The sequence below is a fragment of the Pipistrellus hanaki genome (genome assembly GCF_964339955.1).
Source record: "Pipistrellus hanaki genome assembly, chromosome: 1".
NCBI classification, from domain to species: Eukaryota; Metazoa; Chordata; class Mammalia; order Chiroptera; family Vespertilionidae; genus Pipistrellus; species Pipistrellus hanaki.
The window spans coordinates 11,233,057-11,339,475 of record NC_140503.1 but is presented as its reverse complement, the minus strand read 5'-3'; the positions used below and the strand labels follow the sequence as shown (position 1 = coordinate 11,339,475).

Genomic DNA, 106,419 nt, shown 5'->3' with positions numbered 1-106,419 from the left:
ATGCAGATGTAGTTTTGTGAGGGGTTTTTCATCCCCAGGATTTTCGCTAACCCAAACGTTCCGGGCAGCTTGAAACCGTAGTTACTTGGAAGTGGTTAAATGGAACCCTCACCTAAACCAACGTTTGCATTTAACTTTTTCCCTGGGTCCCGGATGCTGGTTGGAACCCTCTCTCCCCGCTCCGACGCAGGGACAAGGCCTGAGCCCGGTGCTGGGGGCTCGGCTCCGGCCGGGAGGCCGCTGGACGGATGGATGACCGCCAGGGTCCCCGCAACAGCAGGCTGGCCGCCGCCGCTCCATCCTCTCCATCCTCCGCTGCTCTCCTCCTGTCCCCGGGGGGCGGGGCTGCGGGAGCGCGTCCTGCGTCATGACGTCACAATCCCGACGCTGCGGAGCCGGCTCTTAGCAACCGGCCCGGCGACGGTCCCCCGCCTCCGCCGCCCGCCACCGGCTCCTCCGCGACAGTCTGCCGCCGCCGGGGCTGGCTCAGCCGGGGACCGACCCAGGGGGACCCCGCGTCTCCGCGGCGGCGAGGCGGCTCTCAGCATGAATGGCAGCCGAAGAGGTAAAGGGCGGGGCCCGGGCTTCGAAGCCCGGGGGCCGGGGCCCGGGCCCGGGTCGGGGCCGCGCCGGAGTATAGGCCGCGCCCCCGGCGCTCGCTCTCCGTCCGTTCCCTGCTGGTCTTCCTTGCGGACCTAAGAGTTGCCGGGGACACTGGAGTAGACCCTGCCCTTGGGGTTCGCAGGTCCGCTTCTGGCTCGGAACCGGTCGCCCTCGGTCCGGGAGGCCCGCTCGCTCCCCTGAACTCGGGCCTCCGCCTTGAGCGCCTCGATGGCCCCTGTCTTTGGGGATCGGACCTCCCCGGAGCCCCCCCCCCCCGCTGCACCCCACAGCGGGGACCCTCGGTTTCCTCGTCTCTTGCGCCAGAGCCGGTAGAACACACCCATGCCCTGGAGTTCCTGAGGATTACATGCAGATAACGCACACAAAGCTCCTGGCACGTTGTAAGGACTCAGTCAGTACCACCTCTTCCATTCATTCTGTCACTAGCGCCCCGGAGTCGAGTAACCCAGGATTCTCTAACTTTAAAGCGGATAGGAATCGGGTTAAAAATGCAGATTATGATTCAGCACATCTGTTGGGGTTGTAGGGGGGCTGATATGTTGATTTTCTGATAAGTTTTCAAGTGATGCTGTGTTACTGGCTGCAGTTTTAGTGGCAAAGAACTCATCCATAATTACTGCGCATCTTGTCCTTGACTGAACGCGCCCAGGGTCAAGTGGACCTCACCGTGGATCAGTTGGGGCCCCGTAGCAAAAGCTCCGCAAATCGCCGGCCCGATGGAAATATTATTTCAAATAATTTGCCTCTTCGCTGTCTCTCTAACAAAGTGGCATTCTTCTTTTCAAGCCGAATAAGGCAATCTCTAGACCCTTGCCTCCCGATTCAGTGTTCTTATCTATTTAACAGAGTACCTTTAAGCCAGGCTGCTAGATGGTTCATGTAATGTCTCACTTGGAATATGATTGTGCCTTTATTACATAGTCATAGTGCTGTTCTGAATGTCGGGGATAACTCTCCCTTAGCCTAAGCCCCAGAAATCACAAACCAGCATGCTTTTACTCCCTCTTTTATTTTTCTTAAATTTTATTTTATTTTTCCCCATCACCATTTATCCCCTTTATGCCCTTTTCCACCACCGCCCCTCCCCCCACACCCCTAACACCCCTGCAGTTGCCACACTGTTTTTTGTGGTTTTCAGAAATTTTCTAACATTAAGGCTCTGTTTCCAAGTTATCTCATTATTTGATCCACAGAAACATTCTGTAGGTATTATCCTCATTTCACAGTGAATAAGCACTGGAGACTAATAAACTTAAGAGTTCATCAAGGACACAGTTAAGTGTCAGACCAGGCTTGGAATCCAGGTGGGGAATTGAAGCCCTAGAGCCATTGTTCTTACGAACCATCTCATGCTAGTGTTACAGAATTTACCAGGCGACCGAAAAAGATGCAGGAATACCCGGAGATTTGGGGAAAAGTCATTTATTTTCAGATGTTTCACATGTACTAGTACAGTGACTCTGGTCCATTCTCCAAATTCTGAGTAAGCCAATATGGAGGAAGCTTTTTCTTTATACCCTTTGGCTTTTTTTGGCCCCCCAAATAAGGCTCAGACTTCCGGACCTCTCACGGGCTTTGCAAGGGGGCCATGAGACCACACCTAAAAGCCTGGCCTGGCGCCAGCACGGATAACCCCCTCTAGTGGTTGGGTAGTGAACATGGTTTATGGTCTCTGTATAATGGGGGTATTTAGGTAAACAGGTCTTGCAAGCCCAGATAATTAAGGAAGGGGCAGTGACTAGACTATAGGCAAACAGGAATGTGCATCAGGGATACAGAGTCAGGCTGCTAGCATACCCCCCCCCCCCTCCAAATGTCTTATTTTCCTCATCACCAGAGGTGGGGGCATGGGAAAGGATATATGTAAAATTTAGAATATAATAGACTTAGTAAAGTTCTCAGTATTTATTGAATTATTTTTTTAAATGTGTTCCTGTCAAAATGTAAAAAGCTTCTATTTTTATAACTTACCCAATTTAATTAGCTTCATTTTTAGGATATTTTATAATATATATAGCAAACATTGTTATTGATTTTGAACTTTTAAAACAAATATGATATTCAACAAATATCTGGGGTAGTCCGTTCTCTTAGATCAGTGGTCGGCAAACTCATTAGTCAGTAGAGCCAAATGTCAACAGTACAACAATTGAACTTGCTTTTGAGAGCTGAAAACTGACTTCTGCGCATGAGCCACGAAGTTTCAATCACACTGTACGTGGGCGTCCGCACGTGAGAGCCACACTCAAGGGGCCAAAGAGCTGCATGTGGCTTACGAGCTGCAGTTTGCCAACCACTGTCTTAGATCATAATTATTATTAGTGATAAGAAACCATAAATAATTTTAGCCAAAGACAAAATATTTAATTTTACTTGAAAAGATGGCACTTTCTAAATTTCTTAGGTATCATTAAGATTACTTTTGGTGATTTCGGAGTGCAAAATATTAAAACACAACCCAAAGTTAAAAAAAATCATTGTTGTTTTGTCATTTTCTTTTTGGTATCACATTTTTTTTACATTCTTTGGTAGGGCAAACTTTCTGTATGGTGATGTAGTAGAAAGAGTACCACCTACAAAGCAGAATATCTTGTTGGTAATCTTTGTGCACTGTTTACTAAGTAATCTTCAGCAAGTCACTTTCACTCCCTGGGCCTTAGTTATTTGTAAATGTTAGACCAGATCATCAAGTCTTCTTTCCAGCTTCCCCCATGGAGATTGGGGAGAAATGATTGAGGGTTACAAACTGCCATTCCCTCTGTTATCAATGACTTAGGAAGGAGCGAAGAAAAAACAGCCTTTAAGGATAGATAACTGAAAGCAGCTTGATAAATAAAAATTATTTTTTAATCTGTTGGTCCAGAAGAGACACTTGGTAGTGGCATCAGATCCCCAAGCTCCTGGCATTCCTGGGAAATTCTGCCACAAGAAACACCTTCACATTTCCTCACTGGAGTTCCTTCTGGCTGGCCTGGTGGTGACACATTGTGGGGGAACTGAGCTGCTTGCACATACTGATGAATTTCATTACTCTAGCACAGGGGTCCTCAAACTTTTTAAAGTGGGGGCCAGATCTCGGTCCCTCAGAGAGCTGGAGGGCCGGACTATATGAACTACTAATTCCTACTGTAACACCTTGGCTGCGCTCACTGCCCGAAAAACTTGACGGGCCGGATCAGACTCCTCTGCGGGCCGCATGTGGCCCGCGGGCCGTAGTTTGAAGACCCCTGCAGCAAGACCTTTGATCTCATGGACACGATTTGAGTCCTAATCTACTTAGAGGATGATGGTTTTTTCCTAGCATTTGGTTTGAGACTACTTTTTCATGCCCCTTTGTATCAATCTGGGTCCAATCAGAAGATGGGAACCATAAAATGATTTAAACAAGGCATATTTAAAGCACTGTTAAACTAGCCCTCGCCCGTGTGACTCAGTTGGTTGAGCATCGTCTTGTGTACTGAAGAGTTGTCAGGTTCAATTGTGGTTTTTATGGAAGGCAACAAATCACTGCCTTTCTCTCTCCCTGTCCTTCCACTCTCTCTAAAATCAATATTTAAAAATTAAAAAGAATTGTTGAACTATCATAAAAGAGTAACTATAAGACATAAGAAATCTCTGTATGTTATCCAAGAGCCAAGGGAGAGTGCTCAAGGAAGGACAAATTTGGAAGGGGGACTTCCAAATGAAGACTGTTTAAGAGAGCATCCAGCTGAAACCGGTTTGGCTCAGTGGACAGAGCATCGGCCTGTGGACTGAGGGGTCCCAGGTTCGATTCAGTCAAGGGCATGTACCTTGGTTGCGGGCACATCCCCAGTGGGGAGTGTGCAGGAGGCAGCTGATCGATGATTCTCTCTCATCGATGTTTCTCTCTATCGCTCTCTCTTCCTCTGTAAAAAATCAATAAAATATATTTAAAAAAGAGAGAGAGAGAGAGAGAGAGAGAGAGAATCCAAGCAGGAGGAGGAGGGTGAATTAGACTCACTAGATGAACTTTAAGACATCTTTTAAACATCAAGTTCTGATTCTTTTTTACATATGTATTTACACATAGTAACATGTAGTTTCTAATTTACTCAATTGCTTTGTAAGAGGATTATTTTCTTAAAATTAGTTGTAGAACAGACTATGATTAACTGAAATAGTTTTATTATGCCTCGGCCAGTAGTGTATAGGATGAAATCAGTATATATCAAATAACATAATAATTGATGTGTTTATCATTTTACTCGGTGAAACTAAAGTCTCAAGATACAACTGTTTTGAAAATAACTTATGTACTTAAGGGAGAAAACTTTCGATCAATGGCTACGGAATTTTTGTCTGATATACCCTTTCTGGTTAGTAACATGATAGAATACAATTTTAAACAACTCCAGTATTACCGATAAAAGTTTATTATTTCTTAAATGTTCAATATTGTTTTCTTTGTGAAAGCTGTGTTTTGTTTATCCTAATTCGTGTTTTTTTGGTTAAAAGTCAGAGCAAGCTCTGTCCTTCCCAGATCTGTTCCACCGTGCCTATTTAAAGGACACTTGAGCACCAAAAGTAACGGTAAGTGAGGTACTTGAAATGGTGAAAGGTTGTTTGGTAAAGATTGACTGTTTATTTGTAAATTATGACATGATGAAACATTATTTAATCAATATTTGAACCTTATATTATTAATTATATATTTTAGGAACTCTTGAGGTTAACTTAGGAGTCCCTCATTTCAGACTGGTACTGAGCGCTGGAAGTGGGCTTGGCTGCCCCCTTCTCCCTGCTGCAACTCCAGCCCAGCTCTGCTCCTTGCTGGCAGGCTCCCTGCTCTGAGTTCTGCCTGCCTTGGTGGAAAGGTGCTTTGCAGGTTGTTATAGACACAAGCACCGAAAAGGAAAAGCTGTGCAGAGAAGTGTGCTTTGCATCAGGAACAAGCACGGGCTTCCTCGTTCAAGTGGATTTCTAGGTCCTGTGAAAGGACAGTATTTTAAAGCCTTTAAATTTTTAGTGTAAACTTAAAATAAATTTTAATAATTACAGTTTACAAGTTTTAAGACTGGGTTATTATGCAAAATAATTTAAAGGGGCTTTTTTTTCTTTATTTACGTGAAAATTCTTTGATACTTGTTTCTCCAAATGTGAAAGGAAGATCACATTTTCACTTATTTCTTTGTAACAAACTATATATACACATAGAGCCAGAATAAAACTTTGAATTTACATGGAAGACCAGGATGAAAACTTACATGGAAGACCAGGATGAAAAATCCTATATAATAAAAGCCTAATATGCTAATAGTCTGGTCATCCGTTCACAAATCAAAACGTAATATGCTAATAATATGCTAAGGATGCTCAACTGCTCGCTATGACATGCACTGACCACCAGGGGCAGACGCTCTGACTGGTAGGTTAGCTTGCTGCTGGGGTCAGTCTAATCGGGACTGAGTAAGATGGACCAGACACGTCTTAGATCCCTCCTGCAGTCCCACCCTGGCTGGCCAACCTCTTGAGTCCCTCTACAGCCCTGAATGTGCACTGGTGGAGTCCCTTGGCCTGGCCTACACCCTCTCGCAATCTGGGCTGAGGGACCCCCCCGAGTTCACCAATTTTGTGCACTGAGTCTCTAGTAATATATAGTTTGCTAACTTTTTTTTATTGATTTTTTTAGAGAAAGAGGAAGGGAGAGGAATAAAGAGATAGAAACATCAGTGAGAGAACATTGGTCAGCTGCCTTCTGCATGCCTGGAGATCAAGCCTGAGACCTGGGCATGTGTCCTGACAAGGAATCAAACCAGTAATAATCTGGTTCATGGGTCAGTGCTCAACCCTTGAGCCACACTAGCGAGGCTGTTAAGTTTTTTTTAAGGACTATATATGCAGTTATATAGTAGCTGTAAGTATGAGGCTGCCTTAGTTAACATCTAAAATGCATCCTTTATCAAGCTGTGTGATCTTAAAGACCTTATACTTCTGTGCCTCAGTTACCATGTCTATTAAATAGTGATAATAATAATTAAATGAGTTTGTACATGTAAAGAACAATGCATACATGTACCTATTCAGTAAATGTTTATAGTAGTGGTAGTATCAAGCACATCATTATTGTGTATTCTTTTTTTTTTAAATGGGTTTTTATTGAATTTTACAGAGAGAGGAAGGGAAAAGGAAAGAGGGAGAGAGAGAGAAACATTGATTGGCTGCCTTCTCCATGCCCCCCTATTGGGGATCCAGCTCACAACCCAGGCATTCTTCCTGACCAAGATTCAAACCGGTGACCTCTCGGTGCATGAGATGACGTTCAGCCAACTGAGCCACACTAGCCAGGGCTCGTATGTTCTTATACCATGTGTAGAATTTCCTTGCAGGGATGCAAAAAAATGTAAGCGTTTTCTTCTAGGAGGGGAAGCAGAGGTCAGGAAAGCCACTCACTTTTCAATCTCTGCTACCGTTTTAGCTATTGATATATTTTTTTAACCCCATACAGTTTCTTAACCACAAAAACTGTTTCTAATGTTTAAGAAAATTATGCCTACATATACATTTGATATTTGTATATAAATGATAATTATTTTTAAGATTTTTTAAATAGATGACATCAATAAGTTTAATATCACAGAATTTCTATATGATGTACTTGTCTTAGTTCTAATACTTCAAAAAAATGCATAAGCTGATTTGTAGATCTTGTTAAAGTTAGAAGTTTGCCTCTTAGAATAGAATCTTTGCGTAGACTTTTGGAGTTTGGGCATTGCTTGATTTCCCAGACTCCATGTAATCAAGTCCAAAAAAAGTTGATTGTTAATTACAGTTGACATTCACCATTATTTTATATTAGTTTCATGTGTACAGCATAGTGGTTAGACAATTAGATAATTAGGAACTGAGCCCCCAGAATGTTCTAGTACCCACTTGGCACTACATAGTTATTACGATGTTATTGACGATGTTCCCTAGGCTGTACTTTACATTCCTGTGCTATTTTGCGGCTACCAATTTGTACTTCTTAACCCTTCACCTTTTCACCCACTCCCTCCTATCTGGCAATCCTCAGTTTGTTCCCTGTATCTGTGAATCTGTTTCTGTTTTGTTTGTTCATTTATTTTGTTCTTATGTTCCACATATACTGGTAAGTGAAATTAAATGGCATTTGTCTTTCTCTGGCTTACTTACTTCACTTAACATAATACCTTTAGATCCATCCATGTTGTCACAAATGGTGAGATTTCATTCTTTTTTATGACCTAGTAATACTCCATTGTACTCATTACTTAATAATTAGGCAAGTGGCTATACATTTTTAGTTATATGCTAGAATCTCTTCTCAAAACTCTCTGGCTTGTAAAACTCATTCTTAGAAAGTTTGATAGCTCATCAGTTATCAGTGCCAGGTTAAGGCTTGCACATATTCAGCATCACAAAGTTATGTATCTTCGTGGTTGAATTTCAGAGTATTTTATAAAAATGAGCTTAATATCAGTAATTTGTTTATCTTGTGATGATTTTATACTAACTTTAAATATATAATTAAATATGTTTTAATTTTTAGCTTTTTGCACTGACTCCTCCTCTCTCAGACTAAGTACTCTCCACATGGTCAAGAATCACATGGCTGTGCACTATAATAAAATACTTTCAGCCAAAGGTAAAAATGTGCAAATGTGTAAACTGTACCTAGTTTAAACCCTTGACTTCACTTCTAATTAGAGTAAATTCATAGCAAAAATGAATACACTTCATATACATATATATCAGAATTTGTGTTTGGAATAGAACTGAATTTGAAATCTATATAGCGCCTGTGTAATTTCCTTTTACCTGTGTTATTCCTAATATTATTTTATGGTTAGATATTGTTTTTAATATAGTAAGAGTTTATAATCTACTTTTTGTTTTCAAATATACTAAAGAAGTTTCACAAAGAAGATGCTAACTAATCTCTTTTTTTTTTTAGACAGCTTTTTGAGATATAACGTACATCCAGAAAATACACTAATTTTAAGTGTACAGTTAAATGTGTTGAATAATACATACATTGTATAGCTACCATCACAGTTACGCTGTTAAAACAGAAATTGGCTAACTGCAGCTCACAGGCCAAATCCTCCTCCACCTGTTTTTTTGTGCAGCCTGTGAACTAAGAATGGCAGTTGTATTTTTAAATGGTTGGAAAAAGGTAAAAATAATATTTTATAACATGAAAATTATATGAAATTCAAATCGCATTGTCCATAAATAAATCAATCACATCCATTCTTTCACGTTTTGTCTATTGTGGCTTTTACACTCGCTGACAGGCAGCATTGACTAGTTGTGGCACAGACCATATCTCCCCGCAAAGCCTGAACACTTTCTATCGGACCCTTTACAGAAAAAGTTTGCTGATCCCTGATATAGAGCATCCCATCACCCCAAAAAGTCCCGCTTCCCCTTCCCCCCAATCTTTTGCAAGCAATCTCCTCCCTGCCATTCCTGGCAACCACTCATCTGCTTTCTAACTATAGTTTTGTCTTCTCCAGAATTTTATATAAATGGAATCATACAATGTGTATTGTTACAAGTCTGACTTCTTTCACTTAGCTAACACTTGTGAGACTAACCCATGTTCTTGTGTGTAACAGTATACCTTTTATTGCTAAGGTAGTGGTCTATATAATGAAATGTACCACAGTTCATTCATTTACCAGTTGGTGGACATTTCGATTATTTTGACTCGGTTTGGCTGTTAGGAATTAAGCTACTATAAACATTCACATGTAATCTTTGAACATATGCTTCTGTTTCACTGGATAAATTTATTTACTAGGAGTGTAACTGTGGGGTAATAAGGTAAATACATTTTAACTTTATACGAAATTGCCAAACTGTTTTTCCAGAGGGACTAGACCATTTTGCATTTCAATCACTCCCATAGCCTCACCAGCATTTCCAATTGGCGGCTCATTACTGACTAGTCAAGTGGATATTAGGCAGGGCTTTTGTTTGTATTTCTCCAGTGCCTACTGATGTTGAACAACTTTTCTTGTGCTTATTTTCCATCTGTATATCTTCTTTGGTGAAATATCTGTTCAAATCTTTTGCCCATTTTTAAAAACAGGTTATTTGTCTTCTTAGTATTAAATTGTAAGAGTTCTTTATATCTTAAGCACAGGTCCTATATCAGATACATGTTTTGCAAATATTTTATCTTAGTCTATAACTTGTCTTTTCGTTTTGTTTTTAAAATCTTTATTTGAAATAATTTTAGACTTATAGAAAAATTGCAAAAAATAGTACAGTCACAGAAACTCTTCATCCAGCTTTCCCCATTTTAAAATCTTACATAATCATCTTATTATTAAAACCAGGAAATTAATATTGATATAATACTATTAACTACAAATCTTATTTGAATTTCACCAGTTTTTCACTAAATGTATTTTTTAAATTTTAGTTCATATCTTATGACATTTATATTTTAAATGATTGAAAATCTAAAGAATAATATTTTGTGACATGAAGTCAAGACATCAAGCTTTTCAGAGAGAAGAAAGGAAAGGGAAAGAGAGAAGCAACAATTGGCTGCCTCCTGCATCCCCATTACTAAGGATCGAGCCTACCACCCTGGGCATGTGCCCTGACTGGGAATCAAACTAGAGACTTCTTGGTGTATGGGCCGACACTCAACCACTGAGCCACACTGACTGGGCGCTTATGTTTTTATGTCCTGTTTAAGAAATCTTTGCCTAATCTAAGTCATTAAGATTTTCTTATGTGTTTTCTTCTAGAAGTATAAGTTTTAGCTCCTACATTTAAGTTTGTGACCTATTTTGAGTTAGTTTTCTTAGGTATGATATAAGGATCAATTTTTTTTTTTACCTATGAGTATCCAAATATAACTAGGACTGTTTGTTGAAGAGATCATTCTTTCTCTGTTGAATTACCTTAGCACTATTTGAAAGAGTTGACCATACAGAACTGGACTTACTCTTCAGTTCTGTTGTTCTATATGAGTGTCTTTATTACAATACCACACTGCCACATTTCTATAAAATTACAGTGAGTCTTGGGATCAGATAGTGTAGGTCCTGCAGTTTTGCTCTTTGTTCTTTCCAAACTTGTTACGGGATTCCAATTACAAGTATGTTACCAGTAAGTGCATGCTGCGGGTGGGTTAGGTCAGTGATGCTCTCTGTGTGTTTGTATCCAGCCTTTCTTTGTTTTGTTCGCTCAGTATATATTGCTATGCTTTTAAGTGCACTCATGTTTTTTTTTGTAGTATCTAGTGAGCTGTTAATCCCAGCCAGTGTACTTTTTTATCAAGGATATTATATTTGTCCGCCGAGACCGGTTTGGCTCAATGGCTTGGGGACTAAGGGTCCCGGGTTCGATTCTGGTCAAGGGCATGTACCTTGGTTGCGGGCATATCCCTAGTAGGGGGTGTGTAAGAGGCAGCTGATCGATGACTCTCTCATCGATGTTTCTAGCTCTCTATATCTCTCCCTTCTTCTCTGTACAAAATCAATAAAATATATTTTTTTTAAAAAAGGATATTATATTTGTTCATTTCTAAAAGTATCATAAAAGTGAAAATAAAAATCTTCAAGTTCTGGAACTTTTTGTGATTTTCAGACATGATATTTTGTTATCATTTGTAAATATTAAGAATATTATTAAATAACTGATTTTCTTCTTTCAGCTGTGGTAGACTGCTCAGCTCCACTCAGCATAAGTGCCTGCATCAAATGTAAGTAATTTTTGATATATTGCCTTTAAAAAATGTATGGTAAACTACACATAATTTACTATCTTTACCATTTTTAAGTCTATAGTTCAATGGCATTAAGTACAGTCATATTGTGGTACAACCATCGCCGCTGTCAATTTTCCGTACTCTTTTTATCTGCAAAACTGAAGCTCCGTACCTATTAAACAATAACTCTCCCCACAACCACCACTCTGTTTTCTGTCTTATGAATTTGCCTACTCTAAGTATCTCATGTAGGGGGAATCATCCAGTGTTTTTCCTTTTGTGACTGGCTTATTTCACTTAGTGAAATGCCCTCAAGGTTCATCCATGTTGTTAAATATGTCAGAATTTTCTTCATGTTTAAGGTTGAATAATATTCCATTTATGCATAATACCATATTTTCTTTACACATTCAAGACACTTGGATCGTTTCCACCTTTTGCCTATCATAAATAATCTTTTATGGATGTGAATGTACAAATATCTCTTTGTGACCCTGCTTTCATTTCTTTTGGGTGTATACCCAGAAATGGAATTGCAGGGTCATGTTGTAATTCTCTTTTTAAGTTTTTGAGAAACCACCCTACCGTTGCCTATAGCAGCGCCCTCATTTTACATTCCCACCAACAGTGTGCAGGGGTTGCAGTTTCTGCACATCCTTCCCAGCACTTGTTCTTTTTTCTGGGGTTCAGGATGGAGGTAAGGTTTCGGGAGTTGACAGTATAGAGGTTGTATTTTAAAAATTGCTCCTCTTTTTTTGTGTTTAGAATTCAGACTTAGCTAGTGCTTATTTATCCCCCAGCATTTTCTGCCCTCAGTTGAGGCAGGAGTTTTTCTGTGTTGCCATGTAAATAAAGAACATTGTAGTGAGTAGAAGTGTGAAGATTGCAATCACCAAACTAAAGTATAACTAGTAGTCATTATTACTTCTTGTGTTATAGAGTTGATGTTCATTATAGTCAGTATAACTTAGAAGCGGGTTTTATAGACATTTTGAGCCATCTTTTTTTTTTTTTAACTATGAAAATCTTTTTCTTTTTTTTTTAAGATTTTTAAAATTGATTTTTTTAGAGAGAAAGGAAGGGAGAGAGAAACGTGGATGTCAGAGCAAAACATCACATCTGTTGCCTGTTGCAGGCCCCCCACTGGGGACTGAGCCCCGCAAACTGTACATGTAGCCTGACTGGGAATCAAACCCAAATGTGCACAGAATGACGTTCCAACCAACTGGCCCACCTGACCAGGGCAAATACATTTACGTTAGCATTTACTAATTTTTCTTAATTATAATAGAAACTTTAAATATACATGTAAATTAACTTTGTTTTTTCAGCATGTAAAACTTTTTATAAATTCTAATTCAAATTAGGGTGATTTAAAAATTGAAACTTTCTTGTGAAAATTAAAGTGAGATAGATTCAAATTAGGGTGATTTAAAAATTGAAATTTTCTTGTGAAAAGTAAAGTGAGATAGATTCTTATGAAGTATGTTAAATTTTCAATGTTATATGAAAATACAAGTCATTCTACTTCTATTCAACTCTAAAATTTGACTAGCTTTGATTTTGCCATTTTCAGTTTGTACAATGACAAGACTTTAATAATGACTTAGTACCTGATTTATGGCACACTAAAGTGTGAAACTACTTTTTTTTTTATTGTTTTTCTCAAAAGAATAGCAGTTAAAAGAAATAGAATTCAGATTTCCTGATGAAAATGTTTTAAAATTTAATGTCATTTTAAAGTCACATAAAACTTAAAAAGTTTTAGCATAGCATTTATGGTATTGACAATATTTTATTTGGGGGAGAGTCTAATGGACTCATTCAGACTCTGCAGTTGATGATTACAGATTCATGAACAACACAGTCCAGCATTTCTGGCCTTCAAATCTCTATGAATGTCTAACAGGAATTGCTTTCTTGACCCCTTGGGTTTGGCCAATTTGTTACAACTTGTTTCTGCTCTTTAACTTTTTTCTTTTTATATTTTTTTATTGATTTCAGAGAAGAAGGGAGAGGGAGAGAGAGAAAGAAATACCAATGATGAGAAAGAATTGTTGGTTAGCTGCCTCCTGCATATCCCCTACTGGGTATGGAGCCCACAACCTGTTCATGTGCCCTGACCGGGAGTCAGACTTTGACTTCCTGGTTCATAGGTGGATGCTAGACCACATAGCTATGCCAGCCAAGCTGTTTGTGCTCTTTAAGTAATCCATTTAAAGTTTCTCTAAATTCAATATTTACTATCTTAACTTTTCTTTATATGGAAAAATATAGAGATTTTTCTTTACAGACCAGTAGTGTAAACATTTTAGCAAGGGAGAAAAAAAAATGTATGCTTTGCTGAAACCGGTTTGGCTCAATGGATAGAGCGTCGGCTTAGGGACTGAAAGGTCCCGGGTTCGATTCCGGTCAAGGGCATGTACCTTGGTTGCAGGCATATCCCCAGTAGGGGGTGTGCAAGAGGCAACTGATCGATGACTCTCTCTCATCGATGTTTCTAACTCTCTATCTCTCTTCCTTCCTCTCTGTACAAAATCAATAAAAATAAGTAAGTAAGTAAATAAATAAATAAATAAATAAAATGTATGCTTTATTAGCTTTCCAAGACCAAAAAATTAAGTTTTCTATTTTCTGTATGTCAAAAGATTTGTTTTCCCCATCAGATGCAGATCAACAACGAAGAGAGAAACTCAAAAAGGAATTAGCACAATGTGAAAGGGAGTTGAAAGGAACTAAAATTACAATGCAGGCCAATTCTAAAAATAATTCCAAGGCATTATTTAACACTTTACAAAAGGTAAGATGGCATTTTTTTCACCTTTTACAAGTAGATATTTCTAAGCTCTTTCATCGGTGGTACAACCTTACTTTTTGGTAACATGTTTCCTGTGGGTCAGAAACAAACTTTTCCTGTAAAGAACCAGATAGTAAATATTTTAGGCTTTTCAGGCCAAACAGTTTCTGTCACATCTATTTGTGGACTTTAACAAAGTCCTACTAAAATACAATAGAAATGATTAAGTAAAAAGATTAATAAATCTGACAAATCTCTGACGAAAATACTTAAGATTGAAGGCAGAAATAAAATGGGGAAATAACACATATTCAAAAGAGAGTAAGATAATATTATGAATAAGTCTATGCCCAAAATTTGAAAATTTAGATTGCAAGGAAAGCTTCATATAGATAGGTAGATAGATATATATAGATATAGATACAGACATATAGCCTGGTGCATGGATTTGTGTACTAGTGGGGTCCCTCGGCCTGGTCTGCAGGGATTGGGCTGAAACCAGCTCTCTGACATCCCCTGAGCGATCCTAGTTTGCAAGAGAATGGTTCTCAGGTGACGCATCCCGGAATTGTGCTCCCTCCTGTCTGGTTCTGGGTGTGTCACCTGAAAACCACAACTGCCAAGTCACTACAGCTTGGCAGCTCCTGCATTGAGCGTCTGCCCCCTGGTGGTCAGTGTGCATCATAGCTACTGGTTAGACAGTAGCTTCGGCTTTTATATATAGATTCCCCTACAATTTATGTATTAATAAAAAAAAAAGTTATTTGTCTTGACTTAAGGTTTTTGTGCACCATCTGGGAATACACATTTAGGCTGCAAGTTTGTATGGAGGCAGCATATGATTACAGATTCTCGAAGGCTAGTGTTCCCTTTTCACTCTGTTCCAGTGTTCAAGATGGGCAAATTTCTTTGCAAGTCACCTAGTTGAGGTGTGGCCATCTAGAGTAGGGGTGTCGAACTCAATCAGAGAAGGGGCCAAAATCTAAAATCCAGCCTAAATCGCAGGCCGAATGGTTTACTGAACAGTCATAAACTGACAGCAGAGTGCAGTGATGACAGCACGGTGCGGGCCACATTGCAAGGCCTGGCGGGCTGGATTTGGCCCGCGGGCCTTGTGTTTGACACATGTGATCTAGAGGATCCCAGAGTCATGAGCATGGTCTCCTAGATCATCTAGATCAGTTCCTGAGCTTTGTGTTTTGTCCCCCAATACCCTTGATGTGATAAAAAAAAAAAAAAAAAAAAAAAAAAAAAAGCCAGTTTCACTGCTCTGCTTACTAGGTATCACATGTCATATTTGACTCCAGCACTTCCCATTGCATATATCAGTAAACAGGAACAATTAAAGACATTTGTACCACAATAGTGAATCCAGTTGATTTTCTTTGATGGGTATGGGAACCATAGATCAGTTTTTAGTTGGGAGGTTATGTTATCATACTTTACAAAAACTACACTGCCAGGAGGGTAAGACAGGTTATAAAACAGCTGGCAATAATCTGGGAAAGAAATGATTAAGACCTGATCTAAGCCAAAATCGGTTTGGTTCAGTGGATAGAGCGTCGGTCTGCCGACTGAAAGGTCTCAGGTTCGATTCCCGTCAAGGGCATGTACCTTGGTTGCGGGCACATCCCCAGTAGGGGGTGTGCAAGAGGCAGCTGATCGATGATTCTCTCTCATCGATGTTTCTAACTCTCTATCCCTCTCTCTTCCTCTCTGTAAAAAATCAATAAAGTATATATTTAAAAAAAAAAAAAAAAAAAAAAAAGACCTGATCTAAGACAGCAGAAGGGAGCACAAGGGAAATATTTAGGAAATACTTACAAAGGAGAATTCCCCAGGACTTGGTGCCTGATTTGATGATATGAAGAGCAAGAGGCCAAAATTAAGGAGATTTCCAGGCTTCCGGTGTGGGCAGCTGGGAAGATGGTGAAGGAATGATAACAGGACAAAGTGCAATGTCGTCTTTGGAGAAGGGGATAACGTAGAGTTTGAGTTTGCTGGTTTGGAGGTGCTTCATTTGAGGTGCCTTTGGAACTTCAGTAGAGAGTTGATATAAGCATTTCTCTCACTGAAAATAAGTTTGGGAGTCACCAGGGAAGCTGTAATGCTTAATAGCCCCCAGGGCTGTTGCATAGATAAAAGGACCAGGAATAGAGTAGCTTCCTTTAAGATAAATCTGCCAGACACTGTGCTATAATTTGCCATCTGGGAATCTGTTCATCAATATTTGATTCACATGTGCATTTTCATTTTTAGTGATTGGACTTTTTAACTGACAATTTAAAATATTTTTCCATTATCCAGCATTTTGACTACACTAATCAGAGGGTAATATGCTAATTAGGGCAGACATCTTCCCGATGACCTTCCAACATCCTTCCTGACAAAGCCGCAGTGGCTGTGAGGGCCGAGGCATGGCTGTGAAGGGCCCAGGCTCAGGCTGGCAGTGGCAGCAACAGCCAGGTAATGGGGGCAGCACCTTCCCCTGATACACCAGGTCACCTCCCTCAGAGGGAGTCCAAACTGCAGCTTAGGCTTTGGGCCGAGGCAGAGGCAGTTAGGGGTGATTAGTTAGGAGCCAGCACTCCCAGATTGAGAGAAGGATGTCTAACTGCTGGTTGGGGATTGGGCCTAAACTGGCAGTCGGACATCCCCTGAGGGGTCCCAGATTGGAGAGGCTGCAGGCCAGGCTGAGGGACTCCCCCCTTCCTGTGCATGAATTTCATGCACTGGCCTCTAGTAAATTAATAATTGTATTTTGAGCCCTGGCCAGTTTTTCTCGGTGGTTAGGGCATCGGCCTACAAAATGAAGAGTCATGAGTTCAAATTCCTGGTCCTTTTATCTATGCAACAGCCCTGGGGGCTATTAAGCATTACAGCTTCCCTGGTGACTCCCAAATTTATTTTCAGCCTGAGAGAAATGCTTATATCAACTCTCTACTGAAGTTCCAAAGGCACCTCAAATGAAGCACGTCCAAACCAGCAAACTCAAACCTACGTTATCCCCTTCTCCAAAGAAAACACTGCACTTCATTCCTTCATCTTCCCAGCTGCCCACAACAGCATGTACCTCACAGCATGTTCCTCGGTTGCAGGCTTGATCTTTGGCCCTATTTGGGACACATGTTGGAGGCAACCAATTGATGTGTGTCTCTCACATCTGTTTCTCTCTTTCTCCTCCTCCCTCCTTTCTACTCTCTCTAAAAATCAATGGGGGTGGAAGAGAGAATTCTTGGGTGAGGATTTTTTTTTTTAATGATATTTTGAGATAAGAATGGGTTTTGTTGAAAATAAAATATATAATTTAATCTGTAAATGTAAGATATTTTCTATTTATTTTTCTATTAGCCACTGTAACTCTCTACATTTGCCTCCATAAAATATTTCAGTTATGTTTTAATATGGGTATTTTAAAAAATATTTTTAGTGATTTTTAGAGAGAGAGAGAGAAACATCAATATGAGAGCCGAATATCAATTGGCTGCCTCCTGCACACCCCTCCTAGGGGCTGAGCCTGCAATCCTGCACGTGCCCCGACCAGGAATTGAATCACAGGCTTTTTAGTGCATGGCCAGTGCTCAGCGAGCAGCCACACCAGCTGGGTAAATGAATCTTTAAAATAGGTAACATGATATAATGGTGAAGCACATAGGCCTAGCTTGGGTTCAGATCTATGAGACCCTTGCCTGAGTTTCTTCACGTATAAAATAGAGCTAATAACTGTATCACGACTCAGAAGTTGTTTTGACGGTTGAGTTGTACATGTAAATCAGTTAGAACAGTACCTTGCACATAGTAAACACTCTATACTTATTAGCAGCAGTGATAGAAGTTCTTATTATTCCTTTCTTATTCTACTCACTGGGAGGAATAGTACTTTATACAAAGGAAGCACTGGCTTTTCCCATACTACTTTTGTTTTTCACCCCAGGAGCTTATAGGACTCACATAGCTGGCTAAATCCTAACCATTTTCACCTCAGCCCCCTCCCTAGCTCAGGTTCTGTACAGAAAACACAGGTGTCCATAACATCTAGAATCATAGAGCTTTAGAGGCATCTAGTCTGTAAAAGAATAAATATTATGTGTTTTTAGACTTTATAGATATCCCATAGAAATGGTTCTTCCAAGGATAAACAAACAAACAAAAAATGGAGCAGTCAAAAATACCTTCCCTTTCAAAGCCAAGATCAAAAATATAGGCATACATTATTAATCATTTTTTAGAAAGAAAAATGATTTGCCATTAACTTATCTGTGGAATTATATTTTCATATGTTAATCATTAAAAAAAGAATAGAACTTTATATACAATGCTAACATCTTTCGGGACATATAAGTTAATTTTATAAGCCCCTGAGGCAGCCATTTACAATGTTTATAAATTTGCAAATTTATAATAATAAAAGCATAATATGCTAATTAGACCGGACAGCTAAACCTTCCAGATGAAACCAGGGCTGCGAGGGCCAAGGCAAGCTGCCGCAGCTGCGAGGGCTGACCCCCTTGCATGAACTTTGTGCATCTGGCCTCGAGTGTGATTACTAACTACGAAACCCAATGTTCTTAGCCTGCAGAACAACCACGAAATGAAGACAACGTGTTAGCTGAAGTGAATGAATATTCGTCCTTTGCAAGGTCACCAGGGACTTCTTCAGAGCGACTGCACCTCAGTCTACCTAAATCCAGTGACAGCCGCATGGATGGTGCTGAGAAGAACTTCAGTTCCTTCCTGTCCAGCATAAATTGCACCCCCTCCAGGCCCAGGAAAACACACTCTGCAACCTCCTACAGCCAAAGGCCCAAGAGCACAAATTCCCTCAGGTCTCACATAGTCATTAAAAAAACATTCAGTGGGGACCTTTTGGATAAACACTCTGAACTCTTTTCGAATGGACATTTGCCATTCACTCCACGAACTTTGAAAACAGAAGCAAAATCTTTCCTGTCACAGTATCGGTATTATACACCTGCCAAAAGAAAAAAGCATTTTACAGATCAGCGGGTAGAAGCTGAAACCCAGACTGAATTAAGCAGGTATGGCACATCAGCAGCCAATAGTAAAAATTTTGGAATGTTGTGGAAACTAAATAATATTCCTTCTTTTATATCATGTAGTTTATGCGCGTTCTGAATGGAATGTCATTACTGTGACTTTTCCTTTTACATGTATCACTTAGTAGAGCTCTCAGAGTAATTGTTAAAAAACCAGGAGCTGTTACATTTGTCAAACTCTTTATATACACGAATGTTACATATTTCAATTTTTATTTTTGACATGATACTAGAACTTTTGTGTTTTAAAATATTATACACTTTCAGAGAGTTCTTAAAATATGTCATCAAAGAGCATTTGTGCAAATATGTCTGTTGCTTTATGATAAAAATGACAAAACAGTGGGTCAAAGAACGGGGAGAAACACCTACCCCTGTGCTCCCTTTCCTGCAAATATTCAGCCCCAGTCTTGTATAGCAGCAACGCCCCAGGGGTACGTTAGACAAGTGGGATCATTTCTGGAAGCTGAGTATAATTTGCCTCAATAATGTCTTCATATACAACAGTGCCTGGCACATAATGTGAAAGTTTGCCAAGTGCTCAGAGAAACAAACAGATCTTGTAAAATATTAAGTGTACGCCGATTTTTTAATTGTTTATCCTAGGTTATATGAACAAATGTTTATGAGGTGCTAGGTTTTAGTTATTTTAGAAAGTAAAAAGCAATTTATGACTAATATTCTTTCCTCTGGGTAAATACAAGAAGTAATATCAGACGTGTCTGCATACATTTCATCAAAGAATTAAGGAATTGAATATATGACAGAATTTGTCAAGTGAGGAAGAAATGAGGAAAGTATGATGATATTTATGACAGTTTTTGAACATAAAAGTTCTCATTTCCCTAATCCCACTCTGGCCAACTGAAATGTAGCTGCTATCTAAAAAAAAGGAAAAGAAGTATAGGTAATCCAAACCACATTTATTTCCTGATTCAATAACTAGAAATAATACATTTTATAAGAACAGATGGATTTCATCTCCTATGTTTGAGTTTATTTTTTCTAGACTGTAAAGCTCATTATCACACAGTCTTTGTATTTTGAAAGCTTAACCATGTATTTTTTTAAATATTACAGCTTTGAGTCTGATTTTGAGACAGTTGAGACTAAGGACTTTACGGAGTCAGAAGTGACCATAAAGCAGGTAACAGAAATGAGACCCCTGTGCCTCACATTGGAATTACAGCCGCTCTAACCTAACAACCGTGTGTAGCTATTTGGACTGTGAAGAGTGATCTCTTGGTGGTACTTCTTGCACACGATCCAGCTAGTGTACAGAAGGTTTGCCTATTTACTCTCTGGGAATGGCCGATGGAACCTGCCAATTTGGGAAATTATGTGTTATTAGCATCTCTTCTAGATGGTTGGCTGGCTGGCTGGATAGAAGAGTGGATAAATAAAATGCCTTAAATTTGGTTTTCAAAGATAGAAAGTACTGTACATAAATTTGCATTGTAAAGATGAAATTTTAAAATGCAGGTAAATGCAAGTAAGTGGGCAGAGTATGTGGCCCAAAGCAAGGATTCTATAAAAGTGAGCTGCCAGTAGATTGTTAATATTATTATTTATACAGCCATGGCCACTACTTCTATGTGTTTGATAAGTTGGCATTGGTTGCTTGAATTCTAAGGAAGGTATTTTTTCTCAAGTTTACCCAAAACTTCGTATTTGTATCATTTTCTTCATATGTTTATTTGTGGTGATTTCTTAACATCATTTAAAATGTCCCTCATTAAAATATAAGAAATAAGTTATTTTATCTTACTTTATTGTGTGTGTGTGTGTATGTGTGTGTGTGTGTGTTATTGATTTCAGAGAGGAAGGAAGAGGGAGAGAGAGATAGAAACATCAATGATGAGAAAGAATCATTGATCGTCTGCCTCCTGCATGCCCTACACTGGGGATCGAGCCCTCAGCCTGGACATGTGACTTAACCAGGAATCAAACTGTCATGTCCAGGTTCATAGGTCGTTGCTCGACTACTGAGCCACAGCAGCCGGGTTGTTTCACCTTACTTGAAATAAATTTAAGAAAAATGTCCTGATTGGGTGGAAAATGTATTCTAAAACATCCTTTGTTGTAACATATGTCGCTCTTTTACTGGATATCTCCTTTCTTACCTCAGCTGTTTTTGAAATGTGCTGTTTGCTTTATTTCTGCTTTTACGTTGTATTTTATAAGCAAAATAAGGATATATTCTTCCATCCCCAGGCACCTGGTTGTATGACCTATGGAACCAAAGAAAACTTAACTCCTTCACCTTCCCAAGAGAAGGGCTTACCATGGGACGAGGTTAAGGATGGCGCTCTGCAGTGCTCCCCAGCCAGGTAACAGCTTCAGGGGAAATCCGTCGAACTGTCTCCCCTGTAATTAAAAGAATGGGTTTAAAAAAATCTGTCTTGGCTATTTAGTTGGCCTTTCTGCCCCCGGTGAACTCATTAGTGAGGAAAATAATACCTACCGAATATACCTGACAGGGTTTTTCTGAAGATTGGATTAGATCATAGATATGCAACTATTATTATTAATATATGATATTATTGAACACCTACTATATGCCCACCAGTGTTTTTTTATTTTTTTTTATTATTTTTTTTTAAATATATTTTATTGATTTTGTACAGAGAGGAAGGGAGAGAGATAGAAAGCTAGAAACATCGATGAGAGAGAGTCATCGATCAGCTGCCTCTTGCACACCCCCTACTGGGGATATGCCCGCAACCAAGGTGCATGCCCTTGACCGGAATCGAACCCGGGTCCCTTCAGTCCCCAAGCTGACGCATTGAGCCAAACCGGTCTCGGCCCACCAGTGTTTTTTTAAATCCTCACCCAAGGACATGTTTTTATTGATTTTTAGAGAGAGAGAGAGAAAAAAAACAAAAAACAAACATTGATTGGTTGCCTGCTATATGAGCCCTGACTGGGTACCCAACCCACAACCTAGGTATGTGCCCTGACCGAGAATCAAACCAAAACCTTTTGGTGTACAGAATGGCACTCTGGTCAAGTGAACCACCCGGCCAAGGTGCCAACCATTGTTCAAATATTTTAATTTTCTCTTTTCAGGGCATTATGTCAGTATTCCAAGCAGCCTCCTCCTTCAAGGAGAAAAATCTACTCTGAGTAAGATCTTTCTCATCTTTTCATTTTGCTTAGTGAGAATTAAGAACCATACAAACTATTATTCAGTAAGTTAGGATTGAACACTAATTTGTCTCACAGAAAGCTTTGGGGTTCAACTGTCTAACCTGTCTCTCTAAGAAAATGACCAAAATTTCCTGAAATAACTATCAATCACTTCATCTTTATTTCCAGTGGAAATTTGTCCCTGAGTTAATAGTACCTATTTTTTATAATTAGTAACCATAATTCTTGTATATTTTTATAAGTAAAAATAATTATTTTTGAAAAATTTAGACTTAGAAGCTCAGGACAACCTTCCTGGAGGTTTCCAGCCTCACCAGTTTTTTGTAGATATTATACTTACAGGTTTTTCCTTTTTTTTTTTTTTTCTAGATCTTAATGCTATTTAGTTAAGCTGCATTTTTAGGGGGAAATAATATATAGGAGTCAGCAAAAGTTGTGAGTTATGCAAAAGTTTATTCTTGTATTATTATTTATTAATTATTGCATTATTTTCCATTCAAACAACTGTAAACCTACCTTTGCCCACACCTATATTTTTATAGTTTAATTTATTTTTAAACTTGATGTTTAAATATTAGGTTGTTAAGCAGTTTGAAAATATAACTTTTTATACATTTTGATCTTGTATTATCTGACTTGCTTATTAATTCCTCCCTTATATTTACTGATTCCATAATTTAAAATTTCCCAATCTTAAAGCATGATGTTCTCTGGGGAACAGGAGATGAGTCCCTGCGTCTTGGGATGACTGTGCTCCTTCTCTTCCTGCCAGTGGGGGCAGTGCTCAGCCTCTGCTGCTGGGCAGGGTCTGGAGCCTGAGGACATGGACAACCCATCAGGAACCTGTGCCCCTAAGGGTCACATTTGGTTGCCGTCACCTTGGTTGGCCTCTGTCTTGTTCTGTTTAATCCCTGCTTTTTCTCTCTTCCCCCGCCCCCTTTTGTTTCTTGTTAATCCTCACCTTGAGGATATTTTTTCCATTGATTTTTAGAGAGTGGAAGGGAGTCGGGGAGACAGAGAGAAACTTCGATGTGAGAGAGAGACATCGATTGATTGCCTCCCACATGCCCCCGACCTGCAATACCTGCCCTTGACTGTAATTGAACCCACAACTCTTCAGTCCTGGAGCCAAAACTCTTAACCACTCAGCCAAACTGGCTAGGGCTCCCTGCTTGTTTATTAATATGTCTCAGACATCTGTGAAATTTTACTCTCTCAGGGAATATTTTCTCCAATATTTATCCTTGCATAATTTCAGAAAGTTGATGTTTGTTTTATAATATTCCTCTTTAATAATATGAGCCAGAAGTACATTTCTAATAAGTTAGTAGTGAGATTTCCTATAGTTTTTAGAGTGAGAAATGAATAATTTTTATGCTTTATATTGCTTTGCCTTCACAGTGAAGAAGAACTGTTGTATCTGAGTTTCATTGAAGATATAACAGATGAAATTTTGAAACTTGGTTTATTTTCAAACAGGTTAGTTTGTGTGTGTTTTTAGTTTTTTTTAGTAATACATAGTGGTTGAAAAGTACTTTAAATACTCATTTGTTATTAGGTTTTTAAGTTATTTTCACCTATTAGGAACTGATAGCAAATTGTAAAGAATGTTTAATTCGTGCTCTAGGTGGACTCACAGTTTGGGGGAGTTATAGAAAAAATTAGAGATTTTATTCCTTTAAAAACCATTATGTTTCTTGGCTATAAAATAAAATTTTTGCTACATATTAGCAAAGATACATAATTCAATTTTGCTACTTAAAATTATGGTGAGAATCAAAAGCAAGTATTTTGGTTACATCTGCTACTAATAAAGTGAGAAATAATTAAAAGCAAGGTTTGCATACTATAAATTAATGGCAAATTTGCAGATTAGTTCTTGCATGTTGAATGAAACTGTGTGGTCCTGTATCAGCTTAAACAGTGATTACTTTTGTAAAATTCATGGGACATTGAGACAAAGTTTGTTATGTAGCATAAGAGCCCATTATGTATACCACATGCACAGAAAATTGCCTAAGAGGAAATAACATTTTAAAACATAAACAACCATTGCAAAATGTAGAGTAAGGATTTCTTGGGCTTTTAAAAAAATATTAAATTACTTCATAACTACTGACTATAAAGTTGGCTCATAACTTCATTGTAATAACAAATGGTAGCAGAGGAAATGAGTTGTGAATTATTACTATGTTCCTAGCACTTAGTAATGCTTAGTAAATGATAAACTTTTAGGTTATTATATGGATTTACCATCAGTGGAATTTTTTTCAAGTATACTGTAGACAGCATTTTAAAATACCTCACAAAAGAATTTTCTTTAGAGTTTAGTTTATGGGGATAGTGTGTATGTGAGAAGAGAAGAGAGGCTTATGGTGTTTGCGTATGTGTGTGAGAGAAAAACAGCTTTTTATTGGGGGGAGGGGTGAAAGAGAGAGGAAGAATTTTTGGACCTCATTTAATATATTTTATTCACAGAAATGTAAGTAGCATGAAGTTTTTCCGAAACATTGGCATCCATTACCTTGACGTAAATGCAAAGAGGGAACCGAACTAGCTTTCATGGTGGAGAACTTGACAGAGCAGGGGAGGATTGGTCTTAAACTGTAGAAAGAAAAAGAGCCATCTAAAAAATGTGTCCGGTCGTTAGTAGTTTAGTTATTTGCTGCTTTACATTCAGTTGATTTCCTGATGGAGATATTAATTTCTTATTTCTCTTTTGTAGCTCTTTAGAACGGCTGTTTGAGCGACACATCAGACAAAATAAACGCCATTTGGAGGAGGTTTGTTTCCTTAAAACTGCATTATAGAAAGAATTTTAAAGTGTTTCTATCCCCTCAGAGATGCCTTAAAAGCAAATGCTTTTTTCCCTTGTACTTTGTATACATTTGGGGTGGGTAGAAAGAGCATTAGTCCTGCAGAAATTAGCAGCACTGCAGACAAAAGTAATTCAATTTAACTAGCTTCATTAACCTGTTAACCGGGGAGTTCCCTTTTTAATTACGCAACATATAACGGGCGCATACTCTTTCACTAGGACGTGTCAGTATGTCACGCCCAGAGGATGTAATTTCATATTATTATTTTTTTTATTTATACTTAAAATAAATGAAAAGACTATGAAATATATATTTTTGTTTATTTATATATAAAGCAGAAAGGAAAATACAAAATTACAAACAAATAGAAAAGAATGCCAACAAAAAAATGGAAACATCGAATTAAAAAATTATACATTTTACAAACAATTCTAAAGATTACAAAAATATATATTTTTTATTTTGATATACAATAAAAATATTAAAAAGTTAATAATTACAGAACAATAAACTAAAGCACACAAATAAAATAGAAGTATTGAGTTTAAAAAATTAAAATATAGATGTAAAAATTCAAAACTCAACTTCCGTGTGATATATTTTAAAACAATTGTTGATACATAGTGCTACCTTACAATCCGGACACCAGTATGTAGATTCTTTCCTAACACCTTTTTTGTAGCAATCTTGGCATTTCCTGGATTTAGTTTTTCCTATATCACTTTTCATTTGTTCTGGAAAATGCCTTTCAATTAAATGTGATGGTTTAGATCACATGTGTCAAACACAAGGCCCGCGGGCCAAATCCAGCCCGCCAGGCCTTGCAATGTGGCCCGCACCGCGCTGTCATCACTGCACTCCGCTGTCAATTTATGACATTGTCAGTTTATGACTGTTCAGTAAACCATTCGGCCCGCGATTTAGGCTGGATTTTAGATTTTGGCCCCTTCTCTGATTGAGTTCGACACCCCTAGTTTAGATGTAGAGCTGCTTGTTGATGTATTTGGGTGGGTTTTCACTATGTTGTTATCTACCAATTTCTCTACACACTCTATCAAAAAGTGTAATCGATCCAAATGACCTTTATCTTTTTTGTATATAATATATGCATTGAAGCAGCACATATCAATTAATCGTAGAAAAATTTTTTTATAAAATTTTTTACCCTATTACGGGCAGCCGTGTAGGCCACCATAACTCCATCTCCCAAATCTACGCTGCCCATATTCTTGTTATAATCCAGGACAACATTCGGTTTTTCTTGCCTTCTTCCTCTCTTTTCAATCATTGTCTTTTCGTCATTATGAATAGAACTGAGCATCAATACATCTTTTTTATCCTTCCATTTTAAAACCATAAGTTTGTCTTTGAATCTTACTATATGTTCATTTTTCTGTAATTTTTTTGTTTTTATTTCACTGGGGATTCTGACTCTGTTTATCCTCATTGTTCCAATAATGTCCGTATTGTTTTGACACAAGAGTTCAGCCAAATGAATTGACCTATAGAAATTATCTAAGTAAATCCTATACCCTTTATTCAGTAAGCCATGTGTTAACTCCAAAACAATTCTTGTTGAACACGTCCACCACTCTCACTAGCGAAATTATACTGATTCCCTCCGTGTCTTAAATTCATGACTAATACCTTTGTTGTTTGGAAATATATGCCCCGCCCATTTCAGGGTGCAACGTATATTTCAAGGACGTATTCATATGTCCTACCCGTACCTGATATAGTTTACATTTGACGTATTTATATGTCCCGCTCGGTTAACAGGTTAATGTCCTTATTCTTGCCTTTTTCTTAATTTTAGAGGAAAATGCGCCACCTGCTGCATATCCTAAAGGTGAATTTAGGCTGTGTACCCAAGGAAAGCTCGGTGAAGCAAGATGACTTTGATTTGTTGAATTTACTTGATTTTGAAAAGGCTGAGAATTCAACACAAAATGAACAAGAGGCCACAATTCAACAGCAGCGTCAGGAGTGCCGACAAGCTTTGGTTATGTTGCAGTCTGAGCCAAAGGATGAGAATGAGATATTCTCACCAAATGACTTTTTCCTACCAATCTATAAATTCAAGAATTCAGAAGGGGTTATAATTGAACAGGTGAACGAGGAAACAAATCTTAGACCTTCAAGTCGGGATGAAAAAAATCCAAATATTTTTGACAGCTCAGGAGACCAAGAGACCTCTGTGACTGTCATTGAAGGTGACAGTGACACTGAAAAGACTGAGACTCCAAGTGAGCTGGACCGTTCCCGCTTAGCCCTGTCCCCGTCCGTCCAGCTCTGCAAGGTCATGGGTGGCAGCGATCGGGACCTGGAGGAGGCAACTCTGCAAATCATGGCACTGCGCATTGAGGACAGCCCTGGGGATGTTTGATCTTCCTTAATAAATGTCCCAAATGGCCAGTAATTCAATATTCCTTTTCCTCTTTTTTCCTTTTATATATGAAGTTTTTTTTTGTTTTGTTTTGTTTTTTGTATTTTCTATGATAATATATTTCTATAATAAATTACCATAAATTTAGCAGCTTAAAACAAAACACATGTATTCTTTACCCAAGTTTCTGTGGATCAAGAGTCTAAACATGGCTTGGCTGGGTCCTGTGCTCGGTGTCACAAGGCTGCACCCCAGCTGTGAGTCCGGGAAGAACCTGATTCCAGACTTTTTTCAGGTTGTTGGCCTAATTCCTTTCCTTGTAGCAACAGATTTGAAAAACTTCGATTTCTTGTGGCCGTTGGCCATTGGCTGCCCTCAGCTCTCAGAGGCTGCCCACCATTCCCTGCTGCCCGGCCCTCTCCACAGGCATTCACAGCGTGGCTTTCCAGCATCTCTGACATAAGAAGCAAGCCACAGGCCCCACCTACTCTTACACAAGGATATGGATGCGGACGTAGGAATCATTGGGGTCACTTAGGATCTGTCGGCCACAATTTCTAAAGTTGTTTTTCAGAACGTAATTTATCCAGACAGAAGAGGTTTTGTAGGCGATGGGAAATGGTTTATGATCTGGCATAGATCCTGAAACATTAAGCCTGGTCTACAGTATCTTCCTTTTTTTATTTTTTATTTTTCTCAACTGTAATATCTAAAACCCAAGGCCTTTCTAGTTGCCAGTGAGCTAGAACAGTCTGTCACTGCCTAGAAAAGCACCCCTGCTGTCAGACACCCTCCCCTTACCATTGTAGCTCATGAATGGGGTCCTTAATACTGTGTCTCAGGAGACTCATCTCCAGTTAGGTCTTTCAACCTCTTGCAATAACGTAATTGACTGAGTGCCTAGGCACTGGCAGATAAAAAGATGAAACAGAATAATGGCTCAAATGTTCTAGAAACTTAGCAATGGCCTCCAAGTATCCCATTCTTTAACTCGGGCTTTTTATGACCCTTTGCCCACACCAGCATTTCCCAAAAGGTAGTGTGCATACCATGGACATTTTAGAGCCGATTTCTGGTGATACATGGATGACAGGTCCATCTCGGAAAGCTGACCATCTCCACTACGTTCAGGACTCAGGCTTAGGGACAAACTGCAAAGTACAATATGATGGGGCTGTGCACCCAACCCTCTATTCCAACGTCTGTGCCCCAGTCACCCTGCTATAGCCCTTCCTCGGTCCCCATCACCCCCAGTCCCCCCAGGTCTTAACATCTGGAATTCTTCCCCTTAGCCCTCTATGGAACCTTTCCCCTTCTTGAAATCCTCTTAAACCTCCTAAAATATCCCAACCCTCTTCTTGGCTCCCAGCCTGAGTGTCCCTGTCAGTCATTTTTCATCCCTCTCAGGATGAAGGAAAGGAATTAGGCCAACTTCTTGGACTTCATCCTTCTCTCAGCCCACAGGCTCCTTCTACAGTCCCAGCCACACCTTTGACAAACCCCTCACCTCATTAGCCATCAACTAACTCACACTCATTGCCCTGGCTCACAGTTCCTCCCGTGGCTGGAGCTGCCATCTTGTGTAAGACATTCCCAGAAACCATCTTCCTGCTTCCCCACCTTTGGGCCCAGCCCCAGACCTACTCTGCTGCCTGCTTTGACATGTCCACCTTCTTTGGCCTCTAACTCTGGGCACAGCTTTTCTTCTGTGGGACTGTGGCCCTTCCTGACTTTTGTAGCACAGCTTTTCTTCTGTGGGACTGTGGGCCTTCCTGACTTTTGTTAGAGTAATTTTTTTTGTTGTTATTCCCAAGTTTCCTCTTTAAAAAATTAAGTTTAGCCGGAACAGATTTGGCTCAGTGGATAGAGCGTCGGCCTGGGGACTGAAAGGTCCCAAGTTCGATTCCGGTCAAGGGCATGTACCTTGGTTGCGGGCACATCCCCTGTAGGGAGTGTGCAGGAGGCAGCTGATCAATGATTCTCTCTGTCATCGATGTTTCTCTCTATCCCTCTCTCTTCCTCTCTGTAAAAAAACAATAATATATATATATATATATATATATATATATATATATTTTTTTTTTTTTTTAATTAAGTTTAGAGAAAAGTTGGTTGAAAGAAATACCTAAAGTGGTTCTTGGATATAGCAAAGCTGTGTAAAGGTAGAAAGTAATAAGTTTGAGAAACACTGGCTTAAACTCTTCAAGCAGCATCTTTTTTAAAATATATTTTTATTGATTTCAGAAAGGAAGGGAGAAGGAGAGAGAGATAGAAACATTAAGGGTGTGAGAGAATCATTGATCAGCTGCCTCCTGCACACCCCGTACTGAGGATCCAGACCGCAACTTGGGCATGTGCCCTGACCAGGAATCAATTGTGGTTTGTAGGTAGACACTCAACCACTGAGTCATGCCAGCTGTGCTTCAGGCAACATCTTAATCTACTTCACCCATAGCCCATCTCAACTCTGATCGGTAGAGGCCTGATGAGTGAGCCTTGCAAGCCACTTCACCTGGGTATGATTGACTCTTATGAGCTGTGACCTTAATAAGCTGGGTGCTTCCCAATTGGTTGAAGGGGGTAATTACAGAGCCTTCATCACAGGGCTGCAACAATTAAAAATCAGTTGTATGAGAGTTAAGTACAGGCTGCTGCTATTATTATAAAGCAGACCATGCCAAACCCATCTTTAAAAATAAACCCTTTAGGGTTTCCTCTCGATAAAAAGATAAAGTACCGGGCCTTTGCTTTTTATATGTCGTGTTTTCCTACCCAGCGTACCTCCTGCCACCTTCTCCCAGGCATCCTGAATTGTTTAGCCTTTAAACATGCAGAGGGCCTCTCTCCGAGCCTTTGTGTTTCCTGTCTGCTCAGAATATCATTTCCCCTCTGCTGCTCTCTTTTTAAATAGGTGTTTTATTTTTCAATTACACTTTGCACTCAATATTGTGTATTAGTTTCAGGTGTGCAGCATAATGGTCAGACAATCATATACTTTACAAAGCGTTCCCCCTGATATTTCCAGTACCCACCTGGCCCCATCTGTGGTGATTACAGTATTATTGACTTTATTCCCTAAGCTGTACTTTACACCCACGTGACTATATTGTAACTACCAATCTATATTTTCTCACCTCTTTCACCCAGTCCTTCAACACCTCCTCATTCACTCACATTTAAATGACTTAAATTAGCATCTTCCTGAGAAGCCTTCTTTTTAAAAGTCACTTTTTTCCCCAGTGAAGATAATCAGAAAAAAAACCAGCTTTGATGGGACAAGATGACAACCTGCCAAGAATGGTTGCCTAGGCCTCGGTTTAAGAGTGTGGACTAGGTGCTGCCAAGGTTTAGTTAATTCTTGAAGCAGAAACATCTCTCCACCTTTCCCCTCTAGTATTGTCCTGGGAAGCAGTCTGCTACATTGACTCACACTTCATATTCACCTACTTCTTTCAAGATCTTAAAAATAGCAGAGTTTACCATCAAGATTTTCCTGAGAGGAAGTATATACTGTTTTATTGCTGCTGTGACATTATGACAACATAGTAGCTTAGGGGGGGGGGAAGTTAGTTACCTTACCGTACTGGAAGTCGGAAATCCCCAAATCAAGACGTTGCCAGGGCTGCTTGGAGGCTCTAGGGGAGAATCTGTTCTGTGCCTTGTCCAGCTTCTAGGGGCTGCCTGCATCCCTCACTTGTGGCCCCTCCCCCTATTTTCAAGGCCAGCTGTGTAGCATCTTCAGCTCTCTCTCACCTCTGCTTCCATCATCACATTTCATCTCACTAGTCCTTACAGAGATCCTTGTGATGACAGTGGGCCCACCTGGAGAATGCAGGACAAGCTCCCCACCTCAAGTGAAGAACCTTAATCACACCTGCAAAGTACCCTCGGCCATGGAAGGTAACATCCCCAACCTCAGGGGCACGGGCATCTTTGGAGGCCCATTATCTAGCCTACCGCAACTGTAAATGCCAGTAACCTAATAAAAAGTCCCTAAATAAACTTTAGTGCCCCTAAGTTATAGCTTGGCTATGTAATAAACCCCAGCTTAAGATCTATATTGAACCCCAATTTAAATTCTAGATCTGTTATTACTAAAGGAGTGGTTCTCACACTTTAATGTGCCAGAATCACCTGGAAAACTTGTTCAGGTAGATTGCGGGGCCCATCCCATAGTTTCTGATTCAGAATTCCCAGATCGGGGATGGGCCTCAAAAATTTGCATTTCTACCAAGTTCCCAGCTGCTGTTGCTGGGTGAGAAACAACCTCACCAAAACACAAAGTGGACTTCACAGATAATAATAAGTTCCCCAGTGAGGAGCTCTGGCGACCTGTTGGGAAGTTGATGCATATAAGTGCATAATTTATTCAACTATATTAATTGTTCCACAAAGTCCTTCGTGAAGCTGGCTATTTTGGTAAATGCATTCTACTCGTAAGTGATTAATTTCTGTGGAGACATGTGATGGCAGATTGGCAACTACTTAACGAAACATTTATTACTAGTACATTATTTTTAAAAAACAATGGGGAAATAATAATTATATGCCTCTTTGCTGTAAGACCTAGAATGAGAATAATAGGCAAGTTAGCTTTAATTGCACTATTATATTCACACAAATCATATCTTGCTTCAATGTTTATTTTATGGCTATTTCACATATATCAGTTGTTTAAACTCATATGCCCATTAAATGTACACACTGTAAAAAGCCAATGACAGTTTAGAAGAATTAAGCTTGGATTATACATTTTTACATTTTTATCACCAGACAGTACACCACATAAAATTGCTTTTTGAACTATAATACAACAATTTATAGTACCATTTCAAAAAGGTGGAATTTTCCGTGCATTGCTTGAATTACAGGCGACTTTCTAAGAAAATGTACTCATACAAATTTTCTCCAAATTTTGGGTTTGTTTCTTAAAGGCCATTAAGTCATATTAACCTCTGTTTCAATATTTATTTAAATAGACTTGCTAGTATCTAAATGTTTATTTTTAAATTATGCTTTGCTTAATTTACTGTGGGTTGGGGTTGGATTGCTTTAGCTACTAACAACTCAAAAACATACAACAAATTTCTGGCTTGTTACAGAGTAATTCTTCATCTGAACTAAACAGCATCAATTATATTCAGAATATCTCCCTCTATTGCATGATAAAAATCTAAATGTTTTATATTTTTATATAAAAAAATACTTGAGAATACAGTAAAAAGGAAAAATCTATTTCAGTGGCCCAATAACAATCAATCTTTTGAGTAAGGTTTGACTGTGTATCCAAGTTTCTTAAAAGTCTTAATATAGCCCTGACTGGTTTGGCTCAGTGGATATATTCCAGTCAAGAGCATGTACCTTGCTTGTGGGTACATCCCCAGTAAGTGATGTGCAGGACCTGGCAGCTGATTTATGTTTCTCTCTCATCAATGTTTCTAACTCTCTATATCTCTCCCTTCCTCTCTGTAAAAACACAATAAAATATATTTTTAAAAAGTCTTAATATATTAACAAATATTTTCCCTCATTTTCAGTGTGTTAGAATTTGAGTATACTGATAATTGTATAATAGGTCAATTCTATAAGAAATTAAGTTGCTGCCGGGACCGGTTTGGCTCAGTGGATAGAGCGTCGGCCTGCGGACTGAAAGGTCCCGGGTTCGATTCCGGGCAAGGGCATGTACCTTGGTTGCGGGCACATCCCCAGTAGGGGGTGTGCAAGAGGCAGCTGATCGACAATTCTCTCTCATCGATGTTTCTAACTCTCTATCCCTCTCTCTTCCTCTCTGTGAAAAATCAATAAAATAAAATAAAAAGAAATTAAGTTGCTTACTTTGAATATAGAACTAAAAAATTCTAATATGGAGATGGTCTAACTGACATTAGCACATTTTTCAAAAACATTAAGAAACATACCTATACAATAACTACTTTAATTTCTCTATTGTGCCATAAAACAAACTATGCAAACACACCTATTAGAGGTCTACCAATCTAAAAGTTATTACAAATTATCATATTTTTTCCTTTCACCTTTTTGTTTAACTCATGTGGGTTTAAAAGTTTTGTATTATTTTTCATCTTGCATTTATTAAGTCTGGTCTGGAAGTATGTCTTTCTCCTCTGGAGAACATTTATTTTTTTTCAGGCTATTTGTTGGACTGAACCATTATTGAACTGGTATTACTCCAATAAAACTACAAAACCATTAGATCCTTTCAGGAGACTTACCTCTATGATTATATTACTACATTTCAATAACTATCACTGTAAAGTAAGTAACCCAAGATCTGTCTCATTCAATGGTCCAATCATTTAAGTGATTTCTAATAAACTTCTAGGATAAAACATCTGGACAGTCTCTTAGCATTTATGACAGCAGTTTGACCTGCAATGTTTGTACTCTTAGGAAAAATGAGTGACCGAACTTATATTCCCCAGTTATTTGTTCACTTTTTCTCAGCTGATATATGAGCAAATAGAAATGGAATGCCAGTTATCATTAACTCTGAATTGGTTTCATCAACAACCTACCACAAAAATTAAACACTAACAGATTCACGTTAGGACTAACCCAGGTAATCCAACCCTCTGAATTTCTCTGGTAGTATAGACCTGTTCATAAAGGTGAGAACTGTAGTGTTGTTGTATTTCCTCCAAGCTTTTAAAATGTGAATTTAAAATACACATAGATGCTTAAAATGTCAATAGTGACCACTGAAATAAAGTTATGGTCTTTCTACACAGTTTAAAACCACCTCTCAGTCCAGTTAAAATTGCGTATTTATTGCAGATTTCATGCATGGCTATAGCCAGGATGGGTACAACATCAGATTCTGAGCCAATGGGTCTTAGAGATTTCAAATGGTTCTTTTATCTGCCCACCACAAGTTATTTAACAGAAATTTAGAGATAATGATCAGAAAATTTACCTAATAATTTTCAAAAACTTGGAACCATGTGTCACCCATACATATCATTCTACTGTCAGTTCAAACACAATTATTCCTTTTTTATCATTTATTTGTACTTATTTATAATATGAAAACAATTTAAAATCAGTATGTATATGGTTATTCTTTCTAATCTATCAACATATTGGAGACAATTCAGATTTACTCTAGTTTTTTTATAACTAAGTATTCTAATTTCTCAAATACATTGAGGTGACTTAAACATCTTTGGAAATAAGATGTGCAGCCAGACCCTAATTTACATACACATGACCTGGATTTGTCCTTTACATGGGAATACTGCCTTGGAACTGCTGCTTCCTCAGCTGGGTGCTGTACCGTAAGCTTCCTCCTTGGTCCATCTCTACTTCCAATTTCATGCTAGTGACAATCCAAAGGATTTGTGAGTGGAAACAGGAAAGGTAGGGCCTGTACTGCCAATTCATCCACCTCACCCCTGCCCCACCTCAGAGCCAGTCCGCTCGCCTCATCTTAGGTCCCATTCTGTTCTTTACCCTTCATGCGCCACTCAAGGTTCTGAACAAACAATGGGGTGTTCACTTATGAGTATGTTAGGTCCCTCCTGAGATACCGATCAGCCTGACTTTGATTGCTTGCTGAGGCTCAGTCCCACTACCAAGCAGACACAGAGAACCCTTTCTCTGTTTCACCACCAGGGAGCAGCAGGAGAAAACTGCTGTATATTTTCCTTGGAGTACCCATAGTGGTCAGGGGATTCTGTACCACTGCTTCCCATTCAGAGCCCCTGTAGTTAAAATTGCTTAGGGTAGACAAACCAAGAAAGTTAACACTCCAAGTATTGTTCATAAGGGGAAATATTACTACATCTCAGTAATTCAACATACATCGGAACTTCGAGAGCATAATCATTATTTGGGAACTGCCTGCAGTGATGTACAGAAAATGATGCCACTTTAACAATCCAAGGACCTCTTCGCAAGTTCTCTAAAATTCTCTGTCCACCCTCCCCAAACACACCAACTTTTAACAACCGGACTTCTGATCTTGCCTCATTTTTCTCCCATTGTAGACACGAGGGTAAATAGATTATCTCTAAGAATTTGAAAAACTCGTGTTCTTTTGAGGAACATTTTCCCAGGCAAATTCCTAATGTACCATTTCCTCTATTTTCAAAATGCACTCCTCAGCTCAAAAAAAGAGTCCCCTCCAATTTGCATTTTTTAAAGTAAACTTTAAACTGGGAAGCTATCGTTTTAGCTTGTTCCACAAGAAATCTTGATGGAAGCAAATCCCCTAAATTTATAGCCAAAAGAGTTCCTTTTGAAAAACACCTTCTAGTCTGATTTTTAAAATGATTTACAGTAAATGCTGTCTTATTTCCATATGTTCATGCAAATCTCCATTAAATCTGCACTTACACTGCAGCTGACCTCCAGCTTTAGATTTTAAATCGTATATAGTTTTATATATAACATATATTTTCTTAAAATTATGAACATTAACACATGAACCCATTTGAAATGACCTTTCTCCCAATGATGAAAGCTTGGCCATGCTGTCATCAGTCTGTCCTACAACCTGACACCATCCTCCAAGTTTCTGCCCAGACCTTGCTCCTTCACGAAGATTCTATGGAAGCACAGGTACAGCTTCTGTTTTAATCCTGCCAAAAGGTTTGAAAGGCTAACTCCTAGGGCTTTCTGAACGCTTCAGAGTAGATGTTCCAGGAAAAAGTAATGATAATGACTGCAATGAACATTCCAAGTGATATTCTAACTAACCAAGAAGTGATGCCAGAGATGTCAAAATGGACCCCCCGAGAGGCACTCATTTGTAACCTACTTTTGTAGAAATGTACACTTTGGTCATTTTGATTCAAAATTAACAATATCAGGGAACTAAAAGCCATGAAGATACTGAAGTACTGCCTACTTTTGGCAGACAATAGCACCCTCAATTCAGACAAGGCAAGCTATGACACCTCAATGTTTGAGAATTCGCTCTTGAAAATCACATTGTAGCAGAGTCTATAATTTAGATGTATTTTTATTCAGAAATACTTTCATATTCACAAACTATAATGAAAAATTTAAAAATTCAAAAGGGACAAAAGGTTACATGGTCTTAAAAGCTATGTCAAACATGCAACATCGTGAGCGTGACATTCAAATTGCAATTCGGCCCTCATACTTTCTCATATTCAAATTGTGACAACAGGAACACAAACATACCATATATTACTCTTCAGATTTTGTCTTACGTTATGTTCTTGCCAGTGGGACACATTAAAATATTTCAACCTGACAGAAAAGAATTTTTTAAAAACCTACCATGGAAGAAAAAAACATCATCAGAAACCCTTCTGTCTTTTACACTGTGTGGAGATGGGAAACATCACCATAAAAAAAAGGTTTCGCCGAAACCGGTTTGGCTCAGTGGATAGAGCTTCGGCCTGCGGACTGAAAGGTCCCAGGTTCGATTCCGGTCAAGGGCATGTACCTTGGTTGCGGGCACATCCCCGGTAGCGTGTGTGCAGGAGGCAGCTGATCGATGCTTCTCTCTCATCGATGTTTCTAACTCTCTGTCCCTCTCCCTTCCTCTCTGTGAAAAATCAATAAAATATTTTTTTTTTTTTAAAGTTTCATCCATTCCATTCTTCTGCAGAGCTCGTTCTGAATGTTTACACTTAGGTCTACTGTTCCTTAAACAGGGCTCTCAAAAACAATGTCAGGTTTAAAATTAATTATTTTGTTCCTACGTGACAAATGTGCTCACTTCCAATATTCCTTTTCACTAACATCCTCGGAATTCTCCTCTCACATGGTTGCTTTCTGGGTAACTCGGAGTTAGGTCCATGCTGTATGAAGGAAACCTGTCCCACAGCTGATAATACACTCAGTGGTCACAACAGTACCAACTGCTTTAGGAGTTAACACAGGGACCGGAAACGCCCCTGGATATTGACATTTGGGGAAATAGCCCTAGATTGAATAATTTGGAAACTGTATTTTGGAGAAGCAGCCTCGGAAGGAAGAAAGGGATGGCTTCTCGGCCAAACGTACCAATGAGTCCGAACCTAAACTCCCACTGCGACCGGGCCGCCCTGGCCTGGGCCAGAGGTGACCCTCTCCCCCCAGTCAGCCTTGTCCTGCCCAGTGCGGTTGGGGAGGAGTAGCCAAGAGGCTAACATTGACCTCAGGGGTGAAGCCAGGGGACAGGGAAGCTAAATCTCAAGCACCCTTTGAACACCAAGTGACCTCTGCTAGCCCCACACGTTTGGCCTGTGGTCTTGGGAGATGAGGTAAAACTGTGACTAACTCTTCTTTCAACCCAAAGAAAAGGAAGCTTCTTTAAGGCTCCTTCCCATGATAATATTAACTTGATTGTATTTGTTAAAAAAAGAAAAAAAGAACAGAGGTTGCGGTGGAAGAACTCCAAGGGAGCCCAAGTGGTCTCTGACACTGACAGGCCTGGGGTTTCCTGGGAGTACCCATCCCTGGGGGGTCAGCCCCACGCCCCCCCAGGATCCCCCTCCCCATCCCAGCGCCTCTGTCTGAGGAGAGATAATACTGCGTTTTTGTGAAAACAAAGGCATCTTGCATTTGCCATCCTGCACTGACTCTACACGTCCTCGTGTTCCAGGCACCCTACATCCTCTTCCTCCCGATCTCTTCCAAAGCCCCTCCTAACCACGGCCCCTGCTCCTGGTAGCGTTTCATCGGGAAAGCAGCGCACGTATTCTAACCCAGGTGTATTGTTTTAAACCAAGAAAGAGAGCTTAAACCCAACCTGCGCAATTTCACTTCATTTTCAACCAACAAAAGCAAACTCATTTATAGGTTTATGAATAATACTGAGGAAAAAAAAAAAAAACAGCAGTGAATCTGATCATTCTCTTCCATTTAAAAATGACGTGCCTTCATTCACAGCTTTCCCTTAGCTGATTCGTTTCCGTACCTTAATGAGTCAAACTGTGATTTGGAAAATATAGAAGGTAAAAAATATATGAATTTTTTTAGGATAAAAAATGTTTCTGAATATAATAATGCTTTCTACATATTCCAAAATAACACTTTTAGATTCTTCTTGTACGTTGGATTTGGTAACTAAACTGTTAAGTACCCAAGGTTATTTTCTAAAAATATCAAAAGATAATAACACGGTTTTACATACAAAGTTACAAAGGAACCACTCATCTTTGTGGCTTTTCTCCATGGAAAAGTTTGGTTTCTCAACAAGAAAACCCCAAAATATTTTAGTCATGAAATAAAATTCCATTAGCAAAACCTTGTTTAAGATAGAAATCTATGCCTGTTAATGATTGCCAGAGTTGCCCAGCATAGCTCCAGTAAAATATAGAATTGTCTAGAAAACACAGTCTCCAAAAACGTGTGCAAGTGCTGCAAATCGGACAGACCAGGGCAGGGCCGCTCCCTGGACACCAAATCCTCCACCTCTGGCGTCGTCCCAGGGGAGTCCCCGCAGCCATCACGCTCCCTCGGGGCCGGCATCCGCACCGACCTGGCTCCCCAGCGAGCCTGCTGCGTGGACGTGTGTCGGGGGGTTCAGTGTGACTCAGGCCGGCCCTGTCCTGACGGTAAACGCTTCACGGGGGCGGGTCCCCTTCCGCAGCCGTGGGAGCTTAGATGAGCCTGGAGCTCTTCAGGAACTGGATGAGCACTCTGTACACGAACGTGTACTGGACCAGGGTCTGCACCAGCATCATTCTCTGCTGCCTCAGCTTGTCCAGCACCCGGGGGATGTCGAGCACCTAGAGGGAGAGACGCAGCGGTGGGCGGAAGGCACTCCCCCAGGGAGAGTTTGGGTCCTAGCACAAACCTCGTTAAGACAGTGGTCGGCAAACTCAGCTCGCTGCTCTGTTGCAGACTGAGTTTGCCGACTACTGGGGTAGGAGATGGTCAACCTCCTAACTCGTCTACCTGGGCATCTTCTACCAAAACAACACACAGATAAACAAGAGAACCCAAGGACCATTTGGTTCTCTACGAAGCACACCATGGCGGTCGGCAAGAATAAATGTCCTGCCAAAGCCGGTTTGGCTCAGTGGATAGAGCGTCAGCCTGCAGACTGAAAGGTCCCAGGTTCAATTCCAGTCAAGGGCATGAACCTTGGTTGCGGGCACATCCCCAGTACGGGGTGTGCAAGAGGCAGCTGATCGATGATTCTCTCTCATCGATGTTTCTAACTCTCTATCCCTCTCTCTTCCTCTCTGTAAAAAAAATCAATAAAATATATATATTTTTAAAAAGAATAAATACCCTATGAAAGGCGGCAACAAGGGGGCCAAGGAGAAAGTGGTTGATCCATTTCCTATGGAAGATGGGTGTGATATGAAAGCACCAGCCTTGTTCAATAGGGGAAATATTGGTAAAAACCAATCACAAGAACTCAAGGAACCAAAATCACATCTGATGGCCTCAAGGATCGTGTTGTTGAAGTGAGCCGGCAGACCTGCAGAAACGTGACGTTGCACTTAGAACATCCAAGCCGATTACTGAGCATGTGCAGGGCAAACCCTGTCTAACTCCCATGGCATGGATCTCACATGGAGATAAAACGTGCTCCCTGGTCAAACAATGGCAGACCATGGCTGAAGCTTGAATTTTGTAAAGGCTACAACCATTATTTGCTTCGTCCATTCTGTGTTGGTTTTACAAAAAAAAAATGCAACCATCAGATTCGGATGACCTCTTACTCTCAGCAGCAACAGGTCCACCAAATGATGGAAATTATGACCGGAGAGGTGCAGACAGATGACAGGAAAGAAGTGGTCCATAAAGACACAGAAAAGCTGGCCAGTCTACTAATCTGCTCCCCAGTCTACTAATCTGCTCCCCGGTGTCGGTGTTAGAAAAGTCAACGTGCAAGAAGCCCTCGCTGGATCTGGGAGAACTCACGGAGCTGGGCGGGGAAGGTCACAGCTCTGGAAGAGTGACTGCAGCTCAGACAGGTGCTCAAGGAGAACCAGCTGATGCACATGCGCCCCCAGGCCCAGGATCCCACTGGTGCCCCGCCCAGCGTCATTCAGGGGTTGAGCATCGACCTATGAACCAGGAGGTCACAGTTTGATTCCCAGGAGGCAGCAGATGGATGATTCTTTCTCATCATTTTTTTAAAAATATGTTTCATTGATTTTAAAGAGGAAGGGAAAGGGTAGAGAGAGAGAATGATGAGAGAGAATCCTCCGTCGGCTGCCTCCTGCATGCCCCCTTCTGAGGATCAAGCCTGCAACCCAGGCATGTGTCCTTGACTGAAATCAAACCCAGGACCCTTCAGTCCTCAGGCCACTGATGTTCTACTCACTGAGCCAAACCAGCTAGGGCTCTCTCATCACTGATGTTTCTATCTCTCTCTCCCTCTCCCTTTCTCTCTGAAATCAATAAAAATATTTTTTAAATAGGTCAATCAATAAAATTAAAATTCAGACTTTTATCTGAGACAAAAAAAAAAAAAAATTCCTACTTGTGGGGAAAAACACACACCAAGGAACCTCGCTCAGAAAGGGCTGTTAGATAACGAGGTACCTCTCTCCCCGGACCTGCGCCCACCTCTCCCCACGCCGAAAAGGGAGGAAATAGGCACCTCGTTGTGCTCCAGGCAGGCGATCATGATCTCGGACAAGATGACGACGCCGGTCCTCCCCACGCCCGCGCTGCAGTGGACCAGCAGCGGGGGGTTGGGGCCTTTGGGTTCACTCGTGCTGTTGGTGTGGCGTCGCACAGACTGGATCTCCTCCAGGTACGCTGTGAAGTATCAATGAGATAGAGAAACATTCAGGGTATAAGGCAGATCACATTGACAGTCTGCAGATCACCTCCACTGGCGGGGAGGACTCCGGACGAGCACAGGGCGCCAGTCAGCGGGCCCAACCACTGACGGACAGTGCGGTCTCGATGAGCTCGGACTCCGCCTGGCCTCCCGTTTTCTCACCTACAAAACCGAAGCGAGGAAAAACTCCCCAAGACTCATTCACCGAATTTCACTCACCACCACGTTATACGTAAAAAACTTCTTTTAGCTGACGGTGTGGCTCAATGGTTGAGGTCATGGTTCAATTCCCAGTCAGAGCACATGCCCAGCTTGTGGGCTCGATCCTCAGGGTGGGACATGCAGGAGGCAGCCAATCACTGATTCTCTCTTATCATTGATATTTTTATCTCTCTCCTCTTCTCCCTTCCTCTCTGAAATCAATAAAAGTAAACAAAATAAATAATTAAAAAGTCCTGCTAAGCCTCCCCTAAACACTTAAAAATCTTTTCTTTTAAAACAAGCCCACCTGAGCCGGTTTGGCTCAGTGGATAGAGTGTCCGCCTTCGGACTGAAGGGCCCTGGGTTTGATTCTGGCCAAGGGCACATGCCCAGGTTTCGGGCTCCATCCCCAGTGCGGGGCGTGCAGGAGGCAGCCATTCCATGATTCTCTCTCATTACGGATGTTTCTATCTCTTTCTCCCTCTTCCTTCCTCTTTGAAATTAATAAAAAATATATGAAAAAAAAAAAAAACCACAAGCCCAGAGTTAATACGAGACAACATAACGGAACTATTCCAGGAGCACAGGCCTTCCTCTCCGTGGCTGAGGTCAGAGCCCAGCAGGGGCCGTGCTGGCAGCGGGGACACTTACACAGAAACCCCTTGAGGTCCTCGGGGCAGCCGTGCTCCGGCCAGTCCGTGTACTGCAGGTGCCAGACGGTCCTCTCCTGCCCCGTGAGCAGGTGCTTCATCTTCAGGCCGGTGGTGGCGTAGCAGCCCGAGTCCGTGCGGAACCGGGTGGTGATCTTGAACCTCCCGTAGGTGACGGTGTTGTGCCGGGAACCAAGGCGCGGCCAGTACCTGAAGCTCTTCTCCCTTCCGCCCTCCTGTTAAAGATGCACGCACGGACAGTCAGAACACAACGCAAGGCCCAGCGACACAAGAGACAGCACGCCGAGGCGCGGGATCGCTCTCCCAACCTGCCCCTCTCTCCGAGCGTCAGGATCCCCACAGGACCGACCATAACTTCTCATCGGAGACGGAGAACACCGATGGAGAGAAATGAGCACTCACCTCTTCCGCTGTCACCATCGCTATGATGGCAATTCCCTGTTCCCACACCATCTGCCAGAAGTCCTGGCAGGTGTTCTGCAGCGGGCCCTGCGTGGCAATGTAGTCCCATTCGATTCCACTGACAGAGACCTGAGGCGAGGAAAGGTTAAAAAATGACTGTGCATACGTCACGTATGTACACAGGCATGTATACACATTTGTTTGTGGTAATACCAAAAAGTGAACTAAATCATTCATCTTATTCTTTTTCCTTGTTAGTACAATTTCCACTTTTGACATCTTTATAAACTTGCTATGAGTTCACGTAATATCTATACAACCCGGGGCAATTTGCTGAACCTCTCTGAATCTTAGCTCTCAAGTTAAAATAAAAATATTGCCTGCCGCCCGGCCTGTGTAGCTCAGGGGTTCAGCATCGACCAATAAACCAGGGGGTCATGATTCAATTTCCGGTCAGGGCACATGCCTGGGTTGCAGGCCCGATACCCTGTTAGGGGGCATGCAAGAGGCAGCTGATCAAAGATTCTCTTTATCATTGATGTTTCAGTCTCTCTCTCCCTCTCCCTTCCTCTCTGACATCAATAAAAATATATTTTAAAAATTTATGTAGCCGAAACTGGTTTGGCTCAGTGGATAGAGCATCGGCCTGCAGACTGAAGGGTCCCAGGTTCGGTTCCGGTCAAGGACATGTACGTTGGTTGCAGTCACATCCCCTGTTGGAGGTGTGCAAGAGGCAGCTGATCGGTGTTTCTATCTCATCGATGTTTCTAACTCTCTATCCCTCCCTCTTCCTCTCTGTAAAAAAGTCAATAAAATATATTTTTTAAAATGTGTAAGAAGGATTTAAATTTGTGTGTGTATATGTGTGTGTATATGTATATGTATATGTATATGTATATGTATATGTATATGTATATGTATATAGGTATTTCCTCCCCTGGTATATGCCCCAAACCAAGGTACATGTCCTTGACTAGAATCGAACCTGGGACCCTTCAGTCTGCAGGCCAACGCTCTATCCACTGAGCCAAACCGGTTAGGGCCAGGCTCGCTTCTTAAGCAGACTGTGCCCACATAGTAAGAAGCACATGCGCAGATACCCCACCAAGGGTGTGCCGCTCACAGGCAGACCACCAGGTCGCTGGAAAGCTGCACGTGTGGAACTGGTCTCCCCAAATGACACTTGCAAACTAAGCAGAAGGTGAAAGGAAGTAAACAGCGCCTGACCTCAGATCCTGACTCACTCACGCACCGGGAGGACGTCTCTCCCTCCCGCAAAGGGGGCTGACCCTCGCCGGCAGGAAGGAGGGTGTGAGTGACGGAGACAGAGAAGCTGGCCTCCTCTCTCCCTCCTGCGAACCATCGCTGTTTCCATGTTAATGGGTGCAATAGGCTGCCCCAGTTCAATGACATTTTACTGTTTCCGGGGAAAAGGTGGCACTGCCTCTTCAAAGAACAAAACACTGTTTAAGAGCGATGACGGGGAGTGTGCAAAGAGAGCAGACGGCACCACTTCCAGTAAAAGCTTTGGTGAAAACACTAAAAAACTGGACGCTTTTGTTACATAAAAATGCACACAGGTTGGTAGTGAGGAAAGACCAGGTCTAGCTTACAGATTCTCTCAGGAGCAGCGGATGAAGTCTTCAGATTTAGAAAGACAAAGTTCTGAAATTGGGCAAGTCAGCGCTCCGAGTCCTGATTACACTGCTGGGGGCAGAGGGTTTCAGCGAGAGGCCAGAGTGAAGGTGGCTCAGACTCTGTAAACACTTTCTACTTGGCCTGGGCGTCTGGATTTCCTAGTTAACCACATAACACAGTTCTCCCAACCCAGTGGTCGGCAAACTCATCAGTCCACAGAGCCAAATATCAACAGTACAACAACTGAAATTTCTTTTGAGAGCCACATTTTTTAAACTTAAACTTCTTCTAACACCACTCCTTCAAAATAGACTTGCCCAGGCCGTAGTATTTTGTGGAAGAGCCAAACTCAAGGGGCCAAAGAGCCGCATATGGCTCTCGAGCCTCAGTTTGCAGACCATGGCCCCAGTGGATCAAAACCTGGGTGTTTTCTCAGGGAAGGTAGGGGAGGGTGGGGGTAAGGGGGTGAGATCAACCAAAGGACTCATATGCATGCATATAAGCCTAACCAATGGACACAGATAACAGGGGGGTGAGGGGCAAGAAAGGGAGGTGGGAGGTAATGGGGGAATAAGGACACATATGTAATACCTTAATCAATAAAGAAATTTAAAAGGAAAACAGGTGTTTTCAGAATACAAGCATGAATGTCATTCTAGGTCGTGTACTTGAACTCACAGACTCCCGTCTTGCTCGTCAGTGTAAACGCTCCTCTCACCTTAATGTGGGACGCGTTGATGTACCCGGTGTTGTTCTCTTTGGTTGGGACCAACTCCACTCTGGCGTCGTCGTAGGGAAGCACGTCCTGGAATCGGTTTCTTTCTGCATTTTCGGGGAGTCGGGCCGTTGAGCACTCCCCGTCGACGAGCCGTTTTTTGAGGATTCTTTCATATTCTGTGAACACCATTCCCTGCTCCAACCGCTGTTCCAGAATTTTACACTGTCAACAGAAAGCGGGGGACGACAAGGATAAAGTCACAGGCACAGCTATACATTGGCTGTACAGCTGCTTCAAGTAAAAATTCTGGGTGAAACCAGAGCTAGATTTTTACCAAGCCATAACAAGAGCAAATGCATTAATCTTACTGGTGAGAAACAAAGGCAAAAGCGTTCCGCTTAAAGGTGAAAAACTGGCCTAACGCAATCTGTGGATTCATTTTCTCTAAATTAGGGTCAGTTTTGTGATCCCTATGATACAGGAAATTTCCCGTGGAAGTCAGTATTCCTAGAGTAGGATCATTGATTCCAATATCAATGAACGCATGCCTCAATCTTATAACGTATAATCATATAAAAAACTGCAAACAGGGGTAAATGCTGGAAACCATCTCCAGGACCCAGTGGGAAGCACATTCATTTTGGCTTGGCGTGCTTCACGTCTGTCGTGGTCGCCAAGAAAGTTCTGAAAGCTTCAGTAATCCTTTGCTCTGGAGAGAATTTTCAGTGGAATCAAAGCAACATCTGCCTTCTTCCCTGTGTGTTCTCATAGGCATTTACAGATCTCTTCTTTAACTTGAAAGCCATCAAAAACCAAGACTGCCACAGATGGCTGGAAGAAGGTAAAGCATAACATGCAGAAAAGAAAAAAGAAAAAAGAAAAAAAAAAAAAACATTCTAGCCTTAAGACATTAGCTATCAATTTGCCCCAAGTTTGAGGTCCAGATCACAAAATTCCTTAACACTCATGTATCATCACTGAAAGGGTCGGAAAAGGCTCTGGGATCTCAGGAAGCAGACACGCAGCGCGTTAGCAGTCAGCCGGGGAGGGGACCGGCCCGCTGGTACGTACCCTCTCGTCATTGGTGGCTCTGGCTGACATGTCCTTCCCCTCGTCCGGCAGAGGCAGGCGAGACAGCGAGAGTCCGTTCAGGGCAGCCAGCTTGAGAGGACCCATTTTTTTTGCATCTACTCGGCTCTTTTTCATTCCCTGTAAAAATAGTTGTATGTATATATGAAATATACACAAGCACAGCCCCTTGGAAGAGAAACTGAAGACTGGCAACAAACAGGAGAAATTGCCGCTCCTTCACACATGCGCGCACACACTGGTCTAACAAATATTAGGAGGGTGACATTCCTTTCAAGGCCAAAGCCCAGATAAGTCGCCCAGATAGGAGGTTTTGAAATGCAGCTGGTTTCGGGGTTCTGTTGTAATGAAAGGTGAGGCTCCCAGCAGTCAGCATTCCTGCATAGAACTCCCCAATTTCAACTCTGCACACCAAAATCAGCTACTGTACATAAAAAAGGCTTTAAATACAACCTCCTGATTGCAAGAAACTTTGATGTCTTTTTTTAAAAATATAAATTAGAAAAAATATATATATTAGTTCTTTAAATCATTCTGGGGGGGGAAAAAAGGAATGTTTGCTATGGTAGCATGTTGTTCTTTTTTTTTTTTTTTTTAAATATATTTTATTGATTTTGTACAGAGAGGAAGGGAGAGAGATAGAGAGTTAGAAACACCAATGAGAGAGTCATTGATCAGCTGCCTCTTGCACACCCCCTACTGGGGATATGCCTGCAACCAAGGTACATGCCCTTGACCGGAATCGAACCCGGGATCTTTCAGTCCCCAGGCCGACGCTCTATCCATTGAGCCAAACGGGTCTTGGCATATGGTAGCATGTTGTTCTGTTCTGTGCTATGTTTCAGGCTTGTGTGACCTGAGTTGGATCACCACGTTTTTAAACCAGGAAAACCAAACAGGGCTAAAATCTCCATCATGACACCAGAAAGATCAGATAAGAGAGGCACATCATCATATCCTACTGATATGGCTCAGTGGTTGAGCATCAACCCACACACGAAGAGGCCACCTCCTGGTCAGGACATGTGCCCAAGGTTGTGAGCTCGATCCCCAGTAGGGGGCGTGCAGGAGGTAGCCCATTGATGCTGATGGTTCTCTCTCATTGATGTTTCTCTCTCTCCCTCTCCCTTCCTCTCTCCAAAATCAATAAAAACACATTTATTTAAAAAGAGTGAGAGCCGAAACCAGTTTGGCTCAGTGGTTATTGAGCGTCGGCCTGGGGACTGAAAGGTCCCAGGTTTGATTCCGGTCAAGGGCATGTACCTTGGTTGCAGGCACATCCCCAGTAGGGGTGTGCAAGAGGCAGCTGACCGATGATTCTCTCTCATCGATGTTTCTAACTCTCTATCCCTCTATCTTCCTCTCTGTAAAAAATCAATAAAATATATTTAAAAAATAAAAAAATAAAAAGAGAGAGAGTACATCAACAGAAGCTCTCTCCTGAGATCAGATGTTCCTAAACTTAAGGTTAAAGTGAGTGATTGTCTCTAAGGCAAATAAGCCTAAGAATGCTAAGTTTCCTTAGCTGTTCTGCACCACCTTGGAAGTCATAATTATCCTAACAGCAGTATCTCCAATTTTTTAAACATGGTTTTCTCAGTTCTGCCTCATAAATGAAACCAGCTCTACCAGCCCGAGAGGCAGGGAGGAAGAGGGAGACTGGAACAGAGGAGAGAGGGAGACTAAAGGTTCCTCTGCAGGCAAAAATTTCATGATTCTAACGTGTGCAAAACACACTGGCTCTCCAGTGGGGCAAAGTTCTGATTTGTCAAGTTTGCCAATTTCCATGGAATAAATATTCCCACCATGGCCTATTTCAAACTGTCAATGTAGCATCAACTGAATCACAAGAGTCCTGAAGATTTAACGTTCAGTTCTCACCGTTCAGGATGGGGTGGGTCAAGATGCCCCCGCGGAAGATCAGGTGGAGGAAGCTGATTGGATGCCAGGCTACTTCTAAGGCCAGAATTTGAGGAAAGGGGCATAGAATCAAAAGCAGCCTCCAATACCCCTTCCTTAGCCTGAGAGGACAAGCCCGTAGCTCTGAACACCTGGCAGGTGATTTCTTACGAGAGAACCACCACACAGCACTAAGACTGTACAATGCAAAGAAAATCTTTATGCAGCTGCATGAGCACTCAAACCAGTCCACCTTTTCAGATAGCGATCACGTCCCTGAGGTGGAGATGGGTGGAGAGTGCTAAAGTGATCCTGCGTGTCTGCAACTGATGTCACTGTTTTTAATCCTAAGCCTCTATAACCTCGATTCACCTTGGTGTGTGCGCTGAGTTGTCTTGGTTGTCACAGTTAAGCGATACAGTGGCAACAGGGCTGAGCTATTCAATTCTGGGGAAGCTGGTGAGAGAAATGTATGTTACCACATCACAGGAGCATGTTAAATCTGAGCACTGCCTGTGCGCGGGAGCTCACTTTATCCCCCCAACAACTCTCTGGGCTCCTCTTCCATGGCAAAAGAGAAAACTGAGTCAGAGAGATTAAAAAGCTGCTCAAGGTCACACAGCTGCCTCTTCATATAGAGAAATGGTCATCGGTGTCAAAACAACAAATAGCACCTTTCAATAAAATCAGTTACGCTGCATATAGAATTCAGAAGCAATTTTCATGCCTATCCTTACGGAAAACTTCATGCCACGGCAGGCAGAGCAGAGATGACTGCCCCTGTGTGACAGACAGGGAAGCTGAGGTTCTGGTACACGAGGATCTGGCCCACTGAGCAGAGAACTAATAATAATAATAATTTAAAAAAGGGCAGGCTCTACCCAGGGCCGGCATGGTTCAATGGTTGAGTGCTGACCAGGAAGTCATGGTTTGATTCCCAGTCAGGACACATGCCCAGGTTGTGGGTTAGATCCCCAGTGTAGGGCGTGCAAGAGGCAGCTGATGAATGATTCTCTCTCATCATTGATGTTTCTATCTCTCTCTCCCTCTCTGAAATCAATAAAAATATACTTTAAAAAAAAAAGGGGCAGGGTCTAGACTCCGAGCAGTTTTCCCACTATCTGGTCCTGTACCTGTCCCCTGGCCCCAGCTCCCATGCACGTTCTTCAAGTAAAGAGAATCCCTTAAGGGAAAAGAAGGGGAGCAAAAAGCACAAGCCAATCACATAGTCTTATTAAATTAATCCTGTAGGTCTTAAAAGTCAGTGAGAGAGAAAACTCTGTGTTTTTAGGGAACCAAACTGGTCAAAATCCTCAGAATTAGCAGGATTTGTTGGCCCACTAAAAGCGCACAGAGACAAGAGGCCTCACTACTGGACCACACTAAAACAAGAATCTGCTGGGGAAAAGACTCGGTCCCATGAAAATGATGGGCAGGTCTTGATGTACTTAGGGGAGAGTATTCACTATGAAAGGGACTGTGCAGCTGGCTCAGGGGCTCCAGCGGGGTCGCTGTGGAATCACATCCACCCCCTGCCCCACCCTGAGCCACTGGTGATGAGCCCACACCTTCAGCCAACCTGAGGCAGGGGCCTGAGTGCACAGGTAGGGGAGTAAGAATGTGCTCTCCCCCAAAATTAGAAGTAAACTTAAATTACTCAAACCCAAAATTCATTCAAAGAAAACACAGTTAAATCCACAGCACTATTATAAGTAGTTTTAATTTATGGGCACTTATCTATTTCATAAGCACAATAACAGCATGGGAACTTTTTCCTATTTATGAAGATGCTTACAGCATCTCAGAGGATCTAAAATACAAGGCCCAGCCAAAACCAGTTTGGCTCAGTGGATAGAACGTCAGCCTGGGGACTGAAAAATCCCAGGTTCGATTCCGGTCAAGGGCATGTACATTGGTTGCGGGCACATCCCCAGTGGGGGGTGTGCAGGAGGCAGCTGATCGATGTTTCTCTCTCATGTATGTCTCTAGCTCTCTCTCCCTCTCCCCTTCCTCTCTGTAAAAAATCAACAAAATATATATTTTTAAAAAATACAAGGCTGGAACCACGCTGGCGATGGGCCCCATGTCTGAGGTTGCCGTCTGGCAGAGCTGAGGAATCCCAGCTGCCAGGACATGGGAGCCATGTGAGACAGAATGGACAGGTCAGCGCATGGCTTCTGGCTGGGACTGGAGGCCCAGGCAGTGAGCAGAAGCCTGATTGCTGCAGCGAGACGTCTCAGAGTGGACACCCTGGCAGGCCAAGGCCACGCAGGCTTGGCCAAAGCTCGGGGACTCAAAGTTAGAAGGTTTCGTTGGAAAGGCAGAGAACAGCGAGGCTTAGATAAGCAATTATTACTTAACAACACATTATATACAGTATTACCGCCGGAGAACAGTGTAGCAGATAAGAGAACACGTTGCAGAGATAAATGCCAGTTGAAAATTCCAGTTAGTGCCAAAACCGGTTTGGCTCAGTGGTAGAGCGTTGGTCTGCGGACTGAAAGGTCCCGGGTTCCATTCCGGTCAGGGGCATGTACCTTGGTCCCGGGTTCCATTCCGGTCAGGGGGTGTGCAGGAGGCAGCTGATTGATGACTCTCTCTCATCGATGTTTCTATCTCTATCCCTCTCTCTTCCTCTCTGTAAAAAATCAATAAAATATATTAAAAAAAAAAAGAGGATGAAATAAATAAATAAATAAATAAATAAAAATAAAATTACAGTTAGTCCCTCACTCGCTCTGCAACCTTGGAAAGCTACTGAATATCTGAGTCCGCTTCCTCACCCGCAGGAACAATAGGCCTGTTGTAGACTGGACATGGCAAAGCCCACGTAGATGTTATGGAAAAGGCATCTAGGGATGATGTTACGCTCTTTTACATTTTCCTTCCAATGGGTAAGGCGTGCTTAACCAGGTCATGTTACTTATTATCCTGATTATTTTACTAGTAACCCTGCATTTTCTTTTTTTAAATATTTTTATTGATTTTTTTACAGAGAGGAAGGGACAGGGATAGAGTTAGAAACATTGATTAGAGGAAAACATCGATCAGCTGCCTCCTGCACACCCCCTACTGCGGATGTGCCTGCAACCAAGGTACATGCCCTTGACTGGAATCGAACCTGGGACCTTTCAGTCCGCAGGCCGATGCTCTAGCCACTAAGCCAAACCGGTTAGGGTTCCTTGCATTTTCTACAAGGGACCTTCCTTGGGTTCTCAGTTCATCTTTCCTTCAAAGAGACCTGGAGCTTTCCTGACCAAGGGCCACCTTCCCAACCCCAGGTTTATGCTACAGCCCTCAGGGATCACAGCCAACATCCGAAGCTGCATCCACACGCCCGGCACACGGACGCGTGAGGAACATTGCCCGGTGCAGACGCTGCTCTCGGACATCCCAGGAGAAAGCAGCAAACGGAACAAAGGCGGCCCTGGCTGCTGCGCCAGCACAGGGGCTGCGAACAGGCGGCGGACAAAGCAATCTGGGCTCAGGTCACCAAACCTCAGCTCCCTTTCCCTTCACACTGCGTGGCTGAAACGTTCCATTCATTCTTTCTACTCCATTCCACAGAGTTCCCAACGTTTATATTTAATCTATCTCCAGAAAAACCACTAGCATGTCATCAACCTCTATCACTTCCATAGATAATAGAACTCAAATGTGTTCCAAATAAGTCAAAGACATAGTCAAGAACGAAAGAGGGATAAAAAATGTTAAAAGAAAAAGAGCTGGCCCTAGCTGGTTTGGCTCAGTGGATAGAGCACCAGCCTGCAAACTGGAGGGTCCCAGGTTCGATTCCAGTCAAGGGCACATGCCTGGGTTGGGGGCTCAATCCCCAATGCGGCGTGCAGGGAGGCAGCCGGTCGGTGATTCTCTCTCATCATTGATGTTTCCATCTCTCTCTCCTTCTTCCTTCTCCTCTCTGAAATAAAAAGAAAGAAAAAGAGCTGGAAACATAAGAAAATACTGAGCCAGAGAAGAGATCGAGGAGCGCAGAAGGTGCTGAGAAACCCCAGCCTGGAGGGCACTGAGCAGGTGGGTGGCTGTGGCTCCCCTACACCCCTCACACTTACCCCCAGCGGCGGAAGCCCTTCCACGATGTTCTTCTTTCCCGAGAGGAGATCGGACACCGGCCTCTTCTTCAGAGAATCCCTCCTGGCCCGGTACCTCCCCGACGTGGTGAGGTCAGACTCGGACATGGAGGGCGTCAGCAGCCCGTCCCTCCGGGGCCGCAGGGCCTCCGCCGGCACGTGCACGGGGCTGCCCTCCCTGCCCCTCCTCTCGGCCTCGGGGACGTGGGCCTTGGGCTCGTGGATGTGCAGAGGGCCCACGCCCGGGGCGGCCGTGGTGCAGGAGCAGCCTGCAGGCGGCGGCTCCTGGGAGTGACTGCCCCGGGCCTCCCGTGTGCATGGGGTGAGCACAGCCCGTGCCCTGCCGTCCTCCTCCGGCTCCTCCTCCTCCTCCTCTTCCTCCTCCTCCTCACTGCTGTGTATCAGCATGGTGGCCTCGGACAGGGACTTGTTGTGACCATATCTCAGGCCTTCCTGCTCGGCCGCCTCTCCCCGTCTTGTCCGGTCCGGGAAGACACTGGGCTGGGAGCACCCCGCGGTGCTGGCCCGCGGGGCCACGTCCGCGGCCGAGGCCGACATGGACCTGTCCTTGAGCCTCATGCCCTCGAAGCCGTGGGTCAGCCCCGCCAGCTCGATGCTGTTCCTCTTCTGCAGGTGCGCGTGCCGGGCCGAGGTGAGGGGCTCGCTGACCTCCTGCAGGGAGTGGGCCACGGGCAGGCTGTCCTCCTGGAAGGTCTGCACCGAGTGGTGCACGCGCCGGGTGATGAGGTCGGGGTTGCTGCTGCTGATGTACAGGTGGCGGGACAGGTCCGGGGTGCTGTTGGCGGGCCGCGGGTGCGGGTGCGGGTAGGGCGGGGGCGGGCGGTACACCTGGGTCCTCATGATGTTGGGGGCCGGGTAGTCCTGGGCCTGCAGCTGCACGTTGGTCAGCTCGGGCACGCTGAGGGCGCCCACCACGGGCCTCCGCTCGGCGGCGTAGGGGTGGGGGCACTGGCTGTGGAAGCTGTAGTTGAGGCTGAACGGGTAGTGGGCGGACTGGGGGGACGGGAAGGGGGCGTGCTCCCGGATCTCGGGCTGGCTGTAGACCAGCGCGGCGTCGGGCCGGCTGTAGGCGAACGAGTGGCCGATGTTGAGGTTTCGCAGCGAGTGGCTCTGCCGCTCGGCGGGAGCCATCCCCCGGTTGAGCTGCTTCATCACCGTGTCGTAGTCGGGGGTCGGCCGGTAGGACGGGGGGATCAGCGCGCTGTGCCGGTGGGACGGGATGTAGTCGGGCCGCATGACGTCGCTCCCGGTGATGCTGGGGTTGGAGGACATGGGTGAGGGCTGCGGGAAGGCCTGGGGGTTGTTCAAGGAGCTGGTGCTGTGGGCGCTGTAGACACTGCCGTTCCGGATGCGGCCGTTGAGGTCGATCTGGGCTCGATCCAGGCTGGTCTGAGAGTGACAGTAGTATCCATTCTGGTTGGTGACAAAGAGGTTATCTGGGGGGAAACAGTAAAATATAGTTTAAAATGAGGTTTTTAAAATTTAAAAAAAAAAATGGACTAGACCAGACTAATTACTCTAGACCAGGTGTCGGCAACCTATGGCTCCAGAGCCACATGCGGCTCTTTTGAAGCTTTACCGCGGCTCCGACAACTTGCAAGCCTGTGTGAAAATGAAGGTAACGTCTTACAGCCCTGATGTGCTGACACTGTGCACTGAGGTTCAGGAGCAAAAATCCCATTAACCAGGTAAATTAAATATTTTAGTTAGCTATTAATTTGCAAAAATATATTTTACATTGTTAAGTGAAAAAGTCCTTTTTTTCTTCAGATTGACAGCACGATCCGGTATATAGCATTAAGATAAGAAACAATATATGCAGTGTTATATTTGTTTTAAATGTCGCAATAGTTTTGCGGCTCCCAGGTTTTTTTTTCCTTCAGAAATGGGTCCAAGTGGCTCTTTATGTCTTAAAGGTTGCAGACCCCTGCTCTAGACAGATACTGAGAGGGGTCTTGAATGTTGATGATGTAGTTTATGGAAATGGTACTGAAGTGACCTGACTTCCCCCCCACACATGCTGAGTGACCCTGGGCAGGTCATTTCCTCGTCTATAGTATGGGATGGCTCTGCCAACTCTGAAGATGAAGTTCAGGACGTGGCACGCAATAACCATGAGGCAAATCTAGTCCAATATTAAGAGTACAATTGGGAGAAACCAAGATGGTGGCATAGGTAAACACCTAAATTGCTGCCTCACACAATAATTTCAAAACTGCAACTAAAAGACAAAACGGACATCATCCAAGAACCACAGGAAGGCTGGCTGAGTGGAAATTATACAACTAGAAGGAAAGAGAAAAGCACTGAGACTCAGAGGAGCTACAGAAGGCAGAGGTACGGAGGTGTGTGCGTGCGTGGAGAGGGCTGTCAACTGAATACATGGCTGGCTTTCTCAACTGGGAGGGAGACAAAAGCTTCCAACTGCTTTGAACTCCAATTCCAGGTGAGACTCTTGGGACCCAAACTCATTCGAGGAGAAACTGGACTGTCTGGCAGTGGGCAACACTCAAAGGCGGTTTTCTTTCAGAGATGCCTGCAGTGATTACCGCAGGACACTGAGACCCAGGGGCCTCTTAGAGCAGAGCTGACAGGAAGCCATTGCTGTCTGCTCTGCCCTGAGACTCCGCCCCATCCAAACTGAGCACAGAGGTTTTTGTAAGCCTTGTCTCATAAGAGTTTCTCCAGCACAGAAGTTCTCCCAATGTAGACACAGCTGATCCTCACAGCCAATTGGCCTGGAGGTCAATTCCTCTCAGTGATACCAATAACAATCAAGGCTTAACTACAACAAGACTGTGCACACAGCCCACAAGGGAGTTCACCAAGAGTGTCCATCTCAGGTAACTGGGAAGGCTGAGCCACTGGGCCCTATAGGACACCTAGCCACAAAGCCACTCTATCAATTCAGGGAAGCAGCCAAAATGCAGAATCAAAGAAGCGGGTCACAAATGAAAAAAAAAATGGAGGAAAGCAAACGATTGAATATAGAGTTCAAAACCACAGTTATAAGGTTTTTCAAGAATTTTCTAGAAAAGGCCGATAAATTTAGTGAGACCCTCAAGGATATGAAAAAGGACCAATTAGAAATTAAGCATACACTGACTGAAATAAAAAATATTATACAGCAGATTGGAGGATCACAAGAATCAAGTCAAAGATTTGAAATTCAAAGAGTAGGCTTGCAACACAACACATGTCTTTTTCTGAAAGTCAAAAACACGTTTGACTGGACCGATGAAACAGCCCTTCGTTTCCCCAAGGGGGAACTAATACACTGCATGTTTTCTATACATGTCCAAGAAACAGAATATAATGGCGGCCTATCCTATGAATCTAGCATGGCTACAATCATCACACTAATTTTGCATGTCACTTCAGTCAAAAATTATACTGGCTTCAAGGTTCCCAAATCTCATGATATACTCAAACTGTAACCATGCTGTCAGGCCTCTGAGAGCCAGTGCCCCTTACCTTGAGAAGAAGTGTAGGGTTCTGTGTAATGTCCATTGTAATGCAGCGGGGGTGGGGCGGGCATCACATAGGGCTGAGGCTTAGGCTGAAAAATGGGAAGTTGGAGGCGGGGTTAGAACACACTGCCTAGGTAACATGCAAAGAAAGGCGTTGTCTGCCGGCTTCTTCCTCTCCACTAAGACACTCCCAAAGGAGCAGAGACATACATGAAAAGCGAACATAAAAATCCGTAGCTCCTATCTGCCATTCTCACTGCTTCCCCGAGTGGCAATGCCAGTCCCCATGCACTGAGGGCAGACATCACACAGCACAAGAGAAGTGCTGCGTCCAAAAAGTTACGGGCAAGGAGGGATAGGCAAAAATGCCCTGGATCCTCCTGTAAACATATGAATGTCAGAAGCTTATATGGAGTATATTTCATTTTAGGAGGCAAAACTGTCCAGTACTTTAAATTATCTACAAACTCCTGCCGAAACCGGTTTGGCTCAGAGGATAGAGCGTCTGCCTTCGAACTGAAGGGTCCCGGGTTCGATTCCGGTCAAGGGCATGTATCTTGGTTGTGGGCACATCCCCAGTAGGGGGTGTGCAAGAGTCAACTGATCGATGATTCTCTCTCATTGATGTTTCTAATTCTCTATCCCTCTCTCTTCCTCTCTGTAAAAAATCAATAAAATATATTTTTTAAAAAATCTACAAACTCCTGATTACTCTTGGCTCACAGTCAAAATTTTAAACATTAGATTCGACCTAATATTTCAATGTATAATCTAATAAATGTTATACCAATACTGGGCTTACCCTTTTGGGGAGGAGGATGGAAATCACCATTTCTTTGGTCAAAAACAGGAGAATATTGACACACTTTTGTGTTCACACTAAAAATCAGCACTGCCATAAGCCTACTCTATTAAGAAAGATGAATCATCACTCAGGCTGTGGTCGGCAAACTGCGGCTCTCAAGCCACATGCAGCTCTTTGGCCCGTTGAGTGTGGCTCTTCCACAAAATACCACAGCCTGGAGAGTCTATTTTGAAGAAGTGGCGTTAGAAGAAGTTTAAGTTTAAAAAATTCGGCTCTCCAAAGAAATTTCAGTCGTTGTATTGTTGATATTTGGCTCTGTTGACTAATGATTTTGCCGACCACTGCACTAACGGAAACGCAGCCAGCGTGGCTTTCCTTCTTTCTTACCAGAGACATCCTTGAAGAAGACCTCCTCCTAATCAGGTTCACGGTGACAGTTGGCGTTTGCCTGTAAAATAAGGCGTGTCCTTAGAAGCGTATACGTACGTTAGCTCTCTCACTCACTCTCTCATACATACATGCCATCTTCCTAATTCTACCAGAATAAATTAATAAAACGGTAACATGATAAAGGTTCCCATGCACAAGACAAAGTAATCCAATCTCAAATCTGAGACAAGGAAGGAGGATCCCTATCCCTGGCATGGCCTCGGCCCCGTCCCGCTGCCCAGGCCTCTCTGACCCCGCCAGGGGCTGAGCCTCCTCCCGCAGCATCTGCTGCCTGGATTACCAGAGGGGAGGACAGGAGGGGGGGGGGAGAGAAGGGACCTTCCCCGGACCCTCCAGGAAAAGCAAAGCGGGGAGGAGGCGAGGCAAAGCCACCCACAAACTCGCCCCCGAGGCAGCAAGACAGGGCAAATGCATCGCTCCACAGGCCTGGCTCAGCACTGACCGCCCCCCTAACACACTGGAGGGGTGGCCTTCGGCTGCCAGCCCCAAAGCCAGAAGCAACTGCCTTTAGTTAAACTCTGTGAACCACAGACTCCAAACATAAGGAAGAGATAAGCTTGTAACTTCGGTAACTTAAGAATCTGTATTTCTTCTAAGGAATTAAGTTAGAGAAAGCAAAAACGTAGGAAAATTGTTTTAGTGGGCCTGTGGTAAACCCACTTCTTTACCTCTCTTTCAAGAAACTTCTCTCTGGTTTTAAATGTACTTTTTAAAAAGCAATGAGAAGGGTGGAGGTGGGAGAGAGCATAGAATGGATCAATGGTGGTGGGAAAAAATAAATGTTTTTAAAGGGCAATGAGAACAAGAAGGAGGGCCAGCTAACATTTACCAGTTAATCTGAGGGTTTAAACTAGTCCCGACAAGCCCCGTCTCTGAATAAAATTAGAAACAAGCAACAGAGAAGCCCATTTGTAATTCTACAGTCTTTACACAGAGGCAGGCATTTTGTGTTTTTGTGTGGTCCGTTTTGTTGAAAGTAAGAGCTAGGAACATAAGCACAACGGATTCTTGGCTTTGATGACTTACATAATTTTGTCAAAGCACTTTAAAAAAAACCCTTTCGCCCTCTGTTCTGGCTCGTGATCCGACGTGACACGTAATTATGATTACAGAAATATGCTGTGACCTTCGGTTGCACTGCTCCAAGGACTAATGACTACAAACCCACAGCACAGAGTGAACACTCGGGCCCCAGGACACCGAGCCCCGTCTCCCCGGCCGGCATTCCTAGCGCTCTCACAACGAACATCGCATTCAAACCCTGTCCACTAGCTTACCACCGGGCGACTACAACCGCTTTGACCAGATGATTCTTTTTAAATTAAAGGCTTTAATAACTTCTTTCATTATCTTTGGAATGTGATAAATAACCTTGTTGATGAGCTGATGTCTCTTTCCCAAGGACGCTCCGTTCTGCCAGGATTTATGTTACTCAACATAGTGGACACCACTTCCGTTAGACTACAGAAATGCCACACATGCCCGAAGAGAAGGAGGCCTCCTTGGTGAAGCAGGTGAGAAAGCTGTGTCTGCCCTGGCCTGTTTGGCTCAGTGGATAGAGCGTTGGCCTGCGAACTGAAGGGTCCCGGGTTCAATTCTGGTCAAGGGCACATGCCCGGGTTGTGGGTTTGACCCCCAGTGGGGGACTTGCAGGAGGCAGCCGATCCATGATTCTCACTCATCATGGATGTTTCTGTCTCTCTCTCCCTCTTCCTTCCTCTCTGAAATCAATAACAATATATTTAAGAAGGAGGAGGAGGAGGAGGAGGAGGAGGAGGAGAAAGAGAAAGAGGAGGAGGAGGAGGAGGAGGAGAAAGAGAAAGAGGAGGAGGAGGAGGAGGAGGAGAAAGAGAAAGAGGAGGAGGAGAGAAAGAGAAAGAGGAGGAGGAGGAGGAGGAGGAGGAGGAGGAGGAGGAGGAGGAGGAGGAGGAGAGGAGGAGGAGGAGGCTGTGTCTAGGCTTTATTTTTTTTAAATAGTCCTTAACTGCGTGTTCATATTCCTAAAATCTGTGTCCAGAATTTGAAGACACTGCACTTTTTGCAGCCTTGAAATTCACTCTGCTTTTGCTCATTCTCCAAGGTCAGGGTAGGTTTAGGCAAACTGGTCTTCTGAAGTTTCTATTTAGCCCAGAGACTCACTGACGTGGACTGAACTTGAAAGCACTACAAATGAGAAACTGAGACTTGGGAGGAAGGATTGCCGACAGAATCCTCAAACTACATATCCAGAGCTGCCCCGCCTGCAGCCAAAGTCAGCCGCAGTGTGTCAGACACACACCCCGGGAGGCAGAGCCCAGGACACCGGCGGCAGCCCCCCCACGCACTACCCTGGCCGGCAGCACGTGGGCGACCCTGCCCGCTGCACACACACCAGCGAGGACCTCTTTCTCCCGCCACGCTGTTTGGCGGAGTCAGCCCAGCCCTCGTTCTAATTTTCTAACCTCCCCTTTCTTCCTGCCAGTATCCTTGTTGATGCATTTTATTTGGGACCAGCTACCCCGCACCCAGGACACGACAGAACGTGGGGGAACTGTTGGTGTGTTTTCCAGACTCTGGGGGCCGTTCACAATGCTGATGGGAGCTGCTGACACAAGGCCGGTGAAGAATGCAGGAAGGAAATCACTGGAATGCGTGCATCGGGGAAGACAAAACAAGAAAAGGCTGCCAGCCCCGAGGAGAATAAATGGCAGGACTTGTTGAGACAGGGCTGAAGACGGAGCATGATCATCCCGGGGAGCCCACACCAGCCCCGGGCGGCAGGGCGGCTGTCACCCTGATTTCACAGATGAAGCAACTGATACTCAGATGAAGTAAGTTACTGCTTGTCATGTGGAAAATAAGCAGCAGAACCGGCAGGTCTGTCAGCTTCCTGGGCGCAGGCTCCTGATAACTGATTATACACCTAGAACCTACCCGCCCCCCTAGCCCTGAGACACACACACACACTCATACACACACACACACACACACACACACACACACACACACACAACCCCACCTGCTCTGTAGGGCCCATGGCGCAGGAGCACACACCACGGTACCGTGGTGCCTGGCTCACAGGAAGCCCTTTGCTGAACCAAAGACACGGCGAGTGAGGAGGGAAGGCGTGCTCTCTGCTAAGCACGGGCAGAGGAGCTGTACTTCTAGGAGCTGTCTGAATTTTACTTTGTCAGCTTCTTTTTTTTTTATAGATTTATGGCTAATACAGAGGAATGAGATTTTTTTTTAAAACATATTTTTATTGCCAAAACCAGTTTGGCTCAGTGGATAGAGCATCGGCTTGGGGACTGAAAGGTCCCGGGTTCGATTCCGGTCAAGGGCATGTACCTTGGTTGCGGGCACATCCCCAGTAGGGGGTGTGCAAGAGGCAGCTGATTGATGACTCTCTCTCATTGATGTTTCTAACTCTCTATCACTCTCTCTTCCTCTCTGTACAAAATCAATAAAATATTTTCTTTAAAAAAACGACAACATATTTTTATTGATTTCAGAGAGGAAGGGAGAGGTACAGAAAGAAACATCAATGATGAGAGAGACTCATTGACTGACTGCCTCCCGCAAGCCTTCTACTTAGGGATCGAGCCCACAACCGAGGCATGTGTCCTGACTGGAAATCGAACCGTGACCTCAAGGAAAAGCCTGGGGGAGAAAAGGAATCCTGAGAAGCAAATTCTGGGCCCGCTGCAGTCTCATTAAATGCTCACCTCGCTTGAGTTGACCCCATTGGACCGTGAGAACAAGTCTACCAATACTTGCCTAGGTTTAGAACCTTAGAAGACATGGCCATAAAATTAGTCATTTTCCACTTTATTACCTACCAAAAAGCTAAGCCTTCGTTTACCTCACCTGGGGAACAAGTGCTCACAGTGAAACACACTCGTTCTCCACAGAGCGACGTGGATATCAACCGTCACGAAGAAGAATTGCATAGGACTACCTCACGCAAATGGACTTCCACGATCTGCTGGATGTACAGAGGTTAGAAACAAAATGTGGCACCGACTAAGACGGATGCCTGCGGGAAAGGAATTATACTGATGGCTTATTCAAAACCATTGATTTTTCATTATTTTCCAGAAAAAGAATAAACTGAGATAACGATGGGTCGGTAATATGGATTCTCTTCGACATATGAAAGGCTTTATTCTTGTGAAAAGGCTGTGGACCAGAAGGCTGCATACCTGCTCTCTGAATCTCAGACTCACTTCTGCATAAAAATAACGTCACACGTGGCTGGGTGGGCGGGCCAGCCCGGAGGAGCCCCAAATGCAACCATCCTGGGCTAGCAGCACCCCCGAATCTAGCAGCAGCAGAACATTTCCATCCACAAATGCACCCCAAATCCCAGCCAGGCAGCAAGCAGAGGCTCCCACATCCACAAGGAAGCGGGGGTGCTCCTCCCCGCCAGCTGGTGCTTTCAGAAACCCCATCACCAGACCAGCAGGAGGACTCGGCTGAAAACACGCATGTAGGGATGCAGGGATGCAGGGATGCAGGGATGCAGAGAGGAGAGGATGGGGACCTAAGTGCTAATCGTCAGGTGGTTCTGCACATTTTCTCCTGACGGAGGTTCTCTTCACACCCAGGTCCCTGTAAAACACAAGCACTCCCCAGCCTTTTCTCTTCCTTCTGGCCCATTTTTTTTTTTTTTTTTTCCAATTGACAATCAGCAGTAAAAGAAAAGCAACAAGGAGCGAGAGGGCTCTTCTCCCCACGCATCCATCACTGTGTCATACAAGCTTCCACCAGGTGCTGAGCCTGAACGCGAGGCCCCCCGCCAGGCTCCAGGGCACACAGATGGATGGGAGGAGCCTGCCCTCGGGGAGCCACGGCAGACAAGGCAGACACATCGCATCACAACGCAGACACGGACACTCCAACAGTCCGCACAGGGGCGGACCGCACAGTTTGGCTCAGTGGATAGAGCATCGGCCTATGGACTGAAAGGTCCCAGGTTCAATTTCCGTCAAGGGCACATGCCTGGGTTGCGGGCTCGATCCCCATAAGGGATGTGCAGGAGGCTGACAATCAATGATTCTCTCTCATCATTGAAGTTTCCATCTCTCTCTCTCTCCCACTTCCTCTCTGAAATCAATAAAATATTTATATTAAAAAAAAAAAAAAACAGCCGGGACCAGTTTGGCTCAGTGGATAGAGCGTCGGCCTACAGACTGAAAGGTCCCAGGTTCGATTCCGGTCAAGGGCATGTACCTTGGTTACGGGCACATTCCCGGTAGGGGGGGGGAGGCAGCTGATCGATGATTCTCTCTCATCGATGTTTCTAGCTCTCTGTCCCTCTCTCTTCCTCTCTGTGAAAAATCAATAAAATATATTTTTTTAAAAACATAAAGAAATTTACTATAAAGGAGAGCAGAGACACAATGCCACAGCTAGAGAGCTTGTGGCACAAAGGAAAAGTATTTTAAGATGTGAAATATTACAGCATGTTTATGTGCTGATGACAATGATCCAGTAGGGGGCAGTGGATGTAGGTTAAGAAAACTATGTTAGGAAAAAGGGCCATACATTCTTCACATGGCTTGAAAGCGATAATCCTTAATTACACAAAATGCTGATTAAAAAAAATAAAAAATATTCAGTTTCTAACTTCAAAAATTAGGATGATTCTAGTAAATGGTTCAAAGAAATCTTAGAGGCATATCTGTAGTTATTAGAAGTTGGTCCAAAGCAAAATACATTTTAAAAATTTTAGATATATCATTTTAACATGCAAAAACAGCCAAGAGTTTATCATCAAAATGCCATTTGAATTATCATATTTCATAAAACTGGACTTTCTAGATCAGGGGTCCTCAAACTTTTTAAAGTGGGGGCCAGATCACGGTCCCTCAGAGAGCTGGAGGGCCGGACTATATGAACTACTAATTCCTACTGTAACACCTCGGCTGCGCTCACTGCCCAAAAAACCTGGCAGGCGGATCAGACTCCTCTGCGGGCCGCATGTGGCCCGCGGGCCGTAGTTTGAAGACCCCTGTTCTAGATGATACAATACAATTCAAGATGAAAATGTCTAAACTTCTTTTCTCCACCGTGAGCAGGATATACTTACAGACTGCACTGATTGAGTCTGTAAAATTTGTGCCTCGCCACACAGAGTCTCCACATGTATTTTGCTGTTTCCATGTCTTCCTAGTAAGTAAAATATGCATAAAATAAGTGATAGCACATTTACAGCGTGACACAGAGTGTATCTGGGGACAAGGAGTAATTATGTCAAGTCACTTTTAACACACTGGGACTCTTTCCTTTTCCAATACTGTGTCTTCACAGGAATGCTATCATTAGGATTTAAATTACAAAGACAAAACAATCTATCCAAAACAGTGTGATTCTTGTATTAAATAGCTTGAAAATGACTTGGAAATTGAAAGTTATGAAAATACCAACTTTCATCTTGACAAATAGGTAACTCAGAGACATTTTTAAACAAAACATTTGACTCGGTGACTCAATACTGCCATGTGTTCAAGGGAGCAAAAACAAATCACTGTAAAATAATCTTTCTACAGAGCTATTCACTTAATGGAAATTAAGATATCAGTGCTTACTTTCTCCCCTATTTAGTTGCTTACATTTAGTAGTCATCTAAGGATTCATTCGACAATATTCACTGAGCAATTACTTTTGTCAAGTACACTGTTATGACAAAACTACCATTAGGTGAAATGTTATAGAATTTTATAAAACTGTAAGATATTATCATTTTAATGCCACCCACCCTCACCCCCCAGACACACACACAGAAATGCTAACATGTTAACTTTCAGGAATAACATCCCATGCTCTTCCAGCTGCCCACTCACCGTCTGAAACTGGATGGTCTCCTCTTTACTGGCCAGCTCTAAGGCAAAGAAGGACTTATTGTGGGACATGTTAGCAATGTCGTGCCACCTAGAGAGCGACAAACAGAAAGCGGCGATGTGAGTGCTCATGCGCACACCACGAGGTGGAACATGTGATTTCCACGTTTGAGCTTGATACATAAATCAATATTTGATCATCTTGGAAATAAGACTGTTGTTTTAATGCTCTAGCATGCATTTTCTAATTGAAGTGATAACACAGAGCTGCAATAAAGTGCGTGTATATTAAACAAGGCCAAAGAATGCTTGAAAATGTAAAATATATTTATCCCCATTTGTCAGATGAGTTAGATCCAAGGTCCCTACATGAGCCGGTTGCCAATGACCCCTTCCTTCATTCAACAAACATGTTACAAAGAGGTGCGAAAGGGTGTGCGTTATGACAAGGTCAGAAACGAGGTTAGGTCCCAAGAACACCAAGGTCAGTGAGGCCCAGTGCTTCCCTAGAGAGGCCCACACCTGGGTTGAAGGTTGGCTTCCCATTCTGAGTGCAGGAAGCAACCAGTAGATGTGTCTCTGTCACATCGATGTTTCTCTCTCTCTCTCTCTCTCTCTCTCTCTCTCTCTCTCTCTCTCTCTCTCTTCTCTCTCTCTCTCTCTCTCTCTCCATCTCTGTCCTTCCCTCCCTCCCTCCCTTGCTCCTTTCCTCCCTTCCACTCTCTCTGAAATGCAATGGAAAAAAATATCCTCAGGTGAGGATTAACAAAAAAGAAATAGCCCTAGAAATCAGAGCTCATATGAAAATACACATCAAGAGAACACCTCCATATGGGAAGAAAAGGGGCGCATTTTTAAGTATGTCCCAAGACGACCCCCATCACAAGCACCATTTTCTGCACACCTGTTTTGAAGAAAGCGGCTTACAAGAAGAAGCCGGCAGTGAGGTGGTATTTTTTCCTAGGAAGGCGTATTTCCATTTCCTAACGAGACCTTGGGGGATACTTATGAGCAATATAACTAACATCGAGACTAAAAAGGGGAGCCACAGAAACGGCACGGAACGATGTAGGAAAAATACCGAAACATCATGGGAGGCCTTCCGTTCTTGTGCTTCACAAAGATGCCCTCCAGGCAGGCTCCGATGGAGATGTCGCTGCCTTGGCTGTCCTGAAAGGAGAAAGACACACTCAGGCGGCAGATGCACAGCAACCACACCTGCACCCCGTCCCCGAACCTCTTCCCCAGGTGGAATGCGCGGAAGACTCACAGGATAACTGCTCTGAAGGGGAAAAGTCTGAACGTTATCAATGTGTCATAAACATGTGTGAATAGAAGAGCCTAACTGCTTTGGCTCGATGGATAGAGCATCGGCTTCCGGACCAAAGGGTCCTGGGTTTGATTCCGGTCAAGGGCATGTACCTTGGTTGTGGGCACAACATTGATGAGAGAGAAACAATGATAAGCTGCCTCCTGCACACCGGGAGTGCTGATCATTGTTTCTCTCTCATCAATGTTTCTCACTCTCTGACCCTCTCCCTTCCTCTCTGTAAAAAATCAATTAAAAAAAAGAGAGAGAGAGAGAGAGATGGACTCCATAAGGAACGCCTTTTAGAGCATTCAGAGAACAAACTGCAAATCAGTTACATGTTCACTGCGTCCCTTTGGCCACAAGGACCTCCACTTTGAAACGCCCAGAACTTTGCACGAGGTCGGCCTTTGCACAGCAGGGCGCCCTGGGCTTCCCTGCTATCCCCCGGGAACCCTGAGACCCATTTCGGAGCGCCCCGGCCACCGTGTCCCGCTTACCTTCGCAGGGTAGCTCTCTTCCCCGTAGCCTTCCATCCTCTCCACCTCCTGCATGTACAGCATTTCCGCCTCCGGCGCTGCGAGCCCTCTGCAACCCAAACCATGTCAGTGAGATTTGCCACAAAACTAAAAGCCAACAAACAAAACCACAGAGCTTTTCTCAAGCACTACACAGGCATTGGCCTAAAACATTACAAACATTCCAAGTTTCTAAGCATCGGCCATGGGTTACATCAATCCAGCATTGACTGAACACTGACCACATGCAAAGCACGGTGCTGCACACGAGGTTAGTTAGGGAGGATCCTCTCCCTGTGCTTTGGACAAGCGAGGGGGACACAGGCAGTAAGACACCCCCTGGAACATCTTGGGGAAAGGCTAGGATTCTTTCTAAGCCACTAACTGCTCACTATCCAAACCAGCAGGTGGTACTGAGCATCCCGTGCTCAATGCCAAGGGATCAAAGTGCGGAAAGGACGAGTTAGGAGGATGGAAATCCTTTTTACGCCGGGGACACCGTTAGAAGGATGGGTAGGTAGGAAGGTGGTGTGGACAGAGAAAGTGCTCAGCTGCATGGAAACTTGCCTCTCCAGCCTCATCTTTGCTAGTCCCCCACACCCACAGGGCACCCCATACCTCAGCCTCCCCAAACTCTGCCTTTCTTTGAATACACCACGTTCCCTCAGGCCTCCGGGCCTTTGCACACACTAATCCCTCTTCCTAGGATGCCTGTCACTCACCTGTGCACCTATCCCTCGAGGCTCGGCCTAGGTATCTATCACTCCTTCTCTATCACCTGCTGTGAACCCCGAGTCCAGGTCAGACATCCCAGCTCTACGCAAACCCACAACGCAAACCCACATTCTGTACACATTTCCCGCTGCTCCCGTATTCCGTTCTGACTGTTCTAACTGCCTCCTCGGTGGGTAGTCCTGCCTACCCCTTAGACTGCAAGGCAGGGAACGGAATGCATCTTCTGGACGGAATGCATCTTCTGCCGGCAGGTGACTGTTTTCAACTTATCTCCTCTACTATGTCTTTAAGCAGATGAATGAATGAATAAATGAATGAATGAAAGGAACAAAAGATAAGGGGAGGTAGGCCTGAGGGATTCATTATGCTGGGGTGGGGGAAGGCAGGATTTAACCAGTTCATAGGAGGTCTTTAACACCAGGGGCAATGAACTCAGGCTAGTGAAGAGCAAGAACAAATTCACGAGCATCTGACAAAGGGTGTGGGGGTGGTGGGGAGATAAGAGAGAGGAACAGTGATGTTTTAGGGAGATTAATCCTTGGTGAGCGATTGTATGGATTTAAGTGAGGAGAGACTAAAGGCACAAGGTTATGTTTAATGGGAGGGGATGAACAATAGGTTATAATCAGACAGACCTGGGTCCAAATCCCACCTCTACCACCTGTAACTTTGGGCAAGTTATTTAGTCTTTCTGAGCTTGGCTCCCCCAATCTGTAAGGAGATAATGGCATTGACTTAAAGAGTGGTTATAAGAATGGAATGATATATCACATACTTAGAACTGTGTATTTGCTTTAGAATGGAGACCTAGCCTTCTCCAGGGGAGGGTTTTTCTTACAACAACACGTACAGATTCACAATCAAAGAAAGTCATTGTCTACCAGGATGGTAAGTCAGTGCAATAAGCACTGTAGCTCTTAGCACAGCTTCCCCGGAGGACAGAGATACAGCATCCAAAGGTGAAGAGAAGAAAACCCTGTGCCTGCTGCATCACATAGGAAAAGAAGTCTCTCCAACCTTGAACTGACCTACAGAGGATCGGTTGGCACCAAAACCTTTCATACTTGGGGTGGAGGATGGGCACCCTTTGAACAGTCTCAGCCTCCTCACGGGGACAACATGGATAATAGATGAGGTAATATGGTAAGTGCTTGGACCAGCACTCGGCACAGAGTGAGTGCTCTGAAAATGCGGACGCTCCGAAGGGGGAGTGGTTGCAGCAGCAGCAGCAGCAGCAGCAGCGTTAAGTGCTGAATTTCACTGGGTCAATGCACATTTCAAGTTCAAACAGGCACTGGTTCCATACCATTGCCACGTCTTCCTTTCTCAGCATTACCTGTATTTCTGATGCAGTAAGGCCACCTTTTGGGTTGCTTCTTCCAATACCTTTTCATCTTGCAACCACCCCTGAAGAAAACACACTGCGGTAAGTATGTACACGAGTCACCCCAATTTCTCAGGAAGATTCGTTGCTGCTGACGCTACCCAACTCTCCTCATCGTCAGGCAGAAGCAGGACAGGTAGGAATGCGGGGGAGCTTGGCTCCAGCCCGTAATCATGGACTGCCTAAGGAATCTAGTGGCTTCTGCTCAGGAGCCAAACACTCGCCCTGCCTTTTCCACTCAGCCTCAGAGGAAGTTCCCACTGGGTCAGGTCAGGTTGGTAGCATCCATGGCCAGTTGCTATCCCGGCACTAGGACACCTGTGCACGCCCGCTGGCTATGCAGACAACGCTCAGAAGAGCATCCCTCCCCTGGTTGCTCCAGCGCAGTTTTCCTGCCAAGGCAACCAGTAACAGAGCAGAAGGCAGTGTCCTCCCATCATCTACTTTTTAAACTGTTGCTGAGAAGCCAAATTTATCTTACCTAATAAAAGAGAAACATGCAAATTAACCATCACTCTGGTACACCCACAGCCAATCAGAGTGAATATGCAAATTAACCCAACAAAGATGGAGGTTAGTTTGCATATGCAGGCAGGGAGCAGGGTGAACCTACTATGAGGGGAAGGGGGGCCCAGGGAGCTACTGTAGTGGTGTTCCAGACAGAAGCAAGGACTTGCCGGCTTTGGGCGGCTGGGAGTGAAGCCAGGGGAAGGAAGGCCTATTCTTACCCGAATATCATGCTACGGGCCTCTAGTTTCAACATAATTTTTGGAGGTTTCAAGCCTTCAGTTAAAAGCAAAACCTCTGTGTGGCTCCTCAGAAGCGGGAAATGAATCCCCCTCTTTAGACTCAACATCCAAACATAAAAAAGATGTCTCTGGGAATGGCCCCGTGACTGCAGACCCTCCCGTTCCCATGGCTTTACCACAACCAAGAAAGGTGTTACAGGAAAAATACTTATACTTGCGTTGTTCCTCAGAGGGAACTGATTCTTTAACACTATTCCTGGAATTCATTTCAGGGAGTATTAAGGGCATGGAAATAAGCTGTTTATACAAAGGCCCAATGTCAAAAGGAGTCTTACCACAGGAAATAAGGCAAATTTCTGAAGGAAGTCCTGGGATTCATACTGATCAAAGTCACCGAAATCAGCTATACAAAAATGACAAATATTCACATGTCAGTTATGTTTAATTTGCATAGCAACGCATGCTCAACACAGACTCGATATGCCGTTACGTAGAAGGTGTGCTTCTGATTCAGAAGTCAAATCTGCATTACAGCTAGAAAGTGTGTATTTTAAAAATATCATTCTTAAAACATTAGTTAGGTAGACTCATGTGTCTTGACTTGGAAAATGCCTATTAATAAAGTGAAAAATAAGTTACAAACTGTATGTAATGTGATCTCATCTTTATAATTTAAAAAAACAAAAAAAAACAAAAAAAAAAAAAACTGCCCCATAATCATGTGGGCTTACACATGCACAGAAAAATGTCAGGAAGAAACCAAAGTGTTCATAGTGGTGATTATACCTCTTGAGAATGGAACCAGATCATCTGAATATGTTACAGCAAGATGTATTGGTTTAGAAAATTTTAGCTGCTAAAAATAAATCACAGTTTGGCAAAAAGTTTATGAAAAACCAGCTCTTAAAGCCAAAGATGACACGTAGGAAGATTCAAAGGACCTCGAAAAGGAAAGTGACTCTACGTGTCAGACAACTGTTTGTCTAGAAATAATAACATCTCCACGTCCGCTAATATCTGATGAATTTTAGTAATAATTCTTCTGACTAAATTTCAATTCCCAAGGTTAAATGCCAGTTATCATACAAAACAAATGGCCCATCAGAAGGATATGCTGTATATCCGTGTAAATGCATATTGTTAGGGCAAAGGAGAAATGACAGAATTAAACAATCCAAAAAACTACCCGTGAAATGCAAACTTGATCTGTTATGACTGATGCTCTGTGATCCAGGAACACTGTTTAGGAAACCAAACAAGTGACGTATGCCTAAAGTAGAAGTGGTCATAATTTCTTCCATCTCACTGTTTGGCTGATCTTTCTTCCTAAAATATTAGCTAGCAGCAAATCAAGAGGAATGCCTAGCATGCAAATGCTCTGTGTGTGTATTTTTTTCCTCTGTTTCTCTGTTGACATGAGAACATGTTTATCCTTCCAGAAGTCTCCTTTCATTAGAAAACCCAAATTCATTCTTCCCACAAGAAAGCCCCTTTGGTAACAGAAACATTTCACCAACATACTCACACTACTATAGAAAGTCCGTTACTTTAAGAAGTCATTGCTGTTTTCGTTATAACCGTTTTAATCTGATAGGTCAGGTACAGTATCAGTTATCATCATTTACCTTGAACAGCCAAGCCTGCTAGTTGAATTGCTTGCTCTAATGTACACGGAATGTTTCCTTCCAAGATATCTTTCTTCAGCTGCAGATAATACTGATACCTACAAAAGAAATGTCAATTTTAAAAAATTAACACCAACATTAGCTCTAATTGAGACAATGTATTTTACCATAATTTATTGGAGGAGCATAAACTAATCAACTAAAACCTTAACCTGGATGGTTTCAAAGAAAAACAAGAACATCCTTGACCTACACACACACACACACACACACAATGTAATCAATTTATTGAGTTACTTCTCTATAACTGCAGTTATTTCAAAGCTGTAACCATGTAGAAGACAACTGGTCATCTATCTTATGCCCCATAAGACAATCCCTACATACTGTCCTTGTTAGTTGGAGAGAAATGCCATAGGCAATCTTTACTTTAAAAACTCTGACTAGTACCTTGGTAACATAAGACTTTGCTTACTCAGATCCCTAGTCCTGGAAAATAAACCCATAAGAAAACAGTTCCTGATATTTCAAACCAGGCTTACTATATTGAAATTTGTTTGGATGGAATCCCTAAAAGCTAGCTGCTTCATGCTTTCTTGATATTCTTGTAAAATGAGTTCACTTATTATTACACTTTCAATATTCGGGACACTGGTTACCAGCGCAAGCTTCAGTCACACAGTCCAAGGCTGCATTCCTGCTCTCCAATCTAGCATTCTGCAGGAATCTGAACAAGCCATAACCTACGCGTTAAATTGTCACTGGCCAAATGGGAATGCCATCGTCCCTTCACAAGGCTGAACGTATTGAAGGAATATAATTTAAAGCTTTCGGCACAGTACTAAACACAGCTGGCACTCAAGAAACAGTAACTATTACGATTGTTATCAGTAATCCACCTACTTTAAGCCAATCACCACCAGTTCATGTTATCTTTTCTCCATTTTGGTAAAGCTCTACAGTGCAGATCTGTTCTCCTCCCGTTGATTTACCCTCTTTAACCGGTGATTACTAGGACCTGCTCTGCATCACGTACTGTCCGAGATGCTGGGGACCTGATGTAAAATGAAGATCCAACAACTCTCTGCCAATACGGTCTAAAAAAGTAACGCCTTGGTATAATGCAAACCTGAATTCAAAACTGTCTAAACTAGGGGTGTCGAACTCAATCAGAGAAGGGGCTAAAATCTAAAATCCAGCCTAAATCGCGGGCCGAATGGTTTACTGAACAGTCATAAACTGACAATGTCATAAACTGACAGCGGAGTGCAATGATGACAGCGCGGTGCGGGCCACATTGCAAGGCCTGGCGGGCTGGATTTGGCCCGTGGGCCTTGTGTTTGACACATGTGGTCTAAACCAAGCAAGGAAAGAGACTGCACGTGTTAATTCTAAAGCAAGCATTCCATAATAGTGCCCAAAAGCCAAATATGCTGATCAAATAAAAATATCACCTAAAGCCTTATCGACCTGTCAACTTTCCAACATAAAGTATTTTTACACAAAAAGATTACATTAAATAATTATAATAGATCAGGTGCCTCATTTTGCACAACAGACATTTTAAATAATATGCAGTGAGGTAGTCTTCACCTGTTTTTCCTAGATTAATAATAGAAAGCTAAAATACAGACATTTTATGTTTATATATTTGTTTTATTACAGAAATTTTGAAAGATATATAGACAATAAATACACAAACGCCCATAGCCTTCCCATGCAGCCTCAACAATCGCCAATTTTATGCCTGCCACATCTCCGCTATGCTCTCCCTCCCTGTCCCCAAGTGTTTTCCAGCAAATCCCAGGTATATTATGGCAACTACAAATACTTCAGTATATATCCCTAAAAGGTCAGCTTCAACACACACACACACACACACACACACACACACACACACACATTTTAACATACCCAACAAAATAAGTGACTAATAATGCCTTAACACTATCCAACACCCAGTCCATGAACAATTTTTGTGATTGCATCAAGTCTTTTCACAGTTGTTGTTTTTTAAATCAGGGTCCCAACAAAGTCCACAGGTTACATTTGATTATTTTCTAAATTTCTCTTAATTTTAGGGAAAAAATGCCTCCTCTTCATTTTCATGTTACTTATAGACAAAACGATGTGACTGATCATGTAGAATTTTCCACATTCTCGGTTTGCCTGATGTACTCTCATGGGGACATGTGATGTGTTCCTCTCTTCTCCTGTGAGCTAACTGTTCGATGTAGAGAGCAGTGTTGTCTATCAGAACGTCCTGCGGTGGTGAAAATGGTATATATCTGTGCTGTCCCAGAGGGCAGCCATTACCCACACTTAAAATGAGAGCCCTCACTGGTTTGACTCAGTGGATATAGTGTCGGCCTGCGGCCTACAAAGTCCCAGGTTCGATTCCAGTCAAGGGCATGTACCTTGGTTGTGGGCACATCGCCAGTAGGAGGTGTGCAGGAGGCAGCTGATCGATGTTTCTCTCTCATCGTTGTTTCTAACACTCTCTTTCCCTTCCTCTCTGTAAAAAAATCAATAAAATATATATATATATATTTTTAAAATGTGGTGAGTGTGGCTGAGGAACTGGTAAAGGCCCCTTAAAGCAGCATGACTTGCTGAGAGGAGAGCCGGGTTTAGCCTCTGCTCCCTGGAATGTGAATGCAGCAGCTCGGTGGTGTCCAGGACCCTTTGGCTCTGAGGTTACGTAGTGAATGGGAAGAGCACCAGCACGCTGAGGACGGTGGGACAGGAAGAGACAGAGCATGGGCCCTTGCAGACCTGGTGGAGCTGTCTTAGAAGCTCTGCATGGCTGACCTCTGGCCTTCTTTCACGGCAGAAGGCGAAGGCATTAAGGGCTTTTGTTATAGATAGCCATCCTTATTACAGCCTTAACCCTTACTGCTGCAACTCACCAGTAGCCATCAGGTTCTGCCAGAGCCAATTAATGTGTAATCACACACTGGTTGAAGCTACAGGGCCTGCTCTCTCTCAGCCCTTCCCACAGCTAATGCCTTTGTTCAGGTCCACATCCTACACTAAAGCCCAGATTATGGCGTGGAAATTACTAACTGGTCTCCTGCCTACAGTCTTGCTGCCTCTAATCTACCTTCTATGATGGGTGTCCTTTGTAATATACCAATGTCATCATTTCCATTCTGTACAAATGAAAAAAATGTCTGTCCTCCTTGTACCATGATTTTATGACTAAAATACTATTTAAAAAGCAAACAAACATGTTTTTATTGCTTTAGAAAGAGGGAGCGAGGAGAGGGGAAGGGAGAAGAGGGAAAGGGGGAAGGGCACATATTAGCCAACATTTTCGGACCTTCAACACCTCCCGCCTCTCCCTCTCCCCCTCCCACATCACTACCCCACACAGCCACTGGGGTCAAAGAATTGTGAGAACCCGGCTGTACACTTTCTTAAAGAAGGAACACAGATTCTGTGACTAAATGTTCCCCCCTCCCTCCTTTCATTGTTAGAAAGGTCAGAAACAAATCAGCGAACACACTACGAGAAGAGTCCTCAGCCGGGGTGAAAATGTTTTCCCCTTAATCACTCCTTTGTGCCAGGGAAGCCGTAACTCATGCAAAGGCAGCGAGTGAGGCGTTCTGGCACACCGCATGCCAGAACCTCCACGTAACACGGCGGCTGCAAATGTGGGGCGGGAGGGCAAAGGCCAGCCTGCACTGCAGCCTTCCCGACTGCAGCCTTCCTTTCACTTTTCCAACCACACGAGATCCTTTCCTGAAAGCAGAGCAGGGACTCTCACCTGGTGACCTCCTGCTGCAGCTGGCACACGGAGGGCACATAGAACACCACCCCGAAGGAGACGGTGGGCTCCAAGGCATATTTATCCAGCTGCTTCTTCAGAGGCTTCTCCAGATCCACCCACCGGCGCTGGTTCTGCTTGTTGTAGTACCAGAGGCTGAAGTACGTGATCTGGAAAGAGGGAAGGTCACTGAAGGAGGCGGAACTGTACCAAAGGGTCTCTCTACTTTTTTTTTTTTTTTTAATATATTTTTATTGATTTTTTTACAGAGAGGAGGAGAGAGGGATAGAGAGCTAGAAACGTCGATGAGAGAGAAACACCAACCAGCTGCCTCTTGCACACCTCCTACCGGGGATGTGCCCGCAACCAACGTACATGCCCCTGACCGGAATCGAACCTGGGACCTTTCAGTCCGCAGACCGACACTCTACCACTGAGCCAAACTGGTTTCGGCACTTTTTTTTTTTAATATGTTTTTATTGATTTTTTATAGAGAGGAAGGGAGAGGAATAGTGAGTTAGAAACATGGATCTGATGCCTCCTGCACCCCCATACTGGGGATGTGCCTGCAACCACAGTGCATGCCCTTGACCTGAATCGATCCAGGGACCTTTCAGTCCGCAGGCCGAAGCTCTATCCACTGAGCCAAACCGGTTTTGGCTATTTTAATTGCTCTAACCCATGACCCGAGACCAAGAGACAGCAATTTCTATTGTTTCACTGCTCAGAAAGGGACAATAGCGAAACCTGAAAGGAGGGAGGGGAGGGAGAGAGAGAGAGAGAGAGACAAGAACTACCTATAGGTAGGTACTCGTATTCTGGGAGAAAAAGGTGAGAAGTCAATTACTCTTGCAGACTATTTCTTCACCCCTGCACCAAAAGAGTGCCTTCATGGCCTAGACAGCAGAAGGTAATGGGTGCTATGAAATTTTACAGACAGTTTTTAACAAAAACGATATGCTAAAAAATATTGAAAAACTAAATTTTATTATAATTAATATTTTATAATAAACATAACTGGGGCTCTACCTAGTAGAATTCTTTTTCTTCTTTTATGTTTTTATTGATTTCAGAGAGAGGAAGAGAGAGATAGAAACTTCGACACCCGGGCTTGGGCCCCGACTGGGAATCAAACTGACAACCTTATAGTGATGGGAAGATGCTCAACCAGCTAAGCCACACACCGGCTAGGCCAGGCTGTAGAATTCTGAAGAGATAATGTTCATCCATTCTTTCACTACTCTCAAATTTGGCTTCTATAAATAAACACATCTCTGTAAATATTCTAAATTCTAATAATACTATTATAATACAGTTGCATAACTGCAACTCCTCTTTGTCTCCAAAAGCTTATTAGAGACAAACGTAAAGCAACTGTAGGCCATGGAAGTAAAATATCTATTTCTCTCTCTCTTTCTCTCTCTCTCTCTCTCTCTCTCTCTCTCACACACACACACACACACACACACACAAAGTTATAACTAAAGCAGTAAAATAACTTATAATTTTAAGTTATTTAAGTTACACACAGGTTTGTTGTGTGCTTTTAAATGCCCAGACATTTAGATCTCACTTGCTGTGTAAGGAAGCTGTTCAGGTAAATCAATACTAGCCCTGGGCCTGGTCAACCTGAAAGGGCATTAATGCACTTAAGGGTTGAAAGGACAGCCTCTGGCCACTGCTAATATTTACTCCTTCCCAATCAATTTACCGTCAAGGTCATTACAAAACTAGCGGCTTTGTCCCAGGCTCTACAGAAACACTACCAAATAGAGCCTTCTACGATGATGAAAATATTCTCTACCTGCACTCTCCAATACAGCAGCCACTAGCCACACGTGGCTACTGAGCACTGGGAATGTGGCTAGTGCAGCTGAGGAACTGAATTTTTTAATGCTATTTAATTTTTGATGCAAAAATACTTTATTAAATTTTATTTTTCAAGAGCATTGAAAAAAACCCATATCCAACATCATACTCAACAATGAAAAACTGAAACCTTTCTCCCTAAGATCAGGAACAAGACAAGTATGTTCATGTTCACCACTGCTATTCAACACTGTACTGGGAATTCTCTCCAAGTAAGAAAATGAAATAAAGGCATCCAAACTGGAAAGAAGTAAAACTATCTCTATACACTGGAGACATGATCCTGTATTATTAAAAATATATATATCATGCTAGCCGTGTGGCTTCAGTTGGTGGTAGCCAATTCGATTCCTGGTTATGGCAGGTGCCTGCATTGGAGGTTCAATACAGGAGGCAGCAGATTGATGTTTTCCTCTCTCCATCTGCCTTCTCTTTCTCTAAAAAAAATAAATCAATAAAAACATATTTTTTTAAAAATCCCAAAGATGTCCTCACCAAAACAAAACTACTAGAGCTAATAAATTCAGCAAAATTGCAGGGTAGAAGATCTCCAAGCAAAGATCAGTATAAATTCTATACACCAGGGATGAAAATTTCAAAAAGAAAATGAAGAAAGTATAAACATCTAGAAATAAATTTAACCATAGAGGTGAAAAGGCTTCTGTACTGAACAATACAAAACAATGCTGAAAGAAATTAAATTAAAAGATATACCATGTAAATGGATTGAACACTTAATATTGATAAGATGGCAAGATTCTCCAAAGTGATCTACAGATTCAAATGCAATCCATATCAAAATGCCAATAGCCATTTTCACAGAAATGGGAAAGCCAATTCTCAAATACATATGGAATAGCCAAAACAATATTAAAAAAGAACAAAATTGGAGGACTCACAATTTCTGATTTAAAAACTTACTACAAAGCTACCTTAATCAGAACAGTAAGGTATTGGTATAAGAAGAGACTTATTATAGAATGGAGTCTAGAAATGAAGCCACACATCTATGGTCAACTGATTAGACAAGAGTGCCAAGACCCTTCAGAGGAGAAAGAACAGTCTCTTCAACAGTCTAGATTTAAACAGTGGTTAGCAAACTCATTAGTCAGCAGAGCCAAATATCAACAGTACAACGATTGAAATTCCTTTTGAGAGCCAAATATTTTAAACTTAAACTTCTTCTAACGCCACTTCTTCAAAATGGACTTGCCCAGGCCATGGTATTTTGTGGAAGAGCCACACTCTGCCAACCACGGATCTAAGAAAACTAAAGTCATGCCCCTACACTTCTCACCATGTATTAAAAGTAACTCATACTGGTTCAACAACCTAAAGATAAGAACTATAAATTCTTTAGCAGAAAACATAGAGGTAAATCTTCATGACTTTAAAATAGATTCTTAGATAATGACACACAGGAAAATGAGCAACAAAGGAAAAAAACATACATTTCACTTCATCAAAATTAAAAACTATGTGCATCAAAGGACCAAATCAAGAAAGTAAAAAAGGCAAACTATATAGAAAGAGAGAAGAAATCCTCAAATCACATATCCAGTATCTAGAATATATAAAGAACTCTTACACAACAACAAAAAAACAACTCAATTTTATTTTTTTAAATATATTTTTATTGATATTTTAGAGAGAAAGGGAGAGGGATAGTTAGAAACATCGATTAGCTGCCTCTTGCACACCCCCTACTGGGATGTGCCTGCAACAAAGGTACATGCCCTGGATGGAATCGAACCTGGGACCTTTCAGTCCACAGGCCGACACTCTATCCACTGAGCCAAACCGGTTTTGGTGGCAACTCAATTTTAAAAAGGGCAAAGGTCTTGATTAGATATTCTTCCCAAAGAACATATACAAATGGCCAAACGCATATGAGACAAGCTTCCCGTCATTAGTCATTAGGCAAATACAACTCAGAACCACAATGAGGTACTGGATGTGAAGAAACTGAAACCTTTATATATTGCCAGTGGGAATGTAAAATAGTTCAGCCACAATGGAAAATAGTTTGGTGGTTCCTCAAAAGTTAAACATATTAATCATCCTATGAACCAGCAATTCCACTCCTGGATATACTACAGCCAAAAGAACTGAAAACAGGTACTCAAATACAGGTACAGGCATGCTCAGCGAAGGGCTATTTGCAATAGCCAGAAGATGGAAACAACTTAAATGTCCATCAGTAGAAGAAAGGATCAATAGATTTTGGAACATACATACAATGGGACATTATTCAGCCATAAAAAAAGCAGCACTGATACATACTACAGTGTGGATGATTTGCAAAAACATTATACTGAGAGAAAGAAGCCAGATACAAAAGATCACATATTGTATTCCATTTAAACAAAATGTTCAGAATACCGGTAGATAAATCCTGAGCAACAGAAACAGAAAGTAGACTGATGGTTTGGGGGGCGGGGGGAGAGGTAGGAAAGTAATTGATTAACGGGTACAGGTTTTTCATTCAGGGTAACAAAATGTTTTGAAACTAGATAGAGGAGGTATTGTGAATGTACTAAATCACTACATGGTTTATTTTTAAATGGTTAATTTTTTATATGAATTTCATTTCAAAAAAGATTTATTTTAAAGAACAGAAACACTGCCCTGGCTGATTTGGCTCAGTGGATAGAGCATCAGCCTGCGGATTAAAGGGTCTCGGGTTTGATTTCAGTCAAGGGCACATGCCCAGGTTGCAGGCTCGATTCCTGGTGGGGGTCCTGAGGGAGGCAGCTGATCAGTGATTCTCTTTCATCATTGATGTTTGTATCTCTCTCCCTATCCCTTCCTCTCTGAAATCAATAAAATACCTTAAACAAAAAAAAGATCAGAAACACTAAAAAAAACACACACAAAAAAAACACACACACACAACCCACTAACAACCAAAATAAAGTACAGACTTTTTTAAATTTTTAAATAAGTCAAATTTAGTGCATTTGAAACAATCAAAGGGAAAAAAAAAAATGAGCCAGAAATAAATGAGGCTAGCCGTGAGTTAATTGGATTTCCTGCTTCCTAATAACTATCTATACTTAGGTCTTCCTTTATTTAAAGTTAAGATATACCAGGAATGTTTCCCTCCCCCCAAACAACAACCTTAGTTCAGACAGGCCTCCTAGGTGCCTCACATTTTGACTCTTCCCAGTAATTACTTGGTCTGGGATAGTTTCCCAGGATCATGTGTCTTCTCTTCCTTGAATCCGAATCTTCTGGGCTGTGCATGCCCTGTAGAGTTTATGGGCTTGGTTTAGCTGCAGTTAAAATGTTCCCAGGAACCAGCCTGTAATTACTGGCTTTCAGGGGATGCCTCCACCACGCCTCTTTCCTCCCCAGGACATTCCCTAGTAAGGATCCACGGGGCTTCCCTTGCCCCACAGCCCTGTCTGCTCTCACTGATGCCCTCACTGATGCCCACGCAAGCTGACAGGCCTGTGGGAAACTCACCCCAAGAGAAGCCTCTACCTCACTGAATCTTCCAGCATCCTCCATTCTCCATTATCATTCAACAGGTTTTTGTGAAATTTCTTCACGGTGGGATACTTTTCTCTCCTATTTTGCTCTAAACAAACATATCAGTCGTCTTACTAAAGTTGCTCAAGGATTTCCTCATAAGCTGTTTAAGATTTTACTAGTTACTCTCCTAAAAATTGTATGGATAATTGTACCCGCTGTGTAAACAACAGTAAAAACAAAAGTTGGGTAGTTAAAAAAGCTGGCTTCTTTACAGGCACAACAGGGTTTTAATGAACCAACATTTACTCAGGGAACAAAGTGATTCGGTAACTGAGCTTTTTGTTCGGAAGAAAACATAGCTACAACACATGGTTGAGCTCAGGTCGGAGAAGAACGTGTCCCAAATCACAGTCACCTAAAGAGACACCATTAGGTCCAAACTCGGCCAGAATGTGAACCCTAAGCCCCAAGTCCTTTCTTGTCTAATTATTTTAAGAGCCTTGTTAGTTGTGCTATTTTTAAGGCAGAGCAGAAGGACACACACATTAGCGGGAGGGGTTTTTAAGCCACTGATGCCCTGAGTTTGATGCAGGTTAATCCCATATAAAATGGCAACTATAATTTTATCCTGGTGCTTTTCTTAGACGAGGCAGAAGTCAGCAGACGTTTCATCGGGAGCGAGAGGAGAGGAGATGGCACCCGATAAAGCCTTTCCCAGGCAGAGATCATCTAACACGGGTGGTTAACAAGTGTTAACCTAATTCAAGCCCAGCTCTTAGCTCCACACGGAGTCTGCCATAAATAATGGAGCACTGTACTTCTTCCTTTCAGCAGTGAGTGCGGTGGTCACACTGCCTCCAAGCAGACAGCATGTTGTCCTTTCCTGTTTAATTTTAATCCATTTTCTTGTGTCCTTGGTCAGGGAGTCTATTATCTGTCAAGGTGATAATATGCAATATCACTATACCCTAGCACCTATTAGGGCTCAGAAATATAACCATCAATAGTGTATCTTCATCTTCTAATTACACTGAAACCTTTATTAAACTGAAGCCCAAGTCACTGATGGCCTCACATAAGCAGATTTTGTTGCTGTTGTAAGATTTCACTTCCAGGAAACAGGGTCCAATGACAAGCCAACTTCAGGGATTTATTAAAAGAAAGTCTGTTGCATGAATGGGGATCATTATCTACATAGATGACTCATCTCTTCTCTATTTACTATCCTGAACAGTAAGATGCTATGAAGAACCCAATGACCCATCCTTCAAAAAATATATATTGTACGAACATCCTTCAAAACATATATATTGTACTTCCTAATAAAAATGGACTTAGAAAAACTCATCTATTCATTCAATGAATACGGATTGAACACCTACTATGTGTCAAACCCTTATAGGGACCAATACTGAGGAAAAGAACACACAACCCATGTCACTTACATTCCAGTAGGGAAAGAAAGACAAGCAAAATATATGGGAAGTCAGATACCAGTAAGTGCTACACAGATATATATTTAATTATAAAGTTAAAATGATACTGGCATGTTTTTAAAGACCAAGCTAGGAATAAATGCAAAATGTTATTACATTCATTTTACTGCCCCAAATGATAGAAATAACTGAGATGTTCCTGCACAGTTCCCATACAAAAGCTAACATGCTCCATCTTGTACCAACCACATAAAAGGTCAATATGCTTAGGACCCACATAGCTGAGGGTAAGCCACACCTCCGTGTTTTAATTATTTTAGCTGTCTAGTCTGTTATATTACCGGGCCATTTCTTATATCCCATTCCAACAGAATCAGACAGATTTTTCAGATCTCTAAACTTGGGCCTTTTTGGGTTTGCTTATTAGCTTAATCCACAAATGTCAATGTTTTAGATCATTCATAACTGTTCTTTTTTTTATTGATAAAAGTGAAACGACAGATAACCTCAGTCTTATTTGGCCCATACTCCAGTTTTAAAATTTCAATTAACTCACAGGAAAAAATTTGTTTCATTTTTTTCTAAATTCAAGTCTTAGTTATTCTTTTTATCTTAGTCTGTCATAGGTATTGAGCAGTGTGAGCATTATGCTTAGAAGTGGTAACTACACAATGTAAAAATGAAAAGAGCTGAAATGAATATATGTAGGAATAGCTGCTTATTTTTCTGACATTCACTTTTGCCAGGTCAAAATTATAGCTGTTTCATGTGACTCAGAAAGTGGTAACCATGAAGGACCACAAAGAGATATAGGGATTAGAAAGAGGATAAATCCATTTTAAATGAATATGGGCCTTAATTCATTTTAAGAAAGAATCTAGTCAAAGTTAATTTCTATTGCCTGAAAGAATATTACCCAACATATTTTCCATTGCCCTAAAAAAAAAAAAAAAAAAAAAAAAAATACAGTCGCTTCACTGTTCTTAAATTAGTATTGCCATGAAAGATCTCAAGGTTATAAAATCAAGTAAATTATTTTTGTGGTTAAAATACTAAACAGATACACATGAAGAAACTCCTAGATTTCTGTTACTAAAAGCTACACTGTTTTCTTCATTAATCAACGCTTGCAAATAATGGTTTCATCGTACATGAAGTAATTCTTCTCTCCACATTCCAGTTACAGTAAACACTTCTTCCATGTACACAAATGTTCCAAGAAAACAGTAAAATTCTTTCCTTTTTTAATACAAAAAGGCTATTATCCCTTTCTTATTGACGATAGAAAGTTCCATTTAACAAAGGGCACACTTACAGCTTTAATGAATTTCCTTTTAAACTGTGTTCTCACTGACGAATAAGTCATGGATGGTACATAACTCAGAAATATACACTCAATATTTTTTAATTGTTTAAGTGCCATAATACCAGTTACATTTTATTCCAAGAGGTGCTATTTTAAAAAAAAAAATACATAAGACTAGGTATTTTCATTATAATTTAAAAGTAGAATAGTTGAACTGACCATAAATATGTATTGCTACTAAGGATAATACGAATTACCCACTATTCATTATCCTATAGCCAACTATCCTATATTCAAGGAATATAATAATAAAAGTCTTACTGGGAGGAGTGGGAGAGAAGAGACAGACAATAAAGGTTACATGACAGAATCATGACCTGCAAAAGAGGAATTAAAAATGGGAAATGTCTAGTGGCCTGGTCCCCATGCCAGGCATTCCCAGGTGGCAGCATGGAAACTCTGGTGTGAACTGCTGTAACAGGTGGGCATACCCCCATGGGCACAGCAGCTGAATCCCAGTGACCCAGCTCAGCCGGGGCAGCAGCAAGAACCGCCATGGCCTGGCTCACTAGTTCTCCCAGGTTTCCTTGTTTGGATGCACGTTGAGGCCCTAGATGCCCCCAAGTCCATCCGACAGCCGTGCAACCACTCTACTTTGGGAAATCTCTCAGAAGGGAACTCTTCTGAGGCGTATTTCATCATCCCGATGCTTCGACACCCCCAGGGAACAAGCTTACAAAAGGCTTCCTACCAACCAGCTCTGTCCCCGGCAGGTCAGGCATTCATTCCCAACCTCATCCCACTTTTGGCGGGACAGTCCCGATTTTTAACAATTTGTCCCGTCAAAAGCAGGACGTCTGGTCACCTTAGTCTTGCTGGCTAGTCATGATTCATGTCCCTTCTCAGAAATGGTTATGATGTGGTTGGTCACCGGGGAGGGCCATACAGAGATAAAGGGACTCAGAAAGAGGATTTGGGAACTATAAATGAATACGGGTCTTAATTCATTTTAAGAAAGAATCTAGTCTTAGCCTGATGTGACTTTAAAAGCATATTGTAAGCATGATAATAAACTGTACTAATGAAAGTGAATGACAACAAATATCTCAAGGATACTTAAAGCAATCTCCATCAGCTCTGGGAGGCTGCAATGTGCCAGGCTGCACGGAAGGGCCCAGCTCCATGGCAGAACAGCTGTCACGTGCCCACAGCTACAGGTCAGGAAGAAAGATGCCCATCAAGGAGCCAGAGCTACTCCTCCAGGTGTGATTCCTGCCGTGTACACCATGAGCAAGTGACTTAACACCTCCGAGCCTCAGTCTACCCTGTTATATTCTTCTCTGTAAAATACAGAAGAATATAATAGTGCCTCACTCGCAGGAATCTTGAGGATCAAAATAAGTGAAAACATTTAAAGCGCTTGGAAGTGTGTCTCATACACGGTAAGTACTCAAGTAATATTAGCTCCCACAATCATACTCTTCAAATCCCCTTAAACAGCATCAAGTTTCATATTCCATCTTCTTTCATATAGGAAATTCGACACCTAAATACTGCCTTCATGAACAGGGTTTTGTCTTTGGTAACTTTTACTTTTAAAATAAATTATTAGAAAATACCAACACTTGACCCTAACCGGTTTGGCTCAGTGGATAGAGTGTCGGCCTGCGGACTGAAAGCTTCCAGGTTCGATTCGGTCAAGGGCGTGTACCTTGGTTGCAGGCACATCCCCAGTAGGGGGTGTGTGCAGGAGGCAGCTGATCGATGTTTCTCTCTCCTCGATGTTTCTAATTCTCTATCCCTCTCCTTTTCTCTCTGTAAAAATCAATAAAATATAAATCAATAAAATATATATATTTTTAAAGAAAATACCAATGCTTGGATTGTTGTTGTTGTTGTTTTGTTTTGTTTTTGTTTTTTAAGGAAAATAGCAAAGGCTCGAAGGAAAAGTAATGTGTTGTTGAAAAATGCCAAGCCTGCAGCTGGAGGACCTGCATCCTGGTTGGGCTGTCACTGACTACCTCACAGCCAGGCAGGGGGGCGCAGTAGTGTACAGTGAAATCTATGTCCCAGTAGTGGGTGACAGATGTTCTATGCATAATAATATGTAATTTCAGATACAGTCTTTATTATTAAACATGCTCTATTTCTCCTTTTTATCATGCTGTAATATAGAATCTATAAGTGTTCTTTTCATAAAATAGCCATTCAAACATAAATTTGACTTCAAATTAGGTGCCAGTAATAAAAATACAGACAAGTCAAATATGCACTTGTCTAAATATTATGTGTAAGTGCAAACTATGGGTGGATAGGGGTATTCTCTAGATAATTCATACCAATTTCTGGGACAAAGAGAGAGGATGTTACACCAAATATCTTAATTCTAAGTGATGTAACTGATTTAATTGGCTAACAATAATAATACCTTCTCTAGAAGGAGACTAGACTTCGGGTGATACATAGATATTGTATTATAAAGTTTTATGCCTGAAATTTATATAATGTTACTAACCAATGTTACCTCAATAAATGTAATTAAACATTTTTTAAATAACACCAAGTCACTTTTCTTCAATCCATTTTTTTCTCAGTAAATTATTCTAACTAAAGAACAAATATACATGATGTAAAAGAAAATGGAAATAGCTAAAGAAAAATAATTTTGCACACATACAAAAAACTGACTTAACAGTTGACAAGTGTCTTGCGCCAGAACCTCCCTTTGGTCTGGACACGCCCCTTTGGTCCACTCCATCAGCGAGATGGAGGGAGGAGGAAGGAAGTCGATCACACTCAGGGTTAAATTAGACATCCAACAAAGCAGCTAGTATAGCACTTGGCATAGGGTCAGTACCAATAATTAGCTATCATTCTGATTACCACATGTAACCATATCACATATGAAAGAAACAAAATCCATGGTTTCCTTGGGCACACAGGTGGTGCAGGGATTTCAATCCAAGTTCATCTGGCACCCAAACTCTATCTTGTTGCCTACAAAACCCGCTTTTGAATTCAATCAGTTGAATTCAATCTGCTGACAATTCACTTGCCATTAAAAGTAGTTTGTCAAGCCAAAGTCTGATCCATCTAAACAATTGTAACAGGACTGAGCAAAGACAAGTTATTTTATATCCACAAATAAAATGAGTTGCTGCCACCAAGCACAAAGTTACGTGTATATTTTCTTACCCCGCTCAGTTTAAGCTTGCTCAAAATGGCACAATTACTGAGCCCTATTCATAAATCTAAATGCTGCACACCTTTTAGCAAGCTTACAGAAAGTACCACAACCCTCAACAGAAAAGTTATTTCCACTACATGCTGCTACTACTCATATATAAAATTTGTACATGCATAGTTTCTTCTAGTGAAATTAGCATTTTAAGCTAATCCTTAACATTTTTAAATTGACTTAGATATCCTATCAGTTCATTAAATGCTAAATCTGCCAAAATCGGTTTGGCTCAGTGGATAGAGCGTCAGCCTGCAGACTGAAAGGTCCCAGGTTCAATTCCGGTCAAGGGCATGTACCTTGGTTGCGGGCACATCCCTAGTGGGGGGTGTGCAGGAGGCGGCTGATCGATGTTTCTCTCTCATTGATGTTTCTAACTATCTCCCTCTCCCTTCCTCTCTGTAAAAAATCAATAAAAAAATATATTTAAATGATAAATCTAAGTGGCATTTACTTATGAACAAACTGCTTAGAAAATCACATGGGAATATATTTGCTAAACCAGCTGTTCTGTATCAGTTTGATACGATTTCAAATCCACTTGCTTATGACAAAAGCTGAAGTTGTTTTTAAGAGTAAAGTTGTTTTGATCTAAGAATGAAGTTGTTTTTATAAGTAAAGTTGTTTTGATATAAGAATGAGTTGCCCTGGCCATGGGTTCTGGGTTCAATTGCCAGTCAGGGCACATACAAGAAACAAACCAATAAGTGTATAAATAAGTGGAGCAAAAAAATCAATGTCTCTCTCTCTCTCTCTCTCTCTCTCTCTCTCTCTCTCTCTCTCTCTCTCTCTCCCTCCCTCCCTCCCTCCCTCCCTCCCTCTCTCTCTCATCAATGTAAAAAAAAAAATTTTTTTTAAGTGAGGTGATTTGTGAGGATGCCATATCTCACTTGTGTGGTTGATAAGCACTCGGTAGCTCAGCTGCTGAGGGACTCCACTGGGGCTTATCGATAAGCATATATGAAGAGGCGAAACCAGTGTGGCTCAGTGGATAGAGCGTCGGCCTGCGGACTGAAGGGTCCCAGGTTTGGTTCCGGTCAAGGGCATGTGCCTTGGTTGCGGGCACATCCTCAATGGGGGGTGTGCAAGAGGCAGCTGATCGATGTCTCTCTCTCATCGATGTTTCTTAATTCCCTATCCCTCTCCCTTCCTCTCTGTAAAAAATCAATAAAATATATATTTTTTTAAAAAAAAGGAATATATGAAGAAACAACTGTGGCAGGAGTCATTTAGATGGTAAATACCCAGACTTTGTGAGGGCTATGTGAGAATGTTTGGTCTGGGCAAGGCTACCCTTTGGCTGATCGAAATAGCTCTCCAAAGACCTGCCCTGGCAAAGGTGCCTCCTACCAGCAGTGGCAAAAGCTGTCAGGGGCCCCATGAAGAAGAACATCATGCCAGTCAACCCCACGCCTTCGTTCCCCAGCAACGTGCTCTAGCAACAAGCATGTTGTGCTGGCAACTGGGCATCAGCTCTCAGCAGCGGGCCAAGCCGAGTGCCAACTTGTAAAAGACGCACCTCCACTAAATTCAAACTTTATTCCTTTCATCTCCCCTTGCCTTGAACAATGGTGTAATTAATCTATCACTGCTTTGGAGTATGTTACAGTGTTTTTTAAAATATGTATATTCTTATTGATTTCAGAGAGGAAGGAAGAGGCAGAGAGAGATAGAAACATCAACGATGAGAGAGAATCATGGATTGGTGGCCTCCTGCACACCCCACACTGGGGGGTCGAGGCCAAAACCCAAGCATATGTCCTGACCCGGAATCAAACCATGACCTCCTGGTTCATAGGTCGATGCTAAACCACTGAGCCATGCCAGGCGGGCTATGGTATTTCTTTATCAACTTATTAAGAGGCATCATCCCACATGCTACTAGCCTGTGACTTTCCTGCAGTGAACCTGTGTTAAATAAATTGCTGACGAAGACAAACTCAGTCTTGGAGCATAATTTTGCATCCCCACCCCCAAAACTAGACACCAGCATATTATGAAGACAGTCATATGAGCAAAGGCCTTGTTCATAGGAAGGAAAGTGTCATGTTAAGGTAGGTGTGTATCTGACAAGAAGAATGAAGCATAAGTCTCAACAACTGGCCTGGAATTTGGTTAATGCCTAAGGGAAGCATGATCAGCCATTCATTCACTGAAGAGTTATCACACACCTACGGCTTGACTTCTTGGTGGGCACATACGTGCTATCTGGTGGGGAAGACAGACGTGGATCTACCGCCAGAACTGCAGTGGAATCCCACTCACAGCTCCCCCCTTTCTTCCTGGGAAGGAGTTTTGTTTTGTTTTCCCATTAATAGTAAGTTGTCCCAGGGAGGAAACGAATAACCCAAATGGCCTTTCCTGAGATCTGAATATGAAGGCCATTCAAAAAACACATTTGAGCCCTAACCGGTTTGGCTTAGTGGATAGAGCGTCGGCCTGCAGACTAAAGGGTCCTGGGTTCGATTCCGATCAAGGGCATGTACCTTGGTTGCAGGCACATCCCCAGTGGGAGGTGTGCGAGAGGCAGCTGATGGATGTTTCTAACTCTCTATCCCTCTCCCTTCCTCTCGAAAAAAATCAATAAAATATATTTTAAATAAATAAATAAATAAAAAGAGCATTTGAGCCTGGCCAGTATAACTACGTGGTTGAGCATCAACCTATGAACCAGGAGGTCGTGATTCGATTCCCAGTCAGGGCACATGCCAGGGTTGCGGGCTTGATCCCCAGTGTGGGGCATGCAAGAGGCAGCCCATCATTGATGTTTCTTTGTCCCTCTCTCTCTCTCTCTCTTTCTCTTTTTCTCTTTCCCTTCCTCTCTGAAATCAATAAAAATATATTTTAAAAAAACAACACAAACAAACAAAAAGGGCATTTGTGGGAGAAGGGGGTGTGGAGTATACTTCCGAGGCAAGTTATTTTCTTAAAATTATGAAGGTCTTGCCGAAACCGGTTTGGCTCAGTGGTAGAGTGTTGGTCTGCGGACTGAAAGGTCCCGGGTTCGATTCCGGTCAAGGGCATGTACCTTGGTTGCGGGCACATCCCCGGTAGGGGGTGTGCAAGAGGCAGCTGGTCGATGTTTCTCTCTCATCGACGTTTCTAGCTCTCTATCTCTCTCCCTTCCTCTCTATAAAAAATCAATAAAGTATATTAAAAAAAAATTATGAAGGTCTTGAATTTGTTCACAAAGATTCTATCCTATCCGCACTTTCACTCTGGAGAAAAATTAGGGCAGAATCTGTTAAACCAAAAAAGCGGGAAAACTACTTCATCCAAGAGGCTTCTAGGCCCCCAGCCATTCCATATTTACTTCACAGGAAATAGGAGCTCACGGATGGACTGAGAGAGGGGCATCCATGAACCACCTGAAACCCTGTGCAAACTTCTGCATTTTCATCGCATTCTCCAAGGGGTCCATGACCCCTCTAACTTTAACAAAGCTTAAGCAGAAGTCTTCCAGGTGTACACTCAAATTCCGGTTCTTTTGCTCATTAGCTACAAGACCACCCAGATTAGTGGAACCAATTACCCAATTTTTCAGGGCTTCGTTTTAAAATAGAAAAGATAAGGCCTAACTCATTGTGAGGATTAAACCGGATAAGGCATGTTAAGCTTCCAGCATAATAATGTCCGTCTACCCAGAAGGATAGCAGAACGCTATTAAAGCTTCTGCTATTGCCGAACCAGTTTGGCTCAGTGGATAGAGCACTGGTCTGCGGACTGAACGGTCCCAGGTTCGATTCCGGTCAAGGGCATGTACCTTGGTTGCGAGCACATCCTCAATGGGGGCTGTGCAGGAGGAAGCTGTCTCTCTCTCATCGTTTCTAGCTCTCTATCCCTCTTCCTTCCTCTCTGTGGAAAATTAATAAAAAATATATTTAAAAAAAAAAAAAAAAAAGCTTCTGCTATTATAAGGAAGGAAATCGGAAACCACACACATGAAGTACAATGACAGAACTTAGAGCCCCCCAAATGCTATCAGTTCCCCACATATGCCATTTTGTAACTCCCCACCGGGGCAAACCACACTTAATTCCATGTGATCATGGGACTCCATTATCATGACAGATGGTTGGTGAGAGAGACTCAAGGAATAATAAGAGAATAGCATCTCAGACTGTTAGCCTCTACATCTACTAGAAAGGTGAATTTTTTTAAAAAAAGGAATGATGTGACGGTTGATTAATACTCCATTTCTTTAAGTAGACACATTCCCAAATGAATTCTGTATTAACTTGTGTGATAATATTTATTCTAAAATGCATACTATCTCCATATCCATATGTATAATTCCTCTACTTATTTATATGGCTGGTTCTTAATTATCTAGACCCAATGAATAAAGTAACAGATAATCTAAAAATCGGGGGGAAAATCCTTGCTCACTTATCATCAGCTTTGGACTTTGCAAAGCTTTCTTTATCTGATAGGGCAGGGGTGGGGAACCTTCTTCCTGCCAAGGGTCACTTGGATATTTATAATATCATCCATGGGCCATACCAAATTACCAACCTAAAAATTAGCCTGCTATCCTTGGTCAAACATTTAATTAACTCATGCCTACTGCCTTGGCAGGGCCAGACCCAATGATTGCTCAGGCCTCTTACGGACTGGATGTTCCCCACCCCTGATCTAAGGGAAGAGGTCAACTTAAGATTTATATTTGCTTCATATGGTTCAATAGATCTAACTAAAAATATTTACTTGTCGAAACTGGTTTGGCTCAGTGGATAGAGCCTGGGTTCGATTCCGGTCAAGGGCATGTACCTTGGTTGCGGGCACATCCCCAGTAGGGGGTGTGCAGAAGGCAGCTGATCGATGTTTCTCTCTCATCGAGGTTTCTAGCTCTCTATCTCTCTCCCTTCCTCTCTGTAAAAAATCAATAAAATATATTTAAAATATATATATATATATATTTGCTAATCCATGCCTATTTGTCAGTCTTATTAGTTTCATAACATACATAGCTGATTTAATAACTATCAACCCAAAAGTTCAAAAAGTTTGCAGGTAATTACACTTTTAACTTACACATATTTCAGCTATTTTTAGAGTCCAAATGAAAACAGCTAGTACAGAAGGAAATGCGCTCGAAATTCTTGAGGCCTACTCAGGTAACAGTCAAGATAAGGTCAGTGGATATTTGGAATACCTGAGCCACTAATTTAAAATAAAACACTCTGGAGGCCAAGAGCACTTTCTAAAGTTGCACTTGAGAGGAATGGCTTGCATTATGTGCTTGATTCCTCTCCCTGCCAACAACTCCCTTAGCCAAAAATGTTCCCATTGGCCAGGAAACACTGTGAGACGCATTTGTTCAAAGTTCAGCCAAGTGGACACTCCCTCAATACAGCAATCTTATCTTAGGGGGTTGTTAAAACGAGATCATTTTCTAAGTGTTTCCAAAAAAAAATCCCCAAAGTGAAAAATAAAAGGCTAAAGAAAAAGGTGCTTTTCAAGTTGTATTCAAAATGTTGTAGTAAATGTTCAACTTTCTCCAGGAGATAAAATCATGCAGTAAATAAAGGCTGACTAAACTGAATTGCTGTCCATGCTTATCAATCTAAATTTTTTTTTTTTTAAAGACTCTTAGTTTAAAAATAAGTAGAGCCCAAACCGGTTTGGCTCAGTGGATAGAGCGTCAACCTGTGGACTGAAAGGTCCCAGGGTTTGATTTATGATCAAGGGCATGTACCTTGGTTGTGGGCACCATCCCCAGTAGGGGATGTGCAGGAGGCAGCTGATCAATGTTTCTCTCTCATCGATGTTTCTAGCTTTCTATCCCTCTCCCTTCCTCTCTGTAAAATATCAATAAAATATATATTAAAAATAAATAAAAATAAGTAGACATTTATTCAGCAACTATGTAGTGTAAGCACAAGGCATTATTCCAAACAGTGGTAACAGAACAGTCCTGCTCTGATGAAGCTTATGTTCTAACGAAAAAAAAAAAAAAAAAAAAAAAAAAATCAACACTGATTTATGTGTGATGCACTTCAAATACAAATGAAAAAACATTTTCTGAAGACCTGTGATAAACCACAACACAGTAACCACATATCAAAGCCTATCATTATAATTTTAAAATGAGAGGCCATAGTAAGAACTTCTAAATGTTGGCAGACTTTTCCACTTATTCAACAAAATATGTTGGAGGTCATTTTAGGATTAATTGAGTATTGATCTCAACTTCAAAATTGTAGTTATGTATATATGCCATATAAGTAGACAACAATGAGGAAACTTACCCTCCACAGACACAAAACTCAGAAATAGCTGAAAGAAAATGCCCTCTAAGATTTAAATTCTAAAACACATAAAAATCATAGCAAAAAATTATGAAAAAGTTGTCTTCAGAAGGCTTTCAGAATTTTATAACTTTCCTATTTCCTAACCAGAAACTTAAAAAACTCCAATGGCATTTAAATCCTAGCTGAATAAGGACTTTAAGACCCAGGAAGGCTCCTGTAAATAAGAGACTGCAATGAATCTAATTAAAACCCAGGACTATAAATATAATAAAAATTCGATTATCAAACATAAGATTTTTAAAGAATTCTTGAGAAATACACACATTAAAGAAAAAATATAAATCTTAATTCACCCTGTGCATGAATTTTGTGCACCGGGCCACTAGAAAGAAGGGGGGGGGAATCTTAATCCAAAATTTCCTTAAAACTTTTTTTTAATCCTAGTAGTTAAGTGAGGACAAGAGGGAAGAAATAGGCTAATAGGAAAGTAAAAACCTACTGAAGCTCTAGTTGCTCAGGGCAATGAGGCAATGACATTGCACAAATTAATTTCAGTTGGCATTAAACAGAGGCTCAAATATGACTGCTAAATTACAGCGATCTACTGAAAAATTAGCCCTTTAGTAATATAAGAAGTGTGATTACAATCGACCACTGTACTTGTTTGTACTATAAGAACATTTTATAAACAAGCTATGTTCTCTTCGTAAATGGAAGAAACAAAGACATGTACAAAAGGAAAGAGTTAATTTGAAGCAGAGTGGATCAGCCACCACCACATGGAAATGGGAGTCACAAATAATAACAGTAATGAAAAATAACCTTTACTCAGATTTCCCTAAATACCAGGTCCTCCACTAAACGGCTCACATTTGACACTGAATCCTCACAATGACCATCAAGTAGATACTGTTATTCTCAATTTAGAGATAATTAACTTGGGAAATTAAGTCATTTCACACAACTCATCAGTGGCAGCACTGGGGTCCAAACCAGGTGTTTTGGATTCTGCTGGCAAATGTGTTCATCGCCCTGGTAAGCAGTCTTCTCAAGAGGCAAGCAGAGCCAGTGCCCACCTTAAGCCCTTCCCAGAAAAACCACCCAGACTCGAAGGAACTGGTCTGTCTGGTCCGGGAGGCAGTCCCTCAGGAAGATATGTAAGGTTTTCAGGGCAACCTCCATTCTCTCATTTCTTGCTCACCAAGCTGCTCTGGCTCCCAAGTGGCCTGCCTACAGGAAGGTCATGGCACACTCACTCGGGGCCCTGGTGGTTCCACAGCTGGGCATTCATTACTGAACTTGCATCCTGGTTATAATCCTTCTCAGGGAGCTGGGGTGACACAGGTCTGGGGTGACACAGGTCTCCCTCCCTGAGACATTCGGCTGTGCTGATTCCCATGGGAGTGGCTGGGCCCAGATGAAGCGCCCTGTTTTTCCCCCTTTCCCCGTCTCACCACCTCCATCAAACCGCTATAATTTAGTTTCAATACTGGAGGCAAGATGTCCTAATTCCCCTTAAATTCTTTTTTTTTTTTTTTTGGGTGGGGGGGGGGTTGTATCTTTATTGTTGAAAGTATCCTTAATCTTTATTGTTGAGGAAACCCCTCTTTTTCCCCATTAAGCCCCTCCACCTCGTCCCCCCCTTAAATTCTATAAGGCCTTTCACAGCTTCTCTTTGAAAGTGTTATGAAACTCTGAATGATAGGCGGAGAATTCCAACAGCTCTGAGATGCCGTGGCTATGATAAAACAGCAATATTTTCCTATGAGGATGATTGTTTTCCCCTTTTTAAAAGTCACTTTCCCTAGTTCAAAAATGGTGAATTTAGAGAACAGTTAACAGCGCTAAGTCAACTAGGTCGAATATAAGTATATTAACCTTTGTTATTAGGTTCTTCATGTATTAAAAAATACCTGACAAAAAAAAAAAAGACCAAAAAGCAAACACCATATACCCACACGTCCAGCTTAAGAAATAAAATGCTATCAATATTGTTGAAGCCCACGGATATGGCGTTATAACGGTTTTATTGTGGAGCCCTTGTAAGTGTCATAATAGTGAAATGGTATGTGATTAGGCAAGACAAGGAAAGAATTTTTCCTCCCCCAATTTAATTATGGGCAATAGCGAAGCTTAACAGCCAAATCTATACACTACGATGGTTCTGAGTTTGCCTGATGGGAGAACAGTGTGCGACAACATGCCAATACACTTGATATGAATCCTATAAATAATGTATGGACACAAACTCAGAACAGGTGTCGCTGAGCCAGGTTATTTCTGAGCAGTCATTCAGTACGATTAGGCCTGGCGCTTGAGCCATTTGTTTACATGCTACAGAGGAAAGCTTCTGGAACTTGGTGAGGAAAAAATCTGCTCTACACACGAAGTTCCTAACCATGACTGCCATGAAACGGTGGGGATGGTGGGACAGCCTGTGCAAGGGCAAGGCACTTTCTAGGGGTCACCTCTGTTCCCTCTCAAAGCATTCTACCCCCTTGTGTTAAAAAAAAAAAAAAATCATTCAAATCCCCACAGCTGTACGAAGTTGCTAATTCCTGAGTTTGATCACCTTAAACAGGGATAGCAAGCTCCCTGGACTTCTTAGCTATACATAATGAAGGTAAGGCCTGTGGGTTCAGTTCAACCTGTATTTACTGACACATCCCATGCCTGGTACTCAAAAATAAATTAACCACAGTTTCTCAAGACGTTCACTCTGTAGGTTTGTAGGCAGATCTGGTGAATGAGGAAGAATTATAGAAAAAAAGAAATCAAAATAGGGGAAAATGGGCGAAGGAAGCAAAAACGATGGAATAAATGCAAGTAAACAGGAGCGGTTGCTGAGGCCAACTCTTCTGGTTTACGCTCTCCTCCTAAGGACTGCTCCATCTCCACTTCCTTCCAAGGCTCCCCTCCTCTATGCAACCCTGAGGGTCTGCTACATCTTGTTTCCTTCCGGACAGCCTCCCACCTTCTCACATTAACTGATTCATTAACTGATCTCAGCTGGTTATTCCAAAATCTTTTCTCTCCAGCCTGGATTCTCAGCTGAGTTCCAGACCCACAACTGCCTCTGCCTGCTCAACATCTCAATTGGCATCTCAGCGTCAATCCTTTCAGATCTGAGCTCGCCACCCCTCTCCTTTCCCCCTCAAACATACTCTCTCTTTTATGTTTCTTCTCTCAGTTATAGCTCCCGCCATTTACTGGAAACAGAAGTATCAACCTGGACTCCCAGCTAGACCTTCCCCAACACTCCGGAGGCGGGTCCTGAATCTCTCCAGATTCCACCCGCTGTGTCCATCCCATCCAAATCCAAGGAACCACCCTCTGAACCCCAACTACTCCTTCCTAATGACTCCCCAGAGGGCCCACTCTCCGAAAAAACCAGTCATCCCACACCCCTGTTTAAAAGCCCTTCACTAACTTCCCTATTACTTTCAGGATAAGCCGCAACCCTATAACAAAACCCGGCATAGGGTCCCTTCTACTCCCCACTCTCCTCTCCCCACTTCAGGTTCCAGGTAGATCTGCTTCCTGTCTCTGGACCTTTGTTGGAAAAGTCTTTCCCAACCCGATAGGACCACCCTGCCCCATTCTTCAGGTGCCAGTTCAGACATCCCTTGACCTGAGAATCTCTCCCTTTACTGCCAAACCCTATTGTCTATAGCAGTGTTTCCCAACCTTCTCTCATGATGAGAATCACCTGGTGGAGTTGTTAGAACACAGATTCCTGAATCCCAACTAAGAAGTGCTAAACTAGAATTTTTGGGAACATATAGGTAAAATTTCATACCTAACTTAGTGCTCTGTATATAAAATCTGTCTTAGAGCACTAGTTAAGTATACAATTTTACCTATATGTTCCCAAAAATCCTAGTTTAGCACTTCTTAGTTGGGATTGCTCGGTATATAACATCTGTGTTAGAGCACTAGTTAAGTATACAATTTTACCTATATGTTCCCAAAAATTCTAGTTTAGCACTTCTTAGTTGGGATTCAGGAATCTGTGTTCTAACAACTCCACCAGGTGATTCTCATCATGAGAGAAGGTTGGGAAACACTGGTATAGCACCCTCCAATTCCCCTATCATAGCATGGACCTGGACTGTTCTCTTACTGGTATCAACACCAGGGTAAGCTCCTAATACATATGCGCTTGGCATTTAACTCTTCAATACTGAATCATCAAATGACTGGATGGTCACCAGGCGCACCGTTTATCTACTGCTGACTATTAATGAAGTACAACATCAGTGGGATTTCCAGTTAGGAAGTCAGATGTTTATCTGGGATAACCAGTTTCTTCATCTTTCTCTTATCCTAGAACCAGGTGGCCAAAGGGTGGAAGGATCCTAGGTTTAATTAGACCCTTTTGATCCAAGGCCTTACATAGCATTTTAAATTGAAGCCACTAGAACGAAACCAGTTTGGCTCAGTGGATAGGGTGTCGGCCTGAGAACTGAAAGGTCCTGGGTTAGATTCCGGTCAAGGGCATGTACCTTGGTTGCGGGCACATCCCGAGTAGGGGGTGTGCAAGAGGCAGCTGGTCGATGTTTCTCTCTCATCGATGTTTCTCTCTATCCCTCTCTCTTCCTCTCTAAAAAATCAATAAAATATATTTTTAAATAAATAAATAAATTGAAGCCGCTAGGTGGATATTTGAGGACTCTACTCCTATTGCCTAATTGGGGGGGGGGGGGGGGGGTTCCAGGGCAAACCTCCCTATGGTTACTATAGCAACTAGTGATTAGAGCTTGGCCTTACTAGCACAGCAAATCACACAACCCCTCTGAGGATAACCCTTGTGATCCCCATGGTTCCGATGAGGAAACGGGAGCCCAGAGAGGTCACAGAGCTGCCCAAGGTTAAACAACCAGAATTCAAACTCAAGCCATAATCTTGGCCTGGCCCGGGGAAAACCATGAATGTTGAATGAATGAATGAAGTCAATACACGTATAAATCAAGATAAGCCCTATTTGGTATTATATTAGAGAAAAGAAACTTGATCATCCAAAATACATTCATAGCCGAAACCAGTTCGGCTCAGTGGATAGAGCGTCAGCCTTCGGACTGAAAGGTCCGGGGTTCGATTCCGGTCAAGGGCATGTACCTTGGTTGCGGGCACATCCCAAGTAGAGGGTGTGCAAGAGGCAGCTGATCTATGATTCTATCTCATTATGTTTCTAACCCTCTATCCCTCTCTCTTCCTCTCTGTAAAAAATCAATAAAATATATTTTTAAATATGCATTCATATTTGATTTTTAATTACATATAGGGGAAACATAAACATTTTTAAAAACTCAGGCACTGTAGCCCTGGCCAGTTTGGCTCAGTGGATAGAGCATCAGTCTGCGGACTAAAGGGTCCCGGGTTTGATTTCCGGTTGGGGGAACATGCATGGGTTGCAGGTCCAACGTGCAGGAGGCAGCCAATCCATGGTTCTCTCTCATCATCGATGTTTCCATCTCTCTCTCTTCCTTCCTCTCTGAAATCAATAAAAATATTTAAAATAAAATAAACCAAAAAAAACCTCAGGCACTGTGCATTCTCTTCTCTCTCTTACCCCCAAGGAAAGACCTCTTGTTCTGTATCTATTCCGTCCTCACGGGACTGTGGGTTTGCAGCCTAGTCCCGGTATCCTGGCCAGGGACATGCTTGTGAGCACGCACAGCCAGCACCCATTCCGTGGCTGGGCAGGAAGAAGAGAAGCCAGCAGGCTCGCGTGTGGCTTACCTCCCGCAGCTCCAGCCTCTGGGCCACCGCCTCCAGGCTCTCCTGCCCAGTGCTCTCCACAGACAGCGTGAACTCCACAAACTCATTGTTGAGCAGCTGGATCCGGGCGACCAGGCAGCTCTTGCTGGACACCGTGTAGCGCCGGGTGCGTTTTAGTTTCAGTCCGAATGGCAGTGGCATCTTCTCTCTTCAAGAGTGGAGGAGTAAAGAGGGAAATGCAGGGCTACCAAGGCAGGGGTGGTGCCCGAGGAGGAGGGCGATCTCTCCTCTCCTGCCCTCCAGCCAGAGGGCACGCACAGTCACCGGCTGCTCACCCAGCAGCTGCCGCCGCCATTAAAACGCAACTGAGTCTCCAGGGGCCAGGTGAAGGGGGCATCCACGCCGATGCTGAGGAAAGGAACAACAGGCCGGTTACCCGAGCAATGGCAACTCTGGACTTTGCTTTTCAAAATCAGCATCAATAAAGCCACATGCATAGAATAAGCTTCCTCTGTCCTTTGGGAGAGGAAGGCGTTAGCAGGGGCGGGGAGGCAGCGGGGGGGATTTGACATCAGAGCTGCGTAGGCGCCTGGGGTCAGACCCCACCCCTCACTCACTCCAGCAAAGAGTGACCCCACCCAAGGCTGTTTCGGATTAAATGAGATAGCTGGCTGGCAGGACCGTAATCCCAAACAGAATGGCTAGCATTAGTGGTTCCGTTTCTATTTTAGATAAGGTGGGTGTTTGTTTGATTTTCCACAGTTAAGATAAGGTGGGGTGTTTGTTTTTTCTGCTTCTTTTTGGCTCCCCAATACTCCACACAGGAGGGTCTTGAGTCTTTAGGGGAGTTAACTACAAAACCCTCCAAAAGAGCTGCGCCCAGCTGGAACCGGTTTGGCTCAGTGGATAGAGCGTGGGCCTGCGGACTGAAGGGTCCCGGGTTCAATTCCAGTCAAGGGCATGTACCTTGGTTGCGCAGGAGGCAGCTGATGTTTCTCTCTCATCGATGTTTCTTTTTTTTTTTTTTTAATATATTTTATTGATTTTTAACAGAGAGGAAGGGAGAGAGATAGAGAGCTAGAAACGTCCATGAGAAACATCGACCAGCTGCCTCTTGCACACCCCCTACCGGGGATGTGCCCGCAACCAAGGTACATGCCCTGGACCAGAATGGAACCTGAGACCTTTCAGTCCGCAGACCGACGCTCTATCCACTGAGCCAATGAGCCAAACCGGCTTCGGCTCTCATCGATGTTTCTAACTCTCTATCCCTCTCTCTTCCTCTCTGTAAAAAACCAATAAAATATTTTTTAAAAAAACATTACCTAAAAAAAAAAAAAAAAAAAAAAAAAAGCTGCGCCCAAGCCCCTGTCCCCAAGGGCAAATTAACACTGAACCGAAAGGAGAGGGATAATCCCCTTTAGCATATGGCAGCTGTCAGTTCAAAGGAGGTGTAGCGAGAGGATCCAAGATGGCTGCCCGGGTAGACACCTAACCGCAGCAGCACACAACAATTTCAATGGAATACAACTAAAATGTAGAGTGGACATCGCCCAGAGCTACAGGCAGTCGACTGACTGAAAATTCTACAACAAGAAGGAAAGAGAAAACCAGAAGGAAAATCAGAGGAACTGAAAAAAAGCGTAAGGTACGGAGACATACTGCGCGCTCGCACACACGCGCGCGCACGGAGAGGTCGCAGCCGGAGAGGAGGAGAGGGCTGGGTGCTGCCTGGCATTCCCTAGCAGGAAGGAAATAGAACCCCCAGCCTGGGCTGAACCCCCGAACTGGCAGCGCTGAGCCCCAAGTTATGGGCCAGACCCTGGGGACCCAGGCTCTGGCAGGGGGAGACGGGGCTGTGAGGCGGAATCCCAGGGGAGTGGCGAAAAGCGGAGCCCCCAGAGTCGCGCACTGCGCGCAGAGGACAGTCTGTTGACACTGATCCTAGACTCCCCTAGCGGGAAGGAGAAAAAAAAAAGTTCCAGACTGGAGGAATGCGACAGGGAGCAGGAGCCCCGGCTGGACACCAGTCAGCCGGGCGCCGGCAGGGAGCCGGGCGACGGGGCCCCCAGGGGGGGGGGGGGGGTGCCCCTGAGCCTTCAACCTCTGAGCTCGGGCAATGGAGCCAAGGCCGGGGGCTGCTTCCTGGGCGGCGCTGACCCCAGCAACAGGCTGGAGCAGCGCGGGAGCCCGCGGAGAACAAAGGGGTGCCGCAGGCCAACCTGCTGAGCTCCCAGGACAAGGAGGAAGAAACCAAAGTTCTCAATGTGAAGAAATCAAGTGAGAGCAAAAGATAGTAAAATTACTTAAGAAAGAATACAAAGAAGATCTTGAAAAATCAAAGGCTAAGTCAGAACTCAACTCACCAGCCAACATTGCAACATAAATGCTTTTTTTAAAAAAAAAAAAAAAAAAAAAAAAAAAAAAAGACAGAATGTTGGAACAGCGGCGGCCAGGCCTAGAGTGCCCAGGCACAAAGCAGTGGCAACCGGGCCCAGAGCACCAATGGCCAGGCCCCAGAGCAGCAGCAGCCAGAACCAGAGCAACAACAGCCAGCACTGGAGCAGCCAGACCTGGGGCAGTGGCAGCCAGGCCTGAGGCGGAGGCAGCCAAGCCCAGGGTGGCCAGTCCAGGAACACCGAGACCCGGAGTGGCCGGGCCCGGAGAAGCCAGGCCCAGAGCAGCCGGGTTGGGAGCAGCCAGGCCCAGAACAGCAGTAGCCAAGCCCAGAACATCCAGGCTGGGAGCGGCCAGGCCCGGAGCAGCGGCTGCCAGGCTGGGAGCGGCCAGGCCCGGAGCAGCCGGGTCTGGTGCGGCCAGGCCCGAAGCAGCGGCTGCCAGGTCCAGAGCAACTAGGTCGGGAGCGGCAGTGACCAGACCCGGAGCAGCTGGTTGTGGAACGAACCAGAGCAACAGAGGCCAGGCCCGGAGCAGCCAGGCCCGGAACAGCTCACTCCTCGCCTGCCCCTGCCCCATGGCTGCCTCTCAGACATGGCTGGAAACTTTTGTGGGAACTTGAGGGTCTGCTGAATCAAGTAATGAAGGCTTAGCTCTGGATGTGTTGAGTTAGTATAGGGCTGGGGTGTTGATCTGTGAGTGCCTTGGGTGGGGCCTGGATGAGGCTGGTTGACCTATTTGGAAATGTCTTCTGTATGAAATGTATCATTGGGCATGTGGTGGTATTATTGATATGAGAAAATGCTAAGTAACTGATTTACTATCTGCAAAGGGATTTACTATCAGGGAAAGGGAGGGAGGAAGAGACTGAACATAAACTGCACCTATGGATGGGAGGGGGCGGAGGGTGGGGTGGGAACCTGGTGGAGGGGGGAAGAAATGAGGAACCTTTGTAACAATATGAACAATAAAGATTGATAAAAATAAATAAATAAATAAATAAAAAGTGAAATCATCTGGAAAAAAAAACAAAAAAACTGTGCACCAATGGATGAGGACAATGGGCGATGGGGAAAGGACAGAGGGTGGGGTGGGAACCTGGCGGAGGGGAGCAGTTGAGGGGAGGGGGGAAAGAGAAACACATTTGTAATAATCTGAACAATAAAGATTTATTTTAAAAAAAGAAAAAGAAAAAAAAACAAAGGAGGTGTAGCGCCTAGCAAGCATTGGGAGAAGCTTTTCTACGTAGTGACATCACCACGTTGATTGCTTTGTAAACAAACCGTAAAAGACCCCGCACCGGCCGGCGATCAGATCACCACGTGGCCCGGGCTGCCAGGCGGTGGGGACGCCTGAGAGGCGGTGGGCCCGGCCCAGCGGAGGCGGGCGAGGGCTTAAATGCCATCTGGCTTCACGAGCGGCGGGCCAGGTCCGGCCAGCCCGCGGGGCTGAGAACACCGCGGAGCGCCCGGGCGCCGGCTGCTCCCGGGAAAGCGGGCGGCGTTGCCATGCCAACGCGCAGCCTCGGCGGCCCCGGAACCCTCTGCCCGGGGCAGCGCTTTCCGGCCGGACGCGCTAGAGCCGGGCCGGGCCGGCTGCTCCCGGAGGGAACTTTTAAGGGACCCAGGTCTGAGCCGCCACAGGTGCTGGGAACCTGTGTGACTCCTGGTTTGGAGCCTCAGGACTCCAAAATACGCGACTTCAACAGCGTTTGTCGTCACACCTGTGGATGGTAACTCCTGGGCGGGAGCGGCCAGCACGGGCTCTTACTTTAGCGGGGTGTCCTTCCCCCCTCGAGGAGGGGACAGCACCCCGGGAGAGGGCCCACCTCCGCTTTCGTGGGAGCAGAGGAAGGTGATCGTTCAGCAAAGCTTGGGGGAGGTGGGGGGGAAGGCCCAGAACTTGGGTCCGGAACCTCACGGAGAGGCGGGGTGCGCCCCCAGCCTCCTCTCAGCAGGCAGACACGGACCCCAGGCCTCGCAGCTTCACCCCAGGATGGAGAGAGCTGGGGTCCAGCCCAGACGCCTCTTTTCCGCTCTGACTGCGCCCCAGCCCCAGAGGTGATGGACTTCAGCACGGGGGATGGCACCACGCTTTGCCAGCCCACGTTTTGTAATTCCATTCCGCAAAAGTGCCTGGTCTCCGGGTCCCAGGCAGAGCAGTGGGCATCTGGAGACACAGAAGACGAAGCCTAAGCCTTCGCTGCCCTTAAGGAGATTAAAAGCATCTATATTTACCTACAGAGATGTACCTCTGATAAGGACCCAATCTGTCTGGCTTTTTGTGTTGCTTGTGTTTTGGTTTTTGAATTCTGGTTATTTTCAGAGAGAAGAAAAAAAAAAGGAAAGAAAAATAAAAGTTTAAAACAAGGAATAGAAGAGGAAGGCCAGAGGGGTGGGGAGGAGACAGGAACTACTACCTATAGCACTGTATTAACAGCATTTCCTGAGTGCCTTTTGTAGGTAAAAGCACCATACTTCTATAGGTAAGGAGGGAAATAGGAAATAAATATAAAAAATATATTCTCTCACCCAGGCCAGGCAACTCTGTTAGAGTGGCATCCTGATATACACATGTTGCCAGTTTGATCCTCCATCAGGGCATATACAAAAAGCAATCGGTAAATAAGTTGCACAATAAACTGATGTCTTGCTCTCTTTCCTCTCTCTCTAAAATCAATAAATAAAAATTTAAAAATAAAAAGGTATGCTCCTCCACCTGCAGTTTGTAATGCTCTTTGTTATGTCAAGGTATAAACTAAATAGATAGTTCAAGCAAAATGTAAAAAAATCAAGAATGAGAACCTTGCCCTACCCCCTGAATAGACCTTGTGACTGAAGGGTCCCAGGTTTGGTTCTGGTCAAGGGCACATGCAGGCGATCCCCAGGAGGGGGCGTGCAGGAGGCAGCTGATGAATGATCCTCTCATCATTGATGTTTCTCTCTCTCCCTTCCTCTCTGAAATCAATAAAAATACTTTTTTTTAAAAAAAAAAAAAGGAAAGATGAGAACCTTAATACTTTTAAACTAGAAAGTTTTCTGATGAGCCAGTTGCGTTTGTACATAAATTTTAAGAGATTGTATATACATAACATATACTAAATACCCTTTCATGAGATGAGGTAATGTTTCAGCTTAATACACAAATGATGGTAACTGAAGAAGGATTAAGTAGTGTGCAGGAAGCACAAGATATTGCATATATATACAGAGAAAAAATGAATATTTGTATTAAGGGTGTTCAAATATGTAGTCTCTTCATTACAAAGTAGAGCTATACATTGAAGGCAATAGATAGGATACAATGTAATTATTAACTTATGCTCTGATTAAGCAGATGCAGAGTAAAACTTTGCCATTATCCCTGAGATTGAAACACTTTACAGTATCAGGGATAAAGAAAAGCCAATGTGTTCTCTTTTTTTACTTTGGTAGATGTTAATGTAATCTTAAAAGTTGAGGGGGTGTGTATCAGGTGCATTTCCCAACTCTTTCCCCACCCCCCAAGATCTAACCATTAGAATAGCTTGATTTTTGCTCATAAAACCTACTGTTAATGTTTTGCTTAACCACAAATTAATTTACACATTTTAACTTTCATTTATGTACAATACTTGCTACCAAATGATCTCATAGAGTTATAAATGTATAGAGGAGTAGAAACTTAGGATGCTTTTTGGAGAGACTCCGGTGTAAAATAATATTTAATAATTTGAAAGGTAGTTGGGTCTGGAGTTATAAATTACCTCACTACTAAAGTAAACAATTCATAATTAGCTTTTGAAGGAAAAAAAACTACAAAATCATTCTGTTACATAACAAGAAAACAAATATATATTATATTCTGTTCAGGTTTTCAAAAGACAGAGATGTTTGTAAATTCATTTTAATGTTTTCTCTTCCCATCCCCTCCCAAACTTGCTCAATGCACTTTAACTCGGAATCCTGTACTTTCCCGCTCTGCTGATAAGGTCCCCGCCATATATATTTTGCCAATGATGCTTTAAAATAATCACTAAAAGAAAGTACACGATATTTTCAGAGTACTATATAGATCTATAGTATTCAAACTTATGTTTCTCATGGACCATCCATGTACACGTAGATACACGAGACTAAAACGCCCTAGAAACAAAACAATCAACTATTTTCAGGGTAAAACTGCTGTCTTATCCGACACTTTAAAAAAAAAAAAAAAAAAAACACCTTTTGGCAACTAGTAGGCATACAGCGGTTGTCACTTGGAGCACACGGAGTGTTCTGGATGTTTGAGAGCACACGCTATTATTATAAGGCTTCCTCAGCAAGAAAAATAAATAAATAAAAAAGAAAAGACGAGCATGCCAGCAACTTCTGATCAGGATGCGCAGAAATCACAAGTCGGAATTTGCAGACCCAAGAAGTCTCTTTTCCAGAGTCAACACTCCTGAACTCCAAAAGCAAAACCGGTCCCAGCCCTTCCCCGCTCCCCTCCTCCGCCGGGCCCCCGGGCACACTCCGCACTCCGGGGGCACAGACCGAACCCCCGCTCCGGGATCGGGCCGCCAGGAGCAGAGGGGGAGCTCAGAACAGACCTGCAAGCCCCTTCAGGGATGACTCCGGGAGACAGACCCCCGAGAACCTGGAGAAGGAAGACTTTTCTCTTTGTTCCGCTCCAGCCAGCCGCCGTCCGGAGCCGGGACCCGTCCCCCCGGGGCTGCTCGGCGCGCTCCGGGGTCCCCGCGGGCGGACACACCCCGCCCATCCGCCCCGGCGCCCGCCCCCCGCCCCGGCCCCGCGCGCTCACCTGCTCGGGGCTCCCGCATCCTTGGGGCCGCGCGCCCCGCTCAGCGCCCGCTCCCGGGCCCCGCCGCGCGCTCCCGGGGCTCGGAGCCGCACTTCCTGTCCCCCCAAACCCGTTCCTTCCCGGGGAGCCGCCGGGGGCGGGGGCCGCCGGCGGGGAGGCGCACGGAGGCAGCGCGCGGGCCGCGGGGCAGGAGGAGCGGCGCCGGCTCGGGCTGGGGACCGGGGCCGGGCGGCGGGCGGATCCGGGCGGCGGGCGGCGGGGCCGGGCCCTCCCCCGGGCCGGGCGGGCGGATCCGGGCGGCGGCCGTGACCTCAGAGGGCTGGAATGCGGGCGGCGGGGCGCGGGGGAGGCGGGACAGCTGCGCCCGGCCGCCGGGGAGGGGGCGCGCCGCCGCTGGTTTTAATCATATGACCGCTTATTTTAGGAGTTTCCAAATCGAGCGGGGCTTTTCATACAAACGAGGGGAAGGGGGATATTCGTGCTGTCCCAGGTACCGTTTGTTTGTTGTTTAAATATACAGAGAGGAAGAGAGAGGGATAGAGAGTTAGAAATATCGACCAGCTGCCTCCTGCACACCTCCTACCGGGGATGTGCCTGCAACCAAGGAACATGCCCTGGACGGGAATCGAACCTGGGACCTTTCGGTCCGCAGGCCGAGGCTCTATTCACTGAGCCAAACCGGTTTCAGCTCTGAGAGCCTTTTGAAAGCTCGATGTCTTCCATTCAAGGATGTTTCCCAGAAATAAGGAAAAACACGAGTCCTGAGCCTCTCTCATAAAGGGTTGATGGGACCCAAATAATCTGTGAGCCTCAACAAAAATGAAAAAGCTGTATGCAACTCTGACCGGTTTGGCTCAGTGGATAGAGCGTCGGCCTGCTGACTCAAGGGTCCCGGGTTCGATTCCGGTCAACGGCATGTACCTTGGTTACAGGCACATATACCCAGTGGCGAGTGTGCAGGAGGCAGCTGATCAGTGTTTCTCTCCCAGAGATATTTCTAACTATCCCTCTCCCTTCCTCTCTGTAAAAAATCAATAAAATACATTTTTTTAAAAAAGCTGTATGCATATGCAATGCAAAGTTAGAGCTATTAAGGATGCAGACTCCAGTGTCAAAGGGTCCAGGTTCAAATCGCACCAACACTTGCTAAATGGTGTGACTTCGTGCGGTCTCTTTCATAAGATGGGAATAAAAGGACCACCATCCAGGAACTTGTGGAAAGTATATATTAAGTGTTTCATTTAATTCCAGACCCTGCTAGCCAATATTTATTACTACAGAGTATTATTACAGGGATTAGTAGCCAAGGAATGAAACTGTGGCCCTTACTCCATCACAATTGGGTGTTTGATACTTACTTGGCATGTGGTTTGAATGTTTGGCCCAGAGAAGCTTTTATGTACATTTTAACTTAAATTGGCTTTTTCTAAAATACTGTTGTTTCTGGATAGCTTTTTTTTTTTTATGGTACATGTCTTTTTTAAGTCTCATTTTCTTCTTCAACAATTCACAGACACTTATTGAGTACTTACTATGTATAAGTTATGGCCCCTGCACACAAAGGACTTGTGATCTAGCGGGTGAGGAAACACATACACACCACACATACCCAGTACAGACCAGGCGAGCGCCATCAGACAGGGATGAGAGCTGTGGAGAACAAAGCCTGGGCAAGGTGCAGGTTGGGCCACGGAGCCAAAGGCATCTAAGATTCCATGTGTTTCTAACGGGAAAAAAATACATCACTTCTGTTCGTAATTGATATTTCAACAGGACACTATAAGGAAGTCAATTTGTGTGTGAAGGAAAAAAAAAAAAAAAAGAAGAAGAAGACATGAAAATTAGTCACTTTTCTGATCTCCCAAGCTAGAAAATTTGAAATTCTGTGTGATGCTGCTCCCTTTCTCACCCAACCTGTCATTCAGACCTAAGAGTTCCTCCTTCCAAATAGCTCACCAATTTTCTTTCCTCTTTGTTCCTCACCGCCTTATCGTCCCCTCCCCCATACCAATCCAAACCCTCATCATTTGATATCCGGATTACCAAGGGGGGTCTCCTTGCTTCTGCTTTCTCGGCTCTCTCTGGTTTCCGTGCTAATACCAGGCTTCTCTCTCTTGAGGCGATCCTCCCCCATCCCCAACCCCGGGCTAATTCAGCTTTTCTGCCTGCCCCTCAGGGCCTTTCTAACCTGGTCTCAGCCATTCAAACCATCCTTGTTTCTCTCCCTAGTGCCCCCGTCAAACTGTTTCTCCTGACCTGGAGCACCTGCTGCCCGCCTTCCACAAGCCCTCTGCTTCTCTCGAA

At 43.2% G+C, this 106,419-nt stretch overlaps 2 protein-coding genes across 11 annotated transcripts; one reads left to right on the top strand and one right to left on the bottom strand.

Moving 5' to 3' along the window:
* Window positions 1-381: 381 nt before the first annotated feature.
* SPATA7 (spermatogenesis associated 7) lies at window positions 382-27,582 on the top strand. Of its 9 annotated transcripts, none has more exons than XM_084884128.1 (12): window positions 384-565; window positions 5,101-5,175; window positions 8,153-8,248; window positions 11,282-11,329; window positions 14,002-14,135; window positions 18,705-19,171; window positions 20,270-20,336; window positions 21,404-21,519; window positions 22,259-22,315; window positions 23,741-23,818; window positions 25,065-25,122; window positions 26,975-27,582. In XM_084884128.1, exons 1-12 carry the CDS (start codon window positions 547-549, stop codon window positions 27,542-27,544), a joined length of 1,785 nt encoding a protein of 594 aa, XP_084740254.1. In that variant the 5' UTR covers window positions 384-546; the 3' UTR covers window positions 27,545-27,582. The 9 variants fall into 9 exon arrangements, with proteins under 9 accessions (XP_084740261.1, XP_084740254.1, XP_084740259.1 ...); XM_084884127.1 differs by having other exon boundaries at window positions 394-565; window positions 13,984-14,135; XM_084884133.1 differs by lacking the exon at window positions 8,153-8,248 and having other exon boundaries at window positions 390-565.
* A 7,791-nt stretch (window positions 27,583-35,373) lies between these two features.
* On the bottom strand, window positions 35,374-104,399 carry PTPN21 (protein tyrosine phosphatase non-receptor type 21). Of its 2 annotated transcripts, none has more exons than XM_084883812.1 (19): window positions 104,116-104,399; window positions 96,955-97,341; window positions 73,633-73,802; window positions 69,864-69,961; window positions 68,574-68,641; window positions 67,442-67,512; window positions 65,353-65,440; window positions 64,625-64,713; window positions 63,547-63,634; window positions 62,793-62,872; window positions 56,660-56,720; window positions 55,472-55,556; window positions 51,959-53,433; window positions 45,972-46,109; window positions 44,901-45,122; window positions 42,545-42,673; window positions 42,123-42,357; window positions 41,085-41,245; window positions 35,374-39,252 (listed from the first exon to the last, which is right to left on the bottom strand). In XM_084883812.1, the coding sequence occupies exons 2-19, from the start codon at window positions 97,132-97,134 to the stop codon at window positions 39,124-39,126; spliced, it is 3,567 nt and encodes a 1,188-aa protein (XP_084739938.1). In that variant the 5' UTR covers window positions 97,135-97,341; window positions 104,116-104,399; the 3' UTR covers window positions 35,374-39,123. The 2 variants fall into 2 exon arrangements, with proteins under 2 accessions (XP_084739938.1, XP_084739939.1); XM_084883813.1 differs by lacking the exon at window positions 104,116-104,399 and adding an exon at window positions 103,904-103,925.
* Window positions 104,400-106,419: the final 2,020 nt, after the last annotated feature.

Bases quoted from the DNA above. Each gene is read 5' to 3' on its own strand.
- SPATA7 (XM_084884127.1), top strand. The intron at 20,337-21,403 runs GTAACAGAAATG...TTCCATCCCCAG, and splicing joins CAGAAGTGACCATAAAGCAG to GCACCTGGTTGTATGACCTA. The intron at 23,819-25,064 runs GTTAGTTTGTGT...TCTCTTTTGTAG, and splicing joins CTTGGTTTATTTTCAAACAG to CTCTTTAGAACGGCTGTTTG.
- PTPN21 (XM_084883812.1), bottom strand. From the start codon at position 97,134: ATGCCACTGCCATTCGGACTGAAACTAAAACGCACCCGGCGCTACACG. The intron at 69,962-73,632 runs GTGAGAGTCCCT...TTTCTTTTGTAG, and splicing joins CTGCAGCAGGAGGTCACCAG to GTATCAGTATTATCTGCAGC. The intron at 42,674-44,900 runs GTGAGAGGAGCG...TCCTCGCCTCAG, and splicing joins TCAACGCGTCCCACATTAAG to GTCTCTGTCAGTGGAATCGA.